Raw genomic sequence first — 120,457 nt, forward strand, 5'->3', positions numbered from 1 at the left:
GCTGTAGTTCCCCATCCCTGCTTTAAAACAAGCCGAGAGGGAGGGGCTCATATTGCTGAGTTAACTCAAATTAAACCATCAGCTGTTTTTGCAGGAGCTGGTGAAGAACCGTGATTTAGTCAATCAAGCCCATTTTCCGGCGTTGTACCAGGGGTGAAATCCAGCAGGTTCTGACAGGTTCTGGAGAACCGGTAGTGGAAAGTTTGAGCACTTCCGAGAACCGGCAAATACCACCTCTGGCTGTCCACAGAGTGGGGTGGGAATGGAGATTTTGCAGTATCCTTCCCCTGCCAGGCCCACCAAGCCACGCCCACAGAACTGGTAGTAAAAAAAAATTGGATTTCACCACTGGACTGACACTATCAGAAAGGTCTAAGAGTATAGTATACTACACACTATAGTAGCTGTGATAGGCCGTAGAAGTTGATGGAAAATGAAAGACTACAGATGAAAGGTTCTGGTGACTCTTTATCGGGATTGACTGTGTTCAATGATGGATCTAGCCCAATAACTCACAGACAAATTCTTTTTCTCAAGTGGATTCCTTTATTGCAGGCCTAGATGAATCCTAGGCCCTATGGCACCAGAGGTCACTGACCTTAGACCTTTCTCTTTCAGGTATACATCTGGAACAACTGGAGTACCTCGTGGTGACAGCTATTATACCCAGGAGGAGGGGCCAGGAGGTAAGGAGTGGCTATGGGAGTTATGGGATGTGTGGTTTGTTAACCCCTGCAGGGCCAGGTGTCCAGGGTGGCAATACAGTTAGACATTTACCATGACAGACTGGCTAGGAGATCTGCTGCTGTAATGAGCTATTTATTTTAAAGGGTATTATGAATCCGGCCAGTGAACCAAGAATGACACTTGGTGATTTTTCCAAGCTAAGTTCTTTATTGTTCCACACCTGTAGACAGAATATTGCCAGACTAAGCACTCTGTTATCTGCAGCTACCATGCACTCTGAGAACTACTACAGAAGGGTTGCCTTTCTCTCACACAAAATATCGGGACTGAGTTATCCCTTACTCCTGTGGAATGCACACCCTCCATCCTAGGGATCTAGCCTACTATATTCCATCACACAGTGGCAGGCAGTGAAGGTCTGGAGTGTGAGATCCTCGATTAGCAACACACTCAATTGGGATTCACTTGTGATCTTGGTCCATAAGTAGAATTACTATCCCTAAATACAATAGAACTACTGTAATAGTAGAAATTGAGGGGTTCTGAGATCAGAACGTAAAAGTTGCATTGGGATGATCCTTCTGATGAGACGGGTGGGAAGATTTTCATCTAAAGTGAGTATGGATCAGAGGGGGCTACTCTCCCCTGATTATTTATTGAAAGATTAGAAGAAAATAAAGGGTATAAGTGACCTTGTAAAGTGGGGAGGCTAATATGAGTGGTTTGCCTGACTTGGCTTCTGTCTAACCTGTCAATATGTGAAGCGATAATTCAAATTATGGAGAGTTTTTTGTTGTTATTTGGTGGCTGAAATTTCTGCTTTGTTGCCCTTATTGGATTATTAGTTTTTGTATTGAGTACTTCTATATTCTAGAAGATGCTGTTTCTCAGTTCCTGCTTCTACTTTGTAGACTAACTCCTTTTAGAATTAAAATTTGTTCCACCACTTCTAATGTTCCAAAAACTACTGAAACAGATTTTTTTCTAAAGAGCATTTGACTGAACTATTTATTATCACCATCTTTGTTTTACTTTGAATTATTTACATTAATTTGATGATGCTTTATTTGGTTTTGTTATGATTTATCATTAGCACTATAATTTATCCTTGTCCTTTTATAAATATGATTAGCTGATTGTTTTAATTTATTTATATCTACCACAGACCTTTTGTTATGATTACTTGTGAACATGAATCCATATAGATTCAACAGTACTATATGTAATTATTCAGAAACCATTATGTAAACAAAGAGGACAAGTTCAAATAAGTTCAAAGATCCCCCTCCCTGCTCTACATAAAATAATAATAATTCAGTTTCGGTGCCATCTCCTCCTGCTTTCATACACCTTTACCTGACATGCAATAGATCACTCAGCTCTAGCCAATTTTGATATTGGAATATTTATATCAGCCCTTTGAAGTAGACCAGATCAGGAAACACACTCCACAGGAAGATCAAAACTATGCTTTTTGAATTTGGCTATAAGAGAAGCTCGTAAATCTGATTGTGTTTGTCCTCTCCTGCCTCTTACACCTCAGGGAGTCAGAAAGAGCCAGCCCACTCTTAATACAGATAATCCTCAACGTACAACTGTAACTGAGGCATGCCCATTATGGTTATATGTCATGACTGTCATAAAGCAGGTCATCCATGTGACTGACCCAATTATATGACCTTTTTTGTGATGCTCATAAATTGATCTATGCTGTGATTGAGTGAACACTGCAGTCCCTTTGTTCATTATGGAGTGGTTTTGCTGAAAACTGCTGGTAAGTAAATGCTGGTTTGGGGCAAAAATGTCATAAGATGTGTAAATTACTGTGGGACATTGCAAATGGCTATTTATTTATTTATTTATTTGTAAAATTTATTGGCCTCCCATCTTACTTCAGGGTAACTCTGGGCAGCTTACAATCATAAAAGATCAAAAATGTACAAAGCTAACAGACAAATACAGGCTGTATGCCAAGCCCCTGAAATATGGTTATGTGACTGCAGGTGTTGGGATGATCATCAGAACTGGGCTGTAAGTATCCTTGGGGTAATACAATAACTTTGAATGGTCGCTAAGTGATACTACCTGTATCTTCTTTCCCAGGACTTAAGGAATGCTTCTATCCTCTTTGTTTAAATAATGGTTTCTGAATATTTGCTTCAAGGCCTTCTTTCTGACTCTTTAACCTTTTGTGAACTGTTGTAACACACTTCATATGATGAATATAGAAAGCTATCTTTATACACACAGATTTCGAAGATGGGGTATTGAGGTTAGGACTACCAGATCTGCATTGCAAAAAGAAAGTTTAATTACTGACATCATCTACTGCTGACATCTCTAATGAGTTTTATAACCTTGTAGCCATAGAATAGTCAATTAAATATAGCTATTGTGTAAATAATAATTAACCTTTATCCCCTGGAATTCTGAATGCCAAGCAACATGTTACATTTACAAAAACAAATAAGAAAATCATTGGCTGCTTTTTCTAGATAAAAGCAATTTGAGAAAAGGAGGGGTAGAGGGTGTGAGGAAAAGCTTGTTCCCTTCAGACGTATACAGAAATCTCTTGTTGATTTTCTACGCTTGTTTACAATAGGGAGAAGAAGTGATATGGATGATATAGATTTTAGGGACACTCTAGTCCTTCCTCTCTGTGCCTGGAGATCTGAAGGTCATCACTGACGAACTTCCAAGTAACTCTTTTGGGTTTGAGCAGTAACCTAAATTCCCCATAGCTAATAGAAAATGCAAAATATGATTAAGAAGTTCTGCCTTTTGTCCCGATGGGTTTGGGTTTTAACATAACCTACAGTAGCTACAGTATTTAAATAATCTGTGGTTCTGTATTTTGATCTAAAACGCTGACTCAGATATGCAGGAAGATTCGTAGATCCTGCCATCTGCCCCACCCTTTTCAAAATGATTGTGTACATCTTGGACATTAAGCAGGCTCTCCTTGTCTTACCTCAGTGCTTGGAAACTAATGACAAATCAAGAAATCACAACATCTGAAAATCAAAAACTTTATTGTTTAGAAAAATGAGTAGTTTGTAGAGTCAGATGATTTAAGCAAGTGGATTTCTCCACACAAAAATTGTGAAATTTGCTGCTGCTGCTGTTGCTGCTGCTCCCTTCTGGTTCCATAGATGATCACTGACTGAGGTACTGATGTTTCACCAATTCAGTATTTATAAAGATATCTTTACAGTCTACTGGGAAAAATGTCTGGGCTGCAGATTGTGTGTGTACAAAGGTAGAAAAAAACAGGAAAGTGACGGCCATTAAGGACTGTAGGCTGAGGAGTTGTATCTGAAGACAGCATCTTGAGCAGCACTGCCTGTGAAGAAAGAGAATATGTGTCTCTCATGTCCATAAATATCAAAGTTTCACAATAATCACTAAAAGAAGGCATAGATATCTCTTCAGAAGAAAAATGTCAAAGTGGAGAAAAGAAATCAATATTTCTTTTTGATTAACCATATAATCATCTTTCTATTTTACTGCATTCTTTCTATTATACAATATAATATATGCAGTAGGCCAGGGGTGTGAAACTTACGTCATCACGGCAGCATCATATGACGTATCGGGACTTTTTCCCCCTTCGCTAAACCGGACGTGAGCGTAGCCAGCATGAGACGCATCCGCCCCGCGGCCTGGGAGTTTGACAGCCCTGCAGTAGGAAGTCCTTGACTTACAGCAGTTTGTTTAGTGACCGTTAAAAGCTATAATGGCACTGAAAAAAGTGACTTATGACTGTTTTTCACACAACTATTGAAGCATCTCCATTGTCACATGAACAAAATTCAGATGCTTGGCCATCTGGCTCATATTTATGACGTTGCAGTGTCCCAGGGTCATGTGATCACCTTTTGTGACTTCTGACAAGCAAAGTCAACAGAGATTCACTTAACAACCTCATTACTACCATAACTGCAGTGATACATTTAACAACTGTGGCAAGAAACGTAAAGTGGGAAAAACTCACTTAACAAATGTCTCACTTAACAACAGAAAGTTTGGGCTCGATCGTGGTTGTAAGTCAAAGACTACTTTTACTGGGCCAATATTTTACTCTGTCATGAATCAATATGGCAATCTTTGATTTTTAATCACCAAGCACTCTAATAACTGCTCTTAATAGTGAACTTCACACATTTTGTAAGAATTGTTAGATCTAATAAATCATATTTTGTTATGATGTTCAGGGACATGGTAGAAAACAGTGTCCTGGCAAATTTTGCCTAAATGTGTGTACAGTTTGGATAAAATAGCCTGCAGCGACAATAAAATACTCAAGGATATGTGAAGGGCAAATGAAGGATTGCCTATGAAAAAGCTGTGGAGAAGAATCTTATTTAGGAAGGGAGGAAAAAAGGGAGCTCCTATCAATCCAGAATATAAATGATGCTTGGAAATACTGCACTTACTCATAGACCTCCAGCTCAGCTTGCCATGATATGTTTGACAAATGCTGTGAGAAAGAAAGGAGAAAATTTAAAAGATTAAAATCACCCACTATGGTTAATTTTTGTCCCAGGACATATTTTCACATAAAATATTTTAACTTGAGGCAGCAGCCATCCCTCCTATTTTAGTTGCTTCAGGCTGATGATAGATAGAAGTTGGCTGCAAACTATTACCATAGATCATTTTAATTTACTTTCATCCAACAACTAGCCTATATACATTGTGATAAAATGCAAACATCACTGGAAGAGTAGACATTACATCTGATAACTTCCTTTTAGATTGCTTTTTTTAAAAAATATATCTGGACCAGGTTTAATTTTTAATAAATAACAGGAATAACTGAAGTCCTATTGCTAACCTTTAGGTAATTCTGACATCTACATGAGTACTGGTGTATATATAGATCCCATATCAACATAATATTAGTATTCCATACTTATGCAATTTTATATATATAATTTTATTGAAGTTAAAATCTAGTATAAACCAAGAAAGAATCATGAGGAAAAAAGAAAAAGAAAGAAATCGAAATCTAAAAGCCCAAGAAAGAAAAAAGAAAACGAAAAAAGTAGAAGTACTATAAAAGAAAAATATAATAGAATGAAAAAGGCTACAAAGTGGCTTCTAATTTTCTTCACAATAGTTATAAGTACAATTATAAATTGCCCTCTTTCTCTAAAGTTGCATCATGATTCTCTTCTTCCTAAAATCTTACTAATCTGATCTTCAAAACACATATCATGTTCATTTCTTATGCTGTATACAAAAAAGTCCATAAGGGGTTTCTTATTTATACGATATTCTGTGAAAACAAGAATCTTCCAACATTTACTATTTTTGGGGCTTATTTGCCTGTCAGATGTGGACGTTCTGATGTTTTTGTAGGGTCCAAACTGAATCAAATATCTTTGCATAACCTCTCAACTGACAACAGGCATAACATCTTACCTTCATAATTAATGCAACCATTAGCATCTTCATGCCCTGATAATAGAGAATCCACTTCGTCTTCTGTCATTTTCTCACCTGAAAGCAAATAAAAAAGGAAGATGGTTTATCTTTCATCAAAATATTCATTACATTTGTACACCCTTCCCCCTTCCCCAATTCCTAGCAACTGGAAATTTAAAAAAAAATGAAAGTGAAAAATTTTTCTAAGTAAAAAAAAAACGTAGAAAAAATAGAAGAAATGCACGAGAAAGCAAAAGGTTGGCAAAACCAGATAACAACAAAAACACACAACACCAAGGGCTTTACTTTTTTGTAGGCAAGCCAACAATTTCATTTTTTTTTAAAAAAGGCCTTTATAGGCTAATGCCACTTTGCAACTAAAACACAAATTTCACCTGATATTTTTCAAAGTACAGTAAATCAAATTAGAAGAACCTCCATCAATGGAGAAAGGATAATTCAGCCGACATTACAACAGAGCTAATGTTAACCTTAAAGGGATAGAAAACCATCCAAATTACTTGAGGATTACAACCAATGTTAAAAGAAGATCAGGAGAACACTGGTGTTTATTGATTAGTGCCTTTCTAAAGGAGGCAAATTGAGGTGGTAGCTGTAGCTTAAGATGAATTTTTTATAGTTTGGAAGTTCTTTTGGGCTCCAGGCTGTGGCAATTTCCCCATGTAATGCCTTTTAGTGGTGCCTTTTCATGGTGATGGTGGTGGTAGGGCAGTGATGGTTAACCTTTTTGGTGCTGAGTGCCCAAAGCACACGCGTGCCCAAACACCGAAAATGCAATGCGCACGTCCCCCACAAATGCACTGCGTCCCCCGTGCATGAGCCGCCCCCGTGCCCCGTTTTGGCTTCCAGGTTGGTTCAGGAGTCTTTCCAGGCCCAAAATGGGGCACCCCACGCCCTGTTTTGGGCCTGGAAAGACTGCACCAACCTACACCCCTGTGCATGCGCCCCACCCCCCGCGTATGAGCGGCAGAGACCCGAAGACCAGCTGGCCGGCGGGAGGCATGTGCGCATGCGTGGTGAAGCTGGGCTGGGGCGACAGCGTGCCCAGAGAGAGGGTTCTGTGTGCCACCTGTGGCACACATGTCATAGGTTCGCCATCACAGTGGTAGGGACTACAGTATACTTACCCAGTGTGGAAAGGACATGGCGCAATTCTGCCCCCATGACGGTTCCGTTCCCCTCCTTATCAAAGACTCGGAGCCCCTCCACATAATCTTCATAGGTGCCTTGATCTTTGTTCTTGGCAACTGTCTGCAGCATTGGCAGGAATTCTTCAAACTCCACCCGTTTAGAATTCAGCTCTGGGGGCGATCAGAAAATGGGGGAAGAGAAGATGCAAAGGGAGAAGAAGCATTCATTTCCCACCCAACTCTCCATCCTTGAATCTCAAAAAGCTTTTTCTGTGCCACACAGATAGAACTCCGTCAATAAGGAATTAAAACTAAAGGGGAAAAAAAAGTTGCTGAGAGACTTGCATGTCCTTTAAAAACAACTAAATCAGATGTGTTGAACAGTCGGGGGGGGGGGGGAAGAGTTGGCAATATATAGCCAAAGGTTATGAATTGCTCAGCCTTGTTACAAACTGTGGCTTATAATTGGAACCGTTCTTGGGATCTAAGTGAATATATCTAAGTATATCTAAATGACAACATATTCTGGGGAGAGATTTGTGTTCTCAGCTTTAAGTGAAAATGTAAGTGAAACGAAGGAGAAATTTCCTCACAATTAAGAACAATTAATCAGTGGAACAATTTTTTTTTTTTTTAATTTGATTTATATGCCGCCCTTCTCCGAAGACTCAGGGCGGCTTACAATGTGCTCAGCAATAGCCTTCATCCTTTTGTATATTTATACAAAATCAGCTTATTGCCCCCACAAACTGGGTCCTCATTTCACCTACCTTAGAAAGGATGGAAGGCTGAGTCAATCTTGAGCCTTGGCGAGATTCGAACCCTGCAGTAATTGCAGGCAGCTGGTCTTAATAACCAGCTTAATAACAGGGTGCCTTAAACCCCTGTACTACCAAGGCTCCAGAGATTGTGGGTGCTCCAACACTGGAGATTTTTAAGATGTGATTGGACAACCATTTGTCTGAGATGGTATAGAGTCTCCTGCTTGAGCAGGGAGTTGGACTAGACCTCAAGGTCCCTTCCAACTGTTGGAGTCTTAGTGGTCAACCAATTAAATATGAGCCAACAGTGTGTGGCGGCAGCCAAAAAAGCCAATGCAATCCTAAATTGCATTAACAGAAGGATACAATCAAGATCAAGTGAGGTACTAATACCACTCTATAAAGCCTTAGTAAGACCACACCTAGAATACTGCATCCAGTTTTGGTCACCATACTATTAAAAAAGATGTTGAAACTCTAGAAAGAGTGCAGAGAAGAGCAACTAGGATGATTAGGGGACTGGAGGCTAAAACATACGATGAACAGTTGCAGAAACTGGGCATGGCTAATCTAATGAAGAGAAGGACCAGGGGAGACATGATAGCAGTGTTCCAGTATTTGAGGGGCTGCCACAGAGAGGAGGGGGTCATGCTATTTTCCAAAGCACCCGAAGGCCAGACAAGGAATAATGGATGGAAACTGAACAAGGAGAGATTCAACCTGGAAATAAGGAAAATTTTTGTGAGAGAGAGAGCAATCAACCAATGGAACAGTTTGCCTTCATAAGTTGTGGGAGCTTCATCATTGGAAGCTTTCAAGAAGAGACTGGACTGCCATCTGTCAGAAATACTGTATTTATTTTATTTTATTTTATTTTATTTTATTTTATTTTATTATTTTATTTTATTTTATTTTATTTTATTATTTTATTTTATTTTATTTTATTATTTTATTTTATTTTATTTTATTTTATTTTATTTTATTTTATTATTTTATTTTATTTTTCATATTTCTATGCTGCCCACTCTCCGAGGACTCTGGATGGCTTACACCAAAGACAGTATACTAAATAGCATATTGCCCCCAACAATCTGGGTCCTCATTTTACCCACCTCGGAAGGATGGAAGGCTGAGTCAACCTTGAGCCGGTGAGATTTGATCCGCTGATCTGCTGAACTAGCAGTCAGCTGAAGTAGCTGCAGTACTGCACTCTAACCACTGCGCCCCAGGAGACCCTACAGAAATACTGTATAGTCTCCTTGAGCGGGGGGTTGGACTAGATGACCTATAAGGTCCCTTCCAACTCTGTTAATACCCCCAAGATCCCTGTTCTGTTATTCAATTATCTCTATACTGTGGAACTACACAAGTAACCTGGATTTGAAAGAGGAAAAATGATAATGTGCTGGAGCACTCCAGTCATGTCACTTGACATCTCCTTATGGGGCAGCCATCTCCGGAAAAGACACATCCTCTTTTAAGAAGGCCCTGCAGATACAACATGAGCGGCCCTGCCCGCCCCAACTAACTTTCCCCTTTGAAGCTGGTGAGTTGCAGATCTGTGGCTGGGATCATTCACTACCTTAAGAGAAAAACAAACACTGCACTGTACCTTTTAATTTATGAACTGAATTTAAATAATATAAATGAATATAGAAAGGGTGGGCCCAGCCCACCCGCCCAGACACAATCCCGCCCTATATCAGTGTGTTTTTGATGCCTCACACATGTGCGGATGGCGCACGCACGCTCCCATTTCCGGTGCTAGGCGAACCAGTTATTACAATATGTGAATCAGTGGTGGGATTCAGCCAGTTCGCACCACTTTGGGAGAACCGGTTGTTAACTTTCTGAGCAGCTTGGTGAACTGGTTGTTGGAAGAAATCATTAGGGCAGAGAACCGGTTGTTAAATTACTTGAATCCCACCACTGATGTGAATCCCATCTCTGCTCTCATGTATGTATTATGTATGTATGCATGCTGGGTATATATATATATATAGGTATAGGTATAGGGCAGTGGTGGGTTTCAAAATTTTTTACTACCGGTTCTGTGGGTGTGGCTTGGTGGGCATGGCATGGCTTGGTGGGTGTGGCTTGGTGGACGTGGCAGGGGAAGGATATTGTAAAATCTCCATTCCGTCCCCAATCCAGGGGAAGGTTACTGCAAAATCCCCACTTCCTCCCGATCAGCTGGGTCTTGGGAGGCAAAGAATAGATGGGGGCGGGGCCAGTCAGAATTTTTACTACCGGTTCTCCGAACTACTCAAAATTTCCACTACCGGTTCTCCAGAACTGGTCAGAACCTGCTGAAACCCACCTCTGGTATAGGGCAGGGATCAGCAACCTGTGGCTCTGGAGCCACTGTTTCACCCCTCTGCTGCGGCTCCCTGTCACTCAAAATATGTGTCACAACCGCCAATGTGCAAAACCCGCCGGCACACGATTTATTGAGTTTTTCAACCCCCGGTAGGCCAACCATGGATAAATCCAAGAAAAGAAAAGTTTCAGAAGAAAACAGAACATTTAATTCAACTACATGTGCTAGTTTTGTGGACGCTCAAGAAATAGTCAGGCATGGGAAGGCTTTTGTGGCTCCCGGTGTTTTTTTTTTCTGTGGGAAATGGGTCCAAATGGCTCTTTGAGTGTTTAAGGTTGCAGACCCCTGGTATAGAGTCTTCTGTTCAAGCAGAAGGTTTGAACTAGAAGACTTCAAGGGCTCTCCCAACAGTTCTTCTGCATTCTTTTTCTTGGATTGTGCTGATCTGGCACTCCCAGCTTGAATAGTAGAGTACAATTAAAAATATGCTGAAAGCATAATACAATAAAGAAACAACTAAAGCTCTTCCAGTTTCCAGGGTGTGTACATGCCCTGCACAACTGCTAGTCTTGCAATTTTGTGTGTGTCTCTTTGAGTTAGTGTTGATTCCAGGCAGCTACCTGGAGGGGTCCCTGTATTTTTCTTGGCAATGCTGTACTTCAGAAATGGTTTGCCCTTGCTTGCCTCTCGGGCTAAGAGAGAGGGATGGCCCAAGATCACCTAAACTGCCTTTGTGCCTAAGATACACCAAAACTCGCAGCATCCCAGTTTAAGTTCTACGCCAAACTGTCTTACCACTTTTTTACTGATGTAATTTTTCAATCTGAACTCCAGATTGTTTGAAAAATGTAAATTTTAAATGCAAATTAAATTAGGAAAACATACTCTTTGATACACTATATTTTTTAGATTATATTATGCACTTAATTTAGATTATGTGTCCAGTATAGGAGAGAGAGTATATACAGTTAAATTTTTAAATACCTCTTAATCACATTGCCTGAGTTCACACATTTTGCTAAATTTAATTTCAGTTTAGCATAATTCCTGAACTCAGCTACTACTTATGTTTAGCATTATACTGTATATGTATTATACTGTAGGCTATTATGTTTCATTCAACTAACTGTCGGTCCATTTTTTTAAACATATTCTTGCAAATATAAATTATACTAAAATTATACTGATTTATTTATTCACGAATGGTGTTGCAGGTTCCTAGTGTGTTCAAGAAGAATGGCTGCATGTTTCTAATAATTGTAACAGAGCTTATAGCAGTGGTGGAATTCAGATTCTTTTACTACTGGTTCTGTGGGCGTGGCTTGGTCGGTGTGGTAGGGGAAGGATACTGCAAAATCTCCATTCCTACCCCACTCCAGGGGAAGGATACTGCAAAATCCTTCCCCTGGAGTGATTCCCACCCCACTTTGGGGCCAGCCAGAGGTGGTATTTACTGGTTCTCCGAACTATTCAAAATTTCCATTACTGGTTCTCCAGAACCTGTCAGAACCTGCTGAATAGCACCCCTGGCTTATAGGTTACAATATTTATTCCTATGCATCAGAAATCATAGCTTGTTGATTTTTGCAGATCAGATTATAATTAAGTCACAAGAAGACAGAGTTTTCCTCATCAAAGGAATTGCATAACCCACATTTTGTAGCTTTATATTCCTAACTACCATAGAATGGATCTGTTCTTAAAGGAAGGCTGAATGTTCCAATATGATCCCTTAAATCTGGAATCTGCTGCCATCCTGTGGTCATACTGTATTATAATTTCCCCTGCACATGGTAAAGCAGAGATGACTTACCGTCAGGCTTTGGATGTCCCAGGACTTTCCGGATTTCAGCATTAGTAGGATTCTGGCCCAATGCCCTCATCACATCTCCACACTGGCTCAACTGGATTTTACCATCGCCGACCCGATCAAAGAGCCCAAAGGCCTCCTTGTAATCTAGAGAGATCAGATCAAATTTTTATATAAATGAAATGGAGAGCTGCAGGGAGGCTGGAGTTTGATGGGAGATAAAGTGTGAAGCTTGTCCTTCTGCCAGTGTCAACTAGAGGATTCAGATGTAATCCCAAGAAACTGGACACTGCCGTCTGCAACATCTGCCTGCCCAGTTTCTGTCAATCATAGTCAATTAATCAATTAGAAGGAGGCTTCCTCTCTAACATCAACCTCTGTTTGGGATACATTTACCATAGAGAGATGAAGATGGTGATCTGGAAGGGTTTGGCTACTCTTTTAATATACAGAAGATCTCAATGATCTTTCAAAGGGGCATCATCGCCTTGGTTCTGGGATTTCGTTATTAGCGAATTGATCCTTTCCATTTCACCCTGTTAGAGCAATCAGACATTGCTCTTCAGGTAGAGAGCCAAGTTCAGATGTTATACAATACCTCACACTCCCTCTAACAATTGAGCTAATTAAGCAGGCCTTCAATTTTATAGCAACATTTCAGTTCTAAGAATAATTAAAAGGGCTTTTCCTCCTGGCTACATTAATGCGGATTCCTTTCCCTGTCCAAGTTGGCCAAAAAGTGTGTGGCATTGTTTGCCTAATCCCAGCTGATTTCTTCTGCTTTTGTTAGCAAGATAGGTGACTGTTTCTGTCTTTTGCAATTTTAATGTGGGGTAATTTTGCTGAGTCCCATTCAGTGTCACCTGCCAATGGGAAAAGCAGCCAGAACTCTCCCTGTCCTTAACATGTGTTGAGGGTAGGGATGGACAGGCTCGAGCCATGGTGACAGATTGTCTAAGTGACACATGTTTACAAATCTTCCAAAGGAGCATTAAGCCTATGGCTGTTAAGAGCCAGCATAATGCTTCTCCAGGGCATTTCTCCATGGAGAAACACAGCTGTGGGAGCCAGATCATTAGGTCTCTCCAGTAATAGAAACCAAATGGCTATGAAGGCAGAACTCGGCAACTGACGGGAGGAATGGGGTGGGTGAAGCTGGGCAGATCTGAGCCTCTGATCGGGTCATTACATGACATCAGTGAGGCGTCATGTGACATTCATACAGCAAGGAAGAAAACATTGCTTTAAAACTCAACCAGCTAAAGATGAATTTAAGCTACCTTCATGGTAGGTTGGAGATGTGACAATGGTAGCCTGATGAGGATTTGTTGCCGTGGCAGACCATTGTGTCACGGTTCACAACATTGTGAGGATTTGCTGGTGGTGGTATAGTTTGAAGGATGCGAGGATGAGCCGGCCAAGCAAGTCAGACTCCTTAGTAAAGATGTACTGTCATTCGAAAGTACTCTCATATTTAGGAGAGACAAGAAAAAAATTCAAAGGGAGTCATACAGGTAGTCCTCAACTTACAATAGTTCATTTAGTGACTGTTCAAAGTTACAACGGCACTAAAAAAAGGCGACTTATAACCATTTTTCAACCGTTGCAACATCCCCACAGTCACATGAACAAAATTCAGAAGTTTGGCAACTGATTCATATTTATGATAGTTGCGGTATCCTGGCGACCTTCTGACAAGCAAGGTCAATGGGGAAGCCAGATTCTCTTTATTACTAACTCTATATTACTAACTTCAAGGGACGTGGTGGCTCAGTGGCTAAGGCGGCAGTTCAGCGGTTCGAATCCCTAGTGCTGAGTAATGGGGTGAGCTCCCGTTACTTGTCCCATCTTCTGCCAACCTAGCAGTTCGAAAGCACGTAAAAAATGCAAGTAAAAAAAAAAGGGACCACCTTTGGTGGGAAGGTAACAGCGTTCCGTGTGCCTTTGGCATTTAGTCATGCCGGCCACATGACCATGGAGACGTCTTCGGACAGCACTGGCTCTTCAGCTTTGAAACGGAGATGAGCACCACCCCCAAGAGTCGGGAACGACTAGCACATATGTGCAAGGGGAACCTTTACCTTTACTTTTATTACTAACTTCACATCTGCAGTGGTTCACTTAACAACTACAGCAAGAAAGGTGGTAAAATGCAGCAAAATTCACTTAACAAATGTCTCACTTAATGATGGAAATTTTGGGCTCAATTGTGGTCATAAGTCAAGGACTACCTGTCGTCTTACAGCATCCTAAAGCCCGAGATGTTTATTGCAAGAAGACTTCTTGATTTATTTTTTTCTTCACACAAAGATAAGAAAGGGGAAGAACAATGAATACAGGAAGACTTGCAAGACTCTATCATAATAAACCTAATATTGATCTACTGTATACGGTCTTGTTTTTTAGGCTGGTCTTTTTTGTAGGGCTGAAAGGTATTTATATCTTACGTATAAATAAAGTAGTCTTACTTTATTGTAAGACTATGTTAATATGTTCAGGGGTGGGCTTCAAAAAATTTAGCAAGGGGTTCTCTGCCTGGTTGCTGGGTGGATGTGGCCATGGTGGGCATGGCCTAGTTGGCCTCTTGCACCACAGTAGGGAAGGGGGCATTTTTGCCCTCCCCGGGCTCCGGAGACTTTCCTCAAGCCTCCAAGAGGGTGAAAACGGCCTCCACAGGCTCCGGAGGCCGAACTTCTGGTAGGCCCATTTTTCGTCCTCCCCGAGCCTCCACGTACGGCCTGCACTTACCTGCATCCAAAACAGGCCACGTGGGGACTCCTGGGAGGGGCAGGGTGGGTGGGGCCAGGCAGGAGTGGGATTTGGGGGTTCTCTCAACTGCACAGAATCTTAGCTAGAGGTTCTCCCAGACCTCTGCGAATCCCCAGCAGCCCGCCCATGAATATCTTGCAAGTACAAACTTCCTGCTGCCAGTTTTAACTGCAAGTCATTCCTAAGTTATTTTTTTTTTCTGATTGTTAAGCCATTTAGGCTCCTAACTCTCTTGTCTGATTGTTACCCAGACAGCATCTATTCCTCTCTTTCCCCAAGGTCATTTACACATTCCATTACATCTGGCTGCATTGGATCCAACCAACAGGAATAAAACATGAATCCAATCTCTTCTGAACTATACCTGACTTTGCAACAGAATTCAGATCTGCCTGGATCTGATTAAATCAGACAGATGGTGGAAATACATTGATGGGATGGGATAAACAAGATATTTGATATAGATACAAGGCTACCTCTTTCCTAACATCATTTCTCTTAACATCTATTTATAATCAAGTCTAAGTGGTCATTTTATTACAGTGGAAAAACAAATAGAAGTTGTCTGTTGTATTATACTAATGATTGCTTGCACAATTGCTTATGTTTGTTTGTTTACCCATAAATAAATGGTAAAATAAATCCAAGTCTCTTGGTAGCCAGTGACATGGAAGCAACTCACCTTCCAACTGCTCTTTGGTGAACTCAATCTAGAAAGAATAAAAAGGTAGGAAATTATGTCATTTACCAGAACAAGCAGAAATCCTTATGCGGTAGTAAAAAAAAAATCGAACTGGCCAAGATGCTTCCATGTTCATCAACACTTCTGTTAATGAAGTGTATTGTTTTAAAAGCAAGCTTTAGAACTGACATTATTCTTTAGGTAATTATTGAGGTTCCAGAATCCAAAATTCAAATTAAACTTTAATGGGGAACTTGTGACAGAGTGTGTGTGTGTGTGTGTGTGTGTGTGTGTGTGTGAGAGAGAGAGAGAGAGAGATTTCAGTTTTTCACCTTGGCTCATTTATTCTAAACTGACCAGTAGTTGCATAGAAGGAGGACAATTTTTTAAGGCTTAGTTAGAGGATATATTTCATTTGCTGCCTCTTTAAAATAAATAAACTCTGCTCATCAGAGCAAGCATCTTATTTTTTTAAATTTAAGCTCTTAGTTCTGAAGACACCGAACAACAAGTATTGAGGATTCTTTTAAAAAAATAGGGCATCTCACTATTTTACTGAAAAAGTACTGTATGATGTCATATGTTATGCATTAAATTGCGTAATCCTCCAACTTTATTATTTTTATGTACCTGTTTATAAGTCTTACTCTACTTGACTGTAAGCACAAGTTGAGAGCCATTTTGGTCTAGTGGTTAAGATACCAGGCTAGAAATCAGGAAACTCTGAACTCTAGTGTCACTTTAGGCACGACAACTGGCTGGATGACTTTGAGCCAGTCCCTTTTTCTCAGCCCACATCACCTCACAGGGTTGTTGTGTGGAAAATAGGAGAAGGAAAGGGTATTAGATATGTTGATTGCCTTCAATAATTTATAAAAATAATAACAGCAGGATTTTAAAAAACTAGTAAATAAAATCTAGTAAATAAAAATAATTAACTGTTTGTTTCCCTCTCTACAACCTGGTGAATTATTTCCTCCAGATTGAGGTTACATTTACCAACACTATGCAGTGTATCTGTTAATGTGCATGGGTTTGGGCCCAAGTCAAGGTTGACTTGATTATAAAATGGGTCTCTGTCCTGGATAGACTGCTCTGATAACGAACCAATTTCCCTCCCTCCAGCCCTAAACCTTCTATAGGTTCTATAGGTTCTGTAGGATAAATATGAATGCACGTCAGAGCACGAGAACGAAGTGGTGCCATGTAGGTATGTGTTTTCCAGAGTAGCTGATGTTGTTCTAGGAAGCCCTTTTACAATGGTCCCACTGTAGTCAAAGAGCAAAGGAGAATTTATGAGGTGAATCCTTTCAGCCCTTCTGCCACAGGGTGTGAAGCAGGCTAAGTTGCTCTTCCTCCCTTGTGTTTTCATCCCCACCAATAAATTGGCCCAAAAGAAAAATTCTCAAAGCACCGTAGTGATGGCCTAATTAACCATGGTATGAAAGGCTTTGAATGTTTAGCTGTGCTCAGTGGTGAAATCCAAATTGTTTTACTAATTCACCCAATTCTGTGGGCGTGGCTTGGTGAGTGTGGCGTGGCTTGGGTGTGGCTTGGTAGGCGTGGCAGGGGAAGGATACTGCAAAATCTCGATTCCCACCCCATTCTGGGGCCAGCCAGAGGTATTTGCAGGTTCTCCGAACTGCTCAAAATTTACTCTGCCAGTTCTCCAGAACCTGACAGAACCTGCTGGATTTCACCCCTGGCTGTGCTGTATGTATTAATGGGCACATTATTATTGTGCATTTGCATTCCTACAACAATCTATTTGCAATATAACAGTATATCTAGCTGAAAATTTTACTTGGAGCATTTGAATGATTTGTAGGCCAATGAGCAATACAAACCTGCCATGATATGTTGGGGCTGAAGGGGCCCTGAGCCTGATAATCTCTGAGGACATATCAATAGCTCAATGTTTCTCAACTTGGGCAACTTTAAGATGTGTGGACTTCAACTCCCAGAATTCCCCGGCCAGCATTGCTTGCTGGGGAATTCTGGGACTTGAAGTTCACACAGTTTAGAATGACCACAGTTGAGAAACACTGATCTAGAAAATACCTTCTGCCTGATCTTAAGAGCCCACACAGTTGGATCCCACACAGTTTAAAGGTGCTAAGGTTGAAAAACACTGCTGTAGCTACTCATTGAAGTACATCTTTGCATTTGGTCTAGGTTCGGTATCCTAATTGGAACTCCTACCTCACTGTTTTGGGAATCCTGAAGCATGACAAGGACATGACTGTTGATTGAACACTCTGGTCCTCTCGCAACTTGATCTGCCGCTTTCAGAAAGTAGAGGTAGGATTGAAATAACTGCACTCTTATGCTAAGCCTTCTCCCTGCTGGTAGCCACCTGTCTCTGTCCTGGCTTCCTAAGCACGCAGGCCAAATACCAGACTTGTGCGTCTGCTGTTTGGACCTGTCTTTAAAATAACAAGAGCCTTTTCAATTGCTAAATTTATCTCACCTCTCTCTCCCGCTAACCTTAGCTAGCCAGCATTCCCAATCATCGTTGTCTGAGAACAGAGGTCTTGTTATGATAGAGAAATGACTTTACTTATTTCTTGTTCAGTTTTGCATACTGCCATAATGATAGTCCATATAGAATGAAGCATCCATAGTGCACCCCCAAATGAATAGAACTATAATTAAAACTAAATTGCTACAATGGGATTACACCATGCCTAAATTTAGAGCATCATAATACCTGGCAGCAAAAACATCTAACTTTTCTAAACATACTAAATATCTCCCCCACCCACCCACCCACCCATCCAAAAAAACCCTGTTGTGATTTGTTTGCAGAAAGCAGTCAACAATGGAAGTTAATCTATTTCTTTGTGCTATCCGTAAAATGCCTGTCGTTGCTTGAAAGTAGGTGAGGAACTCCCAAATGCCTAAACTCATAAAGCTATCATGGTTAGCATTTAGTCCAACGTAGAGACCAAGAAATAGGGTTTGTACGTTAAAATAATTTTCAAATCAAACCTAACATTATATATATAGTAAAACTGTTGGTGTGGTAGCCTGAGACCAGAAGGAACATCCAGGTTCTTATTTGCAATTGAAGGTATAATAATTTGTTCCTGAACTTGTTTTAGAATTTTTAATAGCCATTCTTTGTCATTTTATGTATACATACAGACAAAAATTAAACAGGAATTTGTATATATCTTGCATCAAAAAAAAAAAAAAAGAGAGAGAGAGAGAGCAGTCCTTGTTTCTACAGATAGGTATACATAATTACTTTTACTATTTGTACGTTTCATTCAATTTATTTGGGTGTTCAGCTCAAGTTAAAGATCAGTTCAGCATTCTCTTCTCTTTCTAATTTTGCCTATCCAGATGCCTTGAGAAGCAAACAGTTATGCCATTGTACCCATATAAGTAAAATAATAAGCATAGCTGCAGTTTCACTTTAGCGACCACTTTGTTTAATGACCAAGTTGCCTGTCCCAATTGGGGCCACTAAATGAAGTCTCTCTATACTTCATATTTGAAGCCAATTATTAGTGTGTTTATTTTTCCCATGCCTAGTTCCGAGGTGGTACATCCCTCAGTTTAAACGCTTATAGCGACCTTGAGGCATTGCTTTTGAGGGAGAGAAAAGAACCTAAAGATGGTGGCTGTTGCGTTCTCCTTCCTTTGGGAAGAAATGGGTTCCCTGCAACTTCACTCTTCCTCCAGGCCTCACTTACCACCACTTTGGAAAGGTCAATGGGCGGCTCCTTGGGCTTCTCTGGTGCCGGTGCTGTTGGTGCTGGTGCCGGTGCTGTTTCTGGCACTTTGCTTTTACCTGCCAGGAATCCTGGCTTTGGCCCGGCTGGTTTAGCTGCTGGTTTGGCAGGTGGGGCTACCGGCCGCTTCACAGGGAAGTCCTTCTTGGGGGCCATGCTGCTTGAGGGTCTCCTTGCGAGAGCAGAGGGGAGGCACAGCCAGCAGCAGAAACAGCACTTGTAGGTGAGGTCCTTTCAAAGCTCACACTCTTTCTGTCCTGGGTCAGTTTAAATAGCCCTGTCGATACAATGATGTCAGCCAGAGAGGAATTGCTGCATACGGAGTGGGAATGCATCTAAAAATGGGAAGCTCAGTCCCCTTCAGCAATGCTGGGTCCTCCCTTCATTCAAGACGGAACAATCTCCAAAGAGCTTTGCTACAGCTAAGCATCCTCTGAGCAGCCAGGCCTTGGCTCTGTCTGCATGGCCATGGCACCCAGCCAGCCAGCCAGCCAGCCAACTCACTCAGCAAAAACCTCTGGCTCTCTGCACCAGCCATACTGGCTAGCAGAAGGCAAACAGCAGTGAGGTCGGTGGATGGGTGGGTGGGGGGGTTCTACTTAAATGCAGATGGGATGGATTACTTGATATTCTAAATAAATGATTGCTTCTGTCCCAATCGCAGAGGATGAGGAGCTTAATTTTTCAAGAGGGATGCTGTGTTATTCTTGTACTGGGCTCCCCTCTGTCCCCAGCCTTCTGTCTTGGCGTCAAAATCATGGCTGCTCTTTTATCATGAAACAGAGGTGGATGGGATACAGTAGCAACATATAGTACTTAGCTGGAAAACATTTTACAATCCTTGTTCCCTGATTAGCCCCGTTAGCATCATGTTCTCTGTTCTGCAAATTCAGGGACAGAAGTGAAGAAAAGAACACTTGTTGCACTTGGGTGGAAATTTGGATACTTTGGCACAAACGTATAATGAATATTCTACCCAAGCTAATCACGTGACTTTTTTTTTTTTTTTGGCAGCCTAATCATGACATGCAGGAATATTTGCATGCAAATATTAGCCTAGGTGGAGAACCTGAAAAGAATGGAGAATTCAGAATATGCAGAGGCTAAAGAGCCAGTGGGGTGTAGGGGTTAAGGTAGGGGTGGGCAACTGTGGCCCTTTTACAACCTGTGGACTTCAATTCCCAGAATTCCTGAGCCAGCTTGGCTGTATCAGGAATTCTGGGAGTTGAAGTCCATAGGTTGTAAAAAGGCCACAGTTGCCCACCCCTGGGTTAAGGTGTTGGTCTAGATTTGGGGACATCAGTGTTCAGATTGATAGCCTGGATGAATTTGGGCTAGTCACTTTTTTTCTGAGGCCAGACTTCCTCAAAGGATTGCTGATTATGGAATAAAATAAAGGAAAGAGAAGCTTCCTTGACCTTATTATACTTAATATGTTAAATTTACATTTCAATTGAACTGAATTTTTGATCTAATCCTTTGGGTCCATCCTCACTTCAAGAAAGGGATCACATTGCTCCTAGGTCAATTATACTCTGTGGCCCAAAGAAGGCTGTACCTGTAGAGTTGTTCCTCCTCCTCCTCCTCCTCCTCCTCCCAGTAATGTTAGCCTTTCCAGTTTCTGCATCTTCAAGATATATTAGGCTAATTTGGGATTATATAAATGGAACTCTAAGCATAATTGGAAGATGTGAGACTGGGGAAAGCTGGGTTAATGTGATAGTGAATTCAGATGGTTAATAGGCAGAATGATGAATTTTGTTAGGTACATTATGCAAGCCTTATGGGCTTCCTTCCCTGCTAAGTTTTTTTTTTTTTGAAAAAAGACTTCTATATAGCAGAAGCTGCTGTTGGTAACTTGATTGTTTTTCAATTAGGATTTTTTAGTGGTCCAGTGCTAATGAAGTGTGCTGTAGGTTTTCAGCGGTCATACTTGGAACGAATCCCAAGGACTGTCAAAACGGGCCCTCAGCCTTAAGAGTCACAGGTTACTCACCACAAGGTTAAATGAAGCCACAAATTGCCTGCTCTAGGTCCCAGTCACAAGGAATCGCTAATGAATCTTTTTGCGGTGTTCAGATGCCTGCTCCAAACACATCACTCAGCCATCTAAGCTAACAAGACTGGACAGCTGAGAGCTAGGAGGAGGATTTAATGGATGACCCCACTTGTCCTGTCAGAAGGGCCTCTTCCACATTCTCTACTGCTTTCTATTTCACCACTTATTAAAGGAGATTTAGGCCATCTCTCAGCTTTTCTTGTTTAAACAAACGGATTATTATTTTGTTATGGACTTCCATGGATTCTTGGCAGCATTTGACAGGTGAGGGAGAAAGCGATGCAAACATCTGTCAGTCTGATGAAAGACAGCAGAAGAGTGACTGGCGATTATTTCCTTTTACAGATGCATCTGGCAACAGGGTAGAAGGCAACTTCCATCATGCCTCCCAGCAGATGTACTAGAAACCACAAACAAGTCAATTCCTGCACATTCCCCCTTTCCTCAATATGATATATCCTACACAGGGACTTACCTCTCCAGATGTCATTGAGCTGCTGCTCATAGCGTCCCTCATCCTTGGTTAGGATGGCTGAATTGGCTGTGTTGCAATTAAGCAACATCTGGAAAACTACCAGCTCCCTATCTATGCATACAACCTGCTAGTTATTGCAGGGATTATATATTCACATAGGTACTATTAATGCAAACAAATCCTATGCAGGTCATCCTTACGACCGCTGTTGGGACCAGAATTTATGTGGCTAAACAAGGTATTAAAGCCTTTTTTTGGCCATCATTGTTAAGCAAATCACCTATGTGAATCTCAGAGTTGTTAAGCAAATCTGGCTTTTCCCATTGACTTTGCTTGCTGGAAACCAGCTGAAAAGGTTGCAAATAGAAATCATGTGACTGTGGGACACAGCAACCATCTTAAATACATGGCAGCTGCAAAGCATTTCAGCCGTGGTGGCTCAATGATTAGAATGTAGTACTGTAGGCTAACTCTGCTCATAGCCAGGAGTTTGATCCTGACAGCTCAAGGTTGACTCGCTCAAGGTTGATTCAGCCTTCCATCTTTCCGAGGTCGGTAAAATAAGGATCTATTCTAGATTGTTGGGGCCAATATGCTGACTCTGTAAACTGTTCAGAGTGCTGAAAATCACTATGGACCAGTATATAAGTCTAAGTCCTATTGCTATCTGAATTTTGATCACATGACTCTGCGGATGCTGCAGTGGTTTTAAGTGTGAGGATCGGCCAGAGGTCACTGCTTCTATAAGTTCGAATCATCGCTAAACTAATGGTTCTAAGTCTTACCCTTGATAAGCAAGCATCAACACTGACTCCTCTTATCTAGAGGTCATGTTGCAGAATGGTTGCAGATTCTTCTTGAGTTTGTTCTATTTGCGAGATGTACCATCAGTAAGAAGAGATGCAGAGAACTCGAGGTCAGAACTCAAGGTTGGATCTCAGAACTAGAAACTGAACTTGCTTCCAAGTATTGACATCAAGCTAGCTAAGTGTTGGGATGCCAGTTGGGAGAAGATGACCTTCAGGGTAGACATGGAAAGGGGTGGGGATTATTCTGGCAAGGTTATTAAGTAGAAATTGGGCAGTGGGGTGGAGAGATGGCATCTCCTGTTAAAGGGCACATGTTCTCTTTCCTTACAGAATAGAAAATAAGGCACCTGCTTTGACACCATGCCAGCTGCAGAACAAAATGCATACATTATCTGTACACATCAAAGAAATTGCAGCAGTTCCAGCTAGCTAAGCCATAGACATACTGTTCTCAAAAGAAATTACACTATTTTAAACTCTGTCAAATACATGCAGGCATTTCCTTTATGTTGGGATAGATAATCCCAGCATCAGTGAATGCTGATGTTTTCAGAGTAATGAGAGCTGAAAGATGTGCATGTCATAAGCTCTCGTGTACTCGGTTTCATGCAATGCACTGAGCATTAATGTATCAAAATGACTAATGAGTAAGATTAACGAGCAGGGGAAAGTGAACAGGCAATCTCAGGAAGTGAAATGTGTGCCATGCAGTTTCTGATGGACAATCATTTTTTTCATAAGTTTTGCTTCCTGAAAAACTTTTGGCGATGATAGCCCTCTTCGAACTGAACACAAATATTTCAGAATGAAATGTACCATGTGGAAATATTGAGAAATATGGAATTAACTTTTAATGACTATAAGATATTTAATTGCATGTTTCTGACATGCTGCATGAATTCAACAGGGCCAAAAGTATTTTACTACTGATTTTTGTACTTGGTGCCTGATGCATCTCACTGCAGTATCCAACATTACTCAACCAACATTGAGGGTTTCCAGTTGCTCCACAGATAATCCAGTTGTACTTGGTGTACTGGATGTTGTACACTGCCATTGTGTAAAAACTGAATAGTTATATAAAAACTGTCCATGATAGGTTCAATTACAGGTTATTCTTGTGATTAGCAGTCAAAAATCTGCAAGATATACCCAAAAGGGTTCAAAAAGCAAAATCTTTCTTGTCCAACACTTGTCAGATAAGACAGACTTTTCACTAAGGAGCTAATTGGGTAGAGCTGATATAGGGTAGTAAGAAATTTTAAATAGTAAAATGTGTTCCTACTTCTGGAATTCAGATCCTGCAAACTTCAAACATTATTTAAATTTCCTAATTTTGGATCAAAGTGGGGGTACCACAATATAATAATTCATTAAACAATGTTGTCCATATCTCAACTCTCTGATACAAGAAGTTCAGAATGGGCTTTCAACAATGCAAATACAAATGATTTTAATGCCATTTTTCCTTATTAATAAGGGCATAGCTCAATAGCCAATTTTTTAAAAATGTAGCATTGTTTTATCTTTTTTTCAGACTAGCATCATCTTATTTTTGCCATACAGTCAGCTGTTGCTCTGCAATAAAATTGAACAATTGGCACATGTCAGTCTAGATGGACTTCTCCTCACAATATCAGCTTTTCCAATAAATATTTTTCTGAAGATTTTTTTAAAAAAGCTTATGCAGTGGGGTTGGATAATAAGAGCAATGGCAATAAGAGTTAAGCTATCTAACAATATCCTGCCCATGTTCAGGTTTCAGCTGTTCCTTGAATAACCTCCACCTGTGGTGGCAGTGAGAGAGAAGGCAATTGTGTGCCATTATGCAGATGTTGGGCCTTGTATCATGCTTCTAAACAGGCCTTTTTATAGTAGAAAGGTGTGCTTTTGTGCCCATTTAAAAAACATTGGGAATGGTAATCAGCAATTACTGTAATTAATCCAAGATAGGGCATTTAGTCTGTTGGGCACATAAGCTGCAGTCAGAGACACTAAAATATTAGGAACTTGCCATATGTAAATTGCCTCATAGCCCCAAACTGGACCATCACCCGGCTTCTTCACCCACATCATAAAGTGTGAGGAACACAATGCAGGAAGCAACCCAACCATTAGATGAAAATACCTGTAAATGTATTTTGCCTTCTTCTTTGAACCACATTGCCCAAACATGAGGCAAGAATTCAAATGTCGGCAAAGCGTTTTGAAAGTTGAAAGGCTCAAAATGATGTCTTAATTCTTCAGCTTCCTTCTTTTCACCCCTTTGGAGGCAGAGGGAGTTAAATAAAGCCTTATGAAGCACAATCACGTTTTCCTCTTTTTGTTTATTTGCTACAACAAATTACAGCAGTGGCTAATGAGAGGCACAAAGAACCAGCAATACGCTTGCATGGTAAAGCTTGCTTGAAGAAGACGGCAAGCTTGGTTTGGCATGGAAGGCAGTGGGCGATTCAACCCCCAACAAGCAGACACTGCCAGCAAACCTGTGGGGGGGCGGCACCACCAGATCCAGTGGAGAGGTGTATTTGTTGTGTCCGATACATTCGCTATGATTGTACAAAGAGATATAAGCAATTTAAAAAAATCTATTTATAAATTACAAAGAGCGGTTGTTGTTTTTTCCCAGAGATGAGAGGCAACGGTGTGTGAATAGAAGAAATGCACGGAGAGCGATTGGGAATTTGATGGAGTGTGTGTGTGGGGGGGTAATTGGGACACAATCTGCTCAGTGGAACAGACTGTGGAACATCAAGGTAGCAGAGCCAAAGAGATGCTTTGGGAAAAGTCCCACCTTTTCTTGCTTTCCAGATCCGCCCACCAGCTCCACATTGTAAGACCCAGAACAGGAGAAGAATTCAACTTCTACTATCAGGCGTCTTACTGGGATTTGGCTTCCAAAGGCTACAAGCATGATCTTTAAAAAACCATCTAAAACATAACACACAGTTATGTTCCTTTTCATAACAAGACCACAAAAAACAAACTTCCATAAAACCAACCCCAATGCAGCTGCTAAGTCATGCCAGGAGCAGGCTGCACACACATTTTCCCCACCAGAGGAGAATGGTCGGATGACTGGGATAAAAATAGTTGTTTTTCTTTTTTTTAAAAGAGGAATTCAACTCAGCTGCCATCCCTGCCAAAGTGGCATTGTAAAATGGCACAGTGTTGCAAATTTGCAAGCCGTGATTTATCAGTGAGGGGGAAAAAAGTTAAAATGCTTTAGTTTTACGTATGTGGAAAGCCCAGTAGCAAATCTGAAAAATTTATCCATGCTAGCTAAGAAAAATCATGCCATATAATTTGGAAATCAGCACAAGTCTCTTCTGGCCATCTCATTTCTTGTGATTTTTGTGGCTCCTTGAAGCATCATCTCCTCACAGTTTCTGTACCGATCTTTCTCCTTACTATACAAAGTAGTTTGGAAGTCATCAAAATGCAGATCATGCGAATATCACTGTATATAGGTAGATAGGCTTTGTAAATCTGTTTTGGAGTACAGATTAAGAATTTCCTTGCTACAGCATGCACACAGTCCTAGAACTTGGTGGAGCTGGAGAGCTTTGCACTCCACACCAGATCGAAGACCAGAATGCAAGAAAGGCACCAAACAACATTCATGTTAAAAACAGCAACTAAAGCAACGGCATCCATAAAGATACTCTATGAAAGCAATCTGCCCTTTTGGATTGGCTGCAGAGAGGGGAACAAGCCAAGAAGAAAACACAAAACAGATTCGGCTTTAAAAATTCAGAAGCAGAAAGAACAAGGAAGGCATGGCGAGAGAAATCATCTGCTATCACAGTACATGAGGCTTTGCAAAGAGATGGGATGGGATACTCCCTCTTGGAGTATCAGCTAAATGCATAGTGCTCAGGAGTGGATTTCCCCCCAATGTGGGAAAAATATAAACATTGCAAATAATATTTGTTTTGGCCACTGCATTTCTCCACTTTTTCATACCCCTGTACCGGAAAATGGCACTTGAGAGAGCCCTACTAGGAGAATTAGGACAAAACTCTAATCTCCTTTATCACTGCTATGTTCCCTTTCTAAATAACTGATCGTTCCCCTCTTTGAAGACATCCATGGCCCTATTTGAAAACCTTTGTTTCAAAGGAGGTCATTTGCCCATTATCTTCTAGGAGAAATACTTGGCCCCTCCAGGCTGTCTTCCTTGTATCTTTTCACCTAATGCCCTGACTTCAGTTCAGGCAGCCCTTGGATCTTTTTAGCTGCTGAAAGCAACAGCTCGCAAGACAGCTACAAGAGACACCATCCCCAACAACAATAAAAATGAAAAATGAAAAAGGCCCATTTCTTTGGTCACGAGAAAGGCAGCGTATGGTTTTCAGTGCCAAGAGAAGCATGCAAAGTGAATGCAGAATGTGAATCTTTGTCCATCTTCCCTTCAAAAAAAAAAAAGAAAAAGAAAAAAAAATCCAATCAGGGGCGATTTCTCTACCCCTATTGGTTTCACGTGGAAAAAGAAGATTTAAGAAACACAATTCTATGATTGCTTAAGAAAGCAAAAACACTGAAAAAGCCCATCCAGCGGAAGATGAGCCTGGAATCTTGCAGTGAAGGATGGCGGCAGCAGTGGTGGTGGTAGTGGGGGAGTGGTCTTCATGCCAACTCAAGTCCTTGGATCATGGAGGCACTATGGAGACTAGGAGCTGCTTTTGTCATCTTTTAAATCGTACCTGCAAGATAAGCAATGATGGTTGGGAGGGGGGGAAAAATCCCCAGAAAGCTATCTCAAATTGTAAATCAAGTTGCCTGAGAAAGCAGAATTTCTGCTTTTCGTTCTCCCACATTCTTATGTATGAGAATGCAGGTAGTCCTCAGCTTACGACCTGTCACTTAGCAACTGTTCGAAGTTACAACACCCCTATTTGGGTGGTACGTATGGCCTGGATTTAAAGTTCTGAAGAAGTCACACACACACACAAGTCACACAACTGCACTTTGGGGACTTGGCAACTCGGGCTGCATTTAGGCCTGTTTGGGGCAACTGATGGTCATGTGACTGCATTTTACAAGGGTTTTGCCAAAAACTGGCATTTTATTTGTGTTTTGGCAAAACCAGCCCATAGCAAACAATGAGTTAATTACCACCGCAAAAAGGTTGTAAAATCAGAGTTGGTCACGTGACCAACCCACTTTACAACCTTCACGGTTTATGACTGTGATGGGCAGGCTCCTTTAGGAGTGGTGCAGTGGCCTAGAGTTGGAGCTCTCGCCTCACAATCAGGAGGCTGTGAGTTCAATCCTAGGTAACGGCAGGTATTTCTCTCTCTCTCTGAGCACATTGAGCAAATATCAGTTGTGAACTCTGCATTGGCGACAAGAAGGGCATCTGGCCAGTAAACACTCAGCTCCATTCAGTTGCCCTGACTCCACCCTGAAAGGGATTTATAGGGTCATTATAAGACAACAACAACAACAACAACAATAATAAAATGGGCTTAACACAAGGACTACCTCTAGTGATTTGTTATCTCTTTGGTTGGAGGCAAGGGAAGCGAGATGAATCCCAGTGCTTAGGAAAGCTTCATATATGATGTTGCTTTCCCTAGAGCTCGTCTCCCTTTCCTTGAAACTATATATCTGTATTTTACATTTCTCTTGCCCTTCTTATAGGAAAGGATGCTCAAAATAGTCCTACTTTTTCAATATTCCCTACTTGGCAAGGAGGGCTTTTCCCACCATCAGCATATTCTGCAGCAGGGTCAAAAAAACAAAAACAAAATGGCTGTCTAGCATGGTAGCATTGACACATTTACAAAAGGGATGGGCTTCAATCAGGGGTGGGCTGCTGGGGGTTCGCAGGGGTTTGGGAGAACCTCTAACTAAAATTCTGTGCAGTTCGGAGAACCCCCAAATCCCACCTCCTGGCTGGCCCCGCCCCTCCCCTCCCAGGAGTCCCCACACGGCCTGTTTTGGATGCAGGTAAGTGCAGGGTGTGCACAGAGGCTCAGGGAGGGCAAAAAACGGGTTTACCGGAAGTTCGGGAAGAACTCCAGAGGGCCTCCGGAGCCTGGGGAGGCCGTTTTCGCCCGCCCGGAGGCTCAAGGAAAGCCTCCAGAGCCCACTGAGGGTAAAAACGCCCCCCCCCCCCCACCATGGTGCAGGAGGCTGACTAGGTCATGCCCACCCAGCAACCAGGCAGAGAACCTCTTGCTAAAATTTTTGAAGCCCACCCCTGGCTTCAATCAATCTGTTGCAACTGTCATCTTTACTTTCTGATACTTCCTTCTTGACACCACGGCCACCAGCATCTAATTTTATTGAATGCTGATAAGTAGGCCAACTGCCCATCATTTTCTCAGCTGCTTTCTCTGCAGTTCCAGGACAGTTCCTGCTTTTGGATACTGCAGGAGGCTATTATGCTAAAGAACAAAGATGGTTGTGGAGTTTATTTTTGCTCTGTTCATAGAATTCAGATTTAATAATGAATTTCAGTATTGTTTTAGCTGGTGGTTGACTTGCTAGATCTACTGAAGGTTACTTTGAAACTGTTGGACCGAAAGTAGCTTTATGTTCCACTTGTGGCCTTCCCACACATACAGGATGGGAATGGAAGACCAGACTGGACAAGTTTTTGGTCTGATCCAGTGCAACCTTTATTCTTATCACAACTGACAAAAGATTAAGAAGGAACAAGAATGCCCAGCTTGGCCTTGGCATGCGGGAAACAATTTTATCTAAAGAGCCCATTCATAATGGAATGGATGGGAATCAAGTTGCTGAGAAAGGAAAGAGGAAAACTCTGGAAAGTAGCTCAGGATGTGAGTCCAAAAAAGAAGTAACCAAATCCCTTTTGGATAGATCTCTGACACATGCATCCTCCATAGAGCAGGGGTCTCCAACCTTGGCAACTTTAAGACTTGTGGACTTCAACTCCCAGAGCTCCTCAGCAACTCTGGGAGTTGAAGTCCACAAGTCTTAAAGTTGCCAAGGTTGGAGACCTCTGCCATAGAGGATTCACAAAATACTTTTCTATCTACTCTCCAGTTCCATTTCAGAACAAGATTCCTTCCCCCTTTATCACACCCTGTGAACCTATCTTCCCACCAGGCTTAATCCAGCTTCTCCTGTTTAGTATCTCTTCCCCTGTAGCATTAAGGTCTCAGAGAAGAGGATGTGGGGGAGAGAAAGGATGACTCATTCTTAGCAGCCGCTTCAATCTTTTCCCAATGTGCTTTTTTTAAAAAAAATAGCAACTGGACTTCCTTGTTTTTTCTTGAAGACATTTCACTTCTCATCCAAGAAGCTTCTTCAGTTCTAACTAACTGATGGGGGATGGAAAGGATTTATACTTTTTGCAGTCAGATAGTCATTAACTTTCTAAGGGTCACTGGGAAGACATAAGCCACCTGAGGACATAGCTTAACCCCCCAGGTGGCTTAAGGGACGCTCGGAGTGTTAATGATTGGCTGACTGCAAAGCGTATAAATCCTTTCTATCTCCCACCACTTAGTTAGAACTGAAGAAGCTTCTTGGATCAGAAGTGAAATGCCTTCAAGAAAAATCGAGAAAGTTCTAAAAAAAAGCACCATTGGAGACAGCCATGACCTGGATGAATTACTAGACATTTGCTTCAATCTTACAACTCTCAACAGGTGGCTGCTTAGAGAATGTAACTCTCAAGGCTTTCTCAGCTGGGTTGTTACAGAATGAGACTCGATCACTGTAGCTTTTAGGGTGGATGTCAGTGGTGGGTTTCAATTTTTTTTACTACTGGTTCTGTGGGTGTGGCTTGGTGGGTGTGGCATAGCTTGGTGGGCGTGGCTTGGTGGGTGTGGCAGGGGAAGGATACTGTAAAATCTCCATTCCCTCCCCACTCCAGGGGAAGGTTACCGCAAAATCCCCATTTCCTCCCAATCAGCTGGGACTTGGGGGGCAGAGAATAGATGGGGGCGGGGCCAGTCAGAATTTCTGCTACCAGTTCGCCAGAACTGGACAGAACCTGCTGAAACCCACCTCTGGTGGACGTTTGTTCATAAGACTCTGCATAATAAAATGAGCCCCCAAAAATCCAGCCCTGCTCCCCAGAAGCCCATTTCAAAGAGGACACACGTGAAGAAAACCAAAAACCCCAAACCATGCAGCTCTCTTTACAAGACCAGTTTTCTGCCAAGTCCCTGATCTTAGATCCAATAAGGGATATAGAAGTGGAATTGAGTTAGCATTTATTCATTTATTGTTAATTGTTCTTCTCCTATACTTACCACTGGGCTGCACCTTGCGTGAGGTCCTTTTGGGAGAGGTCAATGTGTATCTGGAAGAGAAACAAAAGGAAGAAAAGTCACACCTGCCTGGAATTCTCCTGGAAGAAGATCCACTGCTATTAAAGGTACAAGCACCGCAATGGCTGCGTTCCATACCTTTCCAATTGGCTCTCCTCGGGACATAAAAGAGACACTGTTTTTAACATAGGCCTCCAGCTTCCTCCGCTGGGCTTCTTCCAGAGAGAGATCCCATTCAAACCTGTTACAAGACCAATGCATCAAGTGGGCACTTACTGCTTTACTGAAGTAGCCTTTAAAAATCCTTAATGATCCTAGGTCCCTTTTGGATGGCTCGCCTTAGAGGTATAATGAATGAAATAAAAGGATAAGGGCCAGGGTCATTTAACAAAATTTACCTCTAATATTTACCTTTTAATCACCAGAATTGTTGCATCAGTGTGCATTTCCCTGTATTCTGATTGGACTATGGCACCTAATTTCTATCAGTAACTTGAAGAACAGAAACCCAGAGTAACATTTACTTTGCATGAATTAATTCAATGTGAGTTCATGCTCCAATCATGTCTTAACCCCTTCAGTGTATGAACACTTTTAAAAATACGACGAATAGCAAATGTTGCTCTAATTAAAAATGGGCAAATGGATCGGAAGGTTCGATTTATGTCAGTGAGGTTCCCAGATCCCTACTATGTATTCTTTCCTGTATCAAGGGTGACCTTTTCAAAGCATACCCCTACTCCCATATTGCTGATTTCTCCCTTACTTCTCATTGAAATCAGGATTCAGGGTTTTCTTCCGTACAGTAGTCTTTTTCTTGGTGACACGAGATTTGTCCGGCAGCAGGATCAAAGAGACGTAGGGATCAGGAGCATCCCTGCTGTTTGACTTGAGGTTTCTGGAATGTGGTCAAAGGAAATGGCTCTTTAAAAAACAAGTAATCTATCTAAATGATTTAGAACAGGGGTCTCCAACCTCCGGACCATGGCCCAATGCTGGGCTGCAGCCCATTCAGAAACCAGGCAGCGGAAGTGGCGGGTGAGTATGCGCGAAGCTGCATTTGTGAAAAAGGCACACACACAAAACCATTCCTCTCACCCACCCACCACTGGCCACTCCCGTTTCCTCTGGTCCACTGAGCTGGAAAGCTTGGAGACTTCTGGTTTAGAAAGTAAATAGCTAGGAATCGTTTTAAGATAAACTTGGTAAAGAAAATCAACTACTCAAACAAGGGGAAACCATAGTTATTTAATAAAACAAGCCCCTTCCCTCCTCATCCATCTATTTTATCATCATTTGTTGAAAAAAAAGCCATAAACCACCTCTTCTGAGGCGATGGTGGCTCACCACAATATTCATACACAAGTGTTTTTCCAGAGCGTGCTGCAAAGCCAACTGTGCCTGTTTGTATTGTCCTCGGAATCATCCCAGATGTAATAATCTGCATTCAGCAGGACTTACTTATTATTTTATAATGTTCTCAGAGAATGTTGGTGGAAAGTACTAGACATCCACTAGTACTCTTTTGAAGCCAACAAAATCCACATTTGGGATAGAGAGGATCGCCGGTTTAAAAGAGCAGCCAACGAGCCCATTCATGTTAACTTTGAGCAGCCTTCTCTCAACAGAGAGGGAAGGATGAAACACCACCTATCCTCAGTCTGCCACACAGCCCTTGCAGCACAACAGTTCCAAGGAGATCCCACAACCTTTTGTACTCTGATTTAGGTGAGCCTGAGAGCAAAGGTTAACCACTCAGTGGCCTCAAGAACTCTCAGGGAGAGTGCTAACGACCAGATGACTGCAAAGAAATGCATCCTTCAAGTCCCCCTCCCCCCTCCCCCAACGCTATCTGGTCACAATTTATCCTTCCATCCCCTCACCAGTCTCAACTGTTAGTACCTATCCTTCCATTCCCCCACCCCTCCCCTGCCATCACAACTGATGAAGCATCTTGGATGAGAAGTGAAACGTTTTTGTTCTTTTTCTTCAAGGAAAAAAACAGTATAGTTGCCTTTTTGAACAAGCACCTTTGAGACAACTATGATCTGAATGACTGAGAATCTCCACAGACTACTAACTAGACATCCAGAAGGAGTGATCAAAACAGAACAAACATTTCCTACAATTAGGGGGAAATGTTATCCAAAATGATGATTTAAATGATCTCCATGTTCTTTAGGTATAGGAAAAAAAATCTAAGCAATCATTCTGGAGGTTCGTACCAAATTCACTTTTTGTTTCTCCTTTCCTCAAACAAATCCATCCTACGGTTGTTACCTGCAGGCATGTATGATCACGATAAGTTTCCTTGCATCCATGTTGTACCAGACAGTCATGTGCAGCTGTCCCAGAGGCGTGTCTGCTAGCTCCAAATTACTGCAGGGCAGAAAGACAGAAGGGCAGAGCAATATTACAGAAACTCAAAAACAAAAAACCTGGATCCGGTGTGAGGAAAAGGGGGAGTATTATTACACCCCTTAGTAGCACATGCAGCTTGAGAAACATAATGCAACCATAAGGAACACTGAGGGCAAACGGAGAGATGGACAGGAAGATGCCGTTTGAAAGATCAGAACCAATAGGATGGGGGATGGGGGCATAAAGGCAGGAGGATTTGTTCTCCACTTGGCAAGAGAAATATGGAACTGAGGCAGCAAACTGCATCGGCGATGAGAATGGTGGCAGGTCGCAGTGGCGGCCTACGTAAGGCAGCTATGAGGAGGGCTGAAAGCAAAAGCCGGAATGTTTTCTGCAACTCTGAGGACTGCAGGGGGAGGAGTAAACTTGCTGGAATTCCCAAAGCCCAGCTGAGCAATGTGCTGCAAGACAAAACAGCAGAAGAGAGCTCACCTTTTAAAGCATCAAATTATTACGTACATAAACAGCAAGCGTTGTCTCTCCCTTTCTGGTAAAAAGCTCCACTCAACCGATCTGCATTAACAAGAGGTTATTCAAAAGCCCACAGTGCACTGCCTTCTGTGTCCTAGGTTCTGTTGACCCTGACTGGATTTCACGGAGGTCAGCTTTCAATTTCCCCACCCCGCTGGCGTGAAAAGACATTTAGGACTGAAAATCAGGTGAAAAGGGGAAAAATAGAATTTCAAGGGAGGAATTACATTTTCAGGCTATCACACTCAGCACTGATTCAACAACAGGGCAGCCTTTTTGCTCCTGAAGGCTGCTTCAGAGGCTCAGAGGAAGAACAGGGGTAACAGGTGCTTCTACAGATACTCAGGGAGGCCCACAAACCAACCTCTTGCTTAGAGACTGTCAATTTTTTTAAAAATAATAAAATTTATTTATTTATTTATTTACAACTTTTATATATTTCTATAGTCTCTAGGTAGTGACTGGAAGAATCTCAAACAATAACAATTACAGTAGAAATAGCAATAGCATGTAGACTTATATACCATTTCACGGTGCTTTTACAGTCCTCTCTAAGCAGTTTACAGAGTCAGCATATTGCCCCCAACAATCTGGATCCTCCTTTTACCGACCTCAGAAGGATGGAAGGCTGAGTCAACCTTGAGCTCGTTAGGATCGAACTCCTGGCAGTGAGTAGTGAGTTAGCCTGCAATACTGCATTCTAACCATTGTGCCACCACGGTTAAATGTATGGTTGACATTTAACAGAATCTTGCAAGACTCAAAGCATTTAAGCCCTACCCTCTTTTTAGTCTCTGGAAAACTAAAGAAGGTCCTCTAAGCAGTTTACAGAGTCAGCATTTTGCCCCCAACAATCTGGGTTCTCATTTTACTGACCTCGGAAGGATGGAAGGCTGAGTCAACCTTGAGCCTGGTGAGAATCGAACTGCTGGCAGTTTTTTTTTTTTTTTTTAATTTGATTTATATGCCGCCCTTCTCCGGAGACTCAGGGCGGCTTACAATGCGTTAAGCATTGTTGGAATAAGCCTGCAATATTGCATTCTAACAACTGTGCCACCATGCCGTGATTGTGGAGAGAAGCCAGGGATGTGTGTGTGTGTGTAAGAAGGGACTTCGTGCAACCTCTTGCTTAGGGGTTGTCAATTTCTTACAGTAGAAAGCCAGGGAATGTGTGTGTGCACGCATGCGCGTGCACACACACATATATTTTACTGGTTTCCTGCCATTACTAGCACCTCATGAACTGGATGGTAACCCAGGGTACCGTATGCTTCATTTATTTGGAGCTGCAGCGGATTAGCACAGCAGTCTCTCGAGAAATTATCTTGAGAGAAGAAAAGACTTTCTTCAGATCCAGAATACTTGGCTTTGTGCAAGAAGAGACCATAGAGCACTCAACCCAAAGAGGAATCGTCTCACCCATCTGCAAGGATTCTGTATTCTATGCAAGGAGTCCTCCTTACCTGTTGGCGTGGGGGATCCGCTGGCGCAGCTCTTGCAAGGAGCCAGAGTCTCCATCTTCTCTGATATACAGCTCAGTCTCTGACCCCTTCTGGGAATTCTCCTCATATTCGTCCCCTGCTGCAGCATGGAAAGCCTCCACCCCCGAGTGCTGAGAAATCAGAAGCTGTGGAATTGAGAGCAAGGCACTTAGAGCCTGCTCTGCCATAGTCCAGACTGGCTTCCCCCCGCAACCCCACTCTTAGAACTTTGAGGTAGTCCAGACAAGAAGTACAATTGGAGCCTCAGCATTATCGTTATTGTAGCACTGAGCAATAGCGCTTAGACTTATATCCTGCTTCATAGCGCTCTACAGCCCTCTCTAGGCAGTTTACAGAATCAGCATATTGCCCCCAACAATCTGTGTCCTCATTTTACCGACTTCGGAAGGATGGAAGGCTGAGTCAAGCTTGAACCGGTTAGGATCGAACTCCTGGCAGTGAGTAGCAATACTGCAATACTGCATTCTAACCACTGCGCCACCACGGTTAAATGTATGGTTAACATTTAACAATCTTGCAAGACTCAAAGCATTTACGCCCTCCTCTCTTTTTAGTCTCTGGAAAACTAAGGAAGATCCTTTCTAAACGTTTCTCACACTTTCCCCCCATATGCAGACTGAGCTGCCTCTTATCAAACCATTGCCATGGCTGTGGGTCTTCCTCCTGCCTCCCAAGGCCATTCCCGCACACCATCACAGCCACTTACCCCAAGCTTTACTCGCATCAAAATCTGGCTAGCAGGACCAGAGTTGCTGAGTTGGAACCAGCGGTCTAGGACGAGCTCTTCTGCAGCTAGCAGTTGTGACAGTGGGAGCGACAGTACACCCAGGCTGTGCCCATCATCCTTGATCTGTGAAGTAGAAATAAAAAGCAGATGGCAACCGTCTGTACCAGGTGGGCAATTAATTTTCCCAAGGAGCCCCATGAGAAACTAGGACTACTGTGGAGAGACGTGGCCTGCTCCCACCAATGCCGTGGGCCAGAAAGGAACAGCTGAAGGACCAGATGTGACCCATAGGCCGTAGAGCGCCCAGGTCTGGTCTACGCATACAGCTGTGGAGTAGAGAGACAGAAGTTATGCATCCAAGAAGGAATCCTCTCCTAGCTTCCAGGCTTTTGAGTTGGAAAGAGGCAGCCCTTCTTGAAAGATAAGGAGCATAGCTTCTGAGAAGATACAGTTGAGTCTCCACTCCCTTTCCTTTAAGCTGCAAAGAGATTATTCTCCTTGCCTCTTAAAAGATCCTGTGGGAAGAGAAACGTGGTCATGAAGAGAGTCTCCTCTCCCAATTTAAAGGTTCTTTGCAGCAGCTTGTTTTGAGGTTTTTGGCTCAAGGGTAAAGATGAGCCAGTTCTTCTTCCCTTCAGCAAGCTTCCCACTCTAGGGAATTCAATGAAAGCCTTGCAAATCTAAACTATTATGCACTATAGCCTTCCTAAGCACCATAGAGGATAGCAGAGCTGCATATCATTTTTTGCATTTCTTCAAAATGCATATAAATAAACCACATGCTGCCTCAACTTTAGCCATTCAGTTTCTACAGCACTCTAAAAAATTTACTGTCATTAATGTTCTTTTTTCACAGAAAAAAATATTTTAAAAAATTTCGTTAATATACTAGCCAAGCCATATTCGGAAAAATAATTCTTGAAGGTACTACATGTTAAGAATTCGAGGGATGCCACTGATAGAAGTTATATTCTGTTCATCCTTAAAGTTATCAGAAAGTTAATAAAGACTAAGAGAACTTACCATATTTTTCGGAGTATAAGACGCTCCGAAGTATAAGATGCCCCTAGCTTTTGGGGAGGAAAACAAGGGAAATCTGCCTCTGCCTCCCAGCAATTTGTCTCCTTGCAGCAAACAGCAAACAGCCTCTTTCAGTTTCAGTTTCAGCACAGCCTGATTAGCACAAGCAACTGATTGTCGGTTGGATCAGCTTCCCAACGATCAGCTGTTTCAAGCTGCAGGGATTGCCATAGCCTATTGCTACCGCCGCGCGCCCCATTTTCGGCCTCTGCATCACATTTTTTGCCTCCGTGCACCCCGTTTTTGACCTCCGTGCACCCTGTTTTTTGCCCATTCCAATCCCCGCCATTCGGAACGGGCAGAAAATGGGGCGTGCAGAGGCCAAAAATGGGGCATGTGAGGCGGCAATAGGCTATGGCAATCCCTACAGCCTGAAACAGCTGATCGTCGGGAGGCCAATCCAACTAATAATCAGTTGCTTGTGCTAATCAGGCTGTGCTGAAGCTGAAACTGAAGCAGGTTGTTTGCTGTTTGCTTCAAGGAGGCAAATTGCTGGGAGGCAGAGGCCAAAAGGTGGGTGCCGGTGGGTTGGCGGGGCTACATTTGGTGTTTAAAACGCACCCTAATTTTCAGCCTCTTTCAGGGGGGGAAGTGCATCTTATACTCCGAAAAATACGGTACTTGCCAATTCTCCCACCTATAACAGAAGTATATTCAGAACAGTTCACCTGTTGTTGTGGCAGGTGGAATGCCACAATGGCATTGCTTCAACAACTTGGTTTCCACGTTTGAAGTTTAAATTCCCACTATCAAATCAAGGGACCCAAAAGTTCTCTTCAGTAGGATAATCAAGTAAATGGGAGTCCCACTGTTTTGGTTTGGCACATGTGGGTGGTGAAGCAGAAGAGAATATTTGTGGGGAAGAAGTGCCCAGGACACCTACCTGCAACTCTAAAGATTCTGCATGTGGCCTCTTGATAAGGAAGGAGAAAGCTTCATCCCACATGGGCTCTGCTGTCTGAGGGCAGACCTAAGGGCAGATACAAGTCTTACATTTAAAAAAATACAACAGAAGAGAAAGATAGCATTTGCTACACAATGGCTTAAGAACTCGCACAGAATATGACATCCAATCAAAAGAAAAAGAAGTCAGTTATAACTCAATGAAGCATGGACAGATAATCAAGACTGATCTAACATGGCAATATTCCAGATTATGTCTGCCTTAAGAGGTAGACAGCGCTGTTTTTCTCTTTGATATAATAATTTTCTTTCATGGTTAAGTAATCTTATATAAAATACCTATCAGTCCTTAATTAAAAATTATCAATTGCATAGTGGAGTTTCCAAATATTTCTTTAAAAAAAGTCTCCTTCTGCAATCGTTCACTGGTGGTAGTGCCAATCCCTATTGTAAAATCTGGAGTTTTGGCCATTCTCTTTCCTCACCCATTACTTGTCCTTCTGCCTTCGCAAGGCATTTAACATATATATTTATGATAACCAATTTGAGTCAGCCCTATTTTATTTCTTTTGGAACCAACAACCAATTGCTTTGCATATTTAATATGGAAGCTGAGAGATCCAATCTTTTGTGGCTTTATCGCTAGAAAACATTCTCCTCCAAGTTACATAGGAAATCTTTATATAAGAAAATGCATGTATGTGTGTGGGTGTGCGCACACACCTGTTCATATGCACAAACCCTGGTTTTGCCACAAACCTCCTCATATTGCAGCTTCCTTTTTTTCTCCCCTCTGCCTTCACTTCACCATATTTGTTAGTCCTCTCAAAGGAAAGAGAGGCGAAAAATCACTGAGAGGAGTTTCCTAATGAAAGTAGTAAATTAGCAATTGCCTGCTAACTGCAATATGTTCCCCTCCTTTGAACTAGTTGCTGGAAGGAAAAATGAGGGAAGAGTGGGAGAAAAATGGATAATGAAAAAACACGCCAGACTGCTTCTGGAACTGATCATAAATTCCTAGGCTGAATAATAGCATTTTACTTGTTACTTCTAAAAGCACATGCATATTGCCTGGCTTCTATTTTAAATCCACCACTATTCAGTCAACATTGTAGTAAAAAAGCCCTCAAAGGAGACCCTGGATGTATTCCCTATCCCCATACTCTATTCTAAAGCCATGATTTACTACCCACTTTCAACATTATTGTTTCCTTCTTCCCCTTGTCATTACCTTTGTCTTATAGGAGATACCACGGACAGACAGGCTGATGTAAGGACTTGGCGGCTTCGATCCCTTCCGGAGCTGGCGAAATGGGAAAGAGAAAGTTGGTTGATATTCTGCTATTAAGGATATTCACAGGATGGCCCATTACAAAGACTTTTGTGCATTGGGGGTGCACAGAAGCATGTGGTTAATTTTGGCCTGGTGTCTCTCTGATATTTCAAGAGTATTCTGTCACAGGGACAGCAGAAGAGGAGTATTTGCATGTAGAACTGTCACTGCGTGGATTGGGGAGTCATCGGAATTGAAAAGGAAGAATCGCTATTATATGAGTATACTTAATAAATAACATAATTTACTACCATCTATGCAATATCCCATCTATATACTACTAAATCTCATGACCTTTAACTGGGCAAAATGGTTCATCAGAGGGCAACAATTTTTCAAGCAATGTACCTCAAATGGGCTAACTTACAGAATGTGTCTAAAATCCAGGACCTCCCAAGAAAATGAACTACCAAGAAAATGAAATTTGGGAAAGTTGTGGCTGCCTACAAGGCTACTGGCTACTGCTGCAGTCATGTGAACTTCGTTTTTAAAGTTTCATAACAATTTCCCGGCCAGTCTTGCAATCCCTTGCTCCTTCTCCCATCCAATAACAGTCATGTGATAAGGTCACACTAAAGCTCATACAATCAGGTGCAGTCACATACTGTAGTGACCTGTTTAACAACTGGCACAATTTATGACTGTAATTCCAGGCTCATTTACAGTCTTAACTCAAGGACTACCTGTATACCATAGGGTACAAGATTGATAAGGACTAGATTAAAGCAAGTGAATACAAATATACACACACACACACAACGATCAAATGGGGAAAGGATCAGACTTCATTCATCCTTCCTAGTATGTTCCAGTTCAGCTACCAAAATGCTTTTGCTGTTTGGAACAGGGCTAATATCTGGATTAGCTAGGCTCTGAATCAATGGCTGAGTGGGCTCTGAATTCAAGTTTTCCTGGTCCATGAAAAACAGTGTTCCAAACTCGTTTCTGCTAGTGTTTTTCTCCACTGTATTGCTCAGAAGACATCAGCAGCTCCGAGTTTCTGGTCATGGATTATTTAGCTGCAATAGCCACTCCGAGAACTAAGAGGCATCTCGTGCAGGGAGTAACATTTTCCTGGTACTCACTGGCAAGTCAGCTGCTCTGTCAAGGAAGACAGAGAGGAGGGCAGAAGACAGTTCTTCACTCTTTGGGGTCTGGATCAAGCTGTTCACTCTCAGAACCTGGAAAAGGTGATCAACAGTTAGGACAATATTTAAGTATTTTACCACCCACCATTAGAGGACATTTTGTAAGAATATTGGTGGATGGGCTTATTTCTTCCACGTGTTTCTTTCAAAGCAACAATTATTATACAACACCTTGGTAACCCACATCATGCAATGGCTCATCACAAAAATAGCCCTTTTCATATTCAAGAGAACATGCTGCAAGCAGGAAAAACTGAGGTGATGATCACTTGCTCGACTTCACACACCATCAAAGCCAGGGAGGTGACTGTGAGAACACTTCCTCCCAACTTCAGAGTTTAGGGCCTGCGGGTGACCTATAATCCTTCTCGCAGCTCAGTGTCCCTCAGCTGTCTGGCTTTGATCACAGTTATGGCAAAACAAGCAAAGCCAAAGGACAAGACAGTTTTGTTGATTCCCTAAGAAGGTGTTCAGATACTGTGTTCAGATACAAATGACCTCTGATTCTGGTTTTCACCATGCTTTTCATAACCCATCAAACGAAGAAGAGAAAAAAATAAACAACCCCTTTCACAACATGCTGATTTGTACTCCTAGATATGAAAATCTGAGAATGAACCATAAATGGTGGGAATGGCATTGCTGTTGTTATTGCATCTGAATAGTTTAACCTCTTTAAAAAATGAATAACTTTCTTCCCCACCTCCCAATTCCAGTCAATCCCTCATGGCATTCTCTTTCTGAAAGCCTCTGTTACCTGCTCCAGCTCTGCGGCACTGGGTATAGGGGGCAGGCACTCCAGTTTCACGTGGAGGCGTCCTGATTTCACGTCTTCTAGAGGGAGCCACTGCAACAGGAAGGAGGTAAGAGCGTTTGGTGGCTGATCAGCATGTCCTCAACCCTGCTCATTGCCATTAAGAGAGTCTCTTTTTATTTAGTTCTTGGTCAGATTTATATACTTCCTTTAAGACTTCAAGATGATTCCCATGGATATCGTCCTTCCTTTTTCCCTAGACAAGAACATCCTTGCAAGGCAAATTGGGCTGAGACAGAGCAAGTGGTACAAAGGGTAGATGTGAACCTGAGTCTCCTCGGTCTCCTCACGTCTAAAGGTAAATATGAACCTGAGTCTCCTCACGTCTAAAGGTAAATGTGAACCTGGGTTTCCTCAGTCTCCTCATGTCTAAGAGTAAACATGAACATAGGTCTCCTCAGTCCCAGTCCAATTCCTTATCTGCTTCCACACACACAATCTTACCTCATCTACAAACTTGTTGATTAGCACACGCTTCAGAGGGATCTTGCACCTGGAGGAAGGGGAAAGTTACAAGAGTCACAGCATTAAAAAAGGTATTTCTTCCTCCTTATCAAAAGTAACCTTACTGGGAGCTGAGTGAGAGGCCCAACTCCCCAGGACTAGCTTTCTCTGCCAAAAAAAAAAAAAAGAGTAGACAAATGTGACCATGAGATTAAATCTTTCAGAAAGGAACAGGGAGATGTAATAATCCCTCTTCTATTCCATGCAAAATCTGGGATAACTAAATGCCTTCTTTGCCTTCCCATTCAGAATGGAGGGAGCAGTGATCTTTTTTTGGGTCCAATTTTTTTCCTGGCTCTAAACTTACCTCCCCAGGAAATCATCTTTGTCAACATCTTTATCGTACAAGTCGAACTCTACTTCCTGTCCTGGGATGTTACTCACAATGACCTAGGAAAAAAAGTGGACTGTTGTACAGAAGAAAAGCTGGTAGCAGTGATCGAAGTAGAGTCTTTAATGAAATAGGAGTGAAAGAAAGCTAATATTTGCTCTGATTCCAGCTCTCAAATTATTCAGTGTATTAAACCAACAATGAAAAAGCTAGGAGGTAGAACCCCATATCCTGGAAATTGGCCCTCTTCTTTGCAAAGAGAAAGGGTTGAGATTCAGTTATTCGTTTAGTTAATTAAATGGTTAGACATATCTAGCCAGTAAATAAAGAAACATCCCTTTCTCATCTTCTCATCTTTCCTATTACCTTCTGTTGGTATCTTATGATTAATGATTGTAGCTATGATCTATGCTATATGATCTATCACTTTGCTGTTGTATGTAGATTGAGAGTTTATACATCGGAGACAAATTCCTTGTGTGTCCAATCACAGCTGTCCAATAAAGAATTCCATTCCACTCCATTCCACTCCATTCCACTCCATTCCATTCCATTCCATTCCATTCCATTCCATTCCATTCCATTCCATTCCACTCCACTCCACTCCACTCCACTCCACTCCACTCCACTCCTTTCAATTATCAATTCAAGATTCATGTTGTGAGGAAGGCAGGGATTAGTTGCATACTACTTATTCCCTTTTGCAGATGAGAACATCTACCCAAGCTTGATTGATTTCAAAGTCTAACAAGGCTTTTGCATGGGAGACTGTCAAGAAATCTAAAGATTATAAGCTAACTTGGGAATTAAAAAAAAATCCAACAGCAAACCCTAAATTAAAACATCCATGAACACATCAGTGGCTGATTCTTTTTCTTTATCTTGCTGGTTGTGAAAAGGTTTCTCAACTCGCCCTGGTTTCTACTTTGCTACCTATGAATATAATTTCTTTAAAGTTTTGGTAATAAACCAAGGTTATGCACGGAGAATGATACTGCTTAGAATTTCTAACTTGCAAATACTTTTCAACATGCCAATGGGAAAAAATAGTGGAAGAAATATTCTGATTACTCATGCACAGAGGCTTCATGGATGGGGAGGGGGGAGGAAGGGGGGGAATGGAAATAATCAAATAGACAATCCAAAACTACCTGGATTTTGGTTATTTGATTTTTGTTGTTGCTGGGAGAGCATTAAAGAAAAAAAACAACCCTATTACTTTCCAGTGAGATTTGAATTGTTCTGGCATTTGGGACATGTAAAAAGCACTGAAAAAACTGAATCCCTCCTGGAGTTACAAGGGATGTCAGAGTTGGATTTAGGTACTTTAGTTGCCAGCTCTGAAGCCATTTCAGAGCAAGGCTTCCAAATGCTCCTCTGTGACAACTTTGGATGAGTGGCAGCTTCTACAAAGATGGGCATATATAATAATAGAATAGAATAGAGTTCTTTATTGGCCAAGTGTGATTGGACAAACAAGGAAGTTGTCTTCAGTGCATAAGCTCTCAGAGTACGTTTCTAACAGCTGGAAGTGAAATATTTCCAAGACCAATCCCTAAACCAACTATTATTTGATTTTTTCTTTGTTCTGTTTGGATTTGTTCTAAATATATTCAAATGAACATAAAACCAGAAATACAGACTCCTTTACTATTTGATTACTGAAAAAAGTACTTCGCGCATGATGTGTTTCAGAAATTAGACTTGACCAATATTCAGTCAGTCATATTTGAAAAAGAATTTTTTATCTACTTTCTATTGCCCAGATAGGAGCTCAGTTACCAAGTCAGATACAGTACAAATATATAGTCCTAAAAATTAGTATGATTGTATTTCCCCATCAAATCCAACTCTTTGAGGAGTCAATGATAAAGAGGTCGAGGATGATACAGTTTTAATATATGCGTGGAACGAGATGGGGTGTATACTCACCTCGTAGATCTCGCTCCAGCGAGGATTGAGATCTTCCTTGATGACTCTGCTGCGAAACTTCTGGCCTCCCAAGCGCACCTTGACATATGGGTCTGATTTGCCCTTAATCATCCCACCCATGAAATTATCCTTGGCAATTAGATTCTCCGCTTCCAGCACGTGAATGCGAATTACACTCTGGAATTCAGCGAGAGGAGACACAGTTTTGCATGCCAGATCTATCAACACCATCATCCAACACAATGGGGTTTAGTCTGGTTTCCATGGATTTCTTAAATCTTCTCAGTTTTAATTACAGCAATTCAACTCTCTTTAAGCAGGATAGAATAAGGAAGAGACTCAAGTAAGATTCTGAATGCCCAGATCATTTAACTTTCCTAAAATCAGACAGAATTTGGTCAGCAGCAAAAAGGACAAAGGGATGGCCTTGAAGGACAAGAAGAAGAGTTGCTACCAAGCGAACAGCCAGTTAACAGGGCTTGAGCCCATTTCAAGAAATTGGTTTGAGTAACAACTTAATACAGGCCTCTCTCTAATTCATACAACAATAAAGTGAGAGTAGGAGAAGCACATTCAGATCTGCAAAGTTCTGTTAGGCAGCTATTACAATAAAAAATCGTTCTATATTCCATTGGTTTCTTGTCTGACCTACTTCTATGATACTATATACTTTGTTAAAAGTATGATCACTATTCTATTTATTAAGATCTGTATTTTCTCTTTACCCACTTCCGAATTGTAAAACACAATGGGATAAAAATCACAGCAATTGTAAAGAAGCAAAATATGCAAAATCTGAAGCAGTGATAAAAGGCAATAACAAACTATCAGATCATAATCAGAGATACAGCTGCCCAGGTCTTTATCTAGGGAGGAGCAAGCTATAATGGGAGCATTGCAATCAGGAACTTGTAAATCTCTTGATTGCATCTACTGGAATTACAGTGCTTGAGAACTGAGTCTGTCTATCTCCCCTTCTCCACCCCTCAAATCTGTTTCTCTGATTACAAATGTATTATAACTTGAAATCAGTATTTGTTATGTGAAAACACATAAGGATGTATTAGGCATGACACAAGTTTTAGATTTATAGCCTTCTGAAGCTGCATCCTGGATTAAATAACAAATAAACTACTTGCTGCAGATGACCAGCAAAAAACTTCCAGTCTGCAACTAAAAATCTACTTTCAAACAGATTTGGAAGTTCTATTGCAGCGAACAGAGTTACTACTATGCATATTGTTTCCTTTTATTTATTTGTTTCACCTTTCTAAAAATGATCTTGACTAATAAATCCACTTCCCAAAAGACTGTTAAGACTTGTCTCTGTCACTTAGCATGGGGAATCTAAGAATGGGATACAACCCTGAGGGTGGCTGGTGGCTAGAGGCCACTCTCTCTCTGCCTTTTAAACTTTGTTAATTTTTGTATGGATTTTTATCTGGATTTTATCAATTTTTACTTGCATACTACTCAGTCACTTAGACAGTAAGGCGGCTGTTATATAAATTTGACTAGAATAATTTCATTTATACTTATTATAAATATTATAAATATTGATATATAAATCTTAATTAGAGTAATTTCATTTATATTGAGCTGTGATGGCGCAGTGGTTAGAATGCAGTACTGCAGGCTACTTCTGCTGCCTGTTGGCTGCCTGCAATTTGGCAGTTCAAATCTCACCAGGCTCAAGGTTGACTCAGCCTTCCATCCTTCCGAGGTGAGTAAAATGAGGACCCAGATTGTTGGGGGCAATATGCTCACTCTGTAATCTGCTTAGAGAGGGCTGTAAAGCACTGTGAAGCGGTATATAACTCTTAAATGCTATCGCTATATCATACATATTGTAAATAAATATTGATATATAAATATAAATATTAATTTAACTTGATATATAGTATTTATTAATTTAATATCAGTTACACAAACAAACAAACAAACATGGGTGCTTATTTGTGCTACCATAACTATCAAAAGACAACTGCAAAGAACAGTTACTTTCTCCATTGTCTTTCATATTCAGAGACAGATAACCAATCTGTGTACGTGACTGAGCCGTTCTAGGTATGCGGACTTCAACCCCCAGGATTCTTAGCAATAATCAAAGATGGCAAGGGAATTCTGGGAACTGAAGCCCACAGGTTTAGAGAGTTGGGGAGAGCTGTTATTTTCAGGGCTTCTTGGAGAGTTCTGGCTGGTCGCTATAGAAAACTAGACTAGAAGACTTTTAGCTAGATCCCACAGTGCCAGCCAAATGACTACAGGAAGCTTATGTTCTTATTTTGACTAACAGCAAAACTATTTATGTTTTCATGGCAGCTGGGTTGGGTTATTTTGAGAACAGTTAAGAAGAGGCTTTGGGGGCCACAACATGAATAGCATAACTGAACTTACGTTGATTAAAACTTTGTCCACATTTTCTGTAAAAATAGCAAGACTTAAGAAGGGAATTTCATACTTTCCTTTTTAAAAAGTGAGTTGAAATGTCATTTTGACAAGTTGAAGAGTTGCTTGTTCCTCAATGTCTGTACGATCTTAATCGCCAAGTTACATATATTTAGTTCATTAACATCCATAAAGAACACCAAATCTGGTCTATCTCCAAGTTTGAAGTGATAGTTTAGAACAGGGATTCCCAAACCCCAAGCCATGGACTGGTACTGATCCGTGGCCTGTTAGGAATCAGGGTACGTAGTTGGAGGTGACCGGTCCATGGAAAAGTTGTTTTCCACAAAACCGGTCCCTGGTGCCAAAAGGTTGGGGACCACTGGCTTAGAAGGTCCCCTATTTTACCAAAAGGCATGACTGACTATTAAAGTTGGGTGGGGAGAATGTGTAATCTTACCTCAGTGCCAAAAGTAGCATCTGGACTGGCCTTGGTGGGCCGAGAAGGCACATCGACACTGCTACCCAGATGGGGACTTTCTGTGACATTCAGATTTCCTGGGGGACGTGGTTTGGTATTGAAACAGACTTCAGGGGCATCCAGATATAATACCTGAAAAAAGTATAGTATGCAATGAAAAATCAGGATGGGCACCCGGGCAAAGAGAAGCTGAGGAACTGCTGACCCTCAACCCGATAATGAGGTTGCAATAGCTGTCTCTCATTAGATATAGCTGCCTACTGCAAACCTGGACACATCCAATTATGGAATGAGAAGGAGTCATTTTAACAATCAAATCCAAACCACTATTGGTACAGGAATGCATATTAGAAATAAATGCAGGCAGTTCTGAAAAATGTGATTCCAGTCCTTGCTTGAAAACTTTAGTGAAGAGACATTCTTGCCTCTCACAGCCGAGTGAACCATGGAGCCAGACAAAGCTGAACTAAGACAAATAGGAGTTTATTTCCGGACATGCAGATTCAAAAGAGATATTCAAAGATCTTCAATGCGTGATTCTAGCTCATGGCTAAAGTGACAAGTTCGCTAAACACTTTGAGAAATCCCAGCGGCCTTGTATCCAGCTCTTTATCACCAAGGTCTGATCTGTAGAACTAATATTATAAATCTGTTGATAGATCTTATTTAGCCTCTGGTTTCTAGATTTGTGTACATGACGCCACTTCTTGCCAGGCCCAATCTTGGACTTGTCATTGATGGTGTTGGACCAACACATCAAGTCAGATTGGATGTTGAAGCATAACACTGGGCTGCTTATATAGCTAGATATTCTGCTTAGTCCTGTGGAGTGCAATATAGGTAGTCCTCAACTTATGGCCACAATTGAGCCCAAAATTTAGGTTGCTAAGTGAGAAATTTGTTAAGTGAGTTTTGCCCCATTTTAATGACCTTTCTTGCCTCAGGTGTTAAGTGAATCACTGCATTTGTCAAATTAGTAGCAGGGTTGTTAGGTGAATCTGGTTTCCCCATTGACTTTGCTTTTGTCAGAAGGTCGCAAAAGGGGATCATGTGACTCCGGGACACTGCAACCATCATAAATGTGAGTTAGTTGTGAAGCATCAGTTGTCAAGAATGTAAATCACTTGACCATGGGGATGCTGCAAGGGTCACAAGTGTGAAAAATGGTCATAAATCACTTTTTTTTAGTGCTGTTGGAACTTCGAACAATCACTAAATGAACTGTTGTAAGTCGAGGACTACCTGTATTTAAGCTTAACTAGCAGTAAAAGGCATGAATCCCCCTTTATACCTAGGAGAATAAGGCCACAAAAATTATTATGCAGAAAATTTATGATAGACCCTCCCCAAACTTTTTTCTTTTCTTGAAAGCAGCTGTGACTGGAAAAGATTCTTGTGCTGCCAGAAGGATGAGATTCTCCAAAGAATTTCCACAATTTTCCCAGCTTTCCCCCTCCCCTCAAAAAACTTGTTCTTACTACCATATTTTTTGACTGTAAGACGCACTGGAGTATAAGACACACCAAGATTTCGAAGAGGTAAACAAGAAAAAAAAGAAGTTTTTGCCCTCCCCAGCCCCCAGGAACACTCTGCAGGCCTCCCAAACCCTCTGCGCACCCCATTTTCGCAAAAAACAGGTGGAGAGCCTTCTCTGTGGGGGCACCTGCCCTCTGGAATGAACTGCCCCTGGAGGTTCGCATGATCCCCGACCTACATACCTTTTGCCGTGCCCTTAAGACTCTTTTGTTCCAACAGGCCGGGCTGGCTTAGAAAATGAATTTTAAATTGGGTGTTTGTAGCTTTTAACATAAGGGCCAAATTTATATATTTATTTTAAATTGTTTTTTAAATTTTGTGAGTATATGTTTGTTTTAATATGGCTGTACACCGCCCTGAGTCCTTCGGGAGAAGGGCGGTATAGAAGTTTAATAAACTAAACTAAACTAAACTAAACTAAAAAGGGGCCTGTATTTGGTGAAAATGGGATGCGCGGGATGGGTTTTCAGGAGGCCAAAAATGGATGTATGCAGTGTATAAGATGCACCAACATTTCCTCCCTCACTATAAGAAAAGTGTGTCTTATACTCCGAAAAGTACGGTACATAAGGAGAAAGATATTTCATCTGCATATTTCTTCACTGCAGCTAGCAGAGATTTTTTGAGCTAATGTGAAGGGGACAATAAGAACAAAAATTTATGCCCAGTAGATAACGCCACAAGAGGATTTGGGCCTAGCTCTTCCATATCACATAAAGCCAGGCTTTAAGAATCAGCTGGAAATTTCATTTTAATCTCTGCAAATCGTATTTCTCACAGTTTAAGAGGAGAAACTTTTCCCAACACTCTCTGCTGGCCCCTGATGTTGCTCCAAGAGAAGTAAAGAAAAACAAATCTCAGTTGGGTGGAGTGGGGAAATGTGCTATCTTTTTCAATATCCATAAGAACTCATTCACTGTAGCATGTTGGGGAAAGGAAACTTGATGACAAAGCATTGGAATCAGGGAAGAACAGTGGTGCAGTGGTTAGAGCGTAGTACTGCAGGCTACTTCTGCTGGCTGCCTGCAATTTGGCAGTTCAAATCTCACCAGGCTCAAGGTTGATTCAGCCTTCCATCCTTCCGAGGTGGGTAAATGAGGACCCAGATATTTGGGGGCAATATATCTGTAAACCGCTCAGAGAGGTCTGTAGAGCACTGTGAAGTGGTATATATAAGTCTTATTGCTATTGCTAAACAAACAAAAAAAGAGATTCCCACTGAAAACAGAAACAGTATAGAATCAATGGCTCTCTCCATTTTTTCCAACTCCTTTTTGAAATAAAACGCTTTGTGGATTTCACAAGTTGGTGTATGTACTGCATTTTTACAAAGAGCTAGAACTGAAGATGAAAGGGAAACCTTTGTATCATTTCCCAAGTCCTAACCCAACCTTAACCCAAAGCTTTTTACCCGCATAATGAGTTTCATGTAGATACGGCTGTTGGGTCCAGAATTTTCCAGCTGGAACCACTGGTCCAGGGTCAGATTATCAGCGCTTAAAAGGCGGGACAAGTGGATTGTGATGGAGCCCAGAGTGGTCTGACGGTTGTCATCTTTGACCTATGGGGTCAAAAAGAAGAATTTCTGCAGCTGCTGTTGTGCCGAAAGTGACTGGATGGGTTTGGAAGAGAATAGGAGCCTTACCTGTATATCAATGTCCTCAACAGTTGGGTCTTGCAGGAAAAAGCGGAAGGCATCATCCCAGACAGGGGAGACAGTGTTATAGACAACCTAGCAGGGGAAAGAAAGAAAGAAAGAAAGAAAGAAAGAAAGAAAGAAAGAAAGAAAGAAAGAAAGAAAGAAAGAAAGAAAGAAAGAAAGAAAGAAAGAAAGAAAGAAAGAAAGAAAGAAAGAAAGAAAGAAAGAAAGAAAGAAAGAAAGAAAGAAAGAAAGAAAATAAATTACAATGTAGTATTTGGAGAAAAATGACAATGGAATATTACTGCCCTCTGCAGACAGAGTTAGAAACAGCATTCTTTTGATTGATAGGACCGGCCTCTCTCGGGAATTAGATCTGGCAAACAGCTTTCTCCACTAGAGCATTTTTTCCTAATATTCAACTGGCATCTGCCTATCTGTAATTCAGACTCTTGTTTTATGTCCTACATTCTACGATTAATAGGAGGTGTTGATCTTCTTCTGTATGACATAATTTCCGGCATTTGAATAGCATTGTCATAGCCTTCCTTCCTCACTCTTCTCAAAGCCAAATACTGCCAGTTCTTTCAATGTTCACAAGATTTAGTTTCTAGCGCTCACTCATCCTCTTTGTCATGCTTTGCTGTTGCAATGTGAGACAGAGGAGAGAGCAACCTGGCACCCAAATCTCATGCTAAAATTCAAACTTGTCTGAAGCCCTCCAAGCAAGCTGCTACCGTTCTGAATTTAGATACCCGAATGGATGATAAAAGTTACAACCAGCCTTTCCACCTATGCGCTGTTTCTATGAGATGTTACAATTTGGAGGAAATGGGACAGGATGCATTTCATCTTGTAAATCTACAATGTGCTACCAGTATTTCCACATATATACAGTACATCAGATGGCTACAAATGGAAGGCAAGTAGAAAAAAAATAAAAATTCTTACCCGGCTCTCCCGAGTGACATCCTGAACTGATAGCTGGACCATAGGATTGGGCTCCTTACTAGATTTCTTCAGCTGAGTAAAGTGAGAGGAGTAAAGGATAGTATTCATTTGGAAAGGACATAGTGGAGAATCTTAGATAACTTAGATGAGGGAATAGAAGGGAAATTTGCAAATGACACTAAGCTGGCAGGAATAGCCAACACCCCAGAAGACAAATTTAGGATTCAAAAACATCTTGATCAGACTTGAACAATGGGCCCTATCCAACAACATGAAATTTAATCTGGAGAAAAGCAAGGTTTTACATCTAGGCAGGAAAAGCCAAAGGTACAAGTACAGATTAGGTGAGACCTGGCTCAAAAACAGTAACTGTGGGAGGGGCCTTGGAGTCCTAGTGGATGATCACTTAAACATGAGCCAGCTGTGTGTGGCAGCAGCCAAAAAACGCTAATACAATTCTTGGTTGTATAAACAGGCATAAAATCAAAATCACGTGAAGTATTAATACCGCTTTATAAATCTTTAGTAAGACCACATTTGGAATACTGCATCCAGTTTTGGTCATCACATTACAAAAAAGATGTTGAGACTTTGGAAAATGTGCAAAAAAGAGCAACTAAGATGATTAAGGGCCTGGAGACAAAAACATGAAGAATGATGGCAGCAATTGGGTATGGCCAATCTAGAGAAAAGAAGGACTAGGGGTGACATGATAGCAGTATTCCAGTATTTCAGGGGCTGCCACAAAGAGAAGGGACTCAACTTATTTTCCAAAGCACCAGAAGGCAAGACAGGAAACAATGAATGGAAACTAATCAAGGAGAGAAGCAACTGGAATTAAGGAGAAACTTCCTAACAGTGAGGAAGGACAATTAATCCATGGAACAGCTTGCCTTCAGAAGTTGTAGATGCTTCATCACTGGAGGTTTTTAAGAAAAGACTGGGCAACCACCTATCTGAAATGCTATAGAGTAGCGGTTCTCAACCTGTGGGTCGCGACCCCTTTGGGGGTCGAACGACCCTTTCACAGGGGTCGCCTAAAACCATCAGAAAACACCGATAGAGTCTAAAGGTTGAGCAACGCTGATGTAACCCAACCCTGCCTTGGACCTTTAACATACGCGTCTTCCATTCAGCTTGAAGCCGGGAAGGCCGTACCATTCTTCGCAGGCGTGGGGAGGCTATTGAAAGGCAGTGGGAAGATTCGTCTTCCTAGGAACGGATGCAGATGGAACTGCTGGGTTGGATCTGGGCACAGGATATATTTAAAAAGTCACCCTTCGGGAGAGGGAGTTTTCCTGAGATATGTTTTTAGCCCTCCCCCCCCATGTCGCTGAGTGGTAGAGTCCATTCTCCACCCCTTTCTGTCTGGGCTTTCGGGAGGAGAGCTGCTGCTCCTGCTGTCACCGCTGCCATTGGCCATCGTTTCCAGGGATGGGTTGCTCCCGGTTCGCACCGGTTCCCGCGAGCCGGTAGCGGTGACGAACCGGTTCTCCCCAACGTGACAAAATGAGGCAGGGAGAGATTTCTTTTTCTTTTTGTTCACCAAAAAAGGTAGGTGCAAACAATGAGAAATTTAGGGCAAAAGAGGAGAGTTCAAGATTTTAAAACACAAAAGAAAAAAAAACTCTATTTAACTAGGGAATTGTAATAATTGAGATACTATTAATTGTACATTGTGTTGAAAGCAGAAATGGTTAAGTTGTGGTTTGGAGGAATATATGGGGGAAATTATTTGGTTTATTATTATTGGTAAATATAATTAATTGATTTGTAAGAAATTGGATTGCATGGAAATAATTGGAATATTCATGTTCATATTGATTAATATACAAAAAAGATAGTTATATAACTAATTGATTTATATTAAAATGTTGAATTTGTATTAAACAACTGTAATATTATGTAATTAACCAATGTGAGGATGGATATAAAAATAGATGACAATGGGAAGGGGTATAATATAGAATAGAAGGGAAAAATTGAATTTGATTAAGATTAGAAATGAGGCTGAAGGGTAATATCGTTTTTTTAAAAAAATAGATGAGGAATAAATATGGCAAAAAGGAAATATAGAAATTGTAAATTTAATTGAAATGACTAAACACTGTTTAAATTTGTGAACCGGCCAAATACTCTGTGCAAAGAAAATACATTGTATGTTTGTATGTGTGCTTCTAATTATTGCTGTTTATTCATATTTGTTCTCTTTTATTCTTTAAAGTTTAACAATTCATTCTTTATCTTAATATCTTTATATTTGTTTGGGGTTGCTTTCTTCCCTTTCATCTTTTTTATTGTACAATCTTTCTCCTCAAACCTACCACCTCTCTCTTTTCTTTCCTTCTTACTTTCTTCCCCCCCTCTTCTTCTCCCTACTTCCTTTTTCTTTCTCCTTCTCCTCCTCTCTTCCTCCCTCTCTTACCCTCACTCCTATTCTAATTTCCCTTCCCTTCCTTTCTCCCTTCTCTTCCTTCCCTCTCTTCTCCTTCCTTCATCCCTCTCTATTGCTGTATCCGTTTGTGCATATGGATTACTCAGAGGGCTGAAAAAGTTATTTTTGACTGGTCCTTGCACTTTTGACCAGTCCTCGAACTTACGACTGTCCTCACACTTTACGTTTTTCACCCTATCTTGTCACCATGGTGAAGAGAAGCAGTTGTGAAATGAGTGACACGGTTGTTAAGAATGCTAAAGTGGGCATAAATGATGACCAGTCATAAGTGCGAGGACCGGTCAAAAGTGTGAAGACCTGTCAGAAATCACTTTTTTCAGCCCTCTGGGTAGTCCTTTTGTGCATATGGACTACTCAGAGGGCTGAAAAAATTATTTTTGACTGGTCCTCGCACTTTTGACCAGTCCTCGAACTTACAACTATCCTCACATTTTACGTTTTTTGCCCTATCTTGTCACCATGGTGAAGAGAAGCAGTTGTGAAATGAGTGACATGGTTGTTAAGAATGCTACACGGGCATAAATGTGAGGATGGTCATAAGTGTGAGGACCAGTCAAAAGTGCGAGGACCTGTCAGAAATGATTTTTTTCAGCCCTCTGAGTAGTCCCTATACACATAGCCATGGCACCCGGTCACATGACCAGCTACCCACGCCCACCCAATCACATGACCTCCAAGCCATGTCCACAAAATAAGCCACGCCCACAGAACCGATAGTAAAAACTTTTTAGAGCCCACTCTTGATCGTTTCCCTTCTACTTGGGACCGTTGGTGGGAGAGTGAGTTTGGGGGCGATAGAGTGCAGGCTGAGGATCCCCAAATGTCGAAGGGAAGAACTGGGGCTGGGATCCTCTCTTGGGTTCCTCTGGTTTGCTTGAAATGGAGGGCAATGTAGAGGCCAAATTTTTGGGTTCTTGCTTGCTTTAGAAGCGGAAAGGACCGGTTAGGAGTAGGAAGTAGGGAAAAGTTGAGAGTTTTAGATCCTACGATCTTACGATATCCTAAGAGATTGCAAAAAAAGAAAAAAAAAGGCAAAATGGCATTGTGTGGCATCCCACGTTCTAGGCCTAGAAAATACTGAGGTTTCCTAAAAAGTTTTTCCTAAAAGAAACTGAAAAAGGTTCAGTTCCTGCCTTTCAACCAGGCGATCGCTTGTCAGCTTTGGATGGATTATTTAAAAAGTTAAAAAAATAAAATAAAATTGTAGAATTTTAAAGAGAAGATGTTAGGTGGCTATAAAATCAGGGCATCCTGTTTCATTGGGAAAGAGTGGATGGGGTCCATGCTAGTTCCTTGGGATGATAGGTTTTTTAAAAAGAAAAGAAAATGAAATCAATGTCTTTTATCCATAATATTGGCATAAACATCTCTTTTTGGACACTTCCGTTTTTCTTCCTTTCAAAAGTTTTGTGTTTCAGAATGAACTCTGAATGCCAGCCAGGCTGAGACCTTGCATTGCATTATGGGTGTTGGCACGTGAGAGCATGTGAGCACTCGCATGCTTGGACTTTTAGCACGCAACGCCAAAAAGGTTCACTTTTCATCGCTGACATATACACACATAGGAACGAAAATAATTTTATGGTTGGGGGGTCACCACAACATGAGGAACTGTATTAAAGGGTTGCGGCATTAGGAAGGTTGAGAACCACTGCTATGGAGTCTCCTGCTTAAGCAGGGGGTTAGACTAGAAGACCTCTAAAGATTCTTTCCAGCTCTATTCTGATGGATTAATCTAAGAACTTTTAGAGATTTTGGATCTGTATCTCATAGCATTCCTTGCTCCAGGCCATACTTTTGGGAGATCAGTATCAGCATACACTTTTGATGCCCAACCTGTGATGTTCCATTCCTCACAGCTTCTTTCATGTAGATTCCTCCACTCTTAAAACAAGACTTGGGAGGAACCTCTGTTCTTATAGCATTGTTGAACAATTTAGACGCAGCAGTTGCTGGCCACGCCTCCCCCAGCTGATGACGACCTTAACTGGGACTTATTTTGGGAGTAGGGCTTATATTAGGAGCACACTTAAAATCAGGCTAGGGCTTATTTTCAGGATAGGTCTTATTTTTGGGGAAACACGGTAGGCGAGTAGGCTTTATGTCACAGAATGCTTATGTGAAAGGCTTAAACTTTATACCAGAACACCTAAAGATGAAGGTAAACTGCTTCTGCAGTGGGCTAGAGATGAGGTAAAAGTTGTCATGAATATAGTTATCAGTAGTAGAATATGTATTTAGAAACATAGTCTGACAAAATTTTCAACAAAAAAGCTCCCCACCTTTCATTTATAGAACTTTAACTTAAGAAGAAACTCAACGCAATCTTGGATGACTTAATAAGCTGATCAACTCTGAAGTTACGGTAATTTTGTCTAGTTACATTAACTAATGCACAGGCCTTTAAATTTTACAAGGTGATCAAACTTAGGCCACATGGCAGAATGTTTTCTGTACAAAGCTGCATCATGCAAGCTTCATTGCAACGAGCTCTTTAACATCTTTTACAAGTTTATCTCTCGTGTTTATTGGAACAGGTCTACCTTTTATGTACCTGGACTACTGATTTCTAAGTATCAGTTACAATATAAACAAAGAAAACACATACACAGAAAGAGGAACACTGTGATGGCGAAGATTTCAGCGTATTTAAAAGATTATTCACAAGAGACTTATGAATGGGAATGGAAAAGGTGGATAGAATATGTTCAGAACAAATACCAAACTAGAAAGTATCAAATAGCTTTTATTTGAAAATAATGTATTAGAAATATTTTAATCTAAAGAGATAAAGAGGAAAAATTATATAGGGGGAGGGACGGGTTCAGGTTTATATATAAGTGTTATTAGTTATGAGTATGTAATAGGGAAGTCTGGGGGGGGAGGGTTAGGGAGGGTTAGGGAAGATGGGAAGTTTGGGGAGGGAGGTGGGGGGTGAAAAAGGGGGTGAAAATGTAATTGTAAAACTTTTGCAATAAAAAAAAAAAAAAAAAAAAGAAAGAGGAACACTGTGGCTAAAACACTGGTGCTGGTCACAATAGGATATTTATGGTCATATTTTTATTATAAATAGTTGTAAACTAACTAGAGTCCAACATAATGGAGGTAATGTATGAATTTCATGTATAAATAAGTGGCTTAAAAAAAGACATTTGCTTGTGACTGCTTTGCCCCATCGTTCTGCCCATGCCTTCCCAATTGTTGCAATTCCCAGAGTTTCCAATTTTGGGATAGGACAAACTTATCAACTTTCAAATTCACACCCAAGCTCTGCCCCATTTCATATCAAAAAGTGACTTTGGGTGAAATAAAGGAACCTTTTGAGAAGGAAATGTTATCTTGTGACTACTCACTGGCAAGTCTTGTGCTCTGTCTAAATATATCATCAAGATGGATGCTGACGGAGGATCTGGCTTTGAGGAGATAGTTTTGTTCCACTGAAGAACCTTCAAACAGCATATAAGAAATGTATCAGCATTAATTAGCATTTTTACACAACATCTAGAATATTTATATCCTATAGCGTCATCAGATAATCGCCCGGCCGCCCTGTTTAGGGTGACCCGCTCCCTCCTCCATCTGGAAGCGCGGGATGACCCCTTGCAGGGCCGAGCCGAGGACTTTGTGCAGTATCTGTATGACAAAATCGCTCAGATTCGGGAAGGACTGGCCTCTGACTGGGTATGTCCGGACGGGATGACTGAGGCAGGTCTTGAGAGTGTTATCTGGGGGGAGTTCGATCCTGTGGCTCCCGAGGACATGGACAGGGTCCTGGGACGGCTGAACGCGACCACATGTTTATTGGACCCGTGTCCCTCCTGGTTGGTACTGGCTTCCCGGGAGGTGACACGAGGCTGGCTCCAGAAGATTGCTAACGCTTCTTTGAGTGAGGGGGTCCTGCCGGCCGCTTTGAAAGAAGCGGTTGTGAGGCCCCTCTTCAAGAAGCCCTCTCTGGATCCGGCTGTTTTGGCTAACTATCGTCCAGTCTCCAACCTTCGCTTTGTTGCGAAGGTTGTTGAGAGTGTGGTGGCGCAACAGCTTCCCCGGTACCTGGATGAAGCTGTCTATCTAGACCCGCTCCAGTCCGGCTTCCGGCCTGGGCACAGCACGGAAACGGCATTGGTCGCGTTGGTGGATGATCTCTGGAGGGCTCGGGATAGGGGTTGCTCCTCTATCCTGGTCCTGTTAGACCTCTCAGCGGCTTTTGATACCATCGACCATGGTATCATGTTGCACCGGTTGGGGGTGGGGGGCACCGTTCTGCGGTGGTTCTCCTCCTACCTCTCTGACCGGTCGCAATCTGTGTTGACGGGGGGGCAGCGGTCGACCCCGAGGCACCTTGCTTGTGGGGTGCCACAAGGGTCGGTCCTCTCGCCCCTTCTGTTCAACATTTATGTAAAGCCGCTGGGTGAGATCATCCGTGGCTTTGGGGTGGAGTTCCATCAGTACGCTGATGACACCCAGCTGTACATCTCCACCCCAGGCCACCCCAACGATGCCCTTGAAGTGATGTCCCAGTGCCTGGAGGCCGTGCGGGCCTGGATGGGGAGAAACAGGCTCCGACTCAACCCCTCCAAGACCGAGTGGCTGTGGCTTCCAGCGTCCTGATATAGCCAGCTGACGCCATCGCTGGCTATTGGGGGCGAATCACTCGCCCCCACGGAGAGGGCTCGCAACTTGGGCGTCCTCCTGGACGCACGGCTGTCTTTAGAAGATCATTTGACAGCCGTGGCCAGGGGGGCTTTTTATCAGGTTCGCCTGATACGCCAGCTGCGCCCCTTTCTAGATCGGGACTCTCTACACACAGTCACTCAGGCACTAGTCATTTCCCGCCTGGACTACTGCAACGCTCTCTACATGGGGCTCCCCCTGGGGTGCACCCGGAGGCTCCAGCTGGTCCAGAACGCGGCCGCGCGGGGGATTATGGGGGCGACGAGGCGCCCCCATGTGACACCTCTCCTGCGCGAGCTGCACTGGCTCCCAGTGGTCTTCCGGGTGCGCTTCAAGGTGTTGGTGACCACCTTTAAAGCGCTCCATGGCTTAGGGCCGGGGTATTTACGAGACCACCTTCTGCCACCAATAGCCTCCCACCGGCCAGTACGCTCGCACAGAGTGGGCCTCCTCAGGGTGCCGTCCGCCAGACAATGTCGGCTGGCGACCCCCAGGGGGAGAGCCTTCTCTGTGACGGCGCCCACCCTCTGGAACAACCTTCCCCCAGAGTTACGTATAATAAAAGACCTCCGGATTTTTCGTCGGGCCCTGAAAACCTATTTATTTCAACAAGCTGGGCTGGCCTGAGTTAAATTTTAAATTGATTTTAAATTGGGTTATCTTAATTTCGGCCAAAATATTTAATTATTTTAATACTGTTCTTAAATTTTGTATGCTTTGTTTTTATCTTGGCTGTGCACCGCCCTGAGTCCTATTTGGAGAAGGGCGGTATAGAAATTTAATTAATAAATAAATAAATAATAGCATATCTCCCATCTCACAAAAGACACCCAATTGTGGCTCTCAACATAGTCTTAATAAGATAAGATGTTTACAAGCCATTTTTCATTTTAAACTTTCTTCTAAAGTTGTGCTCATCTTCACACCAGTTCATATCAGGGCATTTTTCCGAGATTATTCTCCCAACTCCCCAGTTAGTTTCCCATCATGCCTTCCAAGCTGCAGAACCCTGCTTGCCTTTTGGAAATAATAAAAATATGTCAATTTGCAATTCATGGTCCAAATTTAATCCAGAATCCTACCTAGTTCTCATAATATGTATATTTCTCTAAGGAAAGTTTCCTCTAAAAGTCTAATTTGAACCTTTGAGACTCACCAATCTTTGGCTTCTCCAAGTAAAAAGAAACTCAAGTAACTAGATAGGAAAAACCAAGACTCTGGAGTCCTTTGTCCATTAGGGTAAGCAATAACTTGGCATGCTCTTCTTATTTTCACAAAGAGGAATGACTCAGATATTGCCACCCCAAAAACACCACTAAACTACATGTTTCTTCTCTAAGTGTTTGCACTCACCTGATCCAACTTGGAAACATCTGACATGAGTGTATGCCATTCCAGACGTAAATGCACACGAGCCTGGCCCCCATCTTGTAACGGGAACCACTGTCAGGAAAGCAAATTAGAAATTCTCTATAGATAGAAAAACCCTTAATATTTACCAACAGAGATTTGTTCCTATAACTCAGGGAAGCATAACTTTTTTTGGGGGTGGGCTGAAAACCAAACTCTGATCTTGAGTGATGTAGCAGGGCTACATTCTGTATATCAGAAAAGGGCAAAAGTTAATACTGCTTTAAATGAAATCAATTCAGTTAATTGGAATATACTCCCTTTAGTTAGGAGTTTCCTTCTATTAAAATTACAATTTTGTAGCAACATTTGAAGATGCTTTTGTTTGTGGCTGTTTATAGTTCTGGACTTCAAGTTGTACCTTTTTGCTTTTGTAAGATATATGGTACAAGTTGTTATAGACACATATAAAAGTTCTATGACACTTTTAAAATCTCTCTACCATCCTATTCTCTGCCCCACCCCCCACAAGAGCCTTTATAGACCCCCTTGTTTTCATTTAGCTGAAGATTCTCTATTCATGACTGTACCAGGGATGAAATTCAGAAGGTTCTGGAGAACTGGTATCGGAAATTTTGAGTAGTTCGGAGAACCGGCAAATACCACCTCTGGCTGGCCCCAGAGTGGGGTGGGAATGGAGATTTTGCAATATCCTTCCTCCAGGAGTGGAGAGAGAATGGAGATTTTGCAGTATCCTTCCCCTGCCACACCCACCAAGCCACACCACGCCCACTAAGCCACGCCCACAGAACCGGTAGTAAAAAAATTTGAATTCCACCACTGGACTGTATGTACACTTGTAGTTGGGTTTAACCAACCTATGGTTGGTTCTAGGTATGAATCAGCCATCTTCCTTCCTCAGTGCTCACCTCCTCTAACACACGAGCCCTGAACACTTCCCCAAAGTCCAGCTTCATCCTGAGAAAAGAAAGAAGATGCTGATAAAGGTATATCCACCAATTCTAGGATTTTAATGAATAGGCCCAAGGTACAGTCAGATTTTTGCAGACCTCATATATCCAACTTCTTGAGCGGGGTTGAAGCTGTTGATCTTTAGCCTGGATTTTTAACTATTTCTAATTTTTACAATACTGTCCCAATCATCTCCAGCAGTGAAGTTCCAGTTTCCAACCCACCATCACTCATTCAACTAGGTCTCAATTTCCTGCTTGACTTGAAACCAAAACCAACCCAGCTTCTCACCTGCCCAAGAAGTCATCCTGATCGGGATCTTTGTCAAACAGCTCCACCTCCAGTTCCTGCCCTGGTACCTCGTGTACAACAAACTGTAGGGACAGTGAGGTGGGGAGTCAGAGCAGATACCACTAATTGTGTAGGCTATAGGAGTGTTCTTTCCAACAGAGAAAGGAAAGCACTGATAGTTGTATTGCATGAAATGGAAAAGCTATGATAAAAAGGGAGATTAGACATGACGTGTAGCATCCCTAAACATTTATATTTAAATTACCACTTTATCGGGCAGATAATTACCTCATACATTTCATTCCACTTGGGATTGAGGTCTTCATCTATGACTTTGCTGGTGAAGACTTGGGTTCCAACACGCACAATGGCATATGGATCTGACTTGCCCTCAATCATCCCTTTAATGTACTTATCCTTGGACTGCACATTCTTAGCTTCCATTAGATATACACGGACAATGCCCTGGAAGGGAGAAAGAAGATCACGTCCACCACTCTAACTCATCAAGCAATAACATTCATCTCACCAGTAATTTTGCCTTACCCTGGGAATTGGACAACGGAGTTCAGCTGCTTCATGGAGATCAGGGATCAGTGGGATAAGCAAGCGGTTGGGGAGAACCAAGAAAGAGGCAATGGAGTCCATGATCATTGTGTCAGACAGTGAGCTGTTGAGGAAAACAGATCCTGCTGGTCATGCTACTTCTTAATAATCTGCTAATCATGCTCTCTCAACAAGTTACCTCATGCAAACATAAGCTCCTCCAATTTCTCTCAATGCGGTTCTGCTTTCAGAATATTCCCCTCAACAAACTCAATTTTCTTCCTCTTTTAAATTTTTCCTTCAGCCTGTAAAATCTTGCTACTCTTGTCTCTCTTACACATTTAGCTCCATGGTGGGCTGCAACCTGGGTTCACAGAAGATGCCTTCCCAAGCAGTTTTGGCCGACACACCCCTAGGTCTTTCCAGAACAGTTATGTTCATTCCTTCTTGCGCTTCTCTTATAACCTTCCAGAAAGTTAGGGCCACCATAAATTTACCTCAGTCCAGGGATGTCCAATAGATTGGTCATTCCTGTCCAATTAATGTCCAGAGCCTGGAAAAAACGTGCAATGTAGAAGTTAGTAGTAGATCTACTGTAGAGGGTTGATAGCAATGAAATAATCGAGATTGAAGGTATTGCAAAGATCTCTTCATAATCCTGTGTATTGTGGCAGATTATTTGAGAGATTGTCTAATGATAGAATTTATATAAAATACATATAACTTTCCAGTATTTGTTTTATCAGGAAGCTCTACTACATGTAAACTCAAAGCTTCACAAATGGCTTTATTTATGCACAAGCATTGCTTGATCCCACAACACTTGAACCAATGGCATTTGAATGGGTATAATCAAGAGTCTATGAAAAAGCAACATTATTAACACTAATGTTAACAAATGTTAACATTATTAACATTTTTAACACTCAAAATACACTGTCCTTTGTTAAACTTACTTTTGTAGGGTACTGACAAACAGGAATCAGTAACAGATGATGATCAGTCAAATGGGTAATTGACCAAAGTAGAAAGATAAGGGATGCATGAAATTGGCATTATCACTGAGACACATGCAGATATCAACCACACTTGGCACTCTGGATGTCCTCCCTTTTTATAATGTTTTTAAAAATCCTTTTTGTTTATTTTGCTTTTTAACTAACTTTTTATAACGTGTGTGTGTGTGTGTGTGCTATTAAAGCTTTCATTCCTGTAACCTTTAACTCAGGTAAAACAGTGCATTGTAGGGCAACAATTTTTGAACCAAGGTATGTCAAATGGGATGACCTACAGAGCGTGTCCAAAATCCGAGACCCATGATTCCCAAAGTACTGAAATTTGGCAAATTTTATAAAACAATTTATAATATAAATATTGTCATAAAACAGTTTATGATATAATCATCAAATACCATAAAGCATTTCCAGTACTGAGTTTGACTTAGCTATACAGTTCAACGTGGGCTAAACAGTTTATGACATAATATCAAATGTCATAAAACATTTCCTGTGCTGATGTTTGACTGTGCTATACAGTTCAACATGAACTATTTTCAAGGCAGATGCAACTCTTGAGTGTATCCCAACTTTTCCAGTGAAGGCAGCGCATTCGAAATTCTATCATCATTCATGGCATTAAGGGAATTTGGTAAGGGAATATCCCTAAAAGGATGGCCCAACAGGTCATGAATTTTTCAACACAAAATAATATTTCAGAAATTACTTCTATATCTAGAGAAGGCCTGAGTAAGGTTAGGTTTTGGAAATGCAATGATACTAATGCTTTATTACAGGGATGTCAAACTTAATTCCACCGAGGGCCGCATCAGAGTTGTGGGGGGCATCAGGAGGGTTGGGGAGGGGGCGTGGCCAGGTTGACATCACTCATGTTGCGGAGCTCCCGTGCTCCGTTTTTGCCTGCAATGGCTTCCTGCAAACCTCTGTCAGTGAAAATGGAACTCGGGGCTGCCACGTTTTCACTGGCAGAGGCACTGCAAGCCAGTCCTTTGCTATTTCCAGGGCAGTCCCATGGGCGAGATTTAAGCACCCCGCGGGCCGGATTTAGTCCACGGTGCTTAAGCTTAACCCCCCTGCTTTATTTTATTATATGTTTTTACAGAGTCTAACACTCTTCACTTGGGAAAAGATGTTCTGTGTTAATTCAACTTTGTGATTCAACATTTTCGGATGTCGATATTCTTTTGAACTTTATTCCTATCACAGGGAGTTAACAGCTGGACAAAGAAAGTAGATTTTCTATACTTTATTTACAAGTAAACAATGTATTGTTCAGCATTGCAAAGACAAACAGATGGCTCTAACTATATAGTGGACTGCAAAATTGATGTTACCAACAATTGATGAATCAATAACATATCAATATAGATTAGTAATGTATGAATATATGCCCTGCATGTTTTTGTTTCTTTTTTAGAGCTTTCTTTTAAAAATAATTTTGTCTATTCCTTGTTCTTTGTATTTAGCACATGCCTTTTAGAACATCATCCCATGGAGGTTAGATTGGCCCCAAAGGCCCCATTGCCTTTGTGAAAGGATCTGGAGTTATGGACTTGTCATTGTGCTTGGGGATCTAGCAATGTGTTGAATCTGTAAGATACTTGTACAGGTTGTGATGTACGGATTGTAAGTTGTTTGACGGTTTTAATTGGTTTTAATAATTTTATATCTTTTGTTGTTTTATCTGTATTTTGTTTACTGTTTTTGTGTCTGCTTTAGCTGCTTGAGGTGCCCAATATCACAAATTTAAGATGGGTGTGAAACAATAACAACAACAATTGACTGGCAATTTGGGAAAACACCAGGAATATGCCAGAATACTTACTGGCCGACGAATGAAAAACAGGGTAAGAGCTCCTACGATTGGGACATCTCCGATGAGGGGTTCCAGAATGACTCTCAACATGCCATGTAGCTATAGGGGAAATGAGAAGCATGAACGTCCCAATTTCTGGGCTCTGAAGTAAGCATAGGATGATAGTCCTTCCTTATCAACAAAGACTCAGTTCACTTTGACGAACAGGAGAGGGCAAAATGTCACAGGATAGGTCAAGATTTGAGCTTCCTTTCAACAATGGTAGGAAACTGAAGCTAATGGCATCGATGAAATATCACCAGCCCTTTTGCCTTCCAGTGCTCAAAACTTAACTTTTGGCTTAACTTTTACCTTCACTCTCTAAATCACTGTTTCTCAACCTCAGATGGGTGGACTTCAACTTCTATTCTGGGGATAGAAGTTCACATACCTTAAAGTAGCTGAGATGGGAAAACATTGCTCTAAAGAGTTCAACGCAGCTGAGGAATCCCTTCTTGAATGCCCAGAATTGGTTGGCTGCTTTTCAACGATTGGTGAAAAGACACCAGATGGGCAGAGATGTTTTTTAAAAAAAAAAAAAATCCAAGAGGAAGAAAGGCAAGATGAAATTGCTGGGAATAATACAATATGTTGCCAAAGTAAAGGTCTCCTGCATCATTCTGCAAATGGCAGAATTCTGAGGGGAAACTATTTTCAGAAATATAAATGCCATCACCGAGAACTAATTCAGAGATATCTACTGCCCAAGATCAGCCTGGGAAGGAATTATTAATGTTTTATAAAGCTTCTAGAGAACATCAAGTTCGGAGAAGGAATGCGATTTATTTAATCTTTAAAAACCTGAAATAAAATATAGTTTGCAGATTTGCCTTTCTCAATCTGGCACTCAGAGGTGTAGACTTTCCTAATTCCCTGGGAGAAAGGCTAATTTTGACCAGGATGTAGATCTCAGTCCTAGACTACTTTACCTGCATGCCTTTCACACCAGCCTTGCAGAAAAATTTCTTCACTTCCACGTCAATCTGGACATCGCCCACGTAGCTGTCACAGAAGGAAAAGGTCGAGAAAAATAGCAATATGGGGATCAAAGGAGCAAGACTACACAAGAAAGGACCAACAAAAGGTCAAGAGCAGTGATTCTCAAAGTGAGGTCTAAGGATGTCTGGAAGGTCCTTTCAGGGGGTTTGAGAAGTCAACGGAATAGTTTAAAATTCTCAGTTTTGATTTCTAAAATTGATAATAGATATAACCCTCATAACCAAAGCACTTTGTGGTCCTCAATCATTTTTAGAATGTAAACGGTTGCTGGAGCCAAAATGTTTGAGAACCACTGGTCTGGAAAACAGTATTTCCTTCAACTCTGTCCATCTGGGCAGCTTTTTTCAGAGGCTGCTGCTATCAGTGCTTTCCTATTTTTATTTCCCCCGCCATAACTGCCACCTGAATATAGTTCGCATACTATACTATATATATTGTTGAATAACCATAATTCATTCAGTAATTGCTTGGAATTATGATAGTGCCGAATTGGGGGTGGGGGGGGAGCTACGATGGTACCTTGTAGTTGTAACCATTGTAATGTCCCCAGCAGTTGATTGCGATTTTGTTGCTTGGCAACCAGCCTGCAAATTACAATATTGTAGCGTCCTCTGGTCACATGATCACAATTTGCAACATTCACTGCTAGGTCCCCACAAGCAAAATCTCCTGGAAAGCCAGCAGGTCACAAATGGTAATCACATGACTGAGGGACAATGTGACTGTGCGGGATTTGTCTAACAGCAACGGAGACTGCTACAACTGTTGTCATAAATTGGCATCTGATGTAGCACTTTTGACCATGTGGCTGGGCAATGGAAGTGCATGGCCTAATTACTCATTCAGCTAGGATTACCTGTATAGATATCCAGTGACCAGTAACTGCAAAAGGGAATGCAATTACTGCACAGAGAAATAGTACTATCTGTTCATCATTATCATCATCAACATAGCAGTAGTAATAATAGTAGTAATAACAATAACAACTACCACCACTTTAACAGCTCTTAGGTCCTTGGTTAGGACCTGAACGGTTAAGATTTTACCAGCAGGGTGGATAAAATCAATGATTTTTTTAAAAAAATAAAAAAAATCAGATTTTTTTTATTTAAATCGGATTTTTTTTATTTTTATCGAATTTATTTTAATAAAAATTTTTTGGGGTAAAAATCTATTGTAAGATAGTTTTCTATTTAAGATACATAAATAATTTAGTTTATTCAGCATGAAATGGAGCTTAGTTATGTAGCATGAGGCTGTATATTCTGCAACACTGGGACTATCGGTGAGTCAACAGTGGGTCAAAGGAGTAGCAGAGATCACAGTTGCTCTTTAAAAATTATGATTTAAATCAAGTTGATTTAAATCAAGCCTTTTTACTAGTGATTTAAATCATGATTTAAATTGTGATTTAAATCAACTCGATTTAAATCAAATCCACCCTGTTTACCAGTCCCAAATTGTGAATCAAATTGGTGATTTAATAACAACAACAACAGCAATGGTAATAATGACACCTTTAACAACATCAAACAACATCTGTCTAACCCAGGTCCTTGGAAAGAACTTAATAGGTGAATAAAAATACCAAATCTAGTCTAAACAGCTGGTTGACTGTGCAACCAACCATAACAATTTATTAAACCTGTATCCCAGCTGACTTTCAATTATTCTGAGCAGCTCACAGCAATCAAATAAAGAAGAAAAAAAAAGATACAATAAAAGACAGAATCACCGGGCCCACAACTCAGCTTGTCACTAATGGAAGAAAGAGAAAAGGCCAGAAGGGTGTTGTCCTAGAACAGGGAGTTAATTTTTCCCTCCGCAGTGCTGTTCATTTTTCTCCATCAGGACAAAATGTGCTGTTAAGGTGTGTTTTTCTTCCAGGAAAGAGGGTGCTGTGTGCCCAGCTGCCAAAATACTGTTTATCATCATGATTTGCCATTCATTCCATAAAAGACAATCATTTTTCTTAATTTCAACTCCGATAAAACAAAGTTGACAGCTAGCAGCCAAACCAAGCCTTGCAACTCACCTAATGTTTAAGTCCAGCAAGATTTGCTTCTTGTTCATGCCTGTGTGGACTTTGACTCCAATGACTTTGAGGGGCTAGAAACAAAAGCAGCATTGCTTCTAAATAAATGATCATGTATCTAGAATTACGAGCCTTCACTCCCACCCACCCCCCAGCAGTGCTTCAGGGTGTATACAGAGGCAACCAATTCATTGATTTTTGTATTGAACTCAAAGGCTTTATTGGTGTTATCTCTCTTTGGAGTAACTCTTACTACTTTCTGGAGACTAGTTCCCAACCTGCCACTCAAATACTAAGTGTGGCCCATACCCCTCCAACAAAGATCTCTACCTTTGAAATACCTCTGCATCTTTTTTTTTTTTTTTTAATTTGATTTATATGCCGCCCTTCTCCGGAGACTCAGGGCGGCTTACAATGCGCTAAGCAATAGCCTTCATACTTTTGTATATTTTATACAAAGTCAGCTTATTGCCCCCACAAACTGGGTCCTCAATTTACCTATCTTAGAAAGGATGGAAGGCTGAGTCAACCTTGAGCCTGGTGAGATTCGAACCTGCAATAATTGCAGGCAGCTGGTGTTAATAACAGGGTGCTTTAGACCACTGTACTACCAAGGCTCGTTTAAATTGAGTTTGTACTATTTTTCAGATTAATGCTCTCCTATTTTATACATTGTTGTTTTATTATGTCTTATGACTGCAACTATTGGAAAGGTGGGATAGAATCTGCTGGTATATTCTATTATTTTTAGCTGACAACTTAAACTGACATAGCTGACATAGCTTAAAAAGAATGTAATGTGATACGTCTACTACCATGTTTCCCCCAAAATAAGACATCCCCTGATAATAAGCCCAATCGGGCTTTTGAGCGCATGGCAGTAAGGCCAAGCGCTTATTTCAGGGTTCAAAAAAATATAAGACAGGGTCTTATTTTTGGGGAAACACTCTTGATAACAGGGAAACAGACAAGGATGGGGGTACAGTAATTATAATGCCTGACTTCCACCCAATGTTTTGATCAATTATTCTGCTGACCATTAATTTACCTTTTCTCCCATGTCAATCTTGCTGAAGGTGAAAGTCTGCAAATGGGTGTTAGAAGCGCGTATATTTGGGGCAATATTTTCTACCAAAAGCTTCTCCATGTATTGGCCAAAGAAGGGCCAAGCCTGGGCCACAATCTGTCACAGAGTAAAAATAAGTCATGTAAGTATTTTCACATAACCATGACTTGCCAGGGAAGGAACAACTGAGCTAATTGCTTCTCACCTTATTGAGCCACTCAGCTTTCTCAACGTCTGGAAAACTGACCTAGAAAGAAAAGAAATAGAAATTGGTTTAGGCAAGTTTGTTTGTTTGTTTGTTTGTTTGTTTTTTATTTATTTATTTATTTATTTATTTATTGGTTCGATTTATATGCCGCCCTTCTCCGGAGACTCAGGGCAGCTTACAATGCGTTAAGCAATAGCCTTCATACTTTTGTATATACCTGCTTAGTAGGGCTTTCGCCCCCCCCCAAAGCGGTTCTTTTTTATACAAAGTCAGCTTATTGCCCCCACAAACCTACCTCATTTTACCTACTTCGAAAGGATGGAAGGCTGAGTCAACCTTGAGCCTGGTGAGATTTGAACTTGCAGTAATTGCAGGCAGCTGGTGCTATTTAACAGCACTTTAGTCTGCTGCGCCACCAAGGCTCTTATTAAGACAACACACCTGCCATGGGCTCCTGACTACATTGGAAACCTCAAACATGCACATTCAATATATACTGCACTAGGCCTTAAGATGTGTCAACAAAAAAACTGGCAACTTTCATAAGTGACTATGAAGAAGAGAGATTTAGGTAAATGAGGCAGGATGAACCAAATATTCCCATCACTTTTAAAAAGAGGGTATCAAAATTTAGTAGTAGATTGTCACGTCCCTTCTAACTCCCCAGCTGTATTTATAAGTTATGCAAACCCCATTTATTGTTCCAGTCCTTGACAAATCATTCGTCTGAAGCTTTAATGCTTGCAATTCTCAGTGTGCTTATCTGGGAATAGATTCCATTGATTTCAGTGGGACTTCCTTCTGAATAAATCCACCTAATATTATGTTGCTAAAACTCTGGGCCTAACATCATACTCATGAACTTCTTAACATATATAACTCAAACTTATGATGTGCAAAGGCTGGCAGCGCTCGGATTAGAAGAACTTTTGCAAAGACCCAGGTCCTTGAGACTCCCAAACAAAGCAACAGTTATCATTCAAAGATATAATTAAGCCTAGGATGAGTAACAACATTCCAACAGGATCAAGAATGTGGGGTTGAGTGCCTTGGAATGTAGAAAGAGTGTTGCTTAGTCATCAATCTTCACTGCATCAGCTGTTGGGTGAAGCAATTTATTTCTGCATTGTGCTCTTTCAACTGTTTGCTGAGACGGGGAAGGCTGGGAAGTGGAGATACTGCAAAAAGTGTTGTGTTAAGGGAGCCATGACCAATGACATGAAAAAAAAAACAGCTGATCTTTTCTAACATTTTAGCAAGCAGGCATTGAACATGCCCCCTCCTTCTCGTTCCATAGAAATCTTGTTGGGTAGATTAAACATAATTTGTTGCTTTATGCAGAATAACAGGACTCTTCCAATATTAGTTAAAAAGTCTCAATGCTGTATGTGTCATGACTGCAAAAAAAAAAAAGAAATTTAAGAGAGAAAGGTACGGTTCATCAAATCCTCAGAAATCAGTTCTTCAAGGTTAAGGGAGTTGCAACTGGGGTGCTGTGAACTGGGGTGTTGGCAGGGAAGAGATCTTTCTTTCTAATCTTTTTTTTTTAAGTTGTCTCTAGCATGATTGTCAACCTCAAAATTATAAAATGGTTTGTATTGCCTTCTTGTTTTAACAAAGGCATAAGCATGTTGTGAATTGCCAACCACAGCTTGCTTTCCATTATCTGTGTTATAGAACATTGTTTGGAAATGATTTTTTTTTAAATTTTGGAAATATCTTATTTTATAAAATGTTTAAATATATCTACTGAAAACTTATGTCAAAGATCTTGATGACAGAAGTTTGATTAAAGCTTACTTAATGTATTTTGTGGATTGCATTTTCAACACAATTAAAATGGAGTAAAGTCTCATTTCTGCAAAGTATATAGTAACCTGACTTACTGAATATCTGAAAAATATTTATCAGATACTGATACTGATATCTGACTTCAATTTCCTTTGGAAATATTTCTGAGTTTTTTGGTAACTTGACAGCGGGACATTTAGTAATAAATTAGTAGTCTTTGGAATGTCTGCCTGTAGACGTATACATTTTAGTCAAGTTCATCAAGGCATGTATGATAAGCTGATAGCTAGTAAACTCAGTAGTACGAAAGCGAATGAATTTTTTGATGTTTCTTCTGACAATTCTTTGGAAATAAAAATCTCTACGCAAGCTCTCCCTCAATTGTGGATCAATGAGCAAAAAAGAATTGAGAAGTTTATGTCCATATTGATTCCATTTCCACCATTCTATCACTGCAAACCAGATTTTACTACATTTAGAGCAAGTACTGAAACATTGTAAATGCAGAATGAAAAACAAGAGCATCCCTCTCAGAAACAAAAGCCAGGTTTTAGGAGTTATGCAAAAATAAGCTCAATCTTTCTATTTAAGAAAGTTGCTTTTAGTTTTGGTTGGAAGTTTTATTTTATTAAATCATAGAGTTTTATTTTACTTAATATAAGACATTTGTGTGAAATATAAAATATTCCACCCTGAGGCAGTAAAATAGTTAATTTTAAATTCATTGTGATATAGTTTCAGGACTCTTGTGGTAGGCGGCAGGTGAAACTCCATGCTTGTCACATGAAATGTTTTAACAATCTTAGAGTAAATGTATCAGTGGTGAGTTGCCCCCGGTTCGGACCGGTTCACAAGAACCGGTAGTAAAACCGGCAGGAAGCTCCACCCACTGACCCGGACTTCATCATAGGTGATCTGCGCATGCGCAGAAGCTTCTGCACATGCACAGAAGAGCGTGCGCAGACACGAGCATGATGCGAACCGGTAGTAAAGGTAAATAAAACCCACCCCTGAAATACATGGTTCTGCCTATGTGAAACTAGTCATTTACCATGAGCAATGAAAATTCCCTTTGTATTCCCTCAACTTCTGTAGCAAGAATCAAAGAGTAAAGACCAAGATGGTTGTTCTACACAGGAAAAACAGAGTGAATGATTGCAAGTTATGCATGAATAGCAAAAAAACCAGAGGATTTGTTGGTGGAAAGTTTAATAAAGGTGGGTAATAGAGAATAGAACAATGTTAAGACTCACAAATGCTAACAGAAAGGCAATAGGTACCTGTGGTCTGTTTGTTGTAAGGATCTTTACAGCCCTCTCTAAGCGGTTTACAGAGTCAATATATTGCTCCCAACAATCTGGGTCCTCATTTTACCAATCTCAGAAGGATGAAAGGCTGAGTCAACCTTGAGCTGGTCAGGGTTGAACTGCTGGCAGTTAGCAAAATTAGCCTGCAATACTGCATTCTAACCACTGCGCCACCATCACTCTTATGTTTGATGAAAAAGCAAGAATATTTATGTATAAAAGCATACTGCATCCCACTTTAGTTATATCAAATGAAGGTTGTCAGGAGAAATGGAAAAGTGAACTGACTCCATTTAGACTAGGATACTTCAGTATATGCGATAAACAAGTCTGGATCCAGACTGCATGGGTACTGAGTGAAAGTGAACTGAACCGAAAAGGGAACACTCAGTACAAAAGAGGAATGTTGAGGCAGTTTGGTCACACAGGCAGAAATGAATAAGGACTTAGTCAAACACAAACATAAGGAAGGCTGAAAAGAATGAGCAGGAGAAGACCATGTTTGGACAGAGTTAATGAGATCCTGAAAAAAGAGAGAGGTGACAATTTTAAAGAGCCAAAAAACAATATATGAAAGATTGCATGAATGAATGGATAGTTTGCAACGATAGAAAGCTATGGAGTGATTTTTAAAAATGGTACCAGAAATACCATTTCTGTAAATGGTATTTAATTATGTGGTTTTTGCCTTAATTTCTTTGACTTACTACTACTGACTTCTTTACTGCACTTTGCCCAACATCGGAAAGGGAGTAACTTAGTTAATACAGTATGTGTATCTTTTTCGATAGTGATACCCACCGGCCCCATTTTAATATCTTCTATTAGGCATTGCTTTCGTTTCTCTACTTTTGACTGCATTTCCAAAATGCTAGAAAGTTAATGGTTTTCAAGGCAGCTATCATTGCACAACTTCAATTCTGAATATGCTTTTCATTGACTTTTGTTTATGTATGACTTTTATCAGCAAGGTTTTTAAACTGACAACACTCATCCTAAGTGCTGCCATCATAAATTGCTAGCCTTGGTTTTTGTCTCTCTGCACTCACCTCTCCCCCTATGACACATGAGCATTTTTTTAGGAATGTAAATGGGGAAGATAGGGTAACCCTGATGATCTAAAAATCTGTAGTCTCAGGAACTATTAAGTTAAGAATTTGGACTGCAACCTTACTCAGTCCCTCAAAAGTCAATTCAAAAGTCAAAGAGAGTTTTCTGCGTAGGGAGGCACAGAATTCTTTGCCCTGCTCCTTGCTCCAAAAATAAGGCATTAAAAGGGTGACAACTTCTAATTCACAGTGTTTCAAACTTAATAGAACAATATGACCCATTTCCAAAGTAGCATGAATTGTGTTATTTTGGGATGTTGTAACTAAAATGTCACAGGACAAGCTAAATATGTCCAACTTCGAAAAACTTGAAAAGAAATAACTTTTGCTGAAGCTTGACTAAAACATTGTGGTGGTTCTGAGGTGACATAAAAATATAAGATTTGGGGCTGAATCAGTATCAGAAAGACTTGTATGTATGGTATATTCTATATTTACCTATGATGGGGGATTTTTCATATTTACCCCTCTCTCTACCCTAAAATAGTATTTTATATATTTCTATAAGTGCTAAGCAAGCACTGTTTACACCCCCTTTTCATAATATCAGAAAAATTACGCCCAGTAGGCTCTAAAATAGTTCTATGAGTTATCTGATACTATGAAGAAAACGCTTAAGTAAGAAATGTTTCATTTAGAGAAAGCTCAAAATGGTTGCAGAGAACGCGACAGGAATTCTTGTCTTGGAGAGAGTTTATCATTAATAATAACACAACATGCCTTCCCCATTCTTTTGTCGTTTTATATCGTCAGTTAGTTTGCTCTTAAATCCTTTGCCATGTCATTCCTTTCAAGTCAATTTAGTTGATTGTTTTAAATAATTACAGTAACTAGATTTTGGCAGCAGATGAAATTACTCAATAAAGATTGTGGACTTGGAATGAGTGGTAATGCTTTAGGCTCAGGAATCATAGATATTTGTCTAACTTTTGCTTCTGGAAAAGAAGATTGAGTAAGTTAAGGTTTTTTCCCTCCACTTTTGCAGATTAAAAAAAAAGGTAATTTGAGAAATGGTTTAATTGGAAGCTATCTTATTCAGTCAGCAAGAAGCAATATAGATATTCAGTTTTATGGAAGAGTATTCAAAATCTGTCAAATTTTCCAAATTCTTTCCTTTCTGATTGATAATATGATTTACATGGTTCCTACAGATAGATAAAAGCAGTCTGCATTAATAAATAATACAGATATTTGAGGCTGGTTTCTTCTATTTCATGAACAAAATCATGAAGCATGAGATGTGTCAGTGTGAAAAAAATAATCATTCTCTTAGATAATGGTGACAACACTTTTAGTAGGAATTATTACAACCACAAACTTCCTGTCTTATTTTTTATTTTTTATTTCTCTTATTTTGTAGGAATTCTGAATCATTCCTCCATGGAGAACTGCTACAAGTTACAATTTAGTAATGTTTGGGTGTTTATCTGACATGAATTGCTTGTTTCTGGTTCTGACACGACACTTCCAAGGGAGTTAAATATGGATTTGACTTGCAAATGCAAATCAAATTTGGGGTTTTTTCTCCCTATTCCTTCTACACTTTCTAGAATTGTTATCTTGTTGAATGACCTATCTGAGCTTCAGTTCAGTTGGCAATCAGAAGACTAATATTCTCCCAACACAAAATATTCCCTAGTCATGGCACTGTCACCTCTATGCTTAACAATATGATATTCTTACTTGTGGAAGGCATTGCTTGATTTGGGCAAGGATACTACCTAGGGGTGCTATTCAGCAGGTTCTGACAGATTCTGGAGAACTGGTAGTGGAAATTTTTAGTAGTTTGTAGAACCGGCAAATACCACCTCTGGCTGGCCCCAGAGTAGGGTGGGAATAGAGATTTTGCAATATCCTTCCCCCAGGAGTGGGGAGGTATGGGAATTTTGCAGTATCTTTCCCCTGGAGTGGGGTGGGAATGGAGATTTTTCAGTATGCTTCCCCTAGAGTGGGGTGGGAATGGAGATTTTGCAGTATCCTTCCCCTGCCATGCCCACCAAGCCACGCCCACAGAACTGGTAGTAAAAAAATTTGAATTCCACCATACTATCTAATGCAGAGGGGCACAATGGCTCAATGGTTAAAGATGCTGAGCTTGTCAGCTGGAAAGCTGACAGCCCAAGTTTGAGACCCAAGCACTGAGCGACGGGGTGAGCTCCTGTTCCTTGTCATAGTTCCTGCCCACCTAGCAGTTCAACAGTGTGCAAATGCAAGTAGATAAATAGGTATCATTTTGGTGGGAAGGTAACAGTGTTCCATGCAGTGGTGGGATTCAAATAATTTGACAACTGGTTCTCTGCCCTCATGATTTCTTCCAACAACCAGTTCACCAAACTGCTCAGGAACTTAACAACCGGTTCTCCCGAAGTGGTGCGAACTGGTGAATCCCACCACTGGTTCTATGCCCTTTGGCATACAGCCATGCAGGGCACATGACCATGGAAAATATCTTCGGATAACGCAAGCTCCCTTGGCCAAAAACCGGAGATGAGCACCATGCCCTACAGTCAGACACGACTGAACAGGGAAACCTTTACCTTTTACTATCTAATGCAAGAAGTTCCATGTCTACTCATCTACTTAGAACATTCTTCAGAAGCCTGGAAGGGCATTCTGTGACCTATTGGCAAATTTAAGATGAATGCTGATGTTGTTAAAGAGGCATAACTTCATCCATGCTATCTGCTCATGAGTCCCATTTTTTATCCATTGTTGTGTTCTCGGGTTCTTTGTAATTTCCTAGATGATATATTTTGCTGCATAAATTACTTGTTCATGCACACTGGCACCTCATACATTAAGTTAGTTTATTTATGAAATAAATGACAAGCAAACCTTGGCATCATTTGTTTGCTCAGGTTTGCATTATATATCATTAGGGTCCACATAAATAGTTTTACACAAGCCAAGAAAATGCAGGATCCTAATATATTTATGTTCAGAGGAAATGACTGTGTTCATTTTTGAAATGTTTAATCAAGAGTGCCTCAAGGAAAAGAAACACAATGAGCTGGTATCAGCAGAGAGCTTGGCTGTAGGAAATGGCACTGGCAAAATCTAAGTTCCCTGGGGCAAGAGAGCTGCTTTTATACAGATGTCCATCATCTGCTCCCACTCAATTATGTGTCAGCATTCCTCTGCTGCACCTGGTTTGCTACAACTGACTTAATGTGGTTGAACTACCATGGCAACCAACAGATTCAAGGATGCCTCATCTGATTGCGGCAGGAACTTCCTCATATCCGCAATAGGGACTCCTGTTCTAAAGGATGTAAGTTCACAACCTCACTTTCTAACCACTTTTGAAAATTGCTCATTAACTAAGTCTAATCTATTAGACACCTTCAGAATGGCAACTTTGAAAATGATAGGTGATCCTGAACATTCTCCAATCCAGTACAAAAGAAGAATGTAATCATAAATTTTAGTATTTAAAAAATCTGAAATAAACAGCAAAAAGCTAAATAAGATGTTGATTCTAGAATGTTATAAAAGGACTAAAAGCCCAGGTAACATTGGAATAGTGAAACTTTTACAATAAGAATTTGGAATTACGGTAATTACAAAGGTCAAACAGCTTCTTATAGGAAATGGATCTTGATTTCATTTATTTGTTAAATTTATATGCTGCCCATCTCGCTCTGAAAAGCAGCTTTGGGAAATATGAATATGAAATAGATTTTTTGCATTGAAGTAGCAGCTTTGGGAAATATGAATATGAAATAGATTTTTTGCATTGAAATATTACAATGCCTGATACCAACAGGCATTCGACAACATAAATACTCTGACTGCAGAAAAGCTAATGAAAGCATTAAGAAACAATTCTTCCAAATTTTACAGCTCTTTCATTCCATGCTATGTGAATGGAAGCCACTCTCTTTTGCACAAAACGGATGGTTTCCATGTCTTTTGATTTAGTACAGGTAGTCCTCGATTTATAACAATTTTTTTAGTGACAGTTCGAAGTTACAAAGGCATTGAAAAAAGTGACTTAAGACCGTTTTTCACACTTATGACCATTGCAGCATCCTCATGGTCATATGAGCAAAATTTAAATGCTCAGCAACTGATTCTTATTTATGACAGTTGCAGCGTGATCAACTTTTGTGAACTTCTGACAAGCAAAGTCAACGGGGAACCACTTTCGCTAAAGAACTCTGTTATCAACCTAACAACTGCAGTGATTCATTGTGGCAAGAAAGGTACAAAATTCACTTAACAAATGTCTTAGCAACAGAAATTTTGGGTTTAATTGCAGTCGTAAGTTGAGGACTACCTGTAAGACTGGCTGATTTCTATACTCTTTGATTCAGACCTTGTGAGACCTGGTTCTCACATATGAATTCTATTCAGTTGAAAATGGATTACGTATTGTTGTATTATTGGTATCAGGGGCCATGTAAGACGGTGGATGATATAGTAGTATTAGAATTAATAAAAATAGCAGTAGTAGTAGTAATAGTGGGTCCTGGATAATCTAAAGTCTGTCTGCTATCTTCCCACAACAAGGCAAATCTTTTCCTCATGGGTTCCACATAATTTGCCAAGAGTTCAAGGAAATGGGAGAAATATAAAGCAAACCCACAACTTGGCTGGGTTGCCTATTCACTGACTTTGTAGATTCCTTGAAATTAGCCGATACTCGTGCCCTATGCTGCTGATACAACACAGTGAGGCCTTGGAAGTCAGGGATCGTGCCTCAAAGATTCAGCTGTCGTATGGCTGATATACGGTCAATATTTACCTTTTATTCCAGCCCAATAGCTTGGAACTAATTTTCCATTAGACTGTGTTTTTTTTTTTAAGTTCAGGTTTTGCTGAGAGAACGCTGGCAAGAACTCTAAAGCCAACACTGCCTTCTAAGGATAGCTGGCATCTCTTGCCAGAGGGAGAAAACATAAACTTCTAGCGAGCATTGGCAATCTGATCACAACTACTACTCTCCAAATAGGTCAAGACTTACAACTCCCAGAATTCCCTGACAATGTGAAACCATACTTCTGGAGAACACTGGTCTAAGCAAAACTGAAATTACCAGGAGACAAGGATGGAATATTATATCTGTAAAACCAGCTTTCTGTAAAACCAGCTTTCTGTATAACCAGCTTTCAATTCTTGCTTGTGACCAGCCTCCTAGCAAATTTCTTGTGAATAATTTTATTTATTTATTATTAAATGTATTTGCCATCTGGGCGGCTTACAGCATTAAAACTACAAAAGATAAATAATAAGGTAGAATTCAGGAGAGTTTTGGCTTAATATGATATCCAAGGAACTTCAAAAGCAATACCAGTTAGAATCCTAACAGAAATTAAGAACGTATGAGTCACTGTGTTGATCTCACTTTAAATATCACTTATAATGACCCTTAAGTGGCTTTTTGACTGTGGAGTATTAAAGTTCCTCTTACTGTTTTAAGGGGGAAAAAAGTCAGGGCCCTGCATTTTTTTTTTTTTTTTTTGAATCACTACATGAAAATTTATTGCTCATACTTTCCAAAGGTCTTGGATTCATCACTTTCCAACTTCCCTTAAAACAGATTGCTCATACTAGGACTACAAGAAATATCTCAATCTATAATATAGCCAATCATTCAATTACTGGAGATTCAATCTATCAGAGGAATGAGTCCTAGCAATGACAGAAATTCACAGTGCTATCGTCTTTCTTGACTGGTTTGTAGAAATAAACCATAGCTTATTAGAACCTGTACAAATGAAATAGATGAATAATAGTTCTTGAGTACACATATTTTTCTGTTCTTATTGCAAAGCTAGCAATATGGCACATTTAGTAACTCTCCCTGAACATGACAGAAAAGCCCAAACCTCTCATAGGTTGAGTTCAAAATATTAAGCCATAGTTGCTTTCATTGAAGTAGCAGCATAACTGTTCCCATAGATTGAAGGACAGAATGTTTCAAATATCCTTTCCCCAAAGCCCTCAGGGTCTAAACATCTGGCCTCTTCTTTTTGCCTTAGTATACAGTAGTTGTCTGGTTCAGTGGTGGATTCTAACCAGTGTTACCACCGGTTCGCTTTGCGCAAGCACATTAAATTTCGATACAGCTGAGGCAGGGCAATCAGCTCTGCTGCGCCTTACAGCTGGGCTAAAAATGAAGGAATAAAGGTAGGTATAGCGCATGGGCAGGTGGGAGGGCCCAGCTGATGGTCGGAGCAAACCGGTTTGCTCTCACATCAAGATTTTCGCTACCGGCTCTCCCGAATCGGGGAGAACCGGTAGCAATTCACCACTGGTCTCATTGTTCCTGCTGCTACCGCCTGCCTCCCAGGATATGCTTTTCCTAACCCAAGTCTGGAAGAAATAAGGCTTCCAAACCTGTCCTACCATTGTGGCTAATAAAAGATAAACATTTGAAAAACAAAATATTTTCCAGAATGTATCCCTCTGGCCCCACAGCGTAGACGCACATCACTACTGATTTCGGCACTTCCCTTTCTCCATTGGGAGAGGAATCCATCCCACAAGAAATAAACAAAATCAAATTTGCTTAGTGAGCTAAATTTTCAGTTCACAAGAAATGTAAAGATAAATCTTCAGGAAAAACAATCTGAAATTATACAGAATGTTCTCCTGCGAAATGCAGCAAACGATAGCCAGACTTAACTAGCACATACTGACAAAGGAAGCTAAAACTCCAAGCGAAGTTTAACTGTAACAATTACTTATTCTTTAAAGATAATTTGAATGCTGGAACAAAGTGGTCTGCTTCTTTGCACCTAGATTTTCCCCTCACGTCTGGAGTAACTCCACCCATTTAGCAGAGCTGCCGGAGACAAGATACTTGCTATTCTTTTCTCAGTTCATGTAGAACAGTGTCTCTTGCTCCATGCCTCTGGAGCTCTACCCTTTTTAGTGAAGAGGTGGGGAATGATGGTCCCTTTATGACTTGTGGACTTTAACTCCCAGAATCCCTGAACCAGCAAGGGGGAAAAAATAATAACCCTTTTTGTCTTCTGAAATAGCTGCATTTTCCCATCATGAACAAAACACTCTTCCAAATATGGCCCTTTCCAGACAAACTGTTTCTAGAAATATACAAGTGCCTCAAAGTCAGCTTGCTCTCTCTAATGTTATTTATTTATTAAACAAATTTTTATGGCTGCCCAACTCACACATAGGAGGCTTTGTGTGGCTTACATTAAAAATTACAATATAAAAGAATAGAATAGAAGTAGAATAGAATTACAGAGTTGGAAGGGACCTTGGAGGTCTTCTAGTCCAACCCCCTGCTTAGGCAGGAAACCCTACACCACTTCAGACAGATGGTTATCCAACATCTTCTTAAAAACTTCCAGTGTTGGAGCATTCACAACTTCTGGAGGCAAGTTGTTCCACTGATTAATTGTTCTAACCGTCAGGAAATTTCTCCTTAGTTCTAAGTTGCTTCTCTCCTTGATTAGTTTCCACCCATTGCTTCTTGTTCTACCCTCAGGTGCTTTGGAGAATAGCTTGACTCCCTCTTCCCCATCCCCGCCCACCATCCCCACAACGAGAGGAAAGCCACGGCAAAAATAGTCAGGAAGGCCTCTGATTCTCCCAAAAAAAAAAAAAAATCTATGTTCTACTGAGGCTTCAGGTAGCCACAGTGCAAGCAAGGGTGCCAAGCATAAGACTGCAGTCAACAGGTTGGGTTTGTGCCCAGCCCTGAATGCCAAAGGGAAACAGGTTTTTTTTTCTCCCCAGCTACCATCCATGTGTCTATAACAGTTTCTTTCTGGCCTTTTAACAATAACAGCTCAGTAGAAGAAAAATGCAAAACTTTGGCCAAGAACTTTGAATCTCCTATCTCCATAAGCAAAAGGCCCTTTCTCAGCAGCTGTTTGCTTCTCTTGTTGCAAGGGTAAAAAAATTAAGAGGGGGTGAAAAGCATCAAGGGCAAAAACAACAACAACAACAAAAAAAAACCAAGCCCTGTTTACATCATTGCAAAACAGCTCGTGAATAGTCACAAGCATTTGATATAACCGCAGTTCTCTAAAATAGCTGCACTATTTAGATCTTTACTGTTTGTTTTTTTTATTAAAGAGTGTACTTTCAGCCAGCGTTTTGTATCCAGCTTACCCCACAGCCTCACCTTTCATTGACCATAAAGACTTAACTTTCTACTGGGCTGGAAATGAGACGAAGGACAAGGAGAGATCACCGGCTGCTGTAATTTTAAATTATATCAGATTTGCAAACTAGGCATATTCCACTTGCAAACATTGTTGAAAAGATCCAAAATCCCCAGGAGGAGAGGACACCAAATATTGACAGCATGACTGTTTATGAAAAAAGCATTTGAATGAGATCGTGCGGGGGGGGGGGGGTTAGGGGGAAAGAGGGTCAGGTTCTCTCCTTGAAAACTGCAGAACGTTTATTTTCAGAAGCTTCGTGAATATTAAGCGGGGAAGGGAGATAAATCACCTAAGATCAAAAGGACTGAAAAACAATTAAACAAGTGGCCTCAGATAATGCTGCAATGTCCTTTGCTAAAAGACTTAGGTATTAATTCATCAAGGAGCTTTCCTGTTCAAACTCCACATAAATAACCATTTTTGCACAAGCTGCAGTCCTTTCATAAATAATGCAGGAGGATTTTGCAGAATTTCAATTTGGTATTTTCAATAGTAATGTTAGGTCTCAGATTATAAATATAGGACACTGTTATCAACTGCTAGGTAAAGCAATGCACATATAGACTCTCCGGAAGATTGCCCTGCTCTTCATCTCCAGCCCCAATAAAGGCAAGGTTATATGTTTATCAGAGAATGTTTGAATTTAGAAGCCAAAGGATAAAATAAGATACCAAGCATCACTCATGGGGAACATTACTAGTCCAGGGATGTCAAACTCAAGGCGTGGGGGCCAGATCTGGCCGGTGGGGTGCTTAGATCTGGCCTACCCTGCAAACAGACCAGCCCGCAGTGACTCTGCCAGCGAAAACGGAGCTTGGGAGGCTGCGTGTGACCCTCCCAAGCTCCATTTTCGCTGGTAGAGGATTGCAGGAGGCCATTGCAGCCAAAATGGAGCTCAGGAACCTGTTTTCTCTGGCAGAGCACTCAGGCCTCCACAGGCACCCCCGACACGAGTTATGTCATGCTGGCCATGCCCACCCTGGCCTCCGAGGTTAAACACAACTCTGATACGGCCCTCAATGAAATAGAGTTTGACATCCCTGTAATAGCCTGATCTGAAACTTCTATATCAGGGGTGTCAAACTCGATTTCATTGAGGGCTGCATCAGGGTTGTTTGACCTTGGGGGCCAGAGTGGGCGTGGCCAGGTTGGGCATGGCCAGCATGACATAACTCGTGTTGGGGGCGCCTGTGGTGGCCTGAGCGCTATGCCAGAAAAAATGGGCTCCCGAGCTCCGTTTTCAGCTGGGATGACCTCCTGCAGCCCTCTTGCAGCGAAAACGCATGCTGCCCTCCCAAGCTCCATTTTTGCTGGCAGAGGCACCACAGGCCGGTCCTTAACTGTTTCCAAGGCAGCCCCAGGGGCCAGATCCGGCCCCTGGGCCAGTGGTGGGTTGTCCCTGGTTCGGACTGGTTCGGAAGAACCGGTTGTAAAACCTGCGGGAGGCTCCGCCCACCGACCTGGACATCGTCAGGAAGCTTCTGCGCACACACAAGCGTGTGCTGTCCCGTTGCGAACCGGTAGTAAAGGTAAGTAGAACCCACCTGTGCCCTGGGCCTTGAGTTTGACACCCGTGTTCTATATGATTTGTGAGCTTTTTCTTCATACAGCTCTGCTCTAGCAAATGGGGGATAGCCCTAGAACTCAACCTTAAGAATAAATAATTTTCCTTATTTCTCTTTCCCTAGGTCCCATACATGTAATCCTGGACTCTAATTATAGTTCTTGTCCTCAGGACTGAGCTCACTTTTGAGTCTGAAGTTTTTGTTTTGAGGTGCGGAGGCGTACAATTTAAAACTCACATGAACCTAATTAACCCAGGGTCTAAAACTCTGCAGATATTTTTCTAGATTTTCTAGAATTCAGTGACTTGAACGCTCATTTCTAGCCCCTGAAAATACTGGAAGCTTTTGATTTGTGTCTAATTCAATGTAGGACAATTCAGTACATGCAAATACTAGCAGGTTTATGACCTCTGGCTGGAATTCACAGTTCCGTGGATAAACAGATTGTAATTTGTTGTATAACTATGCTTATTTCTCTATGTGAATCTGTCCTTGAAGATAAAATGGAAACTAAAGCAAGAGCCAAAAAGATCTGCCTACTTGCTTAAAAAAAATAAGAACTATTAGCGTATAGCTGTGTTACATAACATTTATTATGGAGCTGCATTGTCTAGTGTTTGTTTCTAGGTACAAATCAAAATGCTGGTTATCACATTGAGAAACCTATAGAGTTTGGGTTCTGTGGGCATTGGAGACCTTCGATTCCAATCACAATCAGCTCATCCAATTCAAACAAGCAGATTGAAAAACAGGGGGAGGGAGGGCGACAGAAATCAGCCTTCCGTGATGGCCCCACCCTCTGGAATATTCTGTCTGCTGACACCGAGGTGACTCTCAGAAGAGCTAAAACATTGCTTTATTGCAGAAATTTCAGGGAATATATATTATTTTCTCCAAATTATGGATGTGCTAGCTGGTGAGTTTTTATGAGAGTTAAATTCTTATCTTTTTTATATTGGTACTTGAGTTGTTCAACTGTAATTTTATTGTTTTATTGTGCTGGAAGTAAGCTGCTTGGAGTTCATGAAGGCAGCAAATGGATTTTGTTCCATTGATTAATTGATCGCAAAGGAGAAAAGCTTGCAGCTTTTCAAATGTTACTGAACCACAACTCCCAGCACCCTTCCCCACTAGGGCTGCCTCTGAGCCTTACTTTGAGATCTATAGATTTCCCACCTCTGAGTTAGAAAGCAACACAGTTCCACCCAGATGTAGATTTTTTTATGATTGTGGTGGGTGTTTCCTCAAAAGTAGTTCTCATACCTCATGGTCTTTTCCTGAGGTCAAAGAGAAATGGACACCTCTCTCTTTCTTTCCACCTGGTGCCTGACCTCCATTTCAAGATCAGCCCTTTATCTAGAAGCCCAAAGCTGATTTTTCTTATGATGGAAGGTGATATTAATTGTAGGGCTGCAATGTTGGCCATCGGAAGTCCTTATTTTGCACACGTGAGGTCTTCTATAGCATGAAAAGGTACCTTGTTGCCAGTAAGCATGACTTGGTGACAATTTGCAATCAACAAACCCACTGAGGAAAATCAAGAGGAAGCAGAAGGCACCCACAGAAGCAGATTGATTCATCAAGCTGATAATGAAGCATTTGCACACATGAATTCTCTTAATAAGATTCTGCAGTTTAATGGTTTTGCCATTTTCAAGGTGAAACTTCTTGAAAAAGATTCTAGTCCTGTGATGGCGAACCTATGGCACGGGTGCCACAGGTGGCACGCGGAGCCGTATCTGAGGGCACACAAGCATTGCCCTAACTCAGCTCCAGCACACATGTGCCCGCCGGCCAGCTGATTTTCGGGCCTTCCGGGCCCACCAGAAGTTGGGAAATGGGCTGTTTCCAGCCTACGGAGGGCCTCCGGGGGGGGGGGGGGGTTGAGGAAGGCCGTTTTTGCCCTCCCCAGACTCCTAGAAAGCCTCTGGAGCCTGGGGAGAATGAAAAATGGGCCCACTGTGCCATCATGTGCCAAAAGCGGGGGGAGTGCAGGGGGAGCACGCATACGTGTGCAGGAGGGCGGGGCACGGATGGGCATTGAATTATGGGTGTGGGCACGCGCGCGCACAATCCCCCCGCTCTCCCCCCGCTTTTGGCACGCGACGGCAAAAAGGTTAGCCATCACTGCTCTAGTCACTTCTCTGGATTCTTCCAGGCTCCAGGTATAGCTAGACCATTTCATTTGACAATGTGTTCTGCCCTGCCCACTGAGCTGAATCCAGCCCCTATTTTAATAATAAATTAATTTTAAAAATGCAATAATTTATTTTATCTCCATTTTTAAGATGTGAATTATCTATTTTTCTAAAGTAAAAAAAAATCAAGGGAGGAGCTTCCACCCTCTTAAGTTGTGGCCTAGGATGACTCTATTCATATATTAAATTTATATGCCAGAATTTAATATAAAATCCAGATCTGAGAGAGGCCAAGGGCAAAATGAAACAGTGGGTCTATATCCTCAGTCTGTTTGCTTGTTCTTCCAGAACGGATCAGAGAAGACAGGTGCCCAAGCAGGTCTATTTATTTTCCTTCTTTTGGCACTACTCACATTCCTAGATGCCATTTTACACAGAGAACAATCAAGGGGAATAGTGAAGGGATTCTGGCACATTGTCAGCAATAAACTCCTTCCAAAGTTCTAAGCCCTTTATGATGCTTAAGGATGCCAATTCCTAATGTAAGTCTTGTTCATAAGTTTGTGTATCCTGTTTTAAAAATAATAATAATAATATTGACAATAGAATATTTTTGTCTGACAGCTTCCTGTTCCAATTTCTTCATGAGTGCACATGAGCGCGCGCACAAATACATTCCGTTTCTTAGCGATTGTATGAGATTTAAATATATTTTCATCATTCTTCTAAGAATTTAAGAAAATGCTCTTTGTTCCCCACACTTCCTTTTATCTTCATAACAAACGAAGCTGTGGCTGGTCTTCTTTCTGAAGAAGACCAGCCACAGCTTTAGACCGAAATGATCTGCAGGACCACAAGTTCCCTGCTCTCTTCTTTCCTCCACTGGACACTTTCAGCATTTCCTGCTATGTGCGTTTCAACTGCAACTTCTGTTTCAGGGATGGGAGGCTATAGTATAAGAAAAATTGCTGTTGGAAGTGGGCAGCCCTTCTCCCCTTATTAAAATTTAGGAAGGGGCTTAAACCTAGGGTTTTTTTAGATTTTATGCTTTTTTAAAAAGGCTTGCAGAATTTTATATATGCAATATACTATAAGTACTTTGTAAACTGCTTAGAGCCATTAGAATGGATATTGCATACATTTACAAATAAAGTAAATAAAAATAGTGAGTGGTCCTAAAATCATCTTGATTCTTTCCCTAACTGGGGGGGCTGAGTCTCATGCTCCATCCATCCAATCTCCAATCATGGCACCATACTGCAGTTGTAGGCAACTTTTTTGTCATTAAGGGCCACACATAATGTTTCCAAGAGTTGTAATGTGAGACGCAGTGCGGTGAGATAGTGATAGGTACTAGTCCCACCTCAACCACAAAAATTTGTTGGCTGGCTGAGTGGCGTGATGGCCTAGTGATGAAGACACTCGCCTCCCATTTGGAAGGTTGACAGTTTAGTCCTAGGTAGCGGCAGATGTTTCTCTCCTAGGGTGCAAAGAAAAAAAATGTGTTGCGAACTCTTGAGTGGTGTCAGGAAGGGCGTTCGGCTAGTAAATGCTCAATTCTATCAATCACCCCGATCCTCCACCTAAATTAAGGGATTACAGGATTGTACAAGGAAGTTTTTGGAGGCCTGTTACATTCTCTCAACCCTACTTTCCTCACAGTGTTGTTAAATGAGGAAAAATAGGAGATGCATACCACTGAGCTCATGAACAGAAAGCATGATAGGAATCTAATGCCAACTCAAAATTGCAAGAAACTGTGCCCCAGGTTCCCAGCAGTCATGACCAGAGAGTGTCCCAAAGGCTACGCGCACTGCAGGTGGCCTCTCCCTGTCCCAGAGGTTGCGTCAGAGTCATTCAAGTAGAAATTGGTTACCACAGAGACCAGCAAAATAAAATGAGCAGCAGAGGTAGGGGAGTTTAGTTATTTTGGAGCATTAACATACCGTGTGATCTAATTAAACAAGAGGCTGAGGCTACAAGCACCCAGAGAGAAAAAGGGAGGGAGAAGAGTCATCAGCTTCTGAGAAAGGAAATGAACTGTCCCTCAACAACCACAAAAATAAAATGAAGGACAAGGCGGTGCACAGCTCCGTAAGTACTATTTTAAACCATGCCAGGGTGGCAGCACAGAAAGTATCTATTGCTTGGTTATGACTTTTTTGAATTAACATCTGCATTTGGAATGACATGCTGCATGATAAATAAAACATGGAAATGGTTACATAATTATGCCATTAAAAGAGAGGGCAGACATGCTACACTAACTCAGTCCTGTGGTTAAGAGTTTCATGAAAACACAGCCAAAATGCAGCCCACGGGACATGTGAGCCTAGCAGAAGTTATTTTACAGGCAAATTCGATCATGACCAATCTTGACATGAGGATCCCAACAAGTCTCCCATAATCTCATGATTTGCATAGATATTGTTGGAAAAAGCAATGCCAGTATCACCACATAAGCCAAACTCAGCAGAAGGTATACCAAAAGATTGCACTGAGGGTTCAACTGTTGCTAATTTGGGTGTGTGTGTGTGGTTTTTTCAGTAGGTCTAAGATGGTAAGAATCCTAATAGAAAGAAAAACTATTAATTTTTTTTAATTATGTTCTTGAATGGTTCTATAATCACTGACTATGTGGCCATACAATGACTATGACTAACAAGTAGGGAGTTTTTAAAAAAGGATTTACAATGAACTGTTACATCTCTTCCCAGCAACAGATTCAATGCATAAGCTCTTTTCCCCCCCTTCTCTTCCAAAACCATTGCAAACATTAGTATTGCATTAAAACCAATGGCTATTTTCATTAATTCCCCCCTTTGGCTTCCTATGTTTCCTCAATGATGTTTTTAGGGAGCAAATAATCCTCTGAAGCAAATTTAGGACATGCACAAGCACTAAAGAAGGGAGAAAGAAAAACCGCAAGCCAATAAATTTAATAAATAAATAGTCTTTTCTTTTTTATTAATGGAGATCTGAATGGGATCAGAAGCCCTTTCAAGAACCAAACGGTGCTGCTGGATGCAACCCAAAATAATTAATGTATCTGACAGGAGATTAACATAATCAGATATAAATATTTGGATTTTCAGTGCTTATTGCAGGCAAATATAAATAAGTTATAAAGGCTGGATTGTGCCTTTAATTCTGTCTCATAGTCAAGTCTTATATGGATACAGAGCCAAAAACCAAGCACTTGCATGGCTGCTTCCAAACCTGCTAAGCTTGTGCTTATAGAAGTATTTGCCCTCCTAAATTTTTTTTTTACAAAAAGAGTGAATATATAGGTAGCGTTAGACATTAACATACCTGGCTAGGATTTAGGATATCAAGCTTCAAATCTTAACTTCTAAATTACCAGCCTATCTGAGATGGTGCCACAACAATTGGATAAATTATTGATTGGCCCAGATGAAAAATTGATAACAAAAATTTATAATTACCTATTAGAATTTGATAGAGTTGAAGATGTAGTGAAAGGAGTTATGATAGCATGGGCAAAAAACGTCGGGCATAGTATTGAATTGGAGGATTGGGGGAAAATTTGGAATAGAAATTATAAAATAACTAAAGTGGCAAAGTATAAAGAGAACCAATATAAAATGTTCTATCGCTGGCACTTGGCACCTTCTAGATTAGGGAAGATATACTCAAATCTAAGCCCGAACTGTTGGAAATGTGGTCAAAAACAAGGTACCTTCTATCATACATGGTGGTTGTGTCCTGAAACGAAAAAATACTGAAAGAAAATACACAGGTGGTTACAGGAAATAACAGGACTTCAGATAGAAAGTGAAGTTTGCAAATTTAGTATCCTTTAGAAGTCTCTGCCATGGCTGTGAGCAAAATGGCTAATCCCATCATCCCCTGGTGATCAAACCCGTGGAATACCGCTGCCTATGGTCTCCTTGCAAGGAGCAGCCGTCCAAAGCACACGTGGTTGATCATCTATCCTCTCTTTATCCATAGATATTCATCAGTTCTTTGGCCTTTGCCGTAGTCATTGGCCCTGCTTCTGCACAGCCATCTTCAGTTCACCATACAGGTAGTCTTCAACTTGCAACTATTCGTTAAGTGACCATTCAAAGCTATAACAGAACTGAAAAAAAGTGACTTACAAGCTCCTCGCACTTTTATGACTGTCACAGCATACCAATCAGCACAGGATTAAAATTTGGGCATCTGGCAACTGGCATGCATTTGTGACAGTTGCAGTATCATGGTGTCACACGATTGGCATTTGCAACTTTCCTAGCTGGCTTCCAATAAAGTCAATGGGAGAAACCAGGTTTGCTTAACAACATGCAATTCACTTAATGATCATAGCCGAAAAGATTGAAAAATAGGGCACAGCTCACTTAACAAATGCCTCACTTAGCAATGGAAATTCTGGTCCTAATTCTGGTCGTTTAAGTCGAGGACAACCACCTGTACTGTCCTCAAGTCAAATCCAATTATTTTCAATTGGATATTTATAGAATCAGCTGAATGAAAGTTAATCATCTAAATCTCAATTAAATCAATGGTGCATCAATTATGGCTAGCTTAAGCTTCATTAATTCAAACTAAAGCATAATAAATGTCTCCTATTTTAATAATTTTTTTTTCCATAAAGAAAAAGTACTGCTGCCTTGGGATATCTTCTTTAGTTGGTGTCTTCCACCTGTGTTTTGCTAACGGGATGCCCCAGCTCTCACCCTGAGGTCACTAGATTGGAGCATTTAATTTATTTAGCTCATTGCGCTGTTTTGTTTGACTGTGTTCTTTTTTCTCTGAAATCTACTTTAGTGATTACTTTTAGCAGGAAACCTAATTCCAAAAGCCAGCTAGCACTAAATAATGGATACTAAAAGTACTCCAATAAGGCATCCTTTCTCTGGATTCAGGCCATGACTCTGAATTCATAACCATATATTGAACAAAATAATCTTTTGAATTATAATGACCAGATTATGAATATGGTGATTTTAAGGTCAAGGATAAAGGATGCGACAAAATCATATACTTGTATTACTGATGAAAATTTGACTATGTATTAGTCTGCTAAATAAACCAAGGGGACATGGTTTAAGAAAATCACCGAGGACTAAGAAAGGGGTATCTAATAGGGTGATTGAGTGGCCTTTTTCAGTCCTCAGTAGACAAAGAAATTGAACATGACCTTTTCATTTTCATCCTTCCCTTTTTGGCCTTTGAAAGAGGTAAAATTATAGAGCAAAGGGGATGTGGATTCCAGGTCCAGAGCAACCTATCTTTCTCCCCCCCCCCCATACACACACACTTTATATGCTTTCAAGCTGAAACTCAATTCTTTGACACATTATTTTAATGTGCATATAGGGCAACAAGACAGTCTTCTTGAGGCCCAAAAGCCAGGTAAGAATGTGAGTCAGCAATAATCAGCAAAGAGACGGAGTTTAAGTGGGAGGAATCAATTTTCTTCTTCTGCCTGTGGATCCTGATTCAATTGAGTCCTTTGGGAACGTGGCAGTATACAAACACGCAGTATTACATAAACAAAAATAAGACGCCTGCATATTCAGAAAAAGAATACTCAGGCTAAATGTTAAATTGACCAATAGATACCTAAGCTGGGTTTCTACATCACTCTATGTAACCGTAATTTATTTTGCTGAATATTTTGTAATATTTAGTTCACACAAAACTAAGTTACCAACAGTAGCTTTGCAATCACAATGGATTTATGCATCACACTAAGCTAAAACCAAACAAACTTTAGCATATCGGGGCCTCGTTGTAAACATACTTCCCAAAAACGTTCCTTAGCTCAAGTAATACTTTCCAATGCAAATATTCTCTTTTAAAGGAAAACACTCAGCATATAGGGCAACAAGACAATATTCAACTAGTAGGAATGCTTCAGTAGATGATACAATTGGCAATTGATTGGCCTAAATTCTGAAACTGTTATCATTCGTATGGATTATAATCACGTTTATAATGCCACCTTTAATTCCTTCTATAAGGTCACTCACACCTTGGACACCTTCTGTTGTGGTCTGCCAGCAGCCTGCGCAGATCATGGCTGATCCCGACGAAGAGGAGGCTGGTGTGGTGTCGCGCCAGTAGCCTGTGGAGCTGCGTCGGACAGCGAGGAGGCTGAAGAGGATGTGATGCCAGAGGCAGAGACTCATCCAGGGCCTTCAGAACCTCCAGAGGCTCCTTCAAGTGGAGAGAGCGAAGTGGAAGAGCCTCTCCTCAATGCTCGAGCACGCAGGGCTGCCAAAAGGCAGGAATGGCTACTCAGGAGGAGGAGGTCTACTCGAGAGTAGAGCTTGAGGATACTTGGCCACTCCCTTAGCCTATTTAAGTCGCAAGCAGCTAGTGCGTTCTTGCTGGAAACAACTCCTATTATTATCAGAGTATTTTGGTTTATCATATCTTGTTTTCTGGGCTGGTTGCCAACCTTTGCCGGTCTTGTTTATTCTTGCTACTTAATAAATTTGATAAGGACCGTTGGTGTGTGTCAATATCTTCGGAAATCCGGAGCTGGGGCAGACCACCTTCCATCTGAACTATTGCAATTGCAATAGTGTGCTATTGTGCTCGACATAAGTTCTACCCTTGAAAAGTATCTGGAAGCTTCAGCTGGTGTAGAATGCAGTTGCGTGAGCAATCTTAGGCACCCCAACAATGGCACATTTAACACCTCTGCTACATGAGATGCATTGGGTGCCGGTTTGCTTCCAGGTCCAATTCAAGGTGTTGGTTATGAACCCTACTTGCCAGATTACCTGTGGAGCTGTTCTTGCTCCATTACATTGGCCCACCCTACTTACAGTAAGTCAGGCAGGGAAGGTATTTTGCAGACCCTATCAGTTAAAGAATTCTGATTGGCAGGGTCCAGGAAGAGAGCTTTTTCTGCCGTTGCTCTCACCCTATATGGAACATTGTCCCCAAATGGCAAGACAGGCCCCACTCTCTTAGCCTTTCATAAACGCTTGAAGATTTGGCTCTGCTATCTCACTTGGGGCCCACAGAAGTGCACCCAGCAATGGCGCTGGTTAGCACCCTGAAGCTCCTCCTCTACCATTTTAATTTTAATTATTTAATTATTTAATTGCTTTTATTATAATGTTTATATATGGGTTTTGGTTTTTTTGGTTTTTTTTTTGGTAGCTATTTTTATACCGCCCAGAGTCACTCCAGGAAGGAGATGGGTGGTTCCTATATATGATAAATAAATAATGTGTGGAAACGTTAAGGAAATAATTAAACCTACGTGGGTTTAAACCTACAAGACAGTTTATGCAATCAAATGACTGCAAAATTTCCATTCAGAGTTTCTGAGGAAAGAGTCCACTGTGCAGCACAGGGCACCAGGAAAAACTAGAAAAGAAATTGGCAATCAAGTGCCCTCCAATTGTTTGACTACACTGGCTGGAGCTTTTAATTTTATAAAGAAGTTATAATCAAAAGGTGTGTTTCTTTTAGCTAACCTGACAGTGCTCAGCTTTCCCTTTTAAAGGAAATGCAATCACAAACTAAAATATCCAACTCAAAAGGAGTCAACACAGCAGGAAGGTGCTAGACTACTTTATATTTAGAGAAATTCTCTTTTGGCACTGACCCAAAATGTTACACCCACCAATCTTAAGCTGTGTGGCTGCGAAAGGAACAAAGCAACAACAGTTCCCATACAAAAGAAAACAGAGTGGGTACTGAGTGGTGAGTCAGAGAGACGAAATCTCCAAATTCCACTGCTGTTGGGCTTGTCAATGAAAACTAGGATACAGAAAACCAACGTAACAGCCTCTCTTTTACTATTCTTTCAGATTTTACAATGTGGAGATTATAGCCCTGATTACTTTTAATTATGTGCAGTTGGATCAGTGTCAACTTTTAGTGACTACATACATTTTCTCTGGAGGGGGGGAGGTCTGTTCTCAGCTTAGCTCTTCAGATCTCCCAAAGGTGCATCCATAGCCCCTATAATTGAGTGCATTCACCTTGCTGCTAGCTGCCATCTTTTCTTCCTTTCTACCAGTATTAAAGTCTTTTCTCAGAGAGCTAGGTCTGAAGTAGAATCATTTGAGCCTGATCATTTGTGCATTGAGCGAGAACTCTGGGTTCATTTGCTCAGTGATCCATTTGTTTGTTTTCTTGGCTATCTATAGCATTTTCAGGTATCTTCTCAATACCAAAGCTCAAACGTGTTTTATCCTGCTTTTTCAAAGTCCATACCTGGGATGCCAATCAGGAAATAAACTTTTAATCCTGTTAGGCAGCACCTAAGCAAGATCTATGCACCTAATTTTGTGTAAGAAGAACAGGCCCCAGGTATCTAACAAGAGTTTTTCAAAACATGGTAATCTCTTATTCTTTCAGAATATTGACTGATATGGACATTATTCAATATGTTGAATAAATTAGGCATATACAGGTATACACAGATAAACTACCGTGTTTTCCCGAAAATAAGACCCTGTCTTATATTTTTTTGAACCCTGAAATAAGAGCTTGGCCTTATTGCCATGCGCTCAAAAGCCTGATTGGCCTTATTACCAGGGGATGTCTTATTTGGGGGAAAACAAGGTAATATCTGTATCGGATTGGCCTGTGCAATCTCTCTCTGCAATCACAGCTAGTTTGGTTTCCAGAGAATCTCCAGAGAAAGAAATATCTGAAGAGATACTTGGAGGAAAAAGAGACTCCAACTGGATACTGGTTAAAAGCCTTTCTTTCAGATATAATTCTTGGCAACTGAAGTGCCTATTTCTCTACTCTTTTGAGTATCAGCCAAAGGCTTTGTTTAGGGTAATTTGATCTCTTCTAGAGGAAAAATCCATAGATGTTTAGATCCAGGGAAAATTTTATAGGATCACTGTAAGCAATGCTCCTGACACTTGGTGGATAAAGTTGCTTAGTTTTGTATTTAACTTAATGTCAGTTTTGCAGATCACATGCAGTTGACTAAGCTATGATCTTGTGTTATCTGGGAGGAGTTTGAGCCTGCTAGTCTTAAAGAAGTGAACAGGATCCTTAGCACTGTTGATTCAATCCTCTGGAGAGGGAGTACTGAAGTTCCACCTGCTCTGAAAGAAGTGGTCACTGCATTAGTTGGATTTGGTAATTTTTATCCTGCTTCCAACTTTCCCTTGGTTGTGCTTGTTGATTGCCTTTGGCAGACCTTGATAGTATTAATCTATCTATCCTGACCCTCCTTCACATTTCAGCAGCTGTCAATATTTGACCATGATATCCTGGATTGGCTCAGAGAGTTTAGAGTAGGAGATATGGTGTCATCTCCATCCTCCAAGGTTCATTTCCACACCCCACTCCTGCACGGGTGGTTGCAACCCTGTTGCGCTTCAGAAAGGCCATAAAAATCTGGCTATTTCCTTGGGCATTGTGCCCAGGATGCATAGAGTTCTCATTTGAATGTGACCCTGGTGACTATTAATGACAGTCAGGTTTGAACTGAAATGATTCTTTTTGGCTTGTTTGTTTGCTATAAGCCACTTAGAGTTGCAATGTTCAACTGGGCATCCATTAAACTATTACAACAAATATCCTGTTACAAACATTTATGCTTCTACTTGGAAATCTTTCATTGTCCTCAAATGTTTTGAGAAGTTCTTGCTTTTCAAAACTTTGTCCCAATTCACTGTAAGAAATTTAGCAGGCAATAAAACTCAACACTTTTTTCCCAGAATACTTGGGTGCAAAAGCTCCTTGGAGAAATAGGGAACTTTTCCCAAGTTCCCCAATCAGAGAATTGTTTTTTAAAATAGGATTGGAAGCTCATGATGGCTTTAGAGATGCAAGAGTGTGTTTTTAATTGGATGGCATTAGGCAGGAAGACTTATCTGTTCAAGGATATTACACTGGGAGCGGATATTAATTCTACAAACCAAAACAATAGTCTTTCTTCTCATCTCTTCATACAATGACATAATATACGAGCCTAAAAAAATGCTAATACTTTTTGCTTGCTTATTAAGAAAACTGCAACTGAATTACAATCCTTAACACAGTGCATCACCATTGTCTATGTAGATCAGTGTTTCTCAACCTCAGCAACTTTCAGATAGGTAGACTTCGACTCCCAGAATTACCTAGCCAGCATCCTGTAGGCTGCAGTGTTCATTATCTTGAGTTGTTTGTGTGTGTGTGTGTGTGTGTGTTTTTGACAGTTGTTAAGTCTGGGGTGTTATGTGGCAGGCGTTTGAATTCTAAAGTCCTGGAACACTTTTGCTTCTTCATTTTCTATTTGTATATTTTGTGATTTCCACCAATTCTTGCTTGCAGACAAATGGTATTTATTGCAGAATTCCAAGATATCACTGTTGCGACTTTGTTGTGCCATTGTTTGTAGTCAGTCTGTGCCATCTCTTTGCCACAGCTAACCAGGTGGTCCACTGTTTCTTCAGATTCTTTGCAAAGGTGGCTGTTTGTTGTTGTCTTCTCAATTCTGCTTTTGAATGCATCTGTTCTTGAGGCCTGGTTTTATGCAGCCAAAATTAGCCCCATTTTATTCAATTTTCCTGCTCTCAGCTGTTGCTAGGTCTTGTTGTTATCTGCCCTGCCTGTTTCTGTTAATGTACTGTCCATGTAATACTCTTTGCTTTGCCGTGTCTCTTTTTTATTCTCCAGTTGGTCTTTCTTGTAGGCCAGTTTGGTCTCTCCAGTATTCAGTACGGCTTTGTGACATACTACCTTCAGTGCATCTTCTTCACTGACCTTCCGATAGCCTTCCAATGTTCTTGCTTCTTCTTCAACTGTCTAGTGTACTTGTTAACATTCCACACTTGCTTATACTCCCTAAGTTTGCAGTTTGGACTTTAAAATCTTCTTCACTCTCATAATGTATTCAAAACTTCTAACCTTCTTCTTGACTTCAGTTCTTGATGTTGTCAGCTTGAAGGATGCCCAGGTATTTGCAGTGATTTTCTTTATCTAGACTCTTGATGTTATTTCTATAGGGCATTCTGATACCTTCAATTTTCAAAAATTTTCCCCTGTTGGTGGTAACGGCAGCACATCTGTCTGATACAAGCTTGGTTCTATATACAGCAGGGGTGGGTTCTAATTTTTTTTACTACCAGTTCTGTGGTGTGGCTTATTTTGTGGGCAGGGCTCGATGGTCCTGTGACAATTATTTAAAATTTAGCAGAGGTACTGGTCTACCAGGCTGTACCGATCTACCCATTTATTTTTGCAGGCACTGATCTACTCATGTATTTTTGCAGGCACTGATTTACTCATGTATTTTTGCAGGCACTGATCTAGGCACTGATCTACTCATGTATTTTTGCAGGCACTGGTCTACCCATTTATTTTTGCAGGGACTGGTCTACTCATTTGTTTTCTTTTAACACTGATCAGCTGTAGGGCGGCCCTTTGAAGCCCCACGGCAAGAGTTTAAACAGTTTTTTTCCCTTTAGCCATCAGCTGGTACTCAGGAGGCAATAGATTGGGGGTGGGGACAAATATACAGAAAGAATAACGCGGTGGGTGGGTGGGGCCAGAACCAGTTCGGTGACATCATATTGTCATTGCTACCAGCTCGGGGGAACCGGGCCGAACTGGGAGGAACCCACCACTGATATACGGATAGTGTTGAGCGGTGATTCTATTTCACATGGTGTTTTTCCATATAGCTTCAGATTATTCATGTAGAAGAGGTAGAATAGCCCAGCAGATGTTTTTAATGTTTGCTAGCCATGGGCTGACTTGTTCAGTACTGTTGGCAAAGGAATCAATGCAATGACAAATAATAGTGGTAATGGTGTTTCTCCTTGAAAGATTTCTCTCTTGATATTAACCTATCCCAATCTATCACCATTGATCAGCAACCCTGTCTTCCATTGTGCCATTGATTTTTGTGCAAAGCTTCCAAAGTTTCTATTGGCGCTTGTTATTTCTAGGCACTTAATTAACCAATCATGTGGCAGTGAGTCAATTGCTTTCTTGTAATCATTCCAAGCTACGTTCAAGTTTGTCTTCTTTCTCTTGAAATTTTCCAAAGTCATTTTGTCAATTAAGAGCTGATATTTTGTTCCTCAGTTTCTGCTCAGACAGAAAGTGCTTGTTTTCAATTAGATGCATCAGCTACCACACCAATTAGTAATTTGAAAGAGGCTGGTAAGCAGGTAATTGGCCTTAGTTGCCTGGTGCTGCCCCTTTTGTTGGAATTTTCATTATCAGATAAATTTTGCCTAAGTTAATCAATCTCAATTTCATTTTCTTGCAGTATATTGTTAAATTGATTGACGATGAGTGGGTGCAGATCAATTAAAACCATATCGTTTATCTTCTTCTGGTGCTGACCAATTCTTGATTTTCCTTGCCCTCTTCTCTCCACCATTTCTTTCATTTCAGCTTCTTTTCATCCACTTCCCATCCAGGCTGCATTCTTATTATTATTATTAAAATGTATATGCCACCTAATTGCCAGGTTCTCTGAGAAGTTACCAAGTTTTGTATGCAAAAGGTCCCACATCCAGTCCTTGGTATCTCTGGCTAAAGAAGATGATGCAAAGCAGGTAAAAGAGAGATTCAGAAGAGTCAATCATAATAAACGACATTCAGTTGGATCGATCCATGATCTGACTCAGTTTAAGGCAGTTTCCCGTCCTCTGAAAGACTATTTGACTACAATCAAATCACGTACAGCTGGGTATTAAAACATCGTGTAAGTGGTTTGAAGATGCCAGATGTTGCAGTTGCAAGCTAGGGCATTCTGCCAAGGAAACAAACCAAGAACAGCAGTTCAGGGTCTGGAGTGCAAACTCAGTCGCTTGATGTCATCAGGCAGAGGGAAAGAAAAACTCTCCATTTATGGCAAGCAGTGGACTGGTTTTTTCCACATCAGAGTGTCTGTACAGTCCTTTCCCCACCCCCGATCCCAAATTACACACAATCAACTCTCAACTGATGATGAGAATACATTGTTATAAAAGATAAAAGTAAGCTCCTTTTCTCTAAAGGCATTTCTACAGGATTGATTTGTGTACTTTTAAAGGAGATTCATTTATGTCCTTTGCCACATACTTCTCTAGCTTAAGGTCCGAAAAGTTCTAGAGATTCGTTTAAAAAATAAGATTCGTGATTATTATGCTGCTTACAAGACATTAGGTTTGCTTCCCTTCTGTTAGTTATAAAAGAGCAAATTAAATATATTTCAGGGTCTCATATGAATGTACTAATTTGTACTTCTCTTGCCTTTACCACTTTCTTAGTTCTTTGTTGTTCTTAACTAAATAACTAAAAACAGAGGGCCTCATGCAGCTGAAATGTATTGGCAGGTAGATTCATGACAGAAATTTTAAACACAATTTTTTTTCAAGGCACTTCAAAGAGGGGATATCTGGAATATAGAATAGAGAATTTCTTTCTATGAAAAGCCACAGGCACAAATTTAATCTATTCTCAAGGTGTGCTGCAAACTGTACTTAGTATATTCACCAAGGCAGTGTGGCTTTAACAGCTTGCATCAGCAGATCCCCTCATGATCTTTTTTCAGTCTCTGAGGTTATCATACTCAGCAGATAATCTTCGTTTCCATAATTTGCAAAAACAAAGGGAGGATGCTGTCTATATTGCAACTGAACACTTGAGCATCTTAAAGATCATTTAAAGATTAGTTGTTTAATCTTTACAGTTATGAAGTGATGTTAAAAGAAAGTACAGGTGGTCCTCAAAGTTCCAGCCATTGCAGTGTCCCTTGGGTCACAGGACCTCTGTATGCAACCTTCACTGCCGGCTTCCAAGAAACAAAGTCAGAGGGGAAGCTGGCAGGAGATCACAAATGGTGACCCCTTTATATCGTCTTAACAACGGCACAGGATTTATATAACAGCAGCAACTGGAATTGCTGGAACTATTGTGGCTAAGCAGTGCAATCACATATAGCATTATACTTTGCAACGACATAGCTTTAGCCACCAAATCCTAATTTCTATCAATAACTGAGGGTGATCTGTAAAGTCCGGTGAAAACTAGAAATCAGACCATGAAAATTCAGAAATCCTGAAATCAGAGCTTGGATCTGCCTTTCTTTTCCTAACAAAGCAAAACTAAACCAGGCACACCAGCTACACAGGATACAAATTCTGGATTTTTATGATACAAAATTTAGGCTAGACGGCAAAATTAGAAATCTAAACACAAGGCAGCCTCTGCTCTGCCTCTGCCAATAAGAACAAGAGTTACCCCCACCTCCACCCCCAAACACACACACTCTGTTTTAGCATTCTAAGGCAAAGGATATCCTTAAGTTGCTGAGCTCATTGGTTTAGGATTTTGGACATACAGCCCTCACAACTGCTGCTGTCCTTTGCATTCCAGTAGAATGACCCTACTCCTGTTGCTCAGCCACAATTCATTTCTGGGATGGTATTTCATTTCTCTCTTTGTTGCAGCAGCTGGAGTGAAGCCTTAGAAAAATGGCATCCAATTTTTAGGCAAGGTCCAAATAATTAGACAGGAGGAGTCAGCCTTTCATAGGTACCAGAACAGGCTTCTGGAGCATCCTTATCAAGATATGAGTATCTATGTACAACTTCTCTCTGATACATGCAAATAACACATGAAATCCCTTCCCTGCTCTAGACACACGTTTCCCAAATTTTCCCCTACTATGCCTTCCTAATCCCTTCACAAAATTACAAACCCACACTCAACATTCTCCCCTTGAGACCCAGGGAGTGATCTTCACAGAAGACAAGTTGGTTAAAGTACCTCAAGAAGGACTACCTTTGCTGGCAAAAATGGAAGGATTCCAGTGGTGAAATCTGAACCGGTTTGCTACCAGTTCGCTGGCTGCGCATGTGCACTGCACGCCAAATGTGAGGTAAGTAGAAGCGAAGGGGGGGATCAGCTGTGGCACACGATTTAGCTTCACTAGAAAGCAGGATTTCCTGCTTTCTAGCAAAGCTAAACCGCACTGCACAGCTGATTCTCCGCCCCCCCCCCCGGTTGTTCTACTTACCTTCCCAAGCCTCCTTTTGGCACGTGCTGCTTGCGCACACATGCGCAGTACGCACCAAAAGGAGGATTGGGAAGGTAAGTAGAACAGCGAGGGGAGGGAATCAGCTGTGGCGCGTGATTTAGCTTACTAGAAAGCAGGATTTTCTGCTTTCTAGCAAAACTAAATCCCGCTGAACAGCTGATCGTCAGAAATACTGGTTCGGATGAACCGGTAGCTTTTTTAAACTACCGGTTCAATCAAACCAGCTTTTTAAACTGCTGGTTCAACTGAACCAGTAGCTAACTGCCAGTTCGCCCGAACTGGAGCAAACCTGTAGCATTTCACCCCTGAAGGATTCTATCCTCTTTCCTTAGTAGGAGAAAGGGAACACAAGGCTCTCTCTTATCTCCATGGGGACTAAGGCAAAAGAGCTCAGTTTGCAAAACAAAACTATTGCAGTCAGAGGGCAGGTTGTCCCACCACCAAAAAAAGGGGATGGCTGAGAATGAAAAGCTTCTCAAGCCTGGGTAGAGTGCCTTCTGAACATTTTCTTTAACTTGTCCAACTGAACTATTTTCAAAGTCTTGGATTTCTTTCTCAAAGGCCAAACTGTGGTTAAATTAAACAAAAAGCACTCAGCATGGACTTCGTTGGGGGTGGCAGATAGGCCTCACCACTCTGAGACCAGCAAGGGGAAGTTAGAGTTTCAGAGGCTTAGTAGGGTATCATGCCAGGGAGACAGATGGGCTCATAGCCATGCACAATCAGGATGTATATCTCTTGCAAAGGTGATCCTTTTATAGCAGTGATAGATAACCTTTTTGCCATCGGGTGCCAGGAGCAAGGTGGGGGAAGGGGGGTTGCGTGCATGCGTGCCTGCACCCATAATTCTATTCACCTCACCCCCACACATACACGTGACCCCCCGCTCCTGGCACACGATGGCACGGTGGGCCCAGTAGGCCCGTTTTTCTCTCTCCCCAGGCTCTAGAGCCTTTGTTGATTGGTCCCACCAGAAGTTGGCAAATGGGCTGTTTCTGGCCTCCGGAGGGCCTCCGGGGGGGAAGGCTGTTTTTGCCCTCCCAAAGCTCCTAGAAAGGCTCTGGAGCCTGGGGAGAGAGAAAAACAGGCCTTCCCCACCCACCCCCGAGGCCCTCCGGAGGCAGGAAACAGCTTGTTTCCCTACTTCCGGTGGGCCCAGAAGGCCTGAAAATCAGCTGGCCGGCGCGCACATGCCCGCCAGAGCTGACCTCGCATGCCCACAGATATGGCTACGCATGCCAGCTGTGGCACGCATGCCATAGGTTCGCCATCATGGTTTTATAGCAAGGGACATCACCCATTTTCTTCCAATGGATTCACATTACAGTAGAACCTCCGGTCACAACCATAATTCATTCCATAACTTTGGTAACAATCGGATTTGGTCATGACCTGAACCTAATTTCCCCACTGGATTGTATGCAAATACAATCAATCCATTCCAGACCCCTACGAACTCTAGTTCATTCGTATTTCTACATACAGTAGGCACTTTCTTAGACGCCTAAAACAGAGCCTAAGTCAAGGAAGTCCATGTTTTGTAGTTCTCTCGGGTGTTCTTCTCAATTTTACCCATAATTTCTTTGGGTTTTCGAGAGAATGGGCATTTCCTTTAAATAAATGTATAATAGGGGCAAATCAGAGGAACTTGAAAGAAGAGTCGGAAGCGCTGCTCCATCAGCCGCAAACAGACTTAGAGAAGTGGGGTGCTGTACAGTGCCCAAGAGGGTGGCTGTTTCCGCAGCATGATGGTGTTCATATTTTCGCTCATTGATTGCTGCGCCCTGATTTTCGGCTCTTTCCTCTTGTCTGCAGTTGAGAGGACCGGCTGAGGTGGGGGCATTAATGACAGTCTGGCTGGGGCAGGGGCGGTGGCATAAAGTGTGAGGGGGCCCAGCATCAACAAGTGCTGGATGGGGAAAGCGAGGGAGAAGCGGCTTTTCGAGTAGCGTGAGCCTTAGGAGGTGCACTTGGAAGAAAGGTTGGGCATCTCGGGGTTGTGTGTGTGTGTTTGAGAGAGAGGAACTGAAGGCATGATGGCCAAGTGAAGGTGAGGCAGGATCCATCGCCAAGCCAAGACGGACTCACTTGATTAGAGGCCATAGTAAATTGAAAAATTAATGCAGAGGCCACACGTGGGTCGCTGTTGTTTGTAAACAAACAACAGGAAATTTGGCGCTTACAAAAAAAATGGCGTGGAAGGGAAAATCGGCCGCGGCCGTGTTTGATCACCACCCGATTATGTGTTCATGACCAGATTCAAAAATTTTGTGAATTTTTTGGTCGGAACCCAATTGGTCGTGATCAGAAGCGTTCGTAACCAGAGGTTCTACTGTATCCTGTTCAATAACAAAGAGGTGGGAAAAGTTCATCATCTCTGGATTCACCAGATCTAAACACGCAACATCTCTGTCCGATCCTTTTTTCCCCCTCTCTATGTTGTACAGATCAATTAGCAAATATTCATGTGAGATTATTTCTGAATACACAATTGGATGGCTGGAATGCAAGGAGGCCGTTCACAGAGAAGATCCAGAAGGTACAAGAAAGAGCTAGCTGTAAAGAAGTAAAGAAGAGAACGAGGGCATCACATATTTGACTAGTATATAAATTCAACGGGGATCTTTACACTATAATTTGCAGATCTGGTGTTAAACTAGAATGTGATTAGCCATGATTTATTAAATGAGCTACATTTAACTGGGTTTGCAGAAAAAAATTCTAACCATATTACTGCAACAATTACCAATGGATTAATTTATTGATTAATGTGAAGAACCATTCTCTGGGTGGGAAGATTCTTTACAATTTCTATGGCAAGGGGGCCAATTTAAAACAAGCCAGCATGCATTTCAGCCAGTTTAGGGCAGAGGTGGGTTTCAGAAGGTTCTGAGCAGTTCAGTTAAACCACACTTAATTATGAACTGCTCCATATCCAAAGGTTTAGCAAGGATTGCATGCCCCGCAGCAATACAATATCTGCAAAATAAATACAGGTTTGCGTTTATCAGGCTCCCCAAATCAACAGTTGGTTCTACATCTCTAACTCCCAATTTTGCGTGGCTAGGCTTAAATTGAGAATAGATCTAGATAAGGATTTTTATTGCAAGCTGAACTGGCAAGATACATTTAACGGGGGATTGCCCTCTGTCAGAATAAAAATGCAGTTCTTTCTTTCATCCAAGTCAGTATATACTATAAACCCTTGGTTTATTCTGCCTGCCTTTCCCACATCTCGTCAAAGTCAATTTCATGTGCTGAGTGGCAGTTGTTTATTGGCAGAACTGACATCTCTGTCCTTAGAATTGTTGACTCTTGACTTACATCTCACAAGATTTGGATATATTGTGAATATCTGTGTAAAGGGCAAATTTACATTTCACGTGTCATGACAGTCAGTGCAGAAATATGCTACTGCATTCCATCACTGTCTCCCTTTTTTAGATATTTGCTCAAGAGGCAACAATCTACACTGTAAGTAACCTGAGGCATAAGAAAAGTAATAACCCATGAATTCATCCTAGAAAAGTTCTCAAATGCAAAGGACAATAGCATTACTGTTTAATGGGGTATTTTGCATATCTAGCAGACAGTGTACCAGTACTCAAATCTCCACACAGTTCCATTCAATGAACACTTAAGACAAGGAGTCCTACTAAAACAAAGAGACTGCACACAAATTAATTAACAATTCCTTTTCATCTCTGAAGGAAGTCTCTGTCCTTGGGCAGCATTTTTTTTGTTAATCAAGTTTTTTATTTTATAACATATATAAAAATTCCATTTTCAAATTAAACAGTGTTGTCTGGGTACAGATAATTTTAGGAAATAGTAATCAGAATATTTGCAACAGTGTTCATTACATTAATATTGATTCTATAATAATAGTAATAATAATAACAACGATATTTGCTTATCCATTTTAACATACCTCCTTTATATCATTGATTCTTTCCTTATAATTCCGTTTCTAACTCCTGTTTTTATCAACTAACCATTGATAAAATAAATCAAAAGTCAAAAAGTATTCAGTTTCTTCCTTTTCCTTAATTGTAAGTGTTAGCCTATCCATTCCTGCACATTCTAGTATTTTCTTAATCACTTTTTCATCTGTAGGGATCTCTTCCCTTTTCCATTGTTGTGCAAATATGATTCTAGCTGCAGTCAGTACATGTAAAATCTATTTTGATTTCTTACGCCTTGGGCAGCATTTTAGAGCCACAAGAAAAAAAAATCTTGTTTAATTATAGGATATCACCAAATCAAAGAAAGCTTTGTTGAAAAAACTACATGTACAGTGTTTTATCCTATTCAGAATACTCTTGCTAGGCCTAGTTGCTTGTACTTGCTCAAATCCTCTGTAGCACATATTCAGAGGAAGAGCTAAGAAAAATTAACAGTCAGAAACCCAGAAGACAAGGTCAAGATGCTGATACATCTTAGGAAAGCACTGTGTATAAAAAAAAAAAAAACAGAAAATCAGATGAGGTTTTCTCAAGAAAAACAGGATGCCAACAGGAAATTGTAGAGATAGCAAATATGGAAACTACCTAACACGATGGTTAGAATTAGAACAGGATAGAGAGGCAACATTATACTCATAGACATCAATTTATCTCTCCTGCACGCTACCTTTTTGGGACTATAAACAGGAAGCCGCTATGCTGCAAAGTAAAGCATCAGCATATAGCCTCATCCTTATTTCTACCACTTCATCGGTAACATATAGAAATACAAACAGCAGGTTGCTGCAACCCAGTGTATTGTTTGGAACTGAGTCTGTTGCTTCCACCCATCAAAAGACAGAGGTAAACAGGGTTAGAAGACTGGAATAGGGGCTGCTTGTGGATGAATGAACTTGCTAGTTGACCCTCTACTAAATAGTACCTTAGAGACTGACTATGCACACACCATGGCAGCTGTTTTGCAGCAAGGCAGCTTTTCCTGGGAGTGCGCACAGCAACATGTCCTGAAAATTCCAAATTTCCAAATGCCTTCAAGGGCCTCCCAAAGATTAGAGAGTTTGGGGGGGAAAAAAAGAGTTTGGGAGACAGAAAGTTAGAACAAATGGCACTAAAGGATACGAATCCAAGGGAAATGTAGCAACTGTTCTGCAAAGGAGCTTGCATGCATCTCCCAAACAATTCATAGGATGAGGTTTACTATTCCTTTCCACTCAGATACCATGTTTCCCAATAAGAAGACCCTGTCTTATATTTTTTTGAACCCCGAAATAAGCGCCTGGCCTTATTTTCGGGGAGAACGTATTATTTTGGGGCAGGTGGAGCAAGATGGAGCTCCTCTTGCCATCTTACCTGATTTCCAGCTCTGCGTTTAAATATTTTCAGGGAGGGCTTATTTTTGGGGGGAGGCTTATTTTAGCGCATGCACTCAAAAGCCCGATTGGGCTTATTATCAGGGGATGTCTTATTTTCAGGGAAACAGGATAGAACGTTTAATTTTTCCAGCAACAGAGCAACAAACAAGGAAAATGCCAGGCTGATGACTCCAGTTCCCAAAATTTCTGGTCTATCCTGACTGAGAATTCTGGGAACTGAAGGCCAAAACATATAGAACTCATTGGTTCGGAGAAGGCTGGCATAAAGACTTGCTGAAAGGACAACAAGAAAAAGAAATCAGAGTTGATACCAGAATTACTACTACCTAGACGGAGATTCCTATTACTGAAAATAACAATAAAAGCGTGCATATATGTCAGTGTCTTTTCCTAATGTTATTCTGTTGTAAGCTCTACAATAAAACTGTAAGAGAGTTCAGCAGAATCTTCACGTAGCATTTGAACTAGCCCAAGCCTATGTGCACATTGGACAGTGATAAGGCAAAAGGGAAGGCAGAAATAGCTTGGAGAAGACATTTTATACTCACATTTTTATTGATTAGATTTATACATTGACCAAAGTGAAGAGATCCATGCATCAAGAGGTGTGACTGTTTTGCCAATCAAGTTTGAAAGGAGCCAGAAACCCAAGAATCAAACCCAGAAACCCAGAACCCGTTTGCCTGGAGATTACAATGTACCATAAACCTCTCCCTTAGTGTCCACCAAGCTTCCTGACATTTTACCTTCAATTTAAAAAGTGGAATCATCCCCCAGCATCAAATTTATTTCCAAGAACATCTTGGGATCCCAAATGTTTTCCTAGAAAATAAAGATGGTTGACAGCAGTAGTCCAGTGTTCTCTTTGGGAATGTGTTCAGCTGTACAAGTAAAGAACAAAAGTGACCGGGAGAGTTCTGGAAGAAGGGGCTGGCGAGTCACAGTTTGGTCAACTAATTATTTGCAACTGATTATGTCAGATTTTTTTTTTTTAATGAATGGGCATCCCCCTCATCTTCCATTTTCTCAGCGCACCCACATTTTTCTAGTACACATACTAGTCCCAAATGTTATAGAGGCCCAGTATATATGCTAAAAATCAGTTCACTGAAGAAGATGCAGGGCTTGATAAAGGATGAAACCATTTAGGTTCACCCTAAATAAGACACCTCAAAGAATCCAATGGGTGCTCCCTTATTTGTAATAAAAAGTAAGATGGATCCACTTACAGCGCCTCCAAGCCACAAAATTATTTTACAAAATCAGATTTCTTCCCTTCCCTTTTTGGGGGGGGGGGGTCCCCAATAATGGAGTCAAAGCATACATACAAGAATAACCAAGACTTTGTGGGTTATCTTAAACATTCTTTGAGATAGATTCCTTAATATCATTGTTTATCTTTCAGATGCCAGTGATGGGTTTTTCCCCCCTTGCAGCTGCAGCCACTCTTTTAGAACAGGCACAAGCCTGAGGGCAATTAACTTTTTTGTAGATTCCTTTCCTTTCCTCAACTGCACTGGAATATCAGCCTAGCTGGGCTAAAAAAAAAAAAAGCCAAACTCTTCTTTCACGGGGAAGAGAGAACTGAAATCATACATATCTAGAGGGACGCTAAAGGAGCGCTTCCTAATTTAAGAGGCTGCCGCATATGGGGAAGTCTCATCTTCTTTTTTTTGCACAGAATTTAATTGCAGCTGCTATACCCAGTAAGCGCTTTGATGCGGGTCCCATGCAAGAAGCATGATCATCCCGGAGAGGGAGGATTTTATTAGACGGGGATTCCTCTACAACTAACACATTTCGGGCAGGCAGGGGCGCGGCACTCTTACCCAGGCGGGCAGCTCGTTCCGACCCAGGCTTCGGCCCAGATCCACGGCGCTCTTCACCGTCACCTCTTCATCGCCCAGGATCTTTCCAGCAGTCTGCAACGATCGCTCCTTGCTCAGTCGCCGGCTCCGCCAGCCCATGTAAAGGGCCACGCCAGCGACTACGAAGCCCACGCTGAGCCCCGCCCGGCCGGCCAGATAGACAGGCAGCAGCCACAGCAACCGCCGTCCGATCGCGCCTAGTGCCGTCAAGGCTTCTGCAGAGCTGAAGCCTCCCGGTAACCGCGATCCCGAACTGGACGGGATCGGATCTGACGGGCCAGGTTCTTGCTCCGTGCCCCGCTCCATGGTGCTTCCAGGACCGACCGGACCACTTTGAAAGCACCAGGTTGGCACTGCGGCGAACTCAACCGCTCCTGAGGTCCCGCGGCTCCTGCAGTCATGGATCGAGGAGGCGGGGCGTGGTCGAAACAACGCCCCTCCGCGCTAGCGGATTGGAGGATGAGACCCCCTGAAGGTGGAGCTAAGGCGGCAATAAGCCGCGGGACCGGCGTTCTTTGATTAGACCAACTTCCCTGAGGAAGAGACGGCAGAACCAGAAAGCCACGCCCCTCCTTGTCCTGATTGGGCAGCGAGCGTTCCAAGATAATGGAACTAAGCAACGGCTTTCTTTACAGTAGTTCTGACTTGGCTGTGGAACTCGATGGGCGGAGTTCCTCAGACAATTAACTGTTGACTGGTCGACTGCTTGTTGGGCGGGCTGGACGAGAGGCGTGGCAAGCTTTGCATCACTCCGAATTCGTAGCTTTGGGGCAGGAAGTCGAGGAGAGGCGCATTGCTTTATTATTCTTACGTATTATTAAAAATCCCATTTCCCTCCCCCTCCCTTAATTTTCTTAATGGACTAGTTTTTCTCTCTTCTTGTTATTCATGCGTTTCCAACAATCCCCCCAAATTGCGAACAAATACAGGTTCATTAAACCAGCAGTACAGAGAGGTAGCAAACAGATAATCTGGGGGGCTCAGCAATTCTTTACAACAACAAAAAATAATAAAACAACAACGATCGCTAATTATAGGAGATAAAACTGCAAGAATTAACAACAATCAAAATACTGAACGTTCGTAAAAATTGGTCAGAAAATTGGACAGGATTTTGTGACAGCCAGTCATTTAATTACCGAATTATATAAGAAAACTTAACAGCAGTGCTTTCAGTGTTTTGGCTCAGCAGCATGTTTGCATTTCTTGAATCCATCCCCCCCCCACCTCAAAAGCAGATTACGCTAAATATTTTTTAGCTTTGTCAGAATTTGCCCAGTTTGTTCTTGAAATATATTTTATCGTCTGTAATGGTATAATTGATTTCATGAACTGTTCATTCAAACGAGCTTTAGGCAAGACTTATATTTGGCATGTCTTATTTTTAAAAATGGACAGCTGAGAAAGAAGGGAAAAAAGGACTAAAATCTTAATCTAATCTGCTAAATAAAACACTGGTGCTAAGGTTTCATAAACTCCATATTATTTGAAAAAAACCTAACACCTATATGAATGTAGATCATTTTATCAATTAAAGGGGAGGTATTTACATTCATGTGAAAAAGAGTACACCCCATTTAAAGTTTTTTCTTTTAACCTATGTGGACATGCTAATATTTTATCTTCATTCAAACAATATGTAAAGGTGATGTAATTTAAACAACTATGAAAAAAATGTCTTGCAATCATTTATTTAACAAATGAACAGATGTGCCATTTCTTTCTATGAAAACAGGAAGTAGATCTTTGGCCTCTAGTACCAGGTATTGCTCCCTTTGGCAGAAATAACTTCAAGCAGGTGCAACTACTATTCTCCGACATCTGCTGAGAGAATTCCCTCTCCATTTTTCCACAGCATTTTTTTCAACTGGGCAATGCTTGAGAGGTTTCTTGGATGTGGTGCCTGCATCAAATCACCCCATAATATCTTGATGAAATTTAGATTCAGGCTTTGGCTTTGATTCTAGAACTCTGTTCCTGTATTTTTGTGTGTGTGTGTGTGTTTCATCCATTCCTTGGTGATTTGTTGTGTTGCAAGCTCCATTTCCACCTGAGCTTCAGTCTTCTGACAGACGGACTCATTCTCAAGCACCCTATAGATACTACCTCTTCTACTTATATGCTTTTCTATGTTTGATTCCTAATACATTTTTTTAGAAATTTAGTTCCAGTAAACATAACGATTCTTCAGTTGCGTAATTCTTACAGTATTCTGTAAGCAAATGACCAGACTGCAAGAACACGAGCGAGCGGTCAAATGTGGACACCTGAACTCATTGGTAACCTCACACTGTAATGAACAAGGAAACACATTCAATTTTGCAGCTAACCAAGATTGTTGGATGAGCAGGCACAAAAACAGCCAGGGAATTGACGCCTGAGAAACAGGCCCCTCATCAGTCAATAGGAGTGCTGATTTACTACCAGCCTATTAAGTACTTAGAAGGTGAGGGCTGGGCAGCTAATGACTTAAAAGCCAGCCATTAACACATCCCAATCAACATTTAGAAAGCCACGTAAAACAGACACTATAAATACCACACAGAGAAAGGTGCACACTCTGCTAGAGAGAAATTCCCTAAAGATGGGCTCTAGCATGACTCCAAAAGCTCGGAAGAGAAAACCTCTGGTTCTGGTGACCGATGCAGTTTGGATTCTGCAGTATTCTCATTCACTTTTGTATAGAAACTGAGCTGGGAGAAAATACTCCCTATCATACCTTAACTTCATTTTCTATAGAGGGTATTATGAAGATTGCTGGGAATGCTTAATGAGACCAACTTCTTTGGTTCAATTCTGAGATTAATAATTTGATTGAAATATTGCTCAATTTTAAAACTGTAGGACATCTCTTTTTAAAATGCTGAACATTATCCAAGTATATTCAATCCATTATGCTGGTTTTTTGAGTTAGTTCACTCTATCATTTTTGACATCATCTCTGGATTCACAGCACTGTCTCACCAAAAGAAAGAAAAGATAGAGTAATATCCATTTGTCTGATTGCATTTTATTGTCTGCGTGTCTAGCATCCCAACTCTAGGCTTCCTCCAAGCTCAAGGACTGAATGGATATGAAATTACCAAAATTTTGTAACAATTTAGCGGTTATCAAGCAAACAGAGCCAGCTTTAATTTATTTGCAACTCTGGCTACAGTTTTCCCATCTGTTTAATTGCTATATCATTTTACTTGTCTCCTAGTTACTGAAGTACACATACAAACTTTCATTACTAAATTCTCAAGGATCCTCAAAAGAGTGCTTTGTACGTGGCACAAACAGTCCTAATTATCAGCAAGGATTGGTGGCACATTCTTCTCCTGCACTGCTTTCAATCATTCAGAATAGAGCTGGAAGAGACCTTCAAGGTTTTCTAGTCCAACCCCTGCTCAAGCAGGGGTTGGACTAGACCAGGGGTCAGCAACCTGTGGCTCCGGAGCCACATGCGGCTCTTTGGGCCTCTGCTGTGGCTCCCTGTTGGGCGATCCCACCACTGGCTGGCCCCGCCCCTCACCCTCCCCTACCAGTCACTCTTCACCTGGCCTGAGAAGGTAAGGACGACGGCGGGGGATGGAGAAGCAGCCAGGGCAGATACAGAGAGATACAGAGAGAGGGGGAGAGAGTGGGGGAAGGGGAGAGAGAGAGATGTCAAAAGGGTTTTGTGGTTCCCAGTGTTTTTTAACAACTGGTTCTCTGCCCTAATGATCGGCTGGATAGGCGTGGCTGGGGGGGGTCATGTGACTGGTGGAAGTGAGTGACATCGAGTTGGCCAGCTCACCCAGGTTTTGTGGCTCCCGGTGTTTTATTTTCTGTGGGAAACGGGTCCAAATGGCTCTGAGTGTTTAAGATGGCAGACCCTTGGACTAGACTATACCATTTCAGACAAGTTACTCTCCAGTCTCTTGTTAAAAACCTACAGTGATGAAGCAACTACAACTTCCGACAGCAAGCTGTTTATAGAACTTAATTTATAGAACTTAACTTTAGATAACTTAATTTATAATAAAGGCAATAATCTAAAAAAAAACATGCATTTTTAAAAGCCAGCCCAAATGAAATGGCAAAATTGTGCTTCTTAAAGACAGCTACTGTATAAATAAAATAATGAAGGAAGGGGAAATATTTTTTCCCTATTTGAAAATTGTTAATTTAATAAACAACTAAAGCTATGAAACTTCACAGTTCCCCGTTTTTATGGAAGTTAATCTTTGGACTGAAGACACTGGTGTTTTATATATGCCATATTGCCCTCAAATACACTGTCACTGAGAATGAGAGCCATATATGAGGAATTCTGCTAAGCAACCCTCTGGCTTTTCTCCTTCTTGAAATGTTTTCTGTCTTGAGGGTTGCTCTAAGACTGACATATAAATATAATAAATACATATAAATAAATATTTAACTAAAACCCACCATTAATACAGAATCCTATTTCCTGCTTCCTTCCCCAATGACTGCATAGATGGAAACAGTGAAACATAATCGCCTTTCCTCACTGTGAATTCCGGCTCTATTTTAGCTGGGCAAGACCAGTGGACAACCCTGTAGTTTTATATTGATTTCTTAAATAATTTTCAAAATTAAATTAAGATAGGAAACTAATTCATATGGTCCATTGAATACCCAGTGAATACCCTAACCCTAACCCTAACTATGCTTTAATTCCTGCTAATTTGTATGGAATATATTTGTTTTCTGAAATGAGATTTGAAACATTTCTGAAAATATGTTCTCTATAGCTTTGGCTTTTGTATTATTACTTAAATTTGCCTCTTTTCTCCTGGTCACTGCCTAGATGTTCAGAATCTCTCCTTTTCTCTCATCTCCTAACACAAAATCAATCCAGATGCCGTACAGATAATGTATTTACCAGTTACATGTTGTCTACCTTTGTACACAGTCTTTCGTAAGACAATTAATCTGCATTAGCTGAGCTTTTGCTGACATTCTTTGCCAACAATCCTCGCTTCAAATGTTCTTCTCTGGGGCTGCCAGAATTGCTCTTAAAAAGAGCACAAAGCAATTTGTCTGCCAGGATATTGAATAGCTATCACTTGAAACTACAGGCACATTGTTTATGGTCTGTATTTTAAAGCAACATTTTAGCCAAGAAGACTGTGCCAGTGAAGCAATTTTGTATAATTTCTTCCAAGACAGCTGATATTTTTTATTTATTTGTTTGTTTGTTTGTTTGTTTGTTTATTTTCATATATTATATAATTAATTATAAGTAATTCAAGGTGCTGAACATACCTAATACTCCTTCCGCCTCCTATTTTCCCCACAACAACAATCCTGTGAGGTGAGTTGGGCCGAGAGAGGAAGACCAGTCCAAAGTCACCAGCTGACTTTCATGTCTAAGGCGGGACTAGAACTGACGATCCCCCAGCTTATAGCCTAGGGTCTTAACCACTAGACCAAACTGGTATACAGTAAGGTAGTTAAGTTGCCTTAGCATCTAGTACAGTGATGGCGAACCTAGGTTGCACGGAAACATTGTGCGTGCACCCTCATAGGGGTCATGCTCTGGAAAAACCGAACTTCTGGGTTCCGGTGTGCATGAGCACCTGACAATCAGCTGGCCAGTGCGCACACGAAGGACAGCTGATCGTTGCATGCACATGCGTGCCAGAAATCCAGAAGACAAATAGGCAAGGCCATGCGCGCTGGGCAACATGGCTTCGTGTGCCACTTTGGGCACGTGTCATAGGTTCATCATCACGGATCTAGTAGTTTCATGCCCATAATGTTTGTTTGGCTAAAATCCAGAAATGGTTTGCTATTGTTTAACTTCCCAATTGACCTATTAGCTTGGTGGTGACCTCTCACCTGAGTACTAGCCAAGCCTAACTGTTCGTCGTGAAGTCCCTAATCCAGTTTACCTATTGAATTTGCTATTTAATATATATTTCAAAAGGGCTTGAGACTTTTAATGAATTAAATGCTAAAAATACCTACCCATTCCCATCTAACATCCATTCAGTATAAAAGCAAGTCATCTCACTTTACACTGCCCATTAAGTGTATTTTTATAAACAAATAGTTCTCTATAATTTTATACAGCACAGTGGACTGCATCCACTTTCCTGTTTACAGTTTCCCTTTTCATGCAGTAGATAAAGTTGGATTCAAGCCAGCTTTACAGTATGAGATATTAAACTATGGACAAAACCCTGAGAAACCTTCAGTTCAGCTGCTGCTCGGTTACCACCCAACCTGAAAGAATTTGGTGCCATCTAAAGGCAAAGTGTGCAAGCTACTTCTAAAAAGAAAGGATGCTGTACTGTATCTAAATAACTACATGCCTAGCTTTTACAGTACGTTTAGTGTTGCTTTTCAAGATAAACAACCCTTTACATATAGAAAAAGACCTAGAAAGAGTCAGCAAAAGAAATGAACATCATGAAACAAAAAAATAACAATAAAGTTAAATCCTGTAATTATATCCACCCCATGGAAGCCAGTTTGGTCTAAAGATTATGGTACCAGTCTGAAAAAGCAGGAGTCTGTGAGTTCTAGTCCTACTGTAGCCATGAAAGCCAGTTGGGTGACCTTGGACCAATCATCCTCTCTCAGTCCAACTTACCTCATAGGGTTGTTGCTGAGGGGAAAATGGGAGGAGGAAGGTGTGTTGGATATGTTTGCCGCCTTGAGTTATTTGTAAAAATAAGAAAGGCATGATACAAACAAAGAAACATGTAAATAAAATCACCCTGCCCCTGGTTCTGACCTTGATGGCCTTTCGGAAGGCCTTCAGGCTTTTCCTCTGCCAAGAAATCAGAGAGTGGTATGAAGCTCATAAAATGGCTGTATTCTTCTTGAATGAATGTGCTCTCCCTGATGATTGTACAGGTAGTCCTTGACTTACAACAGTTGATTTAGTGACTGTTCAAAGTTATAACGGCACTGAAAAAAGTGACTTATGATCTTTTTTCACTTACAACAGTTGACCCAGCCCCATGGTCACGTGATCAAAATTTGGTTGCTTGGCAACTGGTTCATATTTATGACGGTTGCAGTGTCCCAGGGTTATGTGATCACCTTTTGCAACCTTCTGACAAGCAAAGTCAATGGGGAAACACAACTGTGTTACTAACTTAACAATTGCAATGGTTCATTTGCCAACAGTGCCCAGAAAAGTCGTAAATCTTTCAATCTTGGTATTACATTATAACAGCTGCCGAACTAAAAGACTTGGTTCACTCCATGGGAAGACATTGTAAGGCCGTAATTCATGCTAAAGGTTACCCAACTAAGTATTAACTGATGTGATAATTTTTGTATATCTCATTTTTTCTACGTGTTTCACTTTTCTTCTTTAAACTGTAACTGCTATTCTAATAGCAAATCCTTCATAACAGTTATTGCATTACATTCTTGATTAAATTATCTTTCCATTGATACATAATTTTATGGTACCACTCCAAAAGAAAGTGGTGTTATTAGCTAGTTTTAAAAAATACACTTTTCCGAAAAGATTTCCACAATTTTGGCCACTACTGTACATAAGTTGATTGAATGAATAAATAAATCCAGTTTAAACCAACGTTATTATTCTGATCCGTATCTTTAAATCCCTGCAAACTATTCTTGCTTCCATCCATCATGTTTCTATCTTTTTTCCTTTTTAATTTTCACTGTTTTTCATCATCTCAGAGCTTCCATAAATCACAACATAGTCTTCCCCTTCCTGATTTCTTTGCTTTTCTTTGTGATATAATCTTCATTCATTATTTCTGTAGGACCAAACTACCCCAATCTACTTCTTTTTTAGTCCTAATTTATTCATTCAGTCCCCATGCACTCTGGACCCAATCTCTTCTTGTTTAACCACACTTCCTTCATAAGTACCAACTGCATTCCAACTGATTCAACTTGCAATTATATTTTTTTTACAATCAGTTTGATGTTGGGGTTAATAAATTCCCTTAGACATGGAAAGCCTACTAGGTTACTTTGGGCCAGGGATGAAATGCTCCCGGTTCGGACCGGTTTGGAAAACCGGTAGCGATGGTGGTGCTAGGCTCCGCCTACCCGCCTGGTCATTGTTACTTCCTGGTTTTAACCTGGTTTTTACCCTCTGCACATTTGCAGAAGGATTTGCACATGTGCAGAGGCTCTGTGCGCGTGGTGCGTGCACTTCCGAACCGGTTGGGAAGGTAAGTAGATTTCACCGCTGCTTTGGGCCAATCACTCTCTCTCAGCCAATCCATCTTGCAGGGTTGTTATTATGGGGAAAATAGGAAGCGAGAACATTGTGTATGTTGCCGTTATATAAACCAAAGAAAAACTCACTGCATATAACAAACTGGGCAGAAACATGCTTTTTTTTTTTTATTGCAAAAGTTTTACAATTACATTTTCACCCCCTTTTTCACCCCCCACCTCCCTCCCCAAACTTCCCATCCTCCCTAACCCTCCCTAACCCTCCCCCCCCCAGACTTCCCTATTACATACTCATAACTAATAACACTAATATATAGGCCTGAACCCGTCCCTCCCCCTATATAATTTTTCCTCTTTATCTCTTTACATTAAAATATTTCTAATACATTATTTTCAAATAAAAGCTATTTGATACTTTCTAGTTTGATATTTGTTCTGAACATATTCTATCCACCTTTTCCATTCCCATTCATAAGTCTCTTGTGAACAGTCTTTTAAATACGCTGAAATCTTCGCCATCTCTGCAAAACTAGCCATCTTCAAAGTCCATTCCTCGATAGTAGGCAAAGCTTCATTCTTCCAATATTTACCTATCAACAATCTTGCTGCTGTTATCATATACAATATTAGTTTTATTTCACCCCGTGTAAAACCCTTAACTATACCCAATAAAAACAGTTGTGGAGAAAATTGAATTTTTTTCTTCAAAACATTCTGCATAACCCACCAAATTTTTATCCAAAAAGCCTTAACTTTCCTACAGGTCCACCAAACATGATAATACGTAGCATCCAAACATTCGCATCTCCAACATTTTGGCTGAACATTAGGGTACATACATGACAACTTTTTGGGATCTAAATGCCATCTATAAAACATTTTATAGAAATTTTCCCTCAAGTTCTGGGACTGTGTAAATTTAACATTCTGAACCCAAATATTTTCCCATGTTTCCAATATCACTGGTTCTTCAAAATTTTGTGCCCACTTAATCATACAATCTTTAACTAATTCAGTTTCTGAATCCCTTTCTAGCAAAACATTATAAAGCCTTTTAATATGCATTGGACCTTTCTCTCTTATATGTCTAACCAATTCTTCCTCATGCAACATAATACCAGTTTTTTGGTCCTCTTTCCATCTCAATTGTAATTGATTATATTGTAACCAAGTTAGATTAAGCCCTTCATCCAACAGTGTCTGTAATGTCTTCAGCTGCCATCTGCCCGCATCTGTAAAAAGAACCTCTTTGTATAAAAACCCCCCGAGTGACATTATATTTGTATTCCACAAAGTATGACCAAGATCCAGCCATAGTGGTATTTTGTAATCCCATTTGAGTCGGTGCTTCTTCCAAACTCTCATCAAGGAGTCTCTAAGTATATGACTTTTAAATACTTTATCTACTTTGTCGTCATAAAATAAATAAGCATGCCATCCAAATTCAAGATCAAAACTTTCTGCATTCAGTATTCCAGTCTTTTTACTTCCAAACCAATCACTTGTTAAAGTTAAAGCTGCCGCATCATAATATAACTGTAGGTTTGGGAGTTTAAGGCCTCCTCTTTCTGGAACATCTTGCATAATTTTCAGTTTCACTCTCGGCTTCTTCTCGTTCCAGACAAATTTATTCACACCAGACTGCCAAACTTTCAGTTGTTTATCACTTTTAAGCACCGGGATCATTTGAAACAAAAACAGAAATCTTGGCAAAATGTTCATCTTAACTGCTGCTATTCTTCCAAGTAAAGACAGTTGCAGCTTTTTCCAAGTCTCCATATCTTTCTGAACCTCTCGCCACAACACCTCATAATTATTTTGAAGAAATAATGCTTTTATACAAATCTATTTCTTTCAACAAATATTCTTCAAAGAAGCCGTATTACCTGCTACTTTTCTACCAGCATTTGTACCCATTTTGGCGGCAACACGTAACGCATCTGGACTTTTTCCCCATTTGCTAAACCAGGCGTGGGCGTGGCCAGCACGTGATGGCATCTGGCCCACGGGCCGGGAGTTTGACAGTCTTGCTGTATGTTGTCAGCCATTCAGCCATGTCTGACCCTCAGCCACTCTGTAGCTCAGCACTGTACACTGTATTTATACATAATTACATTAAAACCCCAAGAGGACATCATACGTCCCTTACCCTTATGTCTGCTTTATTTTGTATTTAGCAACCAACCTTCAACTCAGTTTCATCTGCAAGAAATAATTATGATACCAAAAAAATGACATGTTGGTGATGCTGACATGTAAATACCATTAAATACTTACAATCCTGTTATCTGATACCAAGAAATCAAGTCTTGGTATTTGAGTAATGACATCCCTCTGTGCGCATTCTGTCATTTGTCCTCTTTGTATTTGCTCATATTTAGGCAAAATGGTATTCTTCACTTATTTCTCAATAGCCTGTTGAACAGCAAAACTTAGGTAGCATAAAGTCTCAATGCACTATGTAAATTTTGCTTCTTGTAGCCTCTGCTACTCACTCCATTAGAATTCTGCCAAATGCATTTGCTCATTCTATCTTGTCCTTTTTGGTGGAAAGCAGTAACTATATTCTTTTCCAGTCCTGAGGCATGGATACAAGCTTTACACCTGATCGTACAGTCTTTCCACAAGTTAACTTTTGTGGAAGTGTTACATGAACGTTAACAAGCTTTAACATTTCTTCAGTTATATGGTTTTTGCTCTTCTGTCAGCCGTCACCTGACAGGAACTCAGGAATCAAATATATAAGGATACTAGGGCTCACGAACTGCGGTTAAATTAGTTTATTGTATAAGAAACAGTAATGTCATTACAAAAGAATTTTGGCAATAGCTGTTTTTTCCCCAAACCAGCCCCAATATTTAGGTATTCACTGTTTTATCTCGCTGATTGTCCTCCACTACCTTCAAGTAACTGATGTATTGCACCTCCTTTTTGGCAGGAGGCCCAGTTTCTATCTGTCTCTTGTTTAAATAGTATATAAAGTTGAGATGTGAGATTTCTCTTTCATTCTGTGAGAACTGCTTCTTACACCTGCAGCCTCACCAGTATTCTGCACCAATTCTTTCTGCGACACAAATGTTTTCTTGCATTATTTCAATTTCTTGGACAAACCATGGTTAAACCATGGCCAGTGTGAAGCTGATGTCATTCTTAAATTGAGTCATAAAGGTGCATTGATGACGGCAGACGTAGCTGTGGAGGATAACTAGATTCTTTTTCCTGTGGTTATATACTGTTTATTAATTATTATTATTATTATTAAAGAAGCAGCTCAGCTAATGGAGTATTTTGCCAATGCCTTTATAATGGCTATCCTAAAAAAACCAATTTTAAATTAATTACCGTAGTAGAATAATAGAAACTAAGATAGTACTTAATATTTTTAAAAACAGTTATAATTATAATATTAAGCTACCTAATATACCAGATAATGTCTGGAAAAAACATACCAGATAAAAATCTGGAAAAAAGTTCTGAGAATGGTCTGTACAATTTCAACCTTAGATATATTCTACTATTTTAAAAAATCACTACAAGTTCTTTATAAAAAGTGAAAATATACTTTACAAAATCAGTACTTTGTAATGATGATTCATAGCCCATTTCTAACTTTAAATAATTATCTACATTAAATCTATAATTTGATTTAAGTTTAATTTAATGAATATAATCCCAATACCTGAATTTAACAGTTTATGTTTTTTTGTTTATAATAGAGGCCAAAGAAGTATGGATGGCAATAAATAAATGTTTGGCTGAACATTGTCCTGCCTCCTTCCCTTCCTCTCTGAATGAAGACTTAATGTTTCTTTTGTCACTTGCAGAATATATTTTATTTCTAAAGAGTGTTTGTTTAAAAATATATTTAACAAATATGTATAGTACAAGATGCTCAGGTAATTGCTTTGATTAATTTGAAAGAATTTCCATCAAACCTGATTGCAATAGATAGATTATAAATTCATAGTATAGTGGCCTGGGAGAAAATTTCCCAAACTGCAGTATATGTTCACATAGATAGCAATTTTATTTATATTCATATGTCATTACTTTTCCCCCAGAGCCCCCCTATTAAGAGATCCCGTCCCAGGTCCCCTTCCGGAGAACTAAAATTCTCGAGTTTCCTCTAAGGAAAAATGCCTTTAGGTTAAATAAAGTTAATTAGCAATTCCTCACAGTGTTAAAAGCGATCCAAAGGCTAAATACCCCTGCTTCTTAACACGAAGCCAGATCATAAATCCCAGAGTCCTGACAGCTCAAGCTATGTTTGCTTTACTGCTTTATTTAGTTTATGGCAAATACATGGACTTATAGTAGTTCAAGGGACACGGTGGCTCATTGGCTAAAACGCTGAGCTTGTCGATCAGGTTGGCAGTTCAGCGGTTTGATTCCCTAGCGCAGTATAACGGAGTGAGCTCCCGTTACTTGTCTCAGCTTCTGACAACCTAGCAGTTCGAAAGCACGTAAATAATGCAAGTAGAAAAATAGGGACTAATTTGGTGGGAAGGAACAGCGGTCCATGCGCCCTCGGCGTTTAGTCATGCCGGCCACATGACCACGGAGACATCTTCGGACAGCACTGGCTCTTTGGCTTAGAAACGGAGATGAGCACAGACCCCTAGAATCGGAAACAACTAGCACGAATGTGCAGGTGAGCCTTTACCTTTACTATAGTAGTTCAAATGTTAATGTCCAGTCCACCCAGCATTCTAGGACAGGGTGGTCTATGTTGAAAAAATCAGACATTGGGCCAGTATAAGCTCTTGATGTGTATGTGATGCTAGTTTGCCTCCTTGTGGTGCACCCTGGATAACACAGTAGTGTGAACCAAACGACTAGCAACAAGTGACAGCCAGACTACATTGAAGGATTGGCAGTTAACGACAATTGGCAGCCAGACGCCTTTGTAGAACTCCTGGCTCACTAAATACATGGCAACGGATAAACAAAATGGGCCTTTCCAGGCCCAAAGGTCAAAACAGATTGGGGACATTGTCAGAATATGCTTTGCTGCTATTTAATAACAATAGCATTTAGGCTTATATGCTGCCCCATAGTGCTTTACAGCACTCTCTGGGTGGTTTACAACAGTGGTCCCCAACCTTTTTATCGCCGCGGACCAATCAGCCTTTGATAATTTTACCGTGGCCCGCCCAGGAGCTTTTGCGCATGGCCCAGGAGCTTTTGCGCACGGCCCAGGAGCCTTTGCGTTGCAGCGTTCATGTCCCCCGGCCGCTGCGCGGCCCGGTGCCAGGTACTCCACGGCCCGGCACCGGTCCGCGGACCGGGGGTTGGGGACCACTGGTTTACAATGTAGAAGCATTATTTGTATATTGACCCAACAATCTGGATCTTCATTTTACCAACCTCGGAAGGATGGAAGGCTGATTCAACCTTGAGCCCAGTCAGGATTTAACTCCAAGCTATGGGCAGAGTTTACCTGCAATACTGCACTTTAACCACTGCGCTATCAAGGCT

General features: G+C 41.0%; 2 protein-coding genes across 3 annotated transcripts; both read right to left on the reverse strand.

Moving 5' to 3' along the window:
• Positions 1-3,702: 3,702 nt before the first annotated feature.
• Positions 3,703-19,578, reverse strand: LOC139312776 (myosin light polypeptide 6-like). 2 transcript variants are annotated; one of them, XM_070937853.1, is made up of 7 exons: positions 19,312-19,578; positions 15,611-15,638; positions 12,163-12,306; positions 7,266-7,439; positions 6,115-6,192; positions 5,124-5,167; positions 3,703-4,030 (listed from the first exon to the last, which is right to left on the reverse strand). In XM_070937853.1, the coding sequence occupies exons 1-6, from the start codon at positions 19,504-19,506 to the stop codon at positions 5,139-5,141; spliced, it is 648 nt and encodes a 215-aa protein (XP_070793954.1). In that variant the 5' UTR covers positions 19,507-19,578; the 3' UTR covers positions 3,703-4,030; positions 5,124-5,138. The 2 variants fall into 2 exon arrangements, with proteins under 2 accessions (XP_070793954.1, XP_070793955.1); XM_070937854.1 differs by having other exon boundaries at positions 19,410-19,440.
• Positions 19,579-25,012: 5,434 nt separating this feature from the next.
• Positions 25,013-107,122, reverse strand: ESYT1 (extended synaptotagmin 1). The gene is made up of 31 exons (XM_070937852.1): positions 106,775-107,122; positions 68,571-68,612; positions 68,348-68,482; positions 67,300-67,373; positions 65,195-65,267; positions 64,236-64,325; positions 61,892-61,947; positions 61,395-61,518; positions 61,137-61,313; positions 60,849-60,931; positions 60,515-60,563; positions 59,589-59,678; positions 56,918-57,010; positions 51,110-51,181; positions 50,165-50,251; positions 49,931-50,080; positions 46,963-47,115; positions 44,115-44,291; positions 42,159-42,241; positions 41,792-41,840; positions 41,291-41,380; positions 40,471-40,566; positions 39,284-39,355; positions 38,033-38,119; positions 36,049-36,192; positions 35,304-35,467; positions 33,229-33,327; positions 31,715-31,846; positions 31,087-31,189; positions 30,931-30,980; positions 25,013-27,399 (listed from the first exon to the last, which is right to left on the reverse strand). Exons 1-31 carry the CDS (start codon positions 107,117-107,119, stop codon positions 27,366-27,368), a joined length of 3,273 nt encoding a protein of 1,090 aa, XP_070793953.1. The 5' UTR covers positions 107,120-107,122; the 3' UTR covers positions 25,013-27,365.
• Positions 107,123-120,457: the final 13,335 nt, after the last annotated feature.

This window comes from Pituophis catenifer, unplaced genomic scaffold, assembly GCF_029215685.1.
Source record: "Pituophis catenifer annectens isolate HBS135680 unplaced genomic scaffold, rPitCat1.0.hap2 SCAF_2, whole genome shotgun sequence".
Taxonomy (NCBI): domain Eukaryota; kingdom Metazoa; phylum Chordata; class Lepidosauria; order Squamata; family Colubridae; genus Pituophis; species Pituophis catenifer.

Bases quoted from the DNA above. Each gene is read 5' to 3' on its own strand.
- LOC139312776 (XM_070937853.1), bottom strand. From the start codon at position 19,506: ATGGCCCCCAAGAAGGACTTCCCTGTGAAGCGGCCGGTAGCCCCACCT. The intron at 7,440-12,162 runs GTAAGTCATCTC...GATCGCCCCCAG, and splicing joins GGGACATCCAAAGCCTGACG to AGCTGAATTCTAAACGGGTG. The intron at 5,168-6,114 runs GTAAGATGTTAT...TCTTTCTCACAG, and splicing joins TGGTTGCATTAATTATGAAG to CATTTGTCAAACATATCATG.
- ESYT1 (XM_070937852.1), bottom strand. From the start codon at position 107,119: ATGGAGCGGGGCACGGAGCAAGAACCTGGCCCGTCAGATCCGATCCCG. The intron at 44,292-46,962 runs GTAAGATTACAC...GCTGAATTCCAG, and splicing joins ATGCTACTTTTGGCACTGAG to AGTGTAATTCGCATTCACGT. The intron at 39,356-40,470 runs GTGAGTACCAGG...CCATTTCGCCAG, and splicing joins ACAGAGCAGCTGACTTGCCA to CTCCGGAAGGGATCGAAGCC.